Below are 144,179 nucleotides of genomic sequence, written 5' to 3' on the forward strand. Positions count from 1 at the left end.
CGCTCGGTCACTCCGGCCGGCAATTGCATCAGGGTCGATGCGGAAACACTGGTTGTTGAACAGCACGCTTTTCCGAAACCGCAATATACTGTTCCAGAAATTCAAGGTCGTGGTAACTAAGGGAGAATTTTGCAACAAGTGTGTGGCAGTAGCAAAAGAGACGTATACGACTGAAAGCCAGAAACTACGATGATAACTGCGACGATACTTTTTAAAGTGAATTTATATTGAATAAAAGGATTAAATTGTCACTAGTCCTTCAAGAAACTACTTATTTCCACAGGCGAAACTCAAGGGTACCTGTTACAAGGCCCAGTTTTAATCAGCCAGGAAGTTTCATATCAGCGCACACTCTGTGTGAGAGTAAAACATGCTGTACTTAATGTAGTTTTTCGAAATGACTTTCAACGTGAAAACAGGTAGAGCTCCCCGCATATAACACTTACTTTCACGAAATAGTTGAATTACTCAGAACAGAAAAATGGAACTTTTAAACAAGTAAAACTAATCTCGTGTATCTAAGCAAATGGATAAAAGAAAGGTATACTGCAGTATAATGCACTATGAAATGAAATCAGTGAGAAAGGCGAGGATGCGAAAGTGAAATGGCTGCAGCAGAAGGGTTGAAACGGTATCGTGACATTATAGAACAAGATGTGGATGTCAGTATGTAAGATAGTATTACATAGTTTTGGAAGTATTGCGATCAAAAGCCAGAATTAGCACAAAATATTCGTATGGAATTTCTGAACTCAGGTAGGGTGGGGGAGGGGGGAGGAGGAGGGAAGGTGATGGATTTGACCATCGAAACGTTATCCAAGTTCTTATGCAAAATGGAAAGGACTGGAGACATATTATCGACTTTCGGGAGAGTATCATCAACATAATATATATGTCATAAAAAGTTAAATATAAGAATTTCACGTAATCATTTAAGTTGCTAACAGAAATAATATAATGAAAAACAGAACTCAGGATTTGATAGATGACGATCTGTCTGACTTCAGCAAATGCGGTTTTTCTTCCATATGATTGAGTAATGGAAGCAAGAGCTTGGGAAAATCAAAACACTAAGATCATTCGAAGTACAAAAATAGTTCAATAACGTAAAAAGATGGAAAATGTTTGAAATTCTGAAGAAAGTACGTTTAAGCTTTGGGGATAGAGGGTAGTATGCAATATGTACCACACGAAATAAAATAATAGTAATTGAAGACCGAGATACAAGTGCTTGGATAAAAAAGAGCGTTTTCCTCACTTACTGTACAACGTACAGACCGAAGGACCTCTGAAAGAATTAACAGAAATGTTTGGAAGAAGAACAAAAATTCTGGGTGAAAGGACGTTATGAGATTCTCTAGTAATAATGCTACCATTTATGACGGAGAGAAATTATCAGTAGACCTGCTGAATGAAATAAACGAACTTCTATTCACAGAGTATAGATGGGGGTAAATCACGAGTAGTAAAACTGGAATAAGTGATAAATATGATTTTAAAATTTGGTACACAAGGCGAAGGTAACTGGCTGCCTTGGAACAGGAATCATGGGACCACATCAGTCAGAGAATTCCTTGCCGGAGGAAGTCTTCTGCCAACTAATGTGAGCTCAGACTTCATATAGTCGTTCCAAAGAATGTACTTCTGGATAACACCATTGAATGGAATTGAAAACCGGACAATTGGAAAAACGATTAGTATCTGTGTTTCTACAGTATGATACAGACGATTAAGTAGCCCGAAAAGGTAACAAATAAGAAGGCTCTCCAACAGAAATAAGCAAACTACTGAGCAATAACAGTTTCAGAATGATAGGATACGTGTTAAGATATCAGAGAATAACTTTTGTGGCACTGGAGGTAAACATGCAGGGCAAAAACTGTAGCGCCTGGCACAGATTTTAATACATCTGACAAATAACTGAAAGCGTTGTATTTACGTGCTACTCGCGATGAAGAGATCGCCACACCTGACGAAGTCCTACATCAAATCGTCAAAAAACAGATAAATTGTTCCCCAAAAAAGTGTCACACGTCACCCATTTTTATAGCCTTTATGACGTGAAAGTCGGCGTACGATTTCCTTAAGCTCACATCTCATCATATGGACACTACAAATCTGTCCCAGCTTGGCATGTGTAACACAAACCAGGGGACCGCGCCTTCTCGTTATCACAGTTTTCATCCACCAGTATGATATATGGTGGGTTTGGCCAGAATTGAAAGCCACGGAACTGGAAGCTGCAGATGGTCAAACTTTTATAGAAAAAATTGCTTTTTTGGTGCGGAAAGAACGACGCATGAGGATCTTACGTTGATATAGTTTGTAGGAAGCAGTTGTCGCAGTGGCAATATTTCAGAATTACAATCGTGAGGACGAGCCTTTGTGCGAAAACGTTCTCTGTTTTCAAATTTTGCGTGACTTACACCGCAATTAACCGAAATAGTGCTCAAAATAGCCTGTTTAACAACGTTTTCATAAAAGGCGTTAAGAAGAAAAGCTATAGAAAATGTGGGACTGGGAATACATAAAAGAATTATCAAAGAACCGATTTTAGTTACAGTGTCAAGGAAGACTCTGTAAATTACTTTCAAGGAATGGTCGGTAATTAAAACGACAGGACACTGTATTCTGTAACTTTCAGTCTGACGTTACAGCTACGTTAAGAGTGATTTGTTACCAAACTATACTATAAGAGGAAACCTCTGACAAAATTAAACCCAGCTTTTTGGTCCTGGAATGAAATTTTTACTCTCCAGCGGAGTGTAGGCTACTATGAAGCTTTCTGGCAGATGAAAACTGTATTCAGTACCGAGTCTCGAACTCGGGACCTTTGCCTTTCGGCGGGAGGTGGGAGAAGGGGCCGCGGGGGGGGGGGGGGGGGGGGGGGTTTGCCCCAGGTTGTGCATAAGCCGCGTCTCCGCATTATCCTTTCGTCCAGGAAAATACTAGTACCCCAAGTTTCATGTCAGATATTCTTTTCATTCTGGATGGAAGGAGACGACGTACTGGCAAAGATAAAGTTGTGAATACTGGTCGTGAATTGTGCTTGGGTATCTCTGAGGGTTGAGCACAAACATAGAATTTGTAAAGCGTGACAAACTACGAATAAAACCTCATGATGTGTAAACAATCAACTGAATAATAACCAAAGGACCTAATTCTATACACGAAGCCTTCTTGTAGGTATTACAATGCTTTCCTAGAAATTTATTTTTTACATCTTTGTATATGCTGAAAACAATCCTTTTCTGGAAATTTATTTGGAACTTCTGATTTTCCTCTACCTTTCTATTTTCATGCCTTTTCTAAAACTTAATAAACCCAAAACATTTGTTCGGTTTATTTTCAGTGTATGAGGCGTGGGACACACTCAAGGTGAAAGTATCTTACCAAAATTGTATCCTTTTTTCTGTGAAAGTATCAGTGATAAGATTGGTCTAAATTAATTATTCAGCAAACCTGCATTTGACTGCATCTGTGAACTTGTTTCTTACACTCCTCCATTTTGCCAGTATCTGACTCAGCAATCAAGTTTAAGAGAATAACACCGTTTGTGCTATGACATTAGGATGGTATTGGAAAATTAACTTTTGGCCCTGGCGTTTACTTGGTTCTTTCATTGGTGGGTAACTTTGGTTTACTACTCATATTCATATACAATACAAGCAAAGGATGTTGAGTCAGGCTGTTAGATTTAAACACAATGTTGATCTCAATATATGTTGTTAAAATTTTAAGTGATACACAAAACCTACCATTTCAAACATTTTCGTAGCACGAATCACTCTAACAAAAAATTGTGCAAAATGCTTACTGCATCAAACCTTGGACATACAAATCCTAACTCTGAACATTATCTAACAAAAACCAATTTAAAACTGATTATATATCTTCTCTCATTTACGTGCTTAAGTTTGGTCATTGGTAGCGATCTACCTTAACGCTGTCACCACATGTCTGCTTCCTCTGGGCACCTACCAGCGACTCTCCGATTTTTTTTTTCTACTGCACGTGTCCAGCTCCTCAAAGATTCTCCTACTCAAACATATTATACTCGTTCCACCTTGCGGTTGGCAACTAGCGACTATTTTCTGGAGCTACCCTGATCAGACCTTAGTACACACCTTTCAAAGGAGATTTCAACTCAATAGAGGCAAGGCGATAATTACCTATAAAACACAAACTCTGGCTTGTAATTTACAATAGACTTTTACAATTTTATGACAACAGCAAACTGCTCTTACCCCATGATAATATACATAATTATACTAGCATTTGAAACATTGCTAAACGGACAAAGTGTATACGAACGTCGAAGCATCACAAACAATAAACTATTTTAAAACTCTCGTTACGTAGCAGATTCTCCTTGTTATACAAACTGGGCTAGAATACTGTTGCAGAAACAACGAAACTAACATGTCTGATCTAAAAAGACTTAAAATCCCCAATATTGGCGATCTTTTACGGAAGCTTGAACTGTAGCATGGTCTTTAATGCGAGATGCCTATAACAATTTCTACAACGAAGGCCTCGAAACCTGCCAGAAAATCCAATGAGATTCTGGTCGTATGTGAAGTATGTTAGCGGCAAGAAACAATCAATGCCTTCTCTGCGCGGTAGCAATGGAGATACTATCGAAGACAGTTCTGCCCAGCAGGTTTAGTAAACACAGCCTTCCGAAATGCCTTAAAAAAAAAAGACAAAATAAATATTCCTCAATTCGAATCGAGAACAGCTGCCAACGTGAGCAGCGAAGAACTAAATATCCTCGAAGTAGTGAAACAAATCGCTTACTAAAAGAAGTCTTCTGGTCCAGACTGTTTGCCTATTAGGTTGCTCTCGGAGTATGTCGATGCATTAGCTCCATACTTAACAATCACATACAACCGTTCGCTCGACGAAAGATCCTTACCCAAAGACTGGAAAGTTGCACAGATGACACCAGTATTCCAGAAAGATAGCAGGAGTAATCCACTAAATTACAGGCCCATGTCGTTAACGTCCATAAGCAGCAGGATACAAGGGAAAACCGATAGAGGTACTCAAGGTACCCTCCGCCACACTCCGTCAGGTAGCTTGCGGAGTATTAATGTAGATGTAGATCTAGATGCAGACTTTAGAACATATATATGAACTACCTCGAAGAAAACGGTCTATTGACACACAGTCAACACGGGTTTAGAAAACGTCGTTTCTGTGAAACACAACTAGCTCTTTACTCACATGAAGTGTTGAGTGCTGTTGACAAGAGATTTCAGATCGATTCCGTATTTGTGGATTTCCGGAAGGCTTTTGACACTGTATCACACAAGCGGTTTATAGAGAAATAGTGTGCTTATGGAATATCGTCCCAGTTATGTGACTGGATTTATGATTTCCTGTCATAGAGGTCACAGTTTGTAGTAATTGACGGAAAGTCATCGAGTAAAACAGAAATTATGACGATTTTTTTCATATAGTTTAGTATACACCTACTGTAAATTTCTCAGGCACAGTCTAAAAACGGTTCTCATAATGCGAAAGTTTTTTTTTTTGTTGTTGTTAAGATTACACCTGAACTACCCATCCAAAAATATGTTATGACAAATTATTTTATTCATCGTCTAAGTGCACTTGCTCTGATATCTCCAGTTTGAAGACAGCACCCGAAGCTAAATGTTTGAATGGGATCTGTTGACTGGTCTTACTAGCTGTTCATCACAGTTGAGGTGAAATCCAGGTATTGTATATAAAAAGGGCCGAGTTACCTGGAAGCGTATGAAGAGGTGAAGGGCTGGACAATAAGTATGCAAGATAAGCCAGGAATGTTCAATATCACGACTCGAGGGGTAGCACGAAGTACATGGAGCGTAAGGAAATATACTAGATATAAAATGTGGCACAAAGTGCCACCTTCCAGCAACCTGTCATCTCCTATTGAGTCAGAGAGCCATCTAACATGGGGAGGTGGAGTAGATGGGACTAAGGGATAACAATTTATTATCGGTGAGGTCATCTAGCAGGTCTTAGTATACGTGTAACTAAGTTGGAGCAGAAATGCATCCAATACAAATTCGTTTTCTAAAGCTAACTGATCACAAGCTCTCTATTATCTACAGATACTGTGACACCATCAGACGAGGATCAAAGTAAGTCACTTAAGAGTTTAATTAGAAATTTCTACTCTAAGTTGTCTCAAGCAAAATTAAGATTTCGAGCAGACAAATAATCTGTCAGTACAGGTACTAGTAGTAGTGTAGTAGGCATTAGCATAGGGCCAGATTAGAAAGGTAGGTGAAAAAAATGAAATTCTTCAGTGAAAGTTGTAGCAGTAATCGTCGGCACAGTTTCTAGAATCACAGTGGCACTTGTTTTCTTGCAAAGAACGTCGGCGTATGATCGCTATATTTAAAAATATTTAACACAAAAATACGTGATGATAGTACGAGAAGGTCTGTATGCAATTAAGGGGTAATAAACGTAAAACTGTAGCATGTTAGAAATATTTGTACCTTATTTCCAGAGTTTAATTCATGCTACAAATCATGTAGAAGCCACTTTGTTTCAAATAATGCTGTAATGCGTGGTGCCATACTCCTATTCTTCATGACTGTGTACTTTATTGCGTCGTTTTGTTATTTCCTGCCGTCAGAGAAGATTCTAGGTCGGTTTATGGTGTTTACGTGCTGTTAGGTGTCTTTGATAGCTTTTATGGCCTGTTGTGCACAAAATATATAAACATCTACTGGGCTTCAGTTACTGTAAAAAGCTCGAGTATGTGAAAACTTTTTCTATTAAAATACTGTTTATATGCCGAGATATATGGTTAAGATTTTTAGGAAATTAACAGAAGTTTGTTATTTACATTTAAACAAATGGTTTCAGTAAATGAATGAACATAATTTAGCGGAAGATAACTGTAAACGTATCAAGACGAGAAGGTCACACAAGATCCTTTTAAGTGGTGTAGAGCCTATGTATATTGAAAATCTACTAAATAATGATTTAGGATAATTTATTACAAAATTTTATGTCCTGTTATTAAAAATTCTTGTGCATGTAGTAACAGTAGCAAAAAATCTTTAAGATTATTTGACATCAAATAGCAGGAACAGTACTATACTTAACATGCACCCGTTTTATAACAAGTTGCAAACTGACACACGGTTCAAAACATGGACTGGTAAAAGCTGGGTGTATGAAGCGAATTTAAGATTCTGCTATGGAATGAGATGGTATTGAAGGGACGACAGCAATTTGTTTCATGCAATAATGAATAAGCAATCGCTGTCTGCAGCAAAAATTATGGTGGTTCTGGTGGTGGCGTGGAGCTGGCAGGAATGACATTAATATTTCAAGGAAGCGAAATGAGACATAGAGCTACATATGTGAAATATGTCGGTGATGGTTTTTAGTCAATAGTGGAAACTAAATCATACGGTATTAGGTGTAATATTGAAAAGCTAGAATGTTTTGGGATCATTCAAAGAGGATGGCCGAGAGACGTATTACACAAAAACATTGAAACAAAAGTCTTAGAATTGAAACAGAGGTCTTACATGGAAAGCCACTGCATGGCCAACGTCGTGTAAGTAACAAAGAGATCGACAATTTGCTAATGTTGTATGACAAAGCAATGAGAGAAAGCACAAGAGATATGAAGGGAACGCAGATGGAATTGTGTGCTACATTTCTTCACTAGCTGACAACTTATGTGAAGCGTATACGTGGGCTTTGTAATAAATCTTGGTGCAAAGAAGCAAGGAAACACTGAAAATAAAACATATTTAAATAAACACAGAATTCTGGAAGAATTTTAAATGATATTAAGTGAGAATTTCAATTTTTAGATCATCACATCTATTAAAGAAAGGCACACATGCTAGATGAGATGCTCAAAAACAACGTTTTCCTCATTTGCTATATTTAGAATTTCCGAGGCATGTTTGTAATATTAAGGGCCCCTATGAGACTACGATTTGATGGATGTTGCTTAACCGAAAACCTATTGAAGAAAACTATTAATGATTATATTGACATTTCATAAATGTCAGGGAAGGGTATTTCCAAATGGATCAGAGTAGATGAAAAGACATATAACAAGGCCAAGGAAAAAATGTATGGTTAACCCAGCACTAAATTGCTTCCTTATGACATCAATGATAATAGAGTCAACTTCTAACATTCACTGCTTCATTTATTTTTCATGGTTACCTGACATTGCCATTCAAAAAAGGAGCCTGGACGCGTCTTTAATTTGTAATCAAGATGTCAGTCCTAGGTTCTAAAACTGAATTCGCTTAAATTTTCATTAATAATCAGCATTGGCGGCCTTTTCAAAAGAGAGCGGAGGAGCGCACAGAGATTGTGGGGAATCACTTGCCCTTTGGTTGGGAAGTTAGCCCCTAAGCGTGGAAGAATCGGCAATGATCAACGGGATGAGAATACAGAGGCCAAGGGAAGCAGCTTACTTAAAGACACAAAACATTATCCACAGCACATGTGACATATAATTGAAAAAGTGTCATGGTGGTCTCTCCATTGACAAGAGATACCGGAATAGTCACCCATTCGGATCTCTGGGAGGGGACTACCAAGGGGGTGGTTACCATGAGAAAAAGACGGGACAATCAACGGAACGATAGCGTTCTACAAGTCAGGACGTGGAATTTCAGAAGCTTGAACGTGGTGGGGAAACCAGAAAATCGGGAAAGGGAAATGAAAAGGCTCAATCTAGATATAGTAGGCGTCAGTGAAGTGAAGTGGAACGAAGACAAGGATTTCTGGTCAGATGAGTATAGGGTAATATCAATAGCATCGGAAAATGGTATAACGGGAGTAGGATTCTTTAAGAATAGGAAGGTAGGGAAGAGAGTGTGTTACTGTGAACAGTTCAGCAATACTGTTGTTCTTTTCAGAATCGACAGCAAACCAACACCGACAATTATAGTTCAGGTATATATGGCGACGTCGCAAGGTGAAGATGAAGAGATAGAGAAAGTGTATAAGAATATTGAAAGGGTGATACAGTATGTAAAGGATATTAAAATCTAATAATAATGGGAGGCTAGAATGTAGTTGGAAGGAGCAGATGGTTAATGGAGAATGTGGGTTTGATACAAGTAATGAAAGAGGAAAAAGACTAATTGAGTTCTATAACAAATGCGAGCTAGTAATAGTGCATACTCTGTCCAAGAATCACAATAGGAGAAGGTATACTTAGTAAAGGCGGGGTGATACGGGACGATTTCAGTTATATTATATCATGGTCAGACAGAGATTCCGAAATCAGATACTGGAATGTATGGCGTACACACTAGCAGATATAGACTTAGATTATAATGTACTAGTGATGAAGAGTAGGCTCAAGTTTAAGAGATTACTCAGGAACGCTCAATACACAAAGAAGCGGAATAGCGAAGTACTAAGAAATGACGAGATACGCTTGAAGTTCTTTAAGGCTGCAGATACAGCAATAAAGAATAGCCCCATAAGCAGTACAACTGAAAAAGAATGGACATCTCTTAAAAGGGTAACTACAGAAGTTGGAAGGAAAAGCACAAGTACAAAGAAGATAATTGCGAAGAAGTCATAGGTAACAGAAGAAATACTTCAGTTGACCGATGAAAGAAGGAAGTATAAAAATGTTCAGAGATACTCAGGAATACAGAAATACTAGTCACTGAGGAATGAAATAAATACTAAGTTCAGGGAAGCTAAGACGAAATGGCTGCAGGAAAAATGTGAAGAAATAGAAAAAGAAATGATTGTCGAAATAACTGCCTCAGCTCATAGGACAGACAAGACAACATTCAGTGAAATCGGAAGCAAGGGTTGTAACATTAAGAATTCCACTGTTAAATGCGGAAGAAAGAGCGGTTGGGTGAAACAGCACATTGAAGACATCTATGAGGTGGAAGATTTGTATGATGTGAACACGAGTGAAACATTAGTTGATTTAGAAGTGATAGGAAAACCATTATTAGAATCAGAATTTGACTGAGCTTTGGAGGACCTATGATCAAATAGGGTACATAGGATGGAAATATTTCACGAGAATTTCTAAAATCTTATGGGGAAGTGGCAACAAAACGACTGTACATGTTCTTGTGTAGAATGTATCAGTCTGGCGACATACCCCTGACTTTCGGCAAAATATCATCCACACAATGCCGAAGACTGCAAGAGTCGCCAAGTGCGAGAATTATCGTAAAATCAGCTTAACAGCTCATGCATACAAGTTCCTAACAAGAATAATACACAGACAAATGGAAAAATTTGAGGATGTGTTGAATCAGTCTGGCTTTAGGAAGGGTAAAGACAGGAAAGAATCAGTTCTGCCGTTGCAGTTGATAATGGAAGCAAGACTAAAGAAAAATATAGACTCGTTCAAAGGCTTTGTCGACCTGGAAAAAACGTTCAACAGTTTAAAATACTTCAAGATGTTATAAATTCTGATAAAAATATGAGTAAGCTGTAGGGAAAGATCGGTAATATAAAATGTGTACAAGAGCTACTGGGGATTAATAAGAGTGGACAATCAAGAACGAAGTGCTCGGATTAAAAAGGGTGCAAGAAAGGGTGTAGTCTTTCGCCCCTACTGTTCAATATGTAGAGCGAAGAAGGAATGATGGAAATAAGAGAAAGGTTCAGGAGTGGGATTAAAATTCAAGGTGAAAGGATATCAACGATAAGATCCACTGGTGACGTTGCTGAGTGAAAGTGAAGAAGAATTACATGATCTACTGAATGGAATAAGCAGTCTAATGAGTGCAGAATATGTACTGAGAGTAAATCGAAGAAAGACGAAAGTAAGGGTGAGTACCTGGGATTAGAACAGTCAGAAACGTAACATCATCAGGGATGATGGTCACGAAGTAGATGAAGTTAAGGAACTGTACTACCTATGTATCAAAATAGCCAATGACCAACGAAGCAAAGAACGCATCAAAAGCACCCTAACACTATCAAAAAGAGCATTCCTGGCCAAGAGAAGTGTACTGGTATCAAACATTGGCCTTAATTTGATGAAGAAGTTTACCACAATGTAAGTCTGGAGCACAGCATCCTATGTTAGTGAAACTTAGGCTGTGGGATAACCGGACCAGAAGAGTATCGAAGCATTTGAGACGTGGTGCAACAGACGAATATTGAAAATTAGATGGACTGAGAGGGTGAGGAAAGAGGAGGTTCTGCGCAGAATCGGAGAGGAAAGGATTATGTGGAACACACTGACAAGGACAAGGGACAGGGTGATGGGACATCTGTCAAGACACCAGGGGAATAAATGTATGGTACTAGAGAGAGTTGCAGAAGGCAAAAACTGTGGAGGAAGACAGAGATTATAATACATTCAGCAAATAATTGAGGGCGTAGTTTGCAAGTGGTACTCTCAAATGAAGAGTTTGGCACAGGAGAGGAATTCGTGGCGAGCTGCGTCAAACCAGCCAGACGCAAAAAAAGGGAGCCTGCATGGCTTTTAGACATACCTGCTTACCTATTTTGTACATTCTGTAAACTCGAATTTTAGGCTTCTATAATACCTGTCGCTTGCTTTATTTGCTGCTAATTATATTTTCTTTTTCAGTGTGTTAAATGAATATCTGTTGCACTATCCGATGACCTATAACCAGCCTTGTCTCTTTGAATAAGTGATCCTTTGCTGCCACTATGATCACAGGTTCGAATCCTGCCTCCGGCATGGATGTGTGTGATGTCGTTAGGTTAGTTAGGTTTAATTAGTTCTAAGTTCTAGGCGACTGATGACCTCAGAAGTTAAGTCGCATAGTGCTCAGAGCCATTTGAAGCATTTTTTGGTCCTTTGCTGCCGTCGCTGTTTCATACCTCAGAGCTACCTGTTAGCCTTTTGTTGTATGTTTTTCCCACGTTTCAGTCGAACATTACCTTATGCCAAATGTGCAACTCCACACAACCTCTGATGTTTTCGTAGCATGTCGAGATCCGTTCTCTTTATCTTCCTCCGTTTCTGCAATATCTTCAGTCTCAATCAGCAGTTCATAGCCAATATCGTAAACTTAGAGTCAACTAATGCCTCTGGGACGATTTTGCAGTTTAAAATTTGGTTCGAAATATCTGTCTTACCCTTACATTATTTATCAGAAACGTTAGGATTGCTTCAGGTCTCTATCATATACACATCGTATTATCATGATTCTTAAAACAATTGTTCAAATTGTGCTCTGAAAAAAAAATCTACCTGGAGGTAGATTCCCACTGTCTAACACCAGTCTCCATTAAAATTAAATTTTCAGCTCAGTTAACTATAAGAATACTTTCCTTCACATCGTCGTACAGTGTCTCCATTTCCTTATCATCATGGAGCTAACAGGGATTAAACATTTTACTACAGTGCTGTGTGTGTCGGCGTCGTGACTATCTCAGCCATGATAACGCTTTCGAAATACTAGTCAGTGAAAAAATTCCTATTTTCTTATTGGTTATAGGACTTCCTTCTGCATTTCCGCTTTCTCATTCCGTGTTGATAAAAGTGTGCTGACCTGATCAGAAGTCCTTCTTTCTCCTTCCACAGTACTAGACTAATTTCCAGCACATCTTTCTTCATACCACTGCACTAGACTAATTTCTGGTACAGCGTTCTTCAACCCATCCATTTTCCTTTGAACATTTTTCGACTTATCTACCTGATTTGTGGAGCTAATACTCTCCCACCGACAGAAAGTCATTATTGATTTATCCACACAACGACATTCTCCTTAGTGGTCTCCGCCCGGCGATACAAATGGAGGACTGTTTTACTTCCGATATATTTTATCCAAGAGGGTGCCATTATCATCAAGTCATAGAGCAGAATTGTGTCCCCTGGAAAGAAATAATAGTTGCCGCCTGCCCATGCTCTTAGCCATTCGCGGTACCAACATAAAGTCATCTTCACTAAATGTTACAAGGTCAGATCAGTCAATTACCTAGATTGAAGTCCGTGAACCTAGTGATAAGATTGCTGTCTCACTTCAAGAACCACAAGGATGCCTGGCCTACACTATCGACATTAAGCCAGACATTCTACGTCCAGAGGATGCGAATGAGCCAAGTGACTGGCCGGCCAATCGCCAGCCGTTTCATAGACACACTCTCTAACGTACGAGCGAGTAGCGCCACCACCGAGCCGGGTTCAGAAGACGCAACACCGATGCCACGAAGACTTATCGTGTTCTTTTGTGTCCTTCGCAGCGTTACTAGTTCGCCGCTTTATTGTTGTGATGTTTGTGAGGAATGTACTTGTTTAACGAACTAGTTTACGGGACTATTTTAATTTGATGTACAAAGTTAAGTAAACGACGTTACATGTATATTATTTGTGTGCTTCTAATTATTTTGCTCCGTCTTACCATTCACTTATTCCTCAGCACCCATCCCTGGACAGACCCAACACTTTCCGTAGAGGTATCTCCTATGGAACAGCTATATGTAAGCTATATGCATGGCTGACGAACAATAGACTGAGGTGACAAAAGATAAGGGATAGCGACAGGAACACATACACTACTGGCAATTAAAGTTGCTACACCACGAAGATGACGTGCTACAGACGCGAAATTTAACAGGAGGAAGATGCTGTGTTATGCAAATGATAAGCTTTTCAGAGCATTCACACAAGGATGGCCTGGCGCCGGTGGTGACACTACACTCCTGGAAATGGAAAAAAGAACACATTGACACCGGTGTGTCAGACCCACCATACTTGCTCCGGACACTGCGAGAGGGCTGTACAAGCAATGACCACACGCACGGCACAGCGGACACACCAGGAACCGCGGTGTTGGCCGTCGAATGGCGCTAGCTGCGCAGCATTTGTGCACCGCCGCCGTCAGTGTCAGCCAGTTTGCCGTGGCATACGGAGCTCCATCGCAGTCTTTAACACTGGTAGCATGCCGCGACAGCATGGACGTGAACCGTATGTGCAATTGACGGACTTTGAGCGAGGGCGTATAGTGGGCATGCAGGAGGCCGGGTGGACGTACCGCCGAATTGCTCAACACGTGGGGCGTGAGGTCTCCACAGTACATCGATGTTGTCGCCAGTGGTCGGCGGAAGGTGCACATGACCGTCGACCTGGGACCGGACCGCAGCGACATGGCACAGATGCACGCCAAGACCGTAGGATCCTACGCACTGCCGTAGGGGCCCGCACCGCCACTTCCCAGCAAATTAGGGACACTGTTGCTCCTGGGGTATCGGCGAGGACCATTCGCAACCGTCTCCATGAAGCTGGGCTACGGTCCCGCACACCGTTAGGCCGTCTTCCGCTCACGCCCCAACATCGTGCAGCCCGCCTCCAGTGGTGTCGCGACAGGCGTGAATGGAGGGACGAATGGAGACGTGTCGTCTTCAGCGATGAGAGTCGCTTCTGCCTTGGTGTCAATGATGGTCGTATGCGTGTTTGGCGCCGTGCAGTTGAGCGCCACAATCAGGACTGCATACGACCGAGGCACACAGGGCCAACACCCGGCATCATGGTGTGGGGAGCGATCTCCTACACTGGCCGTACACCTCTGGTGATCGTCGAGGGGACACTGAATAGTGCACGGTACATCCAAACCGTCATCGAACCCATCGTCCTACCAGTCCTAGACCGGCAAGGGAACTTGCTGTTCCAACAGGACAATGCACGTCCGCATGTATCCCGTGCCACCCAACCTGCTCTAGAAGGTGTAAGTCAACTACCCTGGCCAACAAGATCTCCGGATCTGTCCCCCATTGAGCATGTTTGGGACTGGATGAAGCGTCGTCTCACGCGGTCTGCACGTCCAGCACGAACGCTGGTCCAACTGAAGGGCCAGGTGGAAATGGCATGGCAAGCCGTTCCACAGGACTACATCCAGCATCTCTACGATGGTCTCCATGGGAGAATAGCAGCCTGCATTGCTGCGAAAGGTGGATATACACTGTACTAGTGCCGACATTGTGCATGCTCTGTTGCCTGTATCTATGTGCCTGTGGTTCTGTCAGTGTGATCATGTGATGTATCTGACCCCAGGAATGTATCAATAAAGTTTCCCCTTCCTGGGACAATGAATTCACGGTGTTCTTATTTCAATTTCCAGGAGTGTATAACGTACTCACATGAGGGAAGTTTCCAACCGATTCCTCATACGCAAACACCAGTTGACCGGCGTCGTCGAGATGCAAAGTCTGTTAGCAGAATAGGCAATCGGTGAGTGCAAGAGGCTAATACGGAACGCCATGCTGGTTCCTAATGCCCTCGCATCAATAGCACTCAAGATGACACGCATCTTACCCGCATGGCTGTAACGGATCGTGTAGACACGTCGCGATCCCTGAGTCAACAGGTGGGGACGTTTGCAAGGCAACAACCATCTGCACGAACAGTTCGACGACGTTTGCAGCAGCATGGACTATCAGCTCAGAGACCATGGCTGCGATTACCCTTGACGACGCATCACAGACAGAAGCGCCTGAGATGGTGTACTCAACGACGAATCTGGGTGCACGAATGGCAAAACGTCATTCTTTCGGATGAATCCAGGTTGTGTTTACAGCATCATGATGGTCGCATCCGTGTTTGGCGACATCGCGGTGAACGCACAATGGAATCGTGTATTCGTCATCGCCAAACTGGCGTATCACCTGGCGTGATAGTATGGGGCCCCATTGGCTACACGTCTCGGTCACCTCTTGTTCGCATTGCCGGCACAATGAACAGTCGACGTTACATTTCAGATGTGTTAGGACCCTTCATTAGATCCCTGCGAAACCCTACATTTCAGCAGTATAATGCACGACCGCATGTTGCAGGTCCTGTACGAGCCTTTCTGGATACAGAAAATGTTCGACTGCTGCCCTGGCCAGCACATTCTCCAGACCTCTCAACAATTGAAAACGTCTAGTCGATGGTGGCCGAGCAACTGGCTCGTCACAATACGCCAGTCACTTCTCCTGATGATCTGTGGTATCGTGTTGAAGCATCAATGGCATGTGTAGCTGTACACGCCATTCAAGCTCTGTTTGACTCAGTGCCCAGGCGTATCAAGTCCGTTATTTCGGTCAGAGGTGGTGTTTCTGGGTACTGATTTCTCAGAATATGAACCCAGATTGCATGAAAATGTAATCACATGTCATTTCTAGTATAATATATTTGTCCCATGAATACCCGTTTATCATCAGCATTTATTCTTGGTGTAGCAATTTTAATGGCCAGTAGTGTACATATACATAGGTGACTTGTTCACAAGGCATGAAAGGGCAGTGCATTGGCGGAAAACAGTTTCTAATCAAGCGATTCATGTGCAAATATTTACGATGTGATTATTGTTGTACAACAGAATTTAAGGGACTTTGAACGAGAAACAGTGCAATGAGATAGACCCTTGGAATATTCCATTTCAGGAATCGTTAGAGAATTCAATACTCCGAGATTTACAGTGTCAAGACCGTGCCGAGAATATCTAATTTCAGGCATTACCCCTCATAACAGACAATGCAGTGAGTGGCTGACGGCCTTCACTTAATGACCATCAACAAAATGCTCCATAGCCTTAACACAACGACCAAAAGCAGCGGCGTCTGCGTAGCGATGTCAGTGCCAACAGCCCAAACCCACAGTGCGAAATAACCTCAGGAATCACTGTGGGACGAAGGACTAATGTATCCGATACGACTGTGCGGCGTTATTGGGCGTTAATGGCTTATAGCAGCAGACGACCGATGCTGATGACTTTGCACGACATCACCTACAGTGCCTCTCCTGAACGCGTGACCATATATCTTGGATCCCCAGACGACTGGAAATCCGAGGCCTGGTCAGAAGAGACCCGATTTCAGTTGGGAAGAGCGGATGATAGGGTTCGAATGTAGCCCAAACCCCATGCAGCTATGGACCCAGATTGTCAACGATGCGCTTTACAAAGTGATGGTGGCACCATAATAGTGTGGACTGTGTGTACATCGACTAGACTGGGTTGTCTGGCCCAACAGAACCTCTTGGAGACCATTTACAGCCATTCAAGAACTTCAGTTCCCAAACAACGATGGAACTTTTATGGATGACAATGCATCAAGTCACCAAGCCACAATTGTTGGCGATTGCCTTGAAGGACATTCTGGATACCTCGACCAAATGATTTGGCCACCCATATTGCCCGACACTATTCCCATAGAACTTTTATGGGACATAATCGAAACGTCACTTCACGCACAGAACCCTGCACTCGCAATAATTTCATAATTATGGACTGCTTTTGAGACAGTATTTTTTCAGTAGACTACCAAGAATCCGCGCTTGAGTCCGCACAAAGATTTAGTGCACTACGTCGGGAAAAAGGAGATACGACACTATATTAGGAGGTATCTCGTGACTTTGGTCACTTCAGTGTACAGAGACCATAGTTTAAGGTATGGAATGTAGAACATGGTTTATGTTATGGAGCGTACGACAACAAATAACGAGAGCCCAATTATCTGTCAATGAAAAACCCATCGTCGTGTTACAGAACGGAGAAATGAAACATTTATGCATTAGAGTCCAAGCTCAGAAAATCGAAGTAACTTCGGTATTCCAGAAGCGGAATAAAGATTTCACTGATAAGCTATGATATAGTCACCTACCCTCATATTGTGGTATTTATTTCCTGTAGAGGGCTAATGGTTACCTTCATGTGACTTACTTCCGTGAATTACGATGACGTATCAGCCGACGATGGAAGTGTGTGATGCACAATGAATATCTTCGCCACTCTTCCTTGTTTCCATATCTCTTGACTGACTGGATATTAGAGCAAATTCGCTTTATCTTCATAAAACAATATATCTAAGGTCAACAACCTCGGTTGCATAATTATTTCAATTTCACATGTTCGCAACAGAAACCCAGACATTTCTTGCACCAAATGGCTAGCTGCTTGAGTGAAGAAGTCTTCACTGTCGCTACTAAGTAAGTGATAAACTTCCTCCATCACCAGTTTATCGCTTTCGGAGATGCGTTACGTGCAGTTCTCTCTTCGACCCAGGAATGAGGAATACCTTTCTGGATAACAGACAGAGTTAATACAGAGAACGGTACAAGATATTACCAAGGACTGTCTATACTGCTAAAGAATAGCTAGCCTACTGCGACACAGCAAACAGAAATATGCTGTGGCTACTTTCTAAAATGTCTTTTCTTCTCAGGCTTGTAGTACGTCTTCAGGAAACCATTGTAATATTTCCAGGAATTTATCTAGCTCTTTCATGTTTGATCATTCAAAAGGGACTCTTAAAATTGTTCTAGATCTAGTTATTTATTTATTTCTACTATCTGGCAGTCAGAATGTGTACTCTGTTTAGCCATTGAGACTGCATGTTATATAAAATACACAACTGCACAAAAAAATTACATAAATGCATATTTAGAGAATTGAAAGCTCTAACCATCGATATTTTGAACAACAAATGTTTAACAAATAAAATGATAAGTAAACTAGATATGTTTATAATGTCAATTTAGATTACTTCCTAAATTTAAGAATAAATATTGCAGGTAAATGAAAATAAGAGTCATGCAGATTTTTGCCTATACTCATAAGAAAATTGGCAGTCACTTTATACAGGTGAATGAATTCGGAAACCAAATGATTGCTGGTTGAGGGAGGAGGTAACCCATATTCATGAAAGAGTTCAGAAATTCCTAACATGTATTGGGCATTGGAACACGGCAACAAAATGTGGTTTACAACAACTTCTGACTCAAAATCACACCAACATGCAGTGGAATCTGAAATGTTTATTCCGCATAGACGTACAGAAAACGATATACACGTTTAATAACAATGAAAACGTTGTTTACCACATAATGTGGTCTGTTATTATTAGTGCTATATCCAGTACTCACAGGATAGGCTCAACACGCTTGGCGGTGGCGTGTGTTGCTGTCACAAGTAGTTTAACTTGTCGCGAAATTGAAGTAGATGCTTCCTGTGAGTTAGTATGGGCAGATATCATTGTTGGCAACCGGAATAAAATAATAATTGGATTCTTTTACCGACCTCCAGTTTCAGATGATACTATTGCTGAAAGGTTCAAATAAAACTTGAGTTTCATTTCAAACACGTATCCTCGATATGTTGGCGGAAATACATGTTTAATTCCGGAGGTACGCATAAAATATCATCAGAAATAGTGCTAAACACATTCTCTGAAAATTATTTCGAGGAGTTAGTTCATGAGCCCACGCGAATAGTGAACGGTCGTGTAAACACACTTCACCTCTTAGCTACAAATAATCCTGAGTTACTAACGAGCATCAACACCGATCCAGAGATTAGGGAACACAGGGTTGTAGTAGTGATACTGAATATTATAATCCCCAAATCCCCGAAAAATAAGCGATAAATATACCTATTCAGAAAAAAAGATAAAAATACACTTGACGCCTTCCTGAGGGGCAATCTCCAATCGTTCGAAATTAATAAAGTAAGTGTGGGCTGGATGTGGCTTAGATTCAAAGAAATAGTATGAGCTGCAATTGAGAGATTTATACCAAACAAATTAACAAACGACGGAGCTTCCTCCTTGGTACACACCACGGGTTAGAACACTGTTCAGAAACAACGAAACAAACACGCCAAATTTAAGCAAACGCAAAATCCGTAATACTAGCCATCTTTTACGGAAGTCTGAAATATAACATGATCTTTAATGCGAGATGCATATAAATGTTCCACAACGAAACGTTGTCTCGAAACCTGGCTGCGAATGCAAAGAGATTCTGGTCGTATGTGAAGTATGTTAGTGGCAAGAAATAATCAATGCCTTCTCTGCGCGATAGCAATGGAGATACTATCGAGGACAGTGCTGCCAAAGCAGAGTTACTACACACAGTCTTCCTAAATGCCTTCACAAAAGAAGACGAAGTAAATGTTCCAGAATTCGAATCAAGAACAGCTGCCAACATGAGTAACATAGAAGTAAATATCCTCGGGATAGTGAAGAAACTTAAATCATTTGATAAAAGCAAGTCTTCTGGTCCAGACTGTATACCAATTAGGTTCCTTTCGGAGTATGCTGATGCATTAGCACCATATTTGACAATCATATACAACCGTTCGCTCGACGAAAGATCCGTACCCAAAGACTGGAAAGCTACACAGGCCACACCAATATTCAAAAAAGGTAGTATGGGTAATCAAGTAAATTAAAGTCCCATATCGTTAACGTCGAAATGAATCAGAATTTTAGAACATATATTGTGTTGTACCTCGAAGAAAACTGTCTAGTGACACACAGACAACATGGGTTGAGAAAACATCGTTCCTGTGAAACACAACTAGCTCCTTATTCACATGAAGTGTTGAGTGCTATTGACAAGGGATTTCAGATCGATTCCGTATTTCTGGATTTCCGGAAGGCTTTTGACACTGTACCACACAAGCGGCTCGTAATGAAATTGCGTGCTTATGGAATATGGTCTAAGTTATCTGACAGGATTCGTGATTTCGTGTCAGAGAGGTCACAGTTCGTAGAAGAAAGTCATCAAGTGAAAGAGAAGCGATTTCTGGCGTTACCCAAGGTAGTGTTATGGGCCCTTTGCTGTTTCTTATCTATATAAACGGTTAGGGAGACAATCTGAGCGGCCGTCTTCGGTTGTTTCCAGATGACGCTATCGTTTATAGACTAATAAAGTCATCAGAAGATCAACACAAACTGCAAAACTATTTAGAAAAAATATGTGAATGCTGCGGAGACTGGCAGTTGACCCTAAATAACGAAAAGTGTGAGGTCATTCACATGAGTGCTAAAAGGAACTCGTTAAACTTCGGTTGCATGATAAATCAGTCTTATCTAAAAGCCATAAATTCAACTAAATATATAGCTATTACAATTACGAACAACTTAAATTGGAAGGAACACTTAGAAAACGTTGTGAGGAAGGCTAACCAAAGACTGCGTTTTATTGGCAGGACACATAGAAAATGTAACAGACCTACTAAGGACACTGCCTACACTACAATTGTCCGTCCTCTTTTAGTATACTGCTGTTCGGTGTGGGAACTTTACCAGATAGGACTGACGCAGTACATCGAAAAAGTTCGAAGAAAGGCAGCAAGTTTTGTATTATCGCTAAATATTGGAGAGAGTGTCACAGAAATTATACAGGATTTGGGCTCGAGATCGTTAAAAGAAAGGCGTTTTTCGTTGCGTCGGAATCTTCTCACGAAATTCGAATCACCGAATGCGATAATATTTTGTTGACACCGGCCTACATAAGGAGGAACGATCACCACGATAAAAATAAGGGAAAACACAGCTCGTACGGAAAGATATTTACGTTCATTCTTTCCGCGTGCTATACGAGATTGGAATAATAGGGAATTTTGAAGGGGGTTCGATGAACCCTCTGCAAGGCACTTAAATGTGATTTGCAGAGCGTCCATGTATCTGTAGATGTAAACGTAGATGTAGATGTAAACATCCCAGAGGACTAGCCTCGCGAGGTCTCTTTGGGGTTTGGGTGTTCCTACTGCTCGATATACCAATCGAGCGACTGGAAGTGTTGGATGTAGCTTCACCAGCAGCTAGTCATGAAGGCTAAGCAAAATGATCCCTGATTGTCAGGGTATTTTCGTGTAGGTGAGATTTGGCAAATTCTTTAGAGATTGTAGAATAACAGTTATACCACCGCTAAAGCATGTACGTCATTGGAGTGCAGCAAAATTTGAAAAGGAGATGTTTTTATTGTTCTTTTATAGAGACTCCTGCATTCCTGGCGATGAGGGAGGAAGCCAAGATCCTGACTCCCCTTTCCACGCAATGTTCTGATATCACGCCATACCGTGGTTATCATGGCTTGCAGTTTCAGAGGACTGTGGTACTCACTAGTCCTCAGCTGAGGAATGTACCTTTAGTGCTGCTCGAGACGAGTAGGCCATGTGCTGCCAACACTTTTCAATGTCTCCACTCCATTCTCTCACAGTCCCACAATGCAAATAAGGCACCACACTACACACACATGCACACACACACAAACACACACACACACACACACACACACACACACACACATATTACCGTCATCAACTTGCATTGGATTCACTTAACACACAACTCTCACAATTTGCGAAGGATATCTGCCAGAAAAATTCCAGTTATGTGACTGAACCTGCCCTATATTTTCTCCCAGCCAACTATGCCATACGACTTAACTTTCACCTCAGGAAAGACTGCTGCACCTCACCATTCACATTTACAATAAATCCTGTATGACCAACCATATGAATGTCAAGAGGTGTGTGAGATACATCATATTAGTCTGTCATCTTCCTAAACATATATCCCCTCATACTGCATAGATAGTTCCACTCATAGGGTTAATACAGCACTTTGCTCAGCTCCCCAACTGTTGAGAATTTTTCAATAATAAAATGACTGCAATTACCATTTGCTTTCCAGAATGAAGCATCAACAAGAGCAGCAGACATCAGCCAAGAAGAATAATGCTATTGGTATGCATTATGTGAATCCATTGATAACACATCTTACGTTGAATTCCTAAAAAATTCCAGTTAACTCGATATCTCACGTGGAACAGATATGTGAACATATATGAATTCTATTTATAGGCAAAGCAAATAAAGAAACAGACAATTCATGAATATAAACCACAAACACTCACACTAGTAACTGCATTCAAGTAATGTCACAGACCCGAGCTATGAGACGGACTTGTGAGGGATGGGTAATTTACGATGGCATGCACATCCTGCATTAGGCTGAAACTTTCACGGTGGGACAAATACTGGACACAATTACTTGCCAGAGCCACTGGCAAAGGCAACCCTACCCCTTGCTTTTAACGATGGCCCTTCACAAAGCCTTTCTATAGGAACACGGTGGGACGTGTCAGATACATGTCTGGAGAAACCTCACTCATCAAACTGGTGACTCACTATAGCCATCTGTGATAAGACTTGCATTAAAAGAAAAGCTGTTTATCGAAGTATAACAAAGCAGAAGTTAAACTCTGCTCTACATAGAAACAGTGCATGATGTAGGTAGGTCATCACAGAGCAGAGTCACTGCAGTCCTTGTAGAGATAATGGTATTGGTGGATCATCAAAGATGCAGACCCACTATAGTCCTTGTAGAGACGACCAGCAGTCATCTGTTGCGACTGTGCAGGAGCACAATCACCATCGAAGAGTCTCGCAGAGAATATAGCAAGTGCATAAACCACCACTTGTCCACTCAGAAAGAACCAGCAATGATGTTATCCAGTCCCTTACTGAATTATTAATACTCATGCAAACACTATCAGTCCCTACTTCTCACATATTGTCCATATACTATGACCAACAGACACGTGTGCAGTGAAATGTAATTTACAAGTTACTTAATTTGATGAACTGGTGTCAATTACATTTTTATAACATAAGAATACAATAACAAAGGTACAAAATACATCTTTAAAGAACATAACAATACAAATAACATTTGCAGTAGTACAGGCTTTAGAAAAGAATCGAAATAGCAAATACATCACTGTTACAAAAATTACGACATAAGTACATACATAAAAGATCAGAATAACTTTTGAAACATCAACTTCACACATGAGCATTAAAACAAAACACAATAAATAATGTCTAAACATATTTACAAAGAAAATAATGTAGTATTTGAAAAATTCTACAACATAAATGTTATTAGCTAAACACATAAAGACAGCCAAAAAAAGACAAATACACAAGGGTACATAAACACATAGAGGGATAATACGAAAGGAAAGGACAGGGTTTGTTTTACTGCAGTATTTTGCATAGAGATCTCCCTTAGTTCATCATTATTCCCAAAAAGTCCTATCTAAACCTGCTTTCTGTATTTTTCTCATATAACCTCTCAGTGCATTTCTTCAAATCCATCGCAACTCATTCTCTAATATAGGCTACCCTCTCTTAAGCTGTCTTAAGTCTACTGAGCTCAAATGCTAAACTAAGGGACGAGGCAGTGCAGCAGCACAAAACAAATTAACACAAACAGTAATGACAAAAAAATGCAAGTAAGCATAGCGAGCAGCAATAAATGTAATAATTTATATCTAAACATGACAAACCCACAAGCAAAAAAAATAGTATACTAAAGACAACAATGCAGATAAGGGAAAGTTATAATCACATCTTAATGTCTATGTAATTAAAGTGGTGCACCACAAAAACTAATGCTACAACAAATTACCAAGTACTTGAAAACCAAATTATATATACAGTTACTCTTATTAGTCGCTTCTTATTGCTCTTTCCATTCCAAGAGCTCCTTTTTCGAAGAATGTGGTTCATAAAATAATTATTTAATAGATCTGTTGACAGAAAGTGTTCATATTAGCAAATGCATTTAATTTTATTTTATAAAACCAATGCTGCAACACAGCTGGAAACCAGATATCAAATGAAATAAGCAACTATGAAAGGCAAAGTATAAAAATATCATTCAATAGTCATGTGACATTTCATAAGTTAGTACAAATTCTCTCAACTCTCGTAGAAAGACGCTTGTCATAATCAGGTGTGCAGATGTAAGAAAGTATCTTTCCAAGTAATGAGCGTGTCGTTTGTGCGATGTTTTCTACAAAGGAATGTCAATGGCGAGGATAATGACCTCTTTTTTTTCTCCACCTGTGTCTCCGACAGGCACACACTGACTTTCTTTTGTCAGATGGTTGTCGCACAGCTGGGTGCCCACGGCGCATTACGTGTAGGTGGTCACTTAACTGTCTTATCGAAATATTTACGACACCAGTTTCCGCTACAGTGGCAGTCTCATATAAAAATATTTTCACAGGTTGAGAATTTGCGTTGCAAATCTGTAGAAATAAAATCATTTAAATATAATAGTGTCCAAAAAATTTTCGCCAGCATAGTGATACATTCACGCATATACACACATTTCATAACTCTTAAAGTACGATTCTTGGTTTCCAACCAACAAACCAGAGTCCCTAACAACTACTCATTATTCCTTACCTTATTCATCGACACTTCTTCAATATTTCATCATAACAGATATGTAGCATAATCAAAAAACTAAAAAAAAATCTCAAATAGCATCAGCTTATTGACCATAAACATACAACAACAGCATAACACACATAGTCATCGTAACAATAACATCATAACACCTCAGTCAACTCTCAAAATCGTCGTAGCTTCCTCCAATAATTTCAAAACCTAAAAAAAATTCTCTGCTCATTTCAAGTGTCATCTGCCTCAAACGTACTTTAAAAATCATGATCCCATTCCAAATACAGCATTCAAAGCTCTCATAGTATCACAATGGTTTTGAAAAAAATATGAACAGTTCACAAAGTACAGACAAAATAGAATTTTGTAAGTCTGAAGTTATCCAACTGTGTAATTACGTAAACGTCTGTCACTGATGTAGTAAAAAAAAATGTTTGTTCTTGTGTTAAATGACCAGATAGCTGTGTAATTTATGTTTTAGAGAAATATGGTACCGATGTGTAAAGTTGTATAAGTAAATGCCATATTAGCTAGGGCTCCTTGTGCTTGCCAAACACATGGTACACAAAGTAAGCGTGTACCCCCCTGAGGATTAATGTAATTATACCCTCAGGTGTTACAGATTACAGCAATGGAATGAAATGTATCACAAAAAAGTTTCTTTTTAATTCGACAATATTAATACATAAATGGTTTAAGTACGAAATTAATCACTCAAATGCGTGCCCTGTGTTGCTAAATGTGCGTTTTGCTGTAAGATAATTCTGTGGAACTGTCGTAGTTATCGTCCTCTGTAAGCAAAGTTCTGTTGAAGTCAATGTACTTACCTCATCATAAACGAAGGTGAAATGCTTTCCGTATAGATATTGTAGTTATTACGTACATTAACGTGATCAAGAAAGTACTATAATGTAACGTATTGTTGTGCTACGATAAAGGCTGTCTCATTGTAGCTATACCACAAAAGTTACTACTAAAACATGTTTTACTTTCCAGAATAATACAGAAAAACTGTGCAGATATAAAACAGATACACCGCAAAAGCAACAATGTAAATCGTGTCACATATTAGTAGCGTCGTGATATAATCGTGTAGCTATTAGAGAAACCAAATGCTAAGTCATCTTTAATCTCACCGAATGAGATTCAAATAAAGAATGTGTTTTCAAGTAAACCAAAATGTTGCATTAAAATCTCATTAGCTGTACTGGTAAATGTTCTAAGTATGTAAGCCTTATAGTCGTTACGTAATCGTGCAACTAACAAGCAAGAATGTACACACACAATAACACTGTGACGCCTGTTCACTATAACAATGCACTCGTAAATACTGTCTAAATAAGTTCTCTAAGTTCTAGACTGGATAGTTAACTTCAAAACATTGTTGCATGTTAACAGATTCTTAGTGTGACAAAGTATACTAGTGACGTGATGTGAACAGCTTTATGGCAAACACAAAGTTAAAAAGCAGATTCTTTCAATAAATGGTTTTACATGTGAAATGTGGTGTAAACCATTACTCTTCCTAGCACGAAGAGTTTCAACTTGAACGCATTTATCATGCGGTAAACGTCGGTAAAGAATACTGGAGTTTTTCTCAAGGTTAGCTTATGTTATTTTTCTCTGAGCCAGCCAGCGCACGTGGCTGCCTGCGGTGCGAGTCATTGTCTGTCTCTTTGTTGGCGCGCGCCGTTATTGGGATTAGGAGACCTAACTTCTACAAATTCACCTTGCCGAGAGGGTACTGCTGTGTTTGAATCCCACCAGTTCTGATGCAATTCAGGTCTGTCGTTACGATCATATCGTCTGTCGTCATGTCGGTAATTTCTGTAATTAATTTCTTGTCGGTCACGTGGTGGAGAATTTCTCCCTGAATCGTAACTGCGTGCTGGACCGTTGCGTCTGAAGTTATTCCGTCTCCCTTGATAATAATTATTTTGGTTCCCGTATTGTCTGTTTCTCTGATTGTCTCTGTGATATTCATTACTACGGAAATGCGATCTTTCTCTGTAACTATTACTCTGCCAGTGGTTGTCATATGGGTGGTGTCTGTTTTGGTCACGATTTGTGTTACGAGAATGGCCTTGTCGTGTCCAGTTATTGTTTCTTTCATCGCGGAATTGCGATGGATGTGACCTGTAGTGATTGTTTTCCTGTTTTCGCATCCCGCGACTGTCTGCGCCAATTTCTAATCCTTTAAGAGTCCCTGAAAAGCTTCAATGTCGTCTTTGCATCGTCCTGCTAAAATAATCTGTCGTAAATGTTCAGGTAATTTGATTAAGCAAATGCGGATGAGTTCTGAGGGGCTGTATGGGTTTGAAAGATACTGATTCTTATGTAACATATCTTCAAAATATTTGACAAGACTGGAAAATTCAGATTGTTCAAAATGTTTCATCATTATGATGCTATGTTTTGCTCGGTCTTGTGTAGCTTGAGACCAATATGCTGTGAGGAAGGCATGATAAAATTCTCCTTCACTATGACAATCGTGAATGACCGATCGCATTCTTACAGCTGGTTCATTCTCCAAGAAGCCACACATAAATTCTAATCTGTGCTCTAATGACCAGTTGGGAGGAAAACAATGAGAGAATTGATGGAGCCACGCTTGTGGATGAATGTCGTTGCCAGAATTCTTAAATGTTTTGAATTTACGTGTAGTAATGAACAGCTTATAGTCAAAATCATCGTGTCGGCGGGTAGCATATCGTTCATTGTTACGTCGTGTCGGCAGTTCCATCTCAAAATCGGTGCACCTTGCCAATTTCTTTCACAATTTCAGAAATGTCCTGTGTTATTATTTTGTGGCTTTTCCGTATTTCTAAGTCCCTCTTCCCGTGTTGGAGCGCGACTGTCCTCTGAAATACGTAATTCTTGTATTACCTGAGTCAGCTGATCTTGCACTTCCCGGATTTCTCTTTGGTGTTGTGTATTAATTTGATTCTGATTTTGTTTGAATTTCCTAATTTGTTCGCTCTCTTCTGTATCATTCAGATCATCATCTACCTTTGTAGATAAGTTAGTGAACTGATCCGAAAGTTCGGCTACTTTCTCCGATAGTGAACACATTTCCTCAGTGTGTTTTTCTGAACCAAGTTTCAGAGTGTCCATTTGTGTTGAAATCGAATCTACTGTGACCTTTAAGTTTTCCTGAGTTCTTGCAAGTTGCGTAACCGAATCGGTGGATGCAACTGAGTCCATTTCAGCTTGCAAGGTGTCGTGATTTTCACGAACAACAGTTTGCAATTCTTTTATTGCTGCTTCGTGATTCTGTAATGCGTTTTCATGCCACGAAAAAATAGGTTGAAAATGCTCACAAATTTGTGTTTTTACGTCATTACAGATATTTTTACATTTCGATTCAATGTTATGTAACTCAGTAGTTAAATCTTCACGTGTTTGTTCAAGTGTGGTGTCTAACTTCCGAAGATTTTGTTCCATTGTGTCTAACTTTTGAAGCTTTTGCTGTGTTTGTCTCTGATTTTGTTCCATTGTGTCTAACTTTTGAAGATTATGTTCCATTGTGTTTAACTTTTGAAGCTTTTTCTGTGTTTGTCTCTGATTTTGTTCCATTGTGTCTAACTTTTGAAGATTTTGTCCCATTTGTTTCTGATTTTGTTCAAGCGTTGTGTCTAACTTTTGTAGCCTTCGTCCCATTTGTTGCATTAACTGTAATAACAGTGCACTGGTGTCTGAAACATGTTCCTCAGTGCTTTTCGGCAGTGCATTTGAACCGGCAATATTCGCATTTTGAAAAGCAGAAAATGTGTCTTGATTTATTTGAGAAAACGGTGAGGACGCAAAATCTGAATCTACAGTATTTGCAAGATTGTGTCCTGTCATTTCGGAATCCTGAGGCGAGCTGTTGCCAACCGATCGATCGATAATGCTTCCCTGTTCACTAATTGTTTCACTGCCTACACCATTATTTGCCGCCCGCTCCATTTCCCTATGCACAATTACCAAGTTACTGCTTCGAATGTCTGTTAATTCACTACACTGTGGTGCTGATAAGCGACGCTCGTCGTCACTATTATTTCTCAGTTTACTTTGGAGCCTAGTGTTACGTTTTTCACACGCCATTATCGTCACAATATTTCACATGATAACACATAAAAGCACAATTTGAAGAGCAAAAATAAGAGAACACATTAACATAGCTCTGAAAATAATATCTAGTTAATTGTAAGCGAAGCTGCGAAATACTTGGTGCAAATCTACATGAATGCCACAACTGTTTTACTGTACAACAATGAAAGACTGCAACTACAAAGGAAATTCTCTCTATGATTACGCGCTAGCAATAAACAAAAGCTACACTAATTACACAAACTACAAGAAAAATTCAGAAGATTCCAGTGAGGTATCCGTGGCTAAGGGTCGACATATGAAACGTCCCCTTAGAAAAATTATACAAGACTGGTCTATGTGAAACGACCTCTTAGAACAATTATACACGAATGTGCTTAAACTGACACACAATAGTTTTTTAAGCGCAACGCAATCTGACTTCCAAAAATCCCTACAAAGGAATGGCCCTGTCTAACATTAACCTATACGTTTCACAAATCACTTACCTCACAAAAATCGTCGTTACTCAAGCTACTGCAATACAGCGAGCGCCACTACTGCCAGCTAAATAAAAGATTCAAACTACTGAAGGCACTAACTACTGATAGGCATAGTTAGAAAATGAAAGATTTTAATAGAGAACAAACAATGTATTTACCTCACTAGTCATAATATATATAGCAGTTCACGACACCAATTCTTACAAATTTCAAAACTCTGCCATCTCTCTCCCCACGTCCTCCACTGCTGGCGGCTCACCTCCAACTGCGCAACGCTACCCGCTGTTAGCATCCAGCTGCCGCTGCCCAACACTACAATGGCAGACAACAATGCAAACCAGCCACAGACTGCACACGGCACAGCCAGTGATTTTTCATACAGAGCACTACGTGGTGTTGGCGTTACCAATAAAAATACTTAAACAGCCTACTTACAGGTGGAGTTACAACACGTACAAATGCTCTGAGTGGCCAGTAAGAAAACGTGTGACCACCAGCATTGATATAGCCACATTACAAACAGAGAAATCAGTTTCTTCTATTCATCGTGTATTTGAGTAAGGCGACTGGCGCTGCACTGAGGCGATTGCGAGAGTAATTATGTGAACACTTGTTCACAGGCTCATCTTAACACGTAAGGAGTTAAGCTGAAAAGTCTCCTGGTATGAATAATCGCTTACCAGCGATTTGACGGCAATGGCGCATGTGCTAATCCAGTCAAGTAGCTTTTACAATGCCAGTTAACTTAGCTTGGGAATAACTAGGAGTCTCAGCTTCACCAAAGACGTAGAAAATGTATCCAACTAATGTTTAACAGTCGAGAGGGTATGGGAAATGTAAGATTTAGTGAGGTGTTGTTGTGATATTGGCAGGGAAAGATGATACTGAAACATAGGGTGAAAATCACATATATATAATGTTAGCCGGCCTCTGTGACCGAGCGGATCTAGGCTCTTCAGTCCGGAACTGAATTGCTGTTTCGTTCGCAGGTTCGAATCCTGCCTTGCGTATGGATGTGTGTGATGTCCTTAGTTAGGTTTAAGTAGTTTTAAGTCTAGGGGTCTGATGACCTCAGATGTTAACTCCCATAGTGCTTAGAGCCATTTATTATATAACGTTAAAGAACTTTTTACACGAGATAGGACATTTTAGCTGAAAACTGAATTTAAACATGATGTTAATGAATAGGTGCAGCCTGTAACAGACTGTTGAAATGAAAGCGGTGTGTGAGACTGCTAAGTTGAAGTGGAAGGCGTATGTGAGTCTTCGTTAGTGGATACTGGTAGTTTTATTGGTGGGTTAGCAGAGGATTTTTATACCATTAATGGAGATAAATCAATTTCATTTTCATTTACAAGCATAAGAATTAAACATGCTACTGGATATTGTGGTAAGATAATAAGAAATTAAGTAGTTTTAGAGGTTGTTCTTCGTTGAGGTATTATCTAATCATGGATTTATTGTCAATAAAAGCTTTAGCATGAGATCTGTAATGGGCACAGTAAGTAAACATGAGGCTTTTTTAGACTATCACTTGCATTTAAGAAATGCAGAGGGAAAGAAGACAGTGAAATTCATAAGTACACTTAATGATGTTGAATTTGTGGCAAGATTACATGTGGTTTCGTGTCAGATGAAATGAAGTCTGAGGAAGAACTAAGGTGTAGTAAATAGTACCAATGTTTGTTGTAGTGGTCTTCAGTCCTGAGACTGGTTTGATGCAGCTCTCCATGTTACTCTATCCTGTGCAAGCTTCTTCATCTCCTAGTACCTACTGCAACCTACATCCTTCTGATTCTGCTTCGTTTATTCATCTATTTGCCCCTCTCTACAACTTGTACCGTCCACGCTGCCCTCCAATACTAAATGGTGATCCCTTGATGCCTCAGAACATGTCCTACCAACCGATCCCTTCTTCTAGTCAAATTGTGCCACAAACTGTTCTCCCCAATACTATTCAATATATCCTCATTAGTTGTGTGATCAATCCACCTAATCTTCAGCAAGTAGAAGCAAAAGTGTTTCATCAGAACAATCATTAAGTTGGAGATTTTGAATATTCACACAGAGTGAAGCTATATGACCATATTAAGGTAAGGCCATATCTCATTGTCTTAATAGATATAGAGGCAGTTAAGGCAGAACTACAATCATGCTCCATTGGGCAGTAATTGAGAAACGTGGAAATGACTATTGCAACTCGATTTTTGTTGTTAAGAAAAATAACAAATCAAAACGTTTAGTTCTAGAGAGTAGGAAATCAAATTAGATAATTAAAAGGGAAATATACCATCCTGAAAATATGGATTAGTAAAATAAAGTTTTTAAAAGTGTAATGACCAGCATTAATCTGACTGAAAAATTTTAACAGGTTGCATTGCCAATACATAGCGGAAATACACTACTCTCCTATTTGAAGACAGATGATACCAATAAGAAGTAGTCGCTTATAGTCTGTGTATATATGTTGCTGTATTTTTAGGACATGGAACTGCGTGTTAATGAAGAATTTGATGAGGAAGCTCACCATACCCGTGGATAATATTCTGATTGCTACGACAACCTGAAGGGAGCACTATTGTCTGTTTCATGATTTCTCGGCCTTATGAAGTGGTGGAGTGCCTCTCAAGTTAAAAAGGGCAGATTTGTTACGACAGAAATTAACTTTTTAGGGCATGTTTATCATCAGAGAGCCTTACATCCCTGAACTGCTACTGCACCCTAGGTTATGACTGATATTTGTTGTAACTTTTTCGAAAATGGTTTCTGTATGTAACGTCGAGTAGGCATGAATCATTGTAGTCAGATTACATTATTAACATTATAATTGATTACATTTTTGATGTGGAGAACAAGATTCTTTGTCTTCTTCTGCCCTAAAATGGTGTTGCTGTGGTTAAATGTTATGGAAAAACTTGACAATTACGAGATAGCGACAGTTCATTCTACAAGCCACCAATAACATGGTGTCAGATTGAAATGCCGACACATGTTCCCGTATTTTCGACGTGGAAGTACATTTGTAACACTTGACAAGCATCATTAACAATTTAGAAGTGACAGTACTTAATTTGATTGTCCGTTGTGCCTTGTACCATGTGCAGGCTTAAAAGTGGATATACTACGTTCTTATAGTAGCTAGCAACGGTGAGGACTGACAATTAACTTGTGTGGTTGCCTGCTTAGGATGGTATTTTAATAACATACGTTCTCCGTAGCCGTAACCTTTTTAGTGTTATTTAGTTTTAGTAGAACTTCCAGTAATTTGGAAGAATCTGCTGCGAGGTGTTGCAGTAAGAACCGCTCGTCGATAAGCATAATGTGGCGACGTGTGGGTGAGAATAATATTATCAGAATGACTTCAAGTTGAGCTAGCTGCACTCAACAGCAAATTAGACAGCACATCGGTAATAGTTGTAGGAGGTAGGACAATGTCACCACACTAGTACAAAACTTTACTTGTGGACTATGTGGCTGCGTGTAGGGCTTTAGTGCAACAAATTCACCTCAGAGACATATAATCTGTCGTCTTTGAGGCAGATTCATTCAGAGCCCTCAGCAACGCAACAATGGCAGGTCCATGCCAGATGAGAGACAATTGGGCGCTGTGAGATGCTGGCTGGGTCAGGCCAGCTGCTGCCTGAAATGAGTCTCCTTCTGGGACTTGGTGCCACTGCACTGCTGGTCTGCCATCTGTGCTGCCGCCATCTAACGCCCTCTTGGTGGCATCAGTCTTCTCTGGGCCAAACAGTGGATGCAAGCCAGTCCTGCTCTGCCTGAGTTGCTGCATAACACAGCTACAACATAACACACGCTCCACCAATCACATCAGGCCATCGCCCGTCGTTGATCTGGACTGCAATCTGCCTGACATCTGCATCGGATGGTGCATATGCAAGCATTTCCTCACCATGTTGGAAGCAACCCCCTGTGAGCCTTCGCTGGTCTTGATCGCCGGAGGGGGCATGTCTGCCTCAAAATGCTAACAACATGATGTGTAACTGAAGTAAATAACATGCCACTTCGTCATTAACCCACCACCAGCTCCGGCCGCTGTGGCCGAGCGGTTCGAGGCGCTACAGTCTGGAACCGCGCGACTTCTACGGTCACAGGTTCGAATCCTGCTTCGGGCATGGATCTTTGTGATGTCCTTAGGTTAGTTAGGTTTAAGTAGTTCTAAGTTCTACTGGACTGATGACCTCATATGTTAAGTCCCATAGTGCTCAGACCCATTTGAACCATTTTTTGAACCCATCACCAGCGCTTTTCGCTGTTCTGTGCGCCACCGACAACCTCCAGAGTGGTTGTAGAGTGGTTGTCTGTGGTGGACTCTCTACAATTTGTTCAGGTACGTTTTGCTACATCGCCTCATCCTCATTTATGCCTAAATTGAAATGCCAACCAACTCTCTGCTCAGATTGTTGTTTGCCTAAATATTTAGCGATGAACATATCGCTGGGGCACTTAGTCCGAAAGTTAACAGTTATGTTTTAGTCAGTAGCTTGATGCTGTGCATGCAAGTGGAAAGTAACATTCTGAGACTCGGCATAAATATTGAATATTTTATTGCTGACATATTTGTGTGCGTTTGTTTATGTGTGTATGTATGTACGTATGTATGGGTGGGTGTGTGTGTGGCGGGGGGGTGGGGGGGTTGTGGTTGGGTGTGAGTGTATTTGTGTGTGTGTGTGTGTGTGTGTGGGTGGGTGGGTCGGTGGCTGGGTATGTGGGTGGATGGCAGTGTACCTGTGCATCATGAGTGGCGAATTTTGTGTAACACCCACACATTTCTCTGGTTGCCACGTCAAAATTGGGACAGAATTCTGAAACAGTGGTTAATTAAGTTTATTAAGTAAGGAACTGAGGAGCAGCGAAGTCAGTAGCCCATAACAAAGCACATCCTAGTTACAAAAATGAACGTGAAATGTCTTCACCTGTGTATATCAAAAACCCATAACGTTTCTTGTTTCACCAGCTATCTGTTGCTGTTGTGATGTTCAGTCCAGAGACTGGACTGATGCAGCTCTACAAGCTACTGTATCCTGTGCAAGCTTCTACATCTCCAAGTAACTACTGCATCCTACATCCTTCTGAATCTGCTTAGTGTATTCATCTCTTAGTCTCCCTCTACGATTTTCACCCTCCACAATACCCTCCGATACTAAATTTGTGATCCTTTTATGCCTCATAACATGTCCTATCAACCGATCCCTTCTTCTAGTCGAGATAGCCCTTAAAAATTACATTACCCCTTCAAAAAGTCTGTAATTAGTGGAATAACACAGTAAAAAATGATGTTTTGCATTATAGCCATATGGCAAAATACGATCTACTTTGCATGGTATCATAAGCCAAAATCTCATTTCAAAATCTCAAATAGTTTACGTAATATGAGGAATGTTGCGGATATTTCACCTTGGGTTTATCGCTGCTGCTCGCGTTCGTAAATGAGTGTTCTATGCCAGATCAATTTTCTCCAGACTGCTGACAGATTGACACCTCCAGGTAGCGTACAGAAAAAATTTCATACTCAGTAACATATTATGGAATATGGATCAAACGAACATCATAGTGACCCCTATATTTCACTGCAGACTTTTACGTATTTCGTCCAACATCTTAATTCAACGCAAATTGCGCAATAACTGCGACTATTAATAAAATGATGGGCACTTAAGCAAATATCTGACATATAAAGCAACAAGTAAACAAAAATAAAATTTTTTTCACCGGATCGTTCCTGTACAATCTGTACGATCCTGTAACCGCCGACAGACTGAAAGGGGGCAAACACTTGTAGGCCTCCACTGCCGAACAAACGAATGAGCTCGCTCAGTGCTTTGGAAGAAAATTGGTCACTGCGCATCGGCCACCATATTCTAGGAGAACTCTAACCAGCACTAGCACTTACGATTTTTTTTACAGTGGTACAACAAAGCATTAAAGTGCAAAGTGCACTGGAACATACATACCTGTACTACTTGGACGCCATTCGGTGGACAGAGGTCATAATGTTTTGATTTATCAGTGTACATGAATTTATGGTGGTTATTTAGGACAATGAAGAAATTGGCAAAAGGTCGAAAGCCATAAGGATCAGTAAGAAAATAGTTGAGAAAAATTTGCAACGAAGATATTGCGAGAAATGTTCTAAAATAAAGAACACCACCATGCAGTAGATACAAGGTGACAGAAAACGTAAGCTTCAAAAATCCCTGTGAGGTATACAATAAGGTAGAAGGAACTGCCAGGCACGAAAATAATGAAGTTTGCCTCATGAAGATTTTCGTGCCGCGCATGAGGCCCGAATATTGCCGGTAGATTGCACAAGTGTATATGAGAACACAGTATACGCAGCAGTCTCTTACAGAGATATGCGAAGTGACCGTGATAACATATCTCGAGTTACAAGGAACGTGGAAAGTAGCGTGTCTGAAATTCTACACAGATTCGTATTTTCTCCCTCACGAGAATCTACTGTGGATATTCAGAATCACAAAGACTATGTTCCTACAAACATAAACCGCTTCACAGGGCCAGCATAAATGTTTAACGATCGGTCGTACGTTCAGTTCTACGGATCGGAAACGATTGTTTGCAGACAAATGCACACCATACGCTTCAGAAGCTGCCGACCTAATCCTGTCCTTGGCATTTAGTCATTCAGACTACTCATATATTAAGGAAATGTGGTCGCAGATTGTCAATACAATTATAATTCCAGCCCGAGACTCGAATCGACATTACCTGCTTAACTCGAGGGGTTGCCTTAAAGACTCCGGACCAACGCAAAATTTCGTACGTCGCACTGTCTACGTCACGAGCTCGCACGAGTTTCTGTGAATCTCACACACGGAGAGACATTGTTAACATCCTAGTTTTGTCTTGTCAGTAACGTTGCCAACCTGGATTTTATCCCACAGGAAGGCAAAATGACGAGAATAACAATGTCTTCCCCTACGCGGAAGTCACAGAAATATGGAACATAGCCCCTGGTGACAAAAGGTCCGCGAGGAGCGCCTGTGTGGCCAGAGTTGTTAAATGACCGCTCACATTATGCGGGGAGTCCGGCTTCGAGTCACGGTCTACCGCAAATTTTCATTTGTCATCAATCAGTCATGCAGCTGGTGTAAAATAATATTCGCAAATTGGGGACGCAATACGTTAATACGAAATTGCTGTTGATCGTCGGCAACTTATGTATTTGTCATGCCATTCATCTCTGAAGAGCATTGCATTGATAATATACAAACTGAACAAAATAGACATATCAAAAAGGTACTGTTCATATGCTTCATTAGAATGTGTTCCGCAGAGATCGAATGAAGGGTAGAACCACGGGTCGCAACACATATGAAATGTAACGTCTACTGTTCAAAGTGCCGTCAATGCGAACAAGAGGTAACCAAGACGTGTAACCAATGGCACCCCATACCATCACGCCGGGTGATACGCCAGTATGGCGATGACGAACACACGCTTCCAATGTGCGTTCACCGCGATGTCGCCCAACACGTATGCGACTATCATGATGCTGTAAACACAAACTGGATTCATCCGAAAAAATGACGTTTTGCCATTCGTGCACCCAGGTTCGTCGTTGAGTAAACCATCGCAGGCCCTCCTGTCTGTGATGCAGCGTCAAGGGTAATCGCAGCCATGGTCTCCGAGCTGATAGTCCACGCTGCTGCAGACGTCGTCGAACTGTTCGTGCAGATGGTTGTTGTCTTGCAAACGTCCCCATCTGTTGACTCAGGGATCGCGACGTGTCTGCACGATCCGTTACAGCCATGTGGATAGGATGTCTTTCATCTCGACTGCTAGTGATACGAGGCCGTTGGGATCCAGCACAGCGTTCCGTATTACCCTCCTGAGCCCACCGATTCCATGTTCTGCTAACAGTCATTGGATCTCGACCAACGCAAGCAGCAATGTCGCGATACGATAAACCGCAATCGCGATAGGCTACAATCCGACCTTTATCAAAGTGGGAAACGTGATGGTACGCATTTCTCCCCCTTACACGAGGCGTCACAACAACGCTTCACCAGGCAACGGCGGTCAACAGCTATTGGTGTATGAAATCGGTTGGAAACTTTCCAGATGTCAGCACGTTGTAGGTGTCACCACCGGCGCCAACATTGTGGGAATGCTCTGAAAAACTAATCATTTGCGTATCACCGCATCTTCTTCCTGTCGGCTAAATTTCGCGTCTGTAGGACGTCATTTTCGTGGTATAGCAATTTTAATGGCCAGTAGTGTAATATCCTTGCCGTAATGTCATTAAAAATTATGCAGAGGATGTATGACGTAATATAATATTTCTAACGTTGCTTCTATAAATGATACGGGTGAATGACGGTTGAAATTAAATTCTAGAGAGATCTTCCCAAAATGTTTTTGGGTCTAACGTCAGTCATAACTACTGCAACAGATACCAATGTATTTTTAATTCCTTACCCAGTACTTCCAGGTTTCCTAACAAAAGTTATTTCGTAGTGAAAACACCTCGAATTGTCCTATCCGTTATTGATGATAACAATGATTATCTCGGGAGGGATGGGGAAAGCTAATACACGGACCTGACGAGAGGAACGAATTCTGTAGACGGCTGCTATAAGCACTGTAACGATATAACAGACCAGACTCTAGCAGCTTTTGGGTGACCATACGAAGGTTCTGATTTCGGTTCCCGCTGCCCCCTTGAATTTTCCAGGATGCTAGAGCTTTGGGACGAAATGTAGCAGCATCGTAAGGATAAATGAAAAATCTCTTACGTCAACAGTGACCGAAACCGCTGCACATGTTATTTCGGTTGCTTCAAATGGAAAAGCTTTCACCAGGCTTTGACGTACACCACGCTACAGTCGTGCTCCTTGGACTTGTGATGAAGCAAAAGATGTGTTGCAGCTGTACCCAAACAGTCGTTATGTCTTACCTGGATTCTCAATTGGACTGACACAGCTGTAACATATCCGGAAACGCATTACCGCTCGATAATCCACTCTCTCAATGGGCTGTGTCGTTTTGTTTTGACTTTTGCAGCGGTGTGCTACGTTATGCGGCGGAGTTATTGCAGTAATGCGTAAAACTTTTGCCTACGTCACGGGTAGCTTCATACCCGAGACACTAAGTATGCGACACCGCAGTATCGTGACATAAAGTCTGATTTAAGTAACAGCAAATCGTTAAAAAGAGTAAGTAGAAGAAACCGGAAGCAGGAAGTGATAGCTTCCTGCTTAGTTTCTGAACCTCTATTATACAATAATCTCGGCAAGGTAGCAATTCCCGATGTAGATCTTGTCGTTCTCATTGACTTATTTGTCCCCACTGACCAGTGGACAAATAGAGAGCGGTACTGGTTTTAAAATTTTGTTCGAGCGTTAATTACGGGGAAGACACTCAGATATTTACTTATGCAAAGGAGAAGAGGCGTGGTTTTTTTGGAGGTCACGAGAAAAACGTGCTGCAGCGTAATTAGAAAATGAAGGCAGGGCGAGCACGATTTGTGATGTTACTTTTATTAAATAATGTTAAAATGACGCGAAGAGAGCAAATATTATCACGCACCACAGCCTTTAAGTAGCTTCACTCGAGGGGAGAGCGGCCGTTGTCCCAGTTGCAACTGCAGCGAAGTCCGCGGCCACCTCTGTGATCTCAACAACAGAGCAGGTACAAGTTCGTAACACGTCTTATACTGACGTCGTTGACGTTCAGTGAGTGTCATCAGTGTTACCATGAAGTACGTCAGGGGATTTTATCTTTAGTAATGTGTACCTGTATCCAAACTTTGAGCCTGTTAAGTGCAAGGGTGGCTAGCACTTCCCACTTGTATGTTCTGGAAAACAAGTTAGAGTGAAAGGAGGAAGTGATTACGTACTAACCAGGGAATATTTTCTCGAAAATATTAACCCAAAAGAAAATTGTGTGTATGTATCATACCTTTTTACAGTCGACAGGAGTACTCAGTGAACACGTTAGTACTTACTAACTCTTGTCCACTGACTATGTATTCATTTTATCCAAATATATACTCAAGTAGGCCCGGTATAAAAAAATGTTTCTCTGTCTCACATAGCTCGAACTTATGCCGAGTGGATACCCCTGCATTATTCACAATTTTATTAATGTTGCAGTGGACATTTGATGATACGTTTGTAGGAGCCAGTAATATGTTCTAACTCGTACTGCGAGTGTAAAGCTCAGTGAAGTCCAAGACGTGGATATTTTTGGGTGTTTTGCGGTGTTCTGACTTTTAATGACAATTCCGTGGCGACTTGCGTAACTTTTCTATGACGAGCTCCTTTCTGGCAAGATATTGTATACCCTTGGTGAAGGGCACCACACAGGCCCTGTTTTTCTAGATTTTAGGTAAGCATATGGCATAGTGCCTCAATACGGACTGTTAATGAAGCTCAGAGAATACGTTACACGTTTTCAGATATGTGAGTGCTTTGATATCTTTTTAACTAATGTAACCCACAATGTTGTCCTGGACGGCCAGTGTTAAGAGTGCCTCAGGGAAGCGTGTGATAGCACCGCTCTTGCTCTTTATACACGTAAATGTCCTGGCTGTCAGGGCGAGCAGCATTCTGGCGACTGTTTGCTTGTGGCGCATCAGTATCCCGGGAAGAGTCGTCTTTGAGTGACTGTAGAATGATACAGTGTTGTGTACAATCTCTAGTTGCTGCGATGAAAGGCAGCTACAGACAGGAAAAAATGGTGCTTAATTCTAATGAAAAGGAAAGAGAATTCTGTAGTCAAGGTATACAGTACGATTGCCATCCTGCATGACACTGTGGAGTCTATTAGGTACCTCGGTGAAACGTTGAAATGAGACGTGAAATGGAACGAGCAAGAGAGGCGGTAGAAGGAAAAATTCTAGAAACTTGTAGTTCATCTACAATGAAGACAGCGTGTAGAACAGATCTACGGCCTGAGTGCTTAGCATCCCCACCAGGTAATATCAAAAGAACACATCGAAGCAGTTCATAGACGTCCTGATAGATTTGTTAGTAGTAGGTTGGATTGCCACTCGAATGTTACGGAATTGCTACGTGAATTCAAACGGAAATCCTTGGATGGAAGAAAATGACATTTTTAGTGAGACACTATTCATAAAAGAGAAACACCATTGGCGACAGACTTCGAAAAGCCCCAATCCACCAATGTATATCGCGCCTCAGGACTGCGAAAATAAGAGAAATCAAGGCTCCTACTGAGGCATATAGACGGTTTCCCTCGTTCCATTAGTGAAACAGGAAATCGAATAACTGCGATACAAGAGAATGTTCACCATGTACAATGTGGTAGCTTGCGGACATGTATATAGTTGTAGGTATCATCCAATACTGTAAACTGGCCAGTCCCGAACGGGTGGAAATTATCCGTGTAACATGCTACTACGCATAGTTTTATTTGGGTAAGACATTGCGCAAGACACTGCGCATCACTCTTTATGGCCACTTTAATTGCCTCATACTGTTACGTAAGTTCGAAATTTGACTCGAAAGTGCCTGCGAACTTCCTCTGTAATGCTGCAAAACCCAGGCACCCTCCGACTTCTCCCTCCGGCTCAGCGATGTTTCAGACAACAGGTGCTAAAAGAGGGCCACATCTCCGATATCCATGTGGGCTGTAAGGCCACTTACTTACGTCATATTGGCGCCAAAATTCACCACAATTCTGCTTAACGCCACCGTCGACGTTTCAGACGATGGGAGAGTCGGCACACTTACGTTTGGCAACATTTAACACCTTCTTTTGACTCCTCTGTAATTGAGGTCAGAATCTCTACACCCAGCGTTGAAATGGCGCAGATATCTTATGGTTGGTCAAGGAAATCATTTCAGATACACCGCCTCTCATGATGGACCCGAAAGGGCCTCAGAAGGTGGCATAAGGGTTACCAATGAAGCCCCACCCCCGCTCTTTTTCTGCGGCCATTGATTCCAACAAATTTCGCGAACAAAAACGAGGGTTCGTCGTGCGATGAGTAAGAGGGTGACAGTCTTGACACGTCTGGCAACTGCTAGCACCCGCTGCACGATTCAACTGTACCCTGTGGTCATTGTGATGCTGCAGCCCTACTGAACGCCATTTCGCATCTTTGGAGTGTAGCGTGATAGCAATTTTTTATTCTATTGCTTTTCTTGCTGGACATAGTGAAAGACAGTCTTTCTACGGTGCTTAAAATATGACTGCCAGATATGCCCAGTCATAGACACTTAGAAGCACAACAGATTCAGCGCATTCGAGCAAACTGAATTTTCTCTTGTCGATATACTGCCGGCGACAAGGATGGGGATGTACACAAATTTCTTTGGAGTCCTGTAAAAGTCATGTTTGTATGAGAACTTGTAGAAAATACCAGTCTGTATGCTGCTTTTAGTGAACAATATTGTTGTAGAAAGCCGGGGTTCCTCACGGCAGTCGATAGTGATCCTCCTCGAACAGAGCTGAAATGTAATCTGTTCCTCCATTTCTGTTGGAACTTGTTTTCGTTTCGCGTTGTGCCTTTTTCATCTTACACAAGGGAGGTGACATCTCACAGTGCAAACTGACGCCCAGTGACAATTATGTGTGCCACGTAAAAGATACAAGAAACGTTGAATGTGCTGAATAATGACGCAATTAACATTAAGGCAATTTACAAAACTTCAGTAACTAAAACAAACGATCAAATCGAACTGTATGGCACTTAATAACTGAAAGAAGGCTGAACTGAATTCGATATAGAAGCAGCAGGACACAAACACACGCAGAAGACGAACCGGTCACAATTATCACGGTCACAGCGGACAGCAAGATCATTCTTTACGAATGTCGTATGGTCTCAGCACCGAAACAACGAACTAAAAGTGACTCCCCAAGCACACGAGGCCGCTGTGCGCGGCCAAACAGTGGAAAAAGCTTTGGGCAGCCAGAAGATGTGTGGATGAGGACGGCCAAAGGAATGATGTGCCCACTCCCGTTTCCCGAACAGGTCCCTAGCGTCCGTAAGATGCTCAGCAGGAATTGCACGTTGCCTCTCCGGATTCGGGCCTCCAAAGCATTCGCGGCAAACGTGCAACACCCCCGTCACACCACAGGTTGTATTCCAGGAGACATAGCGTGAGCTATAAATGGTGCTACGGTTCAACTGTACACAGCTCAAAGATTTTTTTTAGTTTTCTTTCACACTCCTTTTTTCAGAGGACCTATTAAACTTCTGTGAAAAACATTGTTAATTGCTTCTTATGTTACTTCGTCAGTAAAAGTATTAATAATGCTTAATGTGTGATCTACAAAGGCAATAGCTCTGTCTCGTATGCATAAAATCATTAACCAAAATAAAGAAGAGCAATGAATCTTAAAGTGAAGCCTGTTAGCCACCGTTTGTGATATATCCACAGTCACAATGATTTTCCTTCCATCCAGCACTGATGGAATCCTTCAGCTTCAATTCTGTCGTCCTTGTTGTGATGAATGACTCGAACAGTTGCCTGTAAACTCATTAAATCCGTATAATTTCCCCTTTTTTAGGGAATGCCTTGGATAATCTCTAAAAATACCAGTTGGCGACAATTTGTTATTGAAGGCACATAATATGTGCTGAATAAAGTAGTAGTGGCCTTGACGGTGGAACAACTCTTCTCGATTAGAACGGTGGTGAGCTATGTAAACTGTTTTCTACACGAGACTGTATCAGAGCCCATAGTTTTATTTCCTCATGGCCAGCAGCGTGGGCTGGCAATGATGACACTTATCATATAGGTTTGGTTTCCGTAGAAATTAAAATTATTTGAAAACAGTGGTATCTGCTATGCACGGGGGAACTATTACAATCATAGTAGGATAAAAATTATGGATTCAAAAGAATCCTCAAAATTGCTTTATAACAGTCTGGAACGTCGCAGACTCTTTCTTACGCGAGATATGGTGAGTGAAATACGTTCTCCCAAAAATGTTTAACAGCTCTGAATTCTATATGCAATGAAGAATAAGCTATAATTTTTAACTTCAAGATATTCCTAATTTTAGTTCTTGTGACGACAATATCTTGTTTGCCTAGTAGCTGGCCATTCAGAGGGGTGCAAATGAGCAAGAGCACCCACCAAGATCAAACGGATTGGTTTCCCACAGGTGACACTACACTCATCTAAATTATTTTCCAAAATTTGTAGGATATCTACAGTGTAACTGAAATAAAACTACTAGTTTCAATCCTGTCCATATCAAGAGCTTTAACAATGACGTACTTCTATCTGTGTGAAAAACTCAATTAGCTATTTGTTCGTTAAACATAGCATTAAGAACGTCGGTTATTTACAACAACTTTTCGAATCACTGTTAGGAATTGCGTCAGTATCAGGCATCATGTTACATGTATGGATTTTTTTGATTTCATTAATTTCTGAGAAGTATTTTAGTGCTTTCAATGTTCCTTAATGCTGCATGAACTGAAATAATTTATATTATCTAAAATGCTACATTTACAACAGAACATAGTCATTCATTTTAAATGTGAAAGTACCAGATAGTACCTTAAGCACTAACTGTTTGTCCAGGCTCTCTTTTCGCAATATTTCATCGAGTTTCAGTTCACTAGCGCGCATTATTGATTTATGACCTAAGAGAAATTCAGATGTCTGCAGCGGTTGGGAATTCAAATAAATCCAGTGGCAACAAGTGAAAATTTGTACTGTACCGGCACTCGAAACCGTGTTTCCCACCTCATATGCTTCATATGCTTGAGTGCGTCTCCCGTCTAGTCCAAATTCTAAACTTGTTGCGCACTGTAAACTGAGGCGACGACGGTAATGGGGCAGTGATACTAAGACATACTACTGGCTATAGTACCGCATAAACAAGACGTGAGAGGCTGTGTATACTTACAGCTATCATTTGTACTCACGAGCTTCACTTTAAAATGTTTCCGTCTTAATTATGACTGCACGGTTCGACTTAACAGACTTTGAACGTGGAATGGTAATTGTATATAGTCAAGTGAAACATTGTATTTCGAAGTTGGTTAGGGAATTCAATATTACGAGTCATATACAGAGCCGAGAGTGTGCGATGAATACCAACATTCAGGCAATACCTCTCACCACGGACAAACAGTGGCCGGCGCCCATCACTTAACGACCGAGAGCAGCAGTGTTTGCGCAGTGTTCTCAGTGTAAACATACAAGCAACACTGTGTAAAATAACTACAGACACCAATGTGGGACGTATGATAAAAGTATCAATTAGAACAGTGTAGGGAAATATGGCATTAATGGATTACAGCTCCAGACGACCGACGCGAGTGCCTTTTCTAACAGTACTACATCGTCCGCAGCAACTCTTCTGGTCCCGTGAACATAGCTCCCTACTACTTTTGTCATGTCAGTGTACATGTACACTCCTGGAAATTGAAATAAGAATACCGTGAATTCATTGTCCCAGGAAGGGGAAACTTTATTGACACATTCCTGGGGTCAGATACATCACATGATCACACTGACAGAACCACAGGCACATAGACACAGGCAACAGAGCATGCACAATGTCGGCACTAGTACAGTGTATATCCACCTTTCGCAGCAATGCAGGCTGCTATTCACCATGGAGACGATCGTAGAGATGCTGGATGTAGTCCTGTGGAACGGCTTGCCATGCTATTTCCACCTGGCGCCTAAGTTGGACCAGCGTTCGTGCTGGACGTGCAGACCGCGTGAGACGACGCTTCATCCAGTCCCAAACATGCTCAATGGGGGACAGATCCGGAGATCTTGCTGGCCAGGGTAGTTGACTTACGCCTTCTAGAGCACGTTGGGTGGCACGGGATACATGCGGACGTGCATTGTCCTGTTGGAACAGCAAGTTCCCTTGCCGGTCTAGGAATGGTAGAACGATGGGTTCGATGACGGTTTGGATGTACCGTGCACTATTCAGTGTCCCCTCGACGATCACCAGAGGTGTACGGCCAGTGTAGAAGATCGCTCACTACTCCATGATGCCGGGTGTTGGCCCTGTGTGCCTCTTTCGTATGCAGTCCTGATTGTGGCGCTCACCTGCACGGCGCCAAACACGCATACGACCATCATTGGCACCAAGGCATAAGCGACTCTCATCGCTGAAGACGACACGTCTCCATTCGTCCCTCCATTCACGCCTGTCGCGACACCACCGGAGGCGGGCTGCACGATGTTGGAGCGTGAGCGGAAGACGGCCTAACGGTGTGCGGGACCGTAGCCCAGCTTCATGGGGACGGTTGCGAATGGTCCTCGCCGATACCCCAGGGGCCACAGTGTTCCTAATTTGCTGGGAAGTGGCGTTGCGGTCCCCTACGGCACTGCGTAGGATCCTACGGTCTTGGCGTGCATCCGTGCGTCGCTGCGGTCCGGTCCCAGGTCGACGGGCACGTGCACCTTCCGCCGACCACTGGCGACAACATCGATGTACTGTGGAGACCTCACGCCCCACGTGTTGAGCAATTCGGTGGTACGTCCACCCGGCCTCCCGCATGCCCACTATACGCCCTCGCTCAAAGTCCGTCAACTGCACATACGGTTCACGTCCACGCTGTCGCGGCATGCTACCAGTGTTAAAGACTGCGATGGAGCTCCGTATGCCACGGCAAACTGGCTGACACTGACGGCGGCGGTGCACAAATGCTGCGCAGCTAGCGCCATTCGACGGCCAACACCGCGGTTCCTGGTGTGTCCGCTGTGCTGTGCGTGTGGTCATTGCTTGTACAGGCCTCTCGCAGTGTCCGGGCAAGTATGGTGGGTCTGACACACCGGTGTCAATGTGTTCTTTTTTTCCATTTCCAGGAGTGTAATTTTCTTTTTTTATTTACATATTTCTGGACGTTTTAATAACTATCCCACAAACAACACTATGTTTTTGGTAGAATACAAGGAACAAAGAATCTTTATTTTAACTGACATTTTTATAAATTTCTCTTTTATTTATACATACCTTTTTTATCACCTTATTATTTAGTAATACACTTTTTTTTGAAATCTAGTTTCATAAAGTGAGAATTTTTTAAATTTTACATTAATCTTAAGTGATTGTACTCTAGAACACACTATCCGAAACACTACTTACTATGATCATATGTTCTAGCTATGTATTACCGTTACATCATGGTTATATAATACATTAATACTAAGTAAAAAAATTTTGATACCGAGCTGAGCGTAAGGTGACTAAATACAGGAAACAGTCCGTTTGTTTACATTACAGATGGTTCAGCGAACTGCTGTTAGAAACTTCACAGCCTAGGTGTAGCTACAGATGGAGAACCGAGCGAACGCGGAGGAATTAGCAGCAGTTTGTGTTTGTGCACTGGATTTAATTTAGCTTCACTGCAGAAATGTCTATGGACGTTCTCAGTACAAGTCTCGCTTATAAGTGGCAACAATGCCCACATAATATTAGGGACAAAAAACTGGCTGGTGTAGGTGTAGTGGTCACTAACAGGCCACAACTTTGTGACTCTATTAGCGTAGACCAGGGAATCAGTTGTCATAACGCTGTCACTGCATTAATGAATATGGCTATAAATAAGAATATAATTATAGGAAGAGCGACACGAAACAGAATTCAGAATGCCTGAGTGGTCAACATCAAAATTCACCTCCAGGACCATGTTGGTCACCAGTGGACAAAGTTCAAGCGTGGAAGCACTTTTTAGAATGGTATGTGCCGAGCAAAGTTGTCAGGAAAGAGAGAGAACCGCCGTAGTTCGACAAACATGTTAGACAGCTGCTACGGAAGCAAGGGAGTGTTCAGAAAAGAGAACAGAATCTTTCAAAACGTGGTGCTACTGAAAAGGGCTTTAGATTATGCGGGAAGATGGGATAAGTAATGAAGAGGGTTTTCAATCCAATTGGAGAGAAATGAAATTTATGGCACAGCTGAATCGAAAGAAGGGATCAGCAGACATGACACCTCTTAAGACACCAAACATTAGTCACATTAGTAATGTAGGGAAGTGCAGGAGAGTATGGCGGGATTTGGAGATCAAGTATGCAGATTCGAGTGGATGTCGACTGCGAACACTATGGAGAAGTAGGATATCCACACGATAGATTAGCGTGGAGAATTGCATCAAGCCAGTCTTCTAAGTGAAGAACAAAACGACAACAAAACCATATAAAGTTTGTATTAGCCTTCATAAGCCACATGGAAAACCTTAACCCCATTACTTTGAGATGTCCTACAGCATTACTTCTGCCTTTCGGTGAACGCCCACAACTTGTCTGACGTGTGCAGGTGGTACCACGCTGTGGTCGGCATGGCACCAGCTTCTTCGGCTGCGGCGGCAGCTGTGGCGGCCAGCAGCCTGGAGCACTTGCTGCGCCCTCTACACTGGGGGGCGGTCCTGCGACATCCGAGAGTCGCCGAGGCATCGCCCATCCTCTTTCGCCTGCGCACCCTCATCATAGCCTCCATCACCACATCTTTCGTTTTCTCCGAACTCCTCGTACTGTACCACCAGGGCACTGAAGACTTGGACCTCTTCATTCTGATACTCGGCATCGCAGACACCATCGCTATGTGGGTCTTCCGTATGGCGCACATCACTCTTCACGAAAGTGACTTCCATAAGCTCGCCCTCCAGGTTGGTATCGGAACTACTCTACGCTGCAATTCTTGTAAAGTTATGTCATCGAACTGTCTGGCTACATTGCTTGGAAATCCTTCTCCTCTATATTGAAATATGGGATAGTTATCTAGGTTTCCACGATTCTATTTTATCATTGACTATGGGATAAATAAGTAACGCGCTCACATTAATACAAACGTTTCGTTTATTCTCAGGAATTTCACTAGCCGAGATCGCATTCAACGCGATTAATTCCTGATGGCCGGATTCAACAGTTAAGACTGCCATCTTATGATCTTTAAAAACTTGTTGTTATACAGTCTATTCCATTATGACTGAATCCCACATGTCATGTTAGCTTTATAATGGATAGTATATAGTAAATTCCACACAAGTTTAATAAAAGCAAATGAATCAGGGCTGTTTCCCAAAATAAATGGTGGAGAACGGCAAGAGTAATAATTATAAAAAGGGAGAAGATATACATTCCGTACTCTCAAAATCATACCGGCCTATTTACCTAATAAATGTACTGATTGAAGTTTTGGAAAAGGTGTAAACCAATAGGTTAGAAAGCCACAGGATTCTAACAGGATGAAATAATGCTCAGAATGGGTTCAGGAAGCCAGATTGCATTTAGCTTGAAATTAACCCAGTCAGAAACTTAATATGTGATGCGCACACGACTTATGTGCTTCGAATAATAATATGCATGTTTAGAGAGTTTGACAGCTTATGGTATCCCTAAGAGAACAGGGCTGCCCAAAAATTCAACCCTACTGTCTACTGGATTACTGCATTGACTGATACGTGATGCTTTCAAATTCGACATGAACAGTTACCAAACATAATTCGAAATGATGACCTGTGGGCTCCGTTTGTGTTCCCTTATTCTGGGACCACTTTTGAATAACAAAACACGCAGGAATCGTCAAGAATCGGAGCATCTGCTGAGATGTTATTGCTTTTGGTGCATGCTGTCAGCTGAAAATCGCTGGAAATCAGTTGTGGAAAAATTCCTCGGGAATCAAGCATGAGTGGTGGTCGCAGCTGAGAATCAAGATATCACCACAAAAATCGACAAATATATTACCTGAAGAAAGACTTATTAGTCTTCCATCGATTAAAATAAGTCAGGAGATAATCCGAAGACATACCGTCAAGAAGTATTTATGTGTGCACCTGGACGAATACTGTACGTTAACTGCAAACATAGCATTTTAGCAAGGAATAAAAGTTGTATAGTGAAAAAAGTGTTAATATAGCCGGCCGGAGTGGCCGAGCGGTTCTAGGCGCTTCAGTCGGTCGCAGGTTCGAATCCTATCCCGGGCATGGATATGTGTGATGTCCTTAGGTTAGTTAGGTTTGAGTAGTTGTAAGTTCTATGGGACTGATGACCTCAGAAGTTAAGTCCCATAGCGCTCAGAGCCATTTGAACCATTTTTTGTTAATATGGAGAAAATGAGGCTTCGTCTGCCTCTCATTGTATTCAGAACGTATGAAGAGTCTGTATTAACTCCATCTGTCGACTGCTCTGCCAGTGTTTGGCCGCACTGGTTCCTACCGTCCTGACCTGCCACTGCAGTGAGAAAAGAACAGCAGAGAATTCTGCTGCCATACTGTGGAGGCTACATCACAACATCTACAGACATTCTAACTGTGTTACTGGACATACGTCTCGTTGACCTACAAATAATGCAGAAGACTAGAGTCTATTGGTTGAAGAAGAAGAAAAACAAGAAATACACGAAATTCTTGTGGAAGAGGCAACAGATCCGTAAATTAATGTTTAATGTAATGTTTGGGAAATGGATGCAGAGATGGAATTCCTCAGACACACTTCCTGATATAAACGAACGTTTTCAGACAACCCATTTTGTGGCAGATAATAAGATAGGACCAGTTGGGAATATTGAAAAACCTCAAGGAGAGGGCACTAAAGATATCATGAACTACATTTACGTTTACCGTAATAAAAAATAATCAAGTCACATGCAAACTTTAAGACACTTTAATTAAACTCTTTAAAATAAGTCAGGAGATAATTCGAAGACATACCGTCAACAAGTATTTTTGATGAATTCTATGTGCCTATTGTTCCTGGCAAATTTGTTAATTACATCTTCAATAGGACAATCAACATCTGGGTGAGTGGTAAACAGAACTAAGACATTAAGCCGATCCTCTTTCATAACGTATCGGGATCACTAGAATGGCAGTGACTGTTCTAGTACGTATGTGTTAGCTATCTATCTTCCAGACAGAAATATGTAAAATACGTTGGCGCTGAAGCGCGTGCTACATAGGAAAGTACGACCACTCTATAACTCAATTAAGTCGAGTCGACTGACGAAAGAAACGAACCAATACCGTTCGGGCTGACTGGCGAGGGCAGTGCGGGTGGAACTGCGAGGGGGGGCGGGGGGAGGACAGGGTGGGGGGCGCCACCCATATGCATCTTCAACTGGGTAGGATAATGGTCCACTACCTTTCCAAAGTGGGCCTTGTTGTACACGCCTTAACTGAAATGGTTCGAGGACAACGGCCAGTTGCTAGTGTGGCTTATAAACACACCATGCATTGTCCTATAGAAATGTCCCATACATGAAGATATAACAAGGACTGCCTCCGATAAGTTAAGTTGTCTATGACGTAATTAGAGTAAAAGCGGACTCTTGTACCTTAGATACTGTATCTGATGCTGTGTCAGGGAAAGCGAGGTGTCACTATAGCCCAGCAGGTTCCACTGCCTGTAAGTGCTGATAGGGAACGAGAACGAAGCCCAATAGCACAATACTGGAATAGTGAAGGAAAATGGCCTCAAGTGTACCTAAGGAGACCAGGAGAACCAGAGAAATATAGTCAAAGGTGAAGCACCACCAAAGAATTATACGGGGTAGGAATTTGGTAAAGTGATTTACATGTACAGATAAATAAATGATGGGAATTGCAGAAAAGTTGGATCATTTACTCAAGAGAAAGACCTTCACAAATTGAGCAAGTAAATAACACGTCAGTCTATCTGTGCCCCTTGTGGAAACAATTATTCAGCTTGGCATTTATATTATAGGTTGGCTGAATGTCATCTGGAGTGATACTGTACCAAATTCTGTCCAAGTGACTTGTTACCCCGTCAAAATCAGAAGTCTGTTGGCTGGATTTGCCCATAACTCTCCATACGTTCTAAGCTGAGGACCATTTGTACAAAACTCGTCTTATGCAAAAAAAATTAAATCTTACACGAAACACATTTATTTAATTAACAAATAAATTTAGAGGGGAAAATTTCTTACAACTAATACATTTCCTACAATTCTGAATATGATTTAAGAAAGTATTTGTATATACATAAAACATTTGATAGTCTACCAAATGGAGGGTGTAGATGAACTGTTTTAGTTTTCAAAACTCAATTTGTGCCTGAACTAGAACAGTGACAGCTGAAGATTAAATGCTTGTTTTTCACATTAAAGTTTTAAAATAATATTTCTTTTCTCTCTTCTACACAACTTCATGAGACTCTTCAGCCTCTTTCATCTTTCGTGAGATCTCATGATCTTCATATTCCTCACCACTTGCATGCCACTGTATAAACGTTCTGCATCCTTGGGTATAGTAGAGAAACAAAGTAATTTCATTATATCCTTTTCCTTTTCTGCAGTCATATGGTTTATCTTGGGAATAATCGGAGCACGCTTCCTGGCTTTTAATGAATGTGTAGCCTTCTAGAAAACATCACAACATACTTCTAATCCAGAGAAATACCTCATTTTAATAACACCATGAATCGTACCACTGGTTCATCTGTAGGGTATTGCTCGTGCATTTATCATTTAGGAAGCCAACATTATGAAACGGTTAGATAGCTACTCATCATGTAACAAATTTGGTGACTAGCAATTTAACCTTTTTTGTCATTATTCCGTACTGGATTTTCTATTGTTTGATTTAGAAAGACAAAGTAGACTCCTATATTTCTTTAGCTTTCCTTTTGAAGTAGTAGGAAAACCAGGCTTCTCCCGACACCAATACCTTTGCAGACCTCTCTGGAATATTATGGTATTAACAAGGTTATAGATTTCTTCTTTCCTCTGATATTTCTCTCCAACTCTACTGAATACACCATGTTGTGTCATAAAATTGATTCCACGACTAGGAAAATGGAGTTGTTGTTCTGGCTGTTCCTCTAGTGTGAAAATAGCTCAAATTATTATGTTTGAACTCGAGATCCTACAATTCTTTTATATGATAACTGCTTTCAACCGACACAGCCATCATCGGATATAAGTAACTTTAAATGAAACTCTAAGAAAATCCACTACAAAAGAAGAAAAGGCATTTCTAACACAATGGTTCATATTTTTAATATTATACGTTGCAAGAAAGTGAAGAACATAAAGAACTGCATTATTGCAATAAATCGCAGTAGCTTAAAGTAATGAAACTTGTATTGTCAATGGTAGAAGAAAAGATTTAAGTAAGCAATACTGCCTACCTGTACGACGAAGCTAGCGATAAAACCTAAATGCAACTACGGAGTTCAGGCGTATAATGGAATAACAGCCAAAAATCGATAGGTGTTTCAAAACGTTAAAAGAAGAAATAGCTTTCCAAACGAACAGTACCTTGAGATTACGTCTTCGTTACAGGTAGGTCACATATGTGATAAGTTGCTTAACTTATTCAATGTAAAGTTAACTTCAAATATTGAGATAATTATTATGAAGGTTAGATAGAGAGTCAGTTTGGAACGCAGTTTAAATAAAGCGATCTTCGATACCCATACTGTTGAAAATAAAGATTTTACGACAAACATGAATAAAAATACTGAAGTGTTACATATTGCATCTATGAGGTAATTACTCGATGTGCGACCGGAAATTGAAATTTTGGTAATAAAAACTGTTATCTAAATCAGATTTAAAACTAATAGCTCGAGATTGTCAATGTTGGTACTTCAATGTTTACAAAGCGCTGACTTTTACGTTGTCCGTTATTGATTGACGCGTGGTGAGTTACGATAGAGGGTTAAGAACAACTAGTCCACCTAATGTCTTGCATGAAGGGAAAAAACAACGACACTGTTTCCTGCTGGCCCGTTAGCACTCAAGCACGCCACAGCAGCAATTGAGTGAAACATTCTCTCACGGAACAGCGTCCTGAGCAAAAAGATCCGTAATGGCTGCATGCTGCAATGTTTACATTCTGTTTCCCACTGTTCTTTGAATTTTGTTTTTTAATATTTTTATCCTTTTAAAGTCTTGCGCTTTCTGCTGTATGTTGATTTACGTATCGAACAAGTATTTTGGCTTGCTAATTTAAATTACCCTGTTTCTTACAATTTTTTTTTATTTATTCAGATTTAATTCTCTTCATCGTCTTTCTTTAGCTTTCTACCATTCTGTTCTTCTGTCACACATATAATTTTACAGGATTACCTCATTCATGTAACTGTGATAGCCTTTCAACGTCTTTCATTCAAAAATGCTGTAGATGGTTCAGGTGACTCTAAATACTATGCGACTTAACATCTGAGGTCAGAAGTCCCTTACACGTAGAACCACTTAAACCTAACTAACTTAAGGACATCAGACACATCCATGCTCGAGGCAGGATTCGAACCTTCGCCCGTAGTAGCAGCGCTGTTCCGGACAGAAGCTCCTAGAACCGCTTAGTCACAGCGGCAGCAGTTGTGGTGGAATGAGATGTATATACACTGTTCATGATATCTTACTTTTTGTAAATAAGTATTTTATGATATTTTTACTTTCAATCATGCTATATTATGTGTATTTCATGTATTTAAGACAAATTGGGAGTAGATAGTTTTTTGTTATGCTCTGTTTAGATCAGAATAAATACTCTGAATTGCAATGTGTGATCTAGACCGACAAAACTTGCATTACTTTCAAGTGAATGTGGTGTTTTACAAAATAATACTGTAAGAGGACAGAAATACTATATAAATTTAATAAAAAGCAATCAGTGTTAAATACCTATAATCGTAACCTGGTAAATAGTTACATGACACTGTTTTATCACAATTAAACCCAGCACTCATTAACTCTCAATTATTTGCTAATGAACTGGAGGTCAGAGAGGGAAGTGTGTAGAAGAAGACCAGAAGATAGAGGGAGTGATATGTTGGCAATGGCTTTACGGTAAGATTCCCTGTAAGCACACTCTATTTTATAACTCCTTTATAACATAAGATGCATCATTGTCAGTGAATTGTGTTAAACATTCTGAAACGAAAAGGTGTCTGTATTAATCATAGCATTAAGAATTGTCCGACGTTCGCAGTACTGGGAGGGGAAGAGGTGGAACGACGTAGAAACGACGGTACGCATTGGAATGATGGCATAAAGAAAAGGTGTCCGATACGTAGCTGTTAGCACAGATATATCTCGTGACAAATTCTTTGGTTACGAAGTTACAGTGGGCTGAAGTTTGGAAGGGAGAATAGGTGATTAGTGGTGAAGGTATGGATGCTACAAAAAAGATTCTCGGTCAAAGTACATGAATGACAAATGCTAGGGAGTTTGGGAAGTGCATCTCAATCTATCATTCCGAGGTATCTAACAATTTAGGAGCGGCGGAGATGTAAGTTACGACAGATGAGGAATTTATATGTGAGGACAATGGTGAAAGGATATAAGCCCCTAGTGGAACTGGTAGCTTTACTCACTTATAAGATTCGCGTTTTATGGTGTGGTGGTGTGCAACCACGTTAGCCTACATATTATATTGTGTATGTACTTGCAAATGTGGGAGTCGTGGTGACATAATAATTTATTTACTAGTACAAGGAAAGTGGAGATTCCATTTACTTCATCATCCAACAGTGGGATTCAAGTAAGAGTTGCCCATCGTAATACGTACCTAGGTAACTTATGTCTTCGAAATTTTGGGAAATGGCTATAACTGGATTTTAGCAATGTTTGCAATGTCCAGGAAATGTTGGACAAGGAGTGAATGGATCATTTAGATATGCAAAAAGTAGGGAGAAAGTTGTAAGAAGAAATGTGATTTACTACCAAATATGTTGGAAAACGAATTAGATGGGTGTAACTAACGGAGAGCGTGTAGCTGTAAGCCCAGTGCGCCTACATGACATGCAAGGAAATATACCATAAATCATAGGCGTCACTCGTCATTATTCTTTATTCATTAATATCCTCAGAGGAGTCTACATCAGAAACATTCGTTTCCTCTTACCCCGTCACACTCTCGTTCCAGAGCACGTCACCTTCACAAACGTCGATGGAATCTGAAATACAGTAGCTCTTAAATGATTTTACTATCATTGATGCTTCGATGCTTTTCCAGACAGCTGAAATCAAGTGTGCAATATTTTTTTCCTGTGCGAGTCAGTTCATGGTTTGGCTCGGAAAACCAGTTTTTGTGCTGTTGCTGAACGAAACCGACGAAACGTTTACTCGTATTTACACTGACGCCTAGGGTTTGTAACACAGAAGTTATTCCTGTAGGAACAATTATATGGTGATTTTCCTTTATTCATCCTTGGTGAGATGACGATCAAATGTCTCAAAACAAAGCATTGTTTGTTAACTTGGAATGCGCATCAGGACACAGTTCCCTTTACGTTACGGAGCCAATCAAGCATTAAAAGTTTCATTCATCCATCCCATCTCTTTATTTTGAACAAAGACCTCATCGGGCGACATCTTTTCATTTTTAGGGGCCTAGTTTCCGCTAGCAGATTACAAAAGGGTGTAACAGTGCACCTGTTTGCCGTGCTTGCTAGCTTTAAAGCTATCTGCTGGTTTTCACACACCGATGTTTTGACGATAACTTTTTTTGTCTTTTTTCAAAAATCGTCTAATTATGTGTCAATGCTAATGAGTCTCCAGTTTGGTTTCAACCAAACTGGCGACTCACTAGGTTTGCCTACGTGGCCATCGAAAAAATCTTCTGCTTCCAAAACCTGATGATATACCGCTGAAAGTTTTGAAGTTTTTTCAGGAAATTTTGTGAAAGCCATTATGTCACACGGCGTCGTAGAGACAGCCGACCCGCTTCAAATGCGGTCAATCCATCCACGGCTAGCCTTAAACTCTTTCCCCGGTACATAAAAACTGCGGCTACCTCTTTTGCTTTGCTTCTAATGGTGACACTAGTCACCTGCTGCCCATTCTTCCCCCTTTCACGGACGAATCCCAAAAACTTTACTTCAACGTCAGGATGATTTCCGGTAACCATCGTTGCAAAAAACACCGATTTCTCTCTCCTCCAAGAGCGAACGTTACTCCCAGCTACATTGAACTCTCGTCCTGCTCTCCTGTTACCAGATTTTTCTGCATAGAGAATTACTTAATGCTTGAAAGTAGCATTATACAAAGTTATCCTCTGCTTGCCTTCTATTCCGTGACTACCTAATACGAACACACAGTGGAATAATAGACCAACAGTAATGTGACGAAGTTGAGAATTGCAGCGATGCATTGCGACGTAAGGGTCCATATCTAATTTTCAATGAGGTGGCTGGTGAACCACGGATTCAAGTTTGTACTCGAATGTGATGCGCCGTCGAACCTTATATGCACCTCCATATTGAACACTGGTAAAAAAAAGTGCGCATTAGATTCGCATAAATACGGCACATTATCTGGTGAAAGGTATCCACATACCGCTTAATAATGTTGAGTACCGTACGGAACTAAAAAAAATTGAAAGTTTGGTACAACTTTCAAGAAGTTCCTCTTAAGCCACACAATTCCGTAGCCAAAGCTAAGTTGCGCTTGAGAGTGTGTAAACAGCAGCGCCATTGGACGGTGGATGACTGAAAACGAGTGATGATAAATCGTCTATAGCCTGTGACATTCCGATGGAACATAGGTGTTAGGCCAGTTCTTGGAGTACGTTACCTGCCATCATGTTCAGTGCCAAAGTGAAGCACACAGAGGGTGTTTCTCGTTATTTAGGTGTCCCTCCGTAGTGCACTTTTGAAACCACTAAATAATGAAGGAAATGAGTAGTACAGATACAGAGACTTTGATTCATAGTGCAAGCTACAGCCGCTAGTCGGTTCTGCACTCACGGTGGAGCAATAGCTAAATGTGACTGGAAATTCAGAAATCCAAGATTTCAGGCAAGTCACTGCTCAGAGCAAGCTACTTTTATTTTTGAAATAAGCAATTTATTTCATTGTACATTTCCAAGTTACCTGATTGTGAAAAAAACTACAAAAGTTACAGCAGCTTCAAGAATACAAAAATAACATCATAAATATACATAACAGCTTCTTACATACCTTTGTCACAGTTAAAACTGTAATAACGTATTTTTATTTTCCACACATTAAGGCTGAGGAAGATACATCTAATAGTACCCCTAACAGGGGCTACTTATTCAAAAAACCGAGCTGGCAATTTGGAAACCATTCTTGTACTAGGTATGGAGACCCGATAATATTTCAGATACCATAGTAAGACAGAGATTCCCAATTCAGGAATTGGATTGTAACGCGAACACAGGATCAGATACAGGTTTCAGATTTGTTGATGGAAAGTGGGTTGTAGAGATTCGTCAAGAAGAGGCTGTAGATAATTTGACAAGACCTACAAGAATAGGCCATTTGAGAACAAGTGGAAATCTCTAAAAAGGGTAATCCTTCATGGCGGGACAAGACCTGACGATGGTCTGAGGAAAGGCACGAAACTGGTTGGTATGAATAAAAACCTGAAAAAAAAGCACTCCGCCGTCAGGCCAAGAGTGGACTACCTGGGCCATCCAACCTCCGTGTCATCCTCAGAAGAGGATGCGGATAGGAGAGGCATGGGGTCAGCACACCGCACCAAATAACAAAATGCTTTCTAAAATTATAATAGACATCAGCAGCCACAGGTGTGTGTTCCAAGTGAACGAGGTACATCCCCGTTAAGCGTAAGGCATCAGGATTGAAGGACTGTGACACAAGCCTACGTCAAACAATCCATATTTAAAGCATTCTTGGTTTCCTTAAATCATTTCTCATATTATGGCTCCTTCATCCAGACTGTAGCAAATTCCACCACAACTCGCTCCAGGCATTCCTATAACGATGCCGATGCATATAAACGAGCGCAAACACACACACACACACACACACACACACACACACACACACACACACACACAAAAGATACATTCTTTCGTCTCTAACGGGGTCAAAGTCACTATTACAAACGATAACTGTAGACATCCCTTCCTTCAATGCGTAATTTTTCTCAGAGCCAAAGTCATACTGTATATATTTATTTATTTATCAGGTTCCCCAGTAACATACGAGCCAAACCTACCTGATCAAAGAGCGAATCAGTAAATAGTTTATAGAATGCTGATTATAAAATTTATAACACAACACGAAATAAAAGTCACAGATTGTACGAATAAGCAACACATTACTACGAGGAATTCATGTGCAGAATGGAAAAGTCTGCCGCTAGGAAATATTTCGACTTGTAAAGTACAAACTTGGGTTATACAATCCTTTCAGCGCTACTAGAACCCTAACGAAAATGAAACCTATTGAATAGTGCACACCTTTCTGTATGATGCTTCATAAAGTGTTGTTCAATTGAACATAATTTTTCCCTGCAGCGTTTACGGAATCAATGTTGTTGTTTCTTCTGGTTGTAAGGGGCAAATTCAGTTATAAAATACATCTAGGATGGCGGAGTTCGAATTCGGAGATACCGGTATAACGGAGTACACGAAATTCTTGAACTGACGCCTCAGATCTTTCCCACAGCCCGTAATTTTATTCAGTGCACAGATGTCCCCAAAAACAAAACCATCACACTATATTATACAGTGACAGTAAGGAAAGTGACAAAACCTTTGTGTTTCTGTGCCACTATGGAGATCATTCTTATAATGAAAATGGCAACATACATTTTCTGTACAAGACCTTGAACGTGATTTATCCAAGCACGTTTTTCATCTATCCTCAGACCTAGGAGATTGAAATTGTCGACTTCACTGACCGTTTGACCACCTGGGACAATACTGTTCTGTTCTTAGAATGAGTTCAATTTCGAAAACCGTATGTATTGCGTTTTGTAGCCAATATTCATGTTTTCGTCCTCAGTGACAAGTAATAATGTTGCTGTCTTTATGTTACGTTCTACGTCTTTCACAATAACAGAGCAAAAAAACAGAGCAGAGTCTTATCGTGAAGAAGCTGAACGTATGCCAGTTCAACACAGAAGGCTACACGAGGACCAATGGAGAAATCCTCGAAAAGATCTTAACGAGAGAACGAGTAAGTGTCGTACACCTACAAGAGACCCACCTCACAGATGAAACCATCAATCGACTCAAAATACCAGGATTTACAGCTGTGAGCTACACTGGACACGAGAAACATGGCATAGCCACCCTAGTGAAGAACGAACTCCGAAGGAAGTTGGACACCAAAGTGGTACCAGCAGAGCATGCGATACGCATAAAACTGGGAGAGATGACACTGTATAATCTCTACAAACCTCCATCACAGAAATGGCCCACAGGTATCCTACCCGAGGCTAACCACCCAGCAGTTTACGCTGGCGATTTTAACTCTCAGCACACCAGATGGGGATACCCGCGATCCACAGCTGAAGGGATTGGACTAAGTGACTGGGCAGACAACCGGGACCTACACCTCCTTTTCGACCCCAAGGACACAGTGACCTTCAACTCAAAGGCGTGGGGCACAACGTCAACACCTGACCTGACCTTCGTCACACGTGGAGCAACAGATACACCTGTGCGAGCTATAAGAAGGGTCCTCGAGGCGTTCCCCCGGAGCCAGCACAATCCAGTAATAGTGGAGATCGGACTATCAATCCCAGTCATAAAAAGCCCCCCCAATCCCCCGGTGGAACCTGAGGAAAGCTGACTGGAATAAATACCGATCCTACGTTGAGAAAACGATAAAACGGATACCACCAAAACCTGAGAACTACAAAATATTCGTAAACTTAGTACAAAAAGCGGCCCTAAATGCAATTCCACGAGGATCGAGAAATGAATACACCCCTTGCTGGACGAAAGAGTGTGAAACACTACTGGAGGAATATGAGAAGACTGGGGACGAGGAGACTGCAGACCAACTGATCAATGCCATGAATGAGGAACGCAGGAGAAGGTGGAAGGAGGCGATGGAAAATCTAGATTTTACCCACTCCAGCAGGAAGAGCTGAGGCCTGCCGAGGAAATTAGGCGGTGCCACAGCGCCTAACAGGCCGACTCTTGGAACCAGCGTATCTGAGATTGCAGCTGTCCTGAAACAGACATCCAAAATCCAGCTAAAAACAGCCGAAAGGAGAGAAATTTCCCAAGAGCTAAGCAGTTTCTTGCTTAATAACCGAACCAACATGGGCATTGTAAAAGAAGTGGAGACAGAAGAGATATCCCAGGCCTTGAAGCTAATGAAGACAGGAAAAGCAGCCGGACCTGACAACATCCTACCAGAATTCTTAAAGGAATTGGGAACTTTAGGAAGAAGGTGGCTGGCCACACTTTGTACGGAATGCATAAGCACGGAGGTTGTGCCTAAGGAATGGAAAGAAGCAAAAGTCATCGCAGTGCTGAAACCCGGAAAGACTGGAGATAACCCTAGGAATTACAGACCATTATCCGTGCTATGTACCTCGTATAAATTATTCGAGAGAATATTGCTGACTAGATTAACTCCATACATCGAAGCCAACCTCCCAACATACCAAGCGGGTTTCCGAGCAGGTAGAAACTGCTGCGATCAAGTGCTGTCCCTCACAACCTATATTGAGAAAGGCTTCCAGAACAAGATGAAAACTGGCCTGGTCCTCATAGACCTCACATCAGCCTATGACACAGTATGGATTGAAGGGTTACTGCTTAAGCTAACTAGAACCATAAATTGCAAGCAGACTTACAAACTAATCAAGAACATACTAACGAACAGGAAAATCAAGGTCTCACTCTATGGTACGAACAGTAAGAGCATGGTTCTGAATAATGGTCTGCCACAGGGTTCGGCACTAGCACCCGCTCTCTTCAATCTATATATATAGCTGACTTGCCAGAAAGTAAATCACGCAGATTTGGATATGCAGATGACCTGGCCATCGCATATCAGAGTAAAAACTACAACGATCTCGACGAAACACTGAATGCAGACCTTGAAGTCCTGAACACCTATTACTCCAAGTGGCACCTACTTCCCAACCCCACCAAAACAACCAGCACCATAATGCACCTCAACAACAGAGAGACACACAGAAAATTAGAGATCTTTTCGAATGGCCAAAACATAAGACATGAGGATAAGTCTAAATATTTGGGAGTGAAACTAGATCGGACCCTAACGTACAGCTCACACCTCGAAGACACAAAGCAAAAACTAAAATCCCGCAATGCTATTCCTTTCGAAACTGGCTGGAACAACATGGGGATGTGGAGCGAGCACTTTGAGAACTTCAGCACTAGCCCTTGTCTACAGTGTAGCTGAATACTGTTCACCAGTCTGGAGGAGAAGTGCACACGTATCTAAAGTGGATGTCCAGCTGAGGGAGACTATGCGAATAATCTCGGGAACACTCAGGGCCACCCCCTGTGCATGGCTCCCTGTACTAGCGAACATAGAGCCTCCAGAAATCAGGCGATCACAGCTAGCCCTAAAAACCTACAGGAAAATTATAGACAACCCGGACCTCCCTATCCACCAAGATCTGACACCGAGAAACAGGCTTAAATCCAGATCACCTTTTCGGAAAATTGGTGAGGAACTACAAGCCTTTTAGCCGAGACTGGCCTGGAACGAACTATGGTCGGCAAGTGAATTTCAGAACAAAAATTTAGTACACGATCCGAACAAGACGATTGATGGCTTCAACCTACCAAGAAGAGTGTGGACAGCTCTAAACCGGGTCATAACGAGTGTTGGGAGATGTAAATACCTGATGAACAAGTGGGGCCTGGCAGACAGCGCTGTATGTGAGTGCGGTGAAATACTGACAATGGACCATCTACTCGTGTGCAAAGTGTATGGCTATGGTGGTGAACTCATGGACATACATAGACTCAGTAACTCAGCCATAGACTGGCTCAAAAACATATCTAATATAGTGTTGAATTATATTGTTTCTTTTTTAGTATATAGTGATAAGAATATTGTAAATTATGCCTCTGTGATGCCGAACGAGTAAATAAATAAAACAATAACAGAGAACGTATTTTTGAGCGGTCTGTCTTATTTAGTGGCAAAGCAAGGGAACCAGAAAGCAGAACTGAGGTTTTCACCTACATCATCACTTTACGTGACTCTGGTCACAATGAAATCCCTTCACTGTTTCTTGACATGTGATGAGAACTTTGTGTTTTCTACTTTTCATATATGAAGTGGATGATTATTGAACGTTTCCTCTCCCTTCAGCAATTGTATTGTGTGGTACACACAATCAAGTAAAATACCTACTCTCTTCAACCTATCGTTTAATGTCTCATATATAGAACGATATATATTCCATTTTCTCTGGAAACACATATTCTGGGACCAAACTGCGTGTCTGACACCAAAATACGTGTTCTGATTGGTTCAAATTGTTCAAATGGCTCTGAGCACTATGTTACTTAACATCTGAGGTCATCAGTCCCCTAGAACTTAGAAATACTTAAACCTAACCTAAGGACATCACACACATCCATACCCGATGCAGGATTCGAACCTGCGAGCATAGCGGCTGCGTGGTTCCAGACTGAAGCGCCTAGAAACACTCGGCCACAACGGCCGGCGTATGTTCTGAGATGAGCCACTACGCACCTGAAAAACATTTAAAAAATCTGGCAGCATAGAAATTGTTCATAACTACTTATATAATTTCCTTCGCACATATTCCAAGCGGTTTCATTATCAAGGATTTAAATCTGTCACACTGATCAGGTCACTGAGTACAGAAATAATATTTGGCGCACTGATTTTTATAATCCTTTGTTCTTGAAATTACATCACACTTATAAGGGATTTATCTTTTTAGTAATTTAATAATTGATTCAGTTTCATCTTTGCTTCCTTCTGTGTGTAATACAGTTGCCTTCGAGTACCATCATTCAAGAGATCAGTATATTTATTTAGCTGTACCAACAAGAATTCGATTGAACTTATGGACCATTGACAACGATTGATCATAAAAGATTTTGTATATTTGTTGTCTATCACTAACACATTAACCCTGACAAAAGGGAGGTGCAAAACGTTGAGCAGCAACATTATGCCATGATACTGCTTTCAGAAATTAGAATATAGTTTCAATTTTATTCTGAGCGGTTGTTAGCTCCCTACTAGGAAATTTTATTACTTTGTCGAAATCGGACTGTGTAATTAGTAACAGCTGTAATACACGTTTATCTTATTAGTTTTTTATTGTACTTATGGCCATTTGCCCTACGCAGTACGACCACGATTAAAGTCATTATTATTGCGTGTACCATGACCGACTGTGAATATTACTTGGCCACTACGATTTTTTGCTTTTCCACTACACTGTTGAAATTATAATTCTTTCATTATTCGTAAGTCAGTTATCAGCGATTGTTCTCCCACCTCGTTATATCTACTTCAATATTTTTGTGCTACAAAACGCCTCACGTCCATACTACAAGTCCCAACTTAACAGACTCCACTCTCTCCTTTAGACAATGGCTACGACCTGCAGTCGCCAAACCACGTTGTAAGGGAAATTATTAGCCCATGGGAAAGATGAGCTGTACACCATCCTGGTATAATTCATTGTTTTAGCCTGTCTGAAGACAATCTTGAGTCTTTTACACAATGCCTATCACCCACATGAGTCTTGATGTTATCTGAAGAGAATCAACGTTGGAGGGCAAAGCTAAATAGCCGCTAGTTATATTAAGCTCTACACTACCAGACTGTATTCATCGTTTTAGCCTGTCTGATGAAACACTTGAGCGCTTTTCATTGTTGTCTGCAGTGAAATTCCTTTAATCTCACCTATCATAGCTCAGAAGCGTTATAATGTACCACAACAGCGTCAGCTGTTGACGCTTTTGCTTGGTACAGAACGCGGTACATCTGTCTGCCTGCAGGTGAGCCAGGACTTCGCCGACTTCGTGACATGGGAGGACGTTCCTGTGATGCGGAGGCGGTGCCGCACGGTGCGTCGAATATCGCTGACCTACATGTGCTTCGGCCTGTCCAACTGCGCGTATTTTCTCAGCTTACCCTCTAGTCCCGACGGCCTGCCCTACGTTCTGGCTCTGCCCTTCGACGCGACGAAGCCTGCCAGTCACACCGTCGCTTGGCTCTACTGCATGATTGTGACTGTTCACACCGTGATCATGACCATAGCGATCAACTCTTTCAACATCAGCGTCATCACGCAGCTATGTATACAACTCACACAGCTTAACAAGAAAATTGTCAGTCTCAACAAAGACATGCCTGAGGAGCCTGGACAATCTGGGAAAAAACCTGCCCGACGTGACCTTTACTGCCGACTGAAACAGTGCATCCTTCACCATCAAGCTATTATCAAGTAAGACTATTAGCTTCTAGCCACAATGTCAGTGCTTGTGTAAGACATGAGATGCACTCTAGTTAGTCTTATATATATAAGTGAAGGGGTGACATATCTATCAGATATCTATCAGGTAATTCAACTTTGAACATGGCTGACGTTTGCAGTAACCGTATACACAAATACAGGCAGGAAGAGCTTTCAAAGTAACATACCAAGAACATCTTGTAGGCAAAATAGCCACTAATGTGCACAATTCAACATTTGCAGAACATCTTTTCATAACAAGGCGTAACCCCAAAGAATTAAACGAAATGACAATTTTGCATAGAGAAAAGAAAGGGAGAAAACTTAATATCTTGGAAGAACTTGAAATTTTCAGGCACACACCAAATAAAGATGACATGGTGAATGAACAAGTGCAGTTGAAAAATAGAAATTTCTTTAATGCTTTTAAACCAGTGATACTTATAATCCAGGTTCTCTCCTCCTTTTCAGAAACATTATTTTACCTCTATTAAGGTACGCTCATTACTAACACACCAGATGACCTCTGTGCCTTAGTTATGCAAGCTTTCTTTTCAAATTTTGTGTCATATAATGAACTGATGTTCTTCATTACGTATGTATTTCTAATGGTATTTAACTCTGGTTCTACATGTGCTACGTAAAACGTAGCTAACTTTGTACTATTTTATTCCGTTTGAAGCTCACTTATAAATGTTACTCAATAATATGTAAAGTTAATTTTTGTGTAACGCTAAATTGGCTATACTTATGATTTACCTCAGAAAATGTGTAATATACAAAACTGTTTAGCCCACGTTACTAGTGGGCCGCTTGTGGCGCGCCCTACACTACGTTTACTTGGCAGCGTGGCTAGTTGCCACACAGTCAGTCTCCTCACACTACATCGGTGCTACTTATGTTTTAATGCTTGACTTTTTGAAGAACACTGTCTTATATTTTAATGTGTGTCTTGAGCAACTCAGCTTTTAAATCACTGTACATCTTTGACGATATGTTATTCATGTAAGTGCTATTTGTTTTACAGTCGCTTACATCATCATCATCTTCATCTACATTATTTAAGACTGATTATGCCTTTCAGCGTTCAGTCTGGAGCATAGCACCCTTATAAAATTCCTCCATGATCCCCTATTCGGTGCTAATATTGGTGCCTCTTCTGATGTGAAACCTATTACTTCAAAATCATTCTTAACCGAATCCAGGTACCTTCTCCTTGGTCTGCCCCGACACCTCCTACCCTCTACTGCTGTACCCATGAGTCTCTTGGGTAACCTTGCTTCCCCCATGCGTGTAACACGACCACACCATCTAAGCCTGTTCGCCCTGACTGCTACATCTATAGAGTTCATTCCCAGTTTGTCTTTGATTTCCTCATTGTGGACACCCTCCCGCCATTGTTACCATCTACTAGTACCTGCAATCATCCTAGCTACTTTCATATCCGTAACCTCAACTTTATTGATAAGGTAACCCGAATCCACCCAGCTTTCGCTCCCATACGACAAAGTTGGTCGAAAGATTGAACGGTGCAGAGATAACTTAGTGTTGGTATTGACTTCCTTCTTGCAGAAGAGAGTAGATCGTAGCTGAGCGCTCACTGGATAAGCTTTGCTACACCTCGCTTCCAGTTCCTTCACTATGTTGCCATCTTAATCTCACTCAGACAGTCTATTGCTTTCAACATATGATCCATAAATAATATGAACAACAGTGGAGACAGGTTGCAGCCCTGTCTTACCCCTGAAACTACTCTGAACCATGAACTCAATTTACCGTCAACTCTAACTGCTGCCTGACTAACCATGTAAAGCCCTTTAATTGCTTTGCTAAAGTTTGCCTCCTATTCCATAATCTCGTAGAACAGACAATAACGTCCTCCTAGGAACCCGGTCATATGCCTTTTCTAGATCTATAAAGCATAGATACAATTCCCTGTTCCACTCATAACACTTCTCCATTATTTGCCGTAAGATAAAGATCTGGTCCTGACAACCTCTAAGAGGCCTAAACCCACACTGAATTTCATCCAATTGGTCCTCAACTAATACTCGCACTTTCCTTTTAACAATACCTGAGAAGATTTTACCCACAACGCTGATTAGAGAGATACCTCTGTAGTTGTTACAATCTTTTCTGTTTCCATGTTTAACGATTGGTGTGATTACTGCTTTTGTCCAATCTGATGGAACCTGTCCTGACTCCCAGGCCATTTCAATTACCCTGTGCAGCCATTTAAGACCTGACATTACACTGTATTTGATGAGTTCCGACTTAATTTCATCCAGCCCAGCTTCTTTAATGCACTGCAATCTATTGACCATTCTCTCCACTTCCTCAAATGTGATGCTACTTCCATCATCATTCCTATCCCATTCTAGCTCGAAATCTGAAACATTACTGACCGTATTTTCACCTACATTAAGCAACTCTTCAAAATATTCCCTCCATCTGCCCAAGGCATCCACAGGATTCACCATCAGTTTTCCTGACCTGTCCAAAATACTTGACATTTCCTTCTTACCTCCCTTTCGAAGGCTGCTAATTACAGCCCAGAATGGTTTTCCAGCAGCTTGACCCATAGGCTCCAACCTGTTTCCAAAGTCTTCCCAAGATTTCTTCTTGGATGCTGCAATTATCTGTTTGGCTTTGTTTCTTTCTTCAACATAACTTTCTCTGCCTACCTGAGTTCTAGTATGTAGCCATTTTTGATACACCTTCTTTTTCTTTTTACAGGCTGCCTTGACTGTGTCATTCCACCAAGCTCTTTGCTTCATCCTATTTTTACACACTACTGTTCCAAGATATTCCTTAGCCTCATATAGTACTGTGTCCCTGTACCTTGTCCATTCCTTTTCCAATGACTGCAATTGACTACATTCAACTAACTGGTACCTTTTTGAGATCGCTGTTATGTACTTGTGTCTGATTTCCTTACCCTGAAGTTTCTCCACGCTTATCCCCCTACATATGGACCTGACCTCCTGCACTTTCATCCTCAGAAACCCGATTTCACTGCAGATTAAATAATGATCAGTATCATCAAGGAATCCCCTGAATACACTTATGTCCTTCACAGCCTTCCTGATATCCTTATCTATTATTATATAGTCAACGACAGATCTGTTTCCCCTGCCTTCCCAACTATACTGGTGAATGTTCTTATGTTTAAAAAAGGAGTTTGTGATTAGTAAGCCCATACTGGCACAGAATTCCAAGAGTTGTTTTCCGTTCCTGTTGGCCTCCATATCCTCTCCCAATTTACCCTTAACCTTTTCATATCCTTCTGTTCGATTTCCAATCCTGGCGTTAAAATCACCCATGAGCAGAACACTGTCCTTGTCCTTTACTCTAACAACTACATCACTGAGAGCCTCATAAAAACTATCCATCTCATCTTGATCTGTCCCTTCACAATGCGAATATACTGACACAATCCCAACTTTCTTCCTAGACTCTGTCAGATCTATCCACATCAGTCGTTCGTTTACATACCTTGTTACAACTACGCTGGGCTCCATTTCTTTCCTGATGTAAGGCCCTACACCCCATTGTGCTATTCCTGCTTTGCCCCTGACAGGTAGACCATGTATTCTCTCAGTTCCTCTTTTTTCTCACCCCTTACCCGAATGTCACTCACAACTAAAATGTCCAGCCCCATCTTACTTGCAGCGTCTGCCAGCTCTACCTTCTTCCCAGAGTAGCCCCTACTGATATTAATAGCTCCCCATCTCATTACCATTTGTTTGCCAAGTCGTATCTTAGGAGTCCCTGATTTGTCAGCTGCAGGTGGGACTCCGTCACCTCCAGAGGTCCAAGGCATTGTGCTCTGATTGTTGCCAGCATTATATTTGAAGTACCAGGAAAGCAGGTTGCTAGCCTTATTTACCCCGAGTCCCATTGGGTTTTACCCCTAACGGTTGAGGTTCTAACCGGTGGATTTGGTAGTCTTTGCCGTATGAGCACAAAGGTGACCACGAGTCAGAATATGTCCGAGATGCAAAGCCTTATTCCAAAGTAACTGGTATCCTGACTGTCAGGACCACTTACTTGGCCACTCATACGTTGCCCGTGGTTCATGAACTAGGACATGACCACAGAAACCCACACCATGAACCACAAGTCGTTTACATTAATGTAAATATCTTATCTAATAAAATTTTACATTAGTCGTTTACATTAATGTAAAATTTTATTAGATAAGATATTTAATCTAACATATTCATTTTAGTAATTACTTTACCTTCCGATGAAGTCACCCTTAGAGGTGGTCAAGGTATATAAAAAACTTATGCAACCGGTTAGCAGATTTTTACATAATTTTCAAATATCAGGTAATAGCCTATTTCATGGATCCACTGAAGTGGAAATGTAATTTCGACTCTGGCTGAAATAATGATTGAGGCCTTTCCTCAGACTGTTGTAGATGGAGGCCAGGGCCCCTTCCTAAGGCATGCCCCTTTCTTGGAGGCAGACAAATCAGATTCCTTTTATGACAACACATGCTGATTTAGATATCTGGATCACATTCCGGTATTTTAGCAGCCTATCACAATATTTCAATTGCTTCTGAAGACACGCACCTTGGCAAAGTAGAGAGCTTTTAAGCCAAAACACACACACACATATATTAAAAGACAGTATTTTACCATTCGTTAAGAACGAAACATCCAATTAACATGTACCGGTATTTTGGAACCACTGCCTTTGTTATAGCGCAGCCACTCTCATTTCTTAACTGCTTATTAAGTCACACAGTGTCTGGTTCTCTGTACCCCAAAATAGACTAATAAGTGAGCTAGTTAGCCAACATACACATATTTAGCTTTTCAATTCACAGTACTTTACATAAGCCATGCACCTCTTCCATCTCTTCTTTTCTTACGCCAACAGGACCAAACAGAAGACTTCCACGTCAAGTCTCACACATATTTGAACCCGTCAATCACAGCCCAGTATTTTATTTGCCATTAATAGGAAACAGCTAGTCAGGGTACTTCCAACGTCGAGGACTATTTCATTCTCATTTGTAACTGCATAATATCTGCATCACTGAGAACTGAGTGTGGCAGGTAGAGGCAACATCAGTAAGATCCTTTGTCAGCAGAACACACACGTGTTGTTCAGGTACGAATTTCTCTGACTTATGAGAAACACGGCACACACACACACACACAACATTTATCCCAATTCTCTCGTTATTATTTCCATGACTAAACTATCTGTCGCAATACATGTGATACTACTGGCCTAACTTAGTTACACACTTAACTCTGTGTACCACACTTGTTGCAAATCACAATAGTGGTCCCAATTACATATTTCCTGATCTAAATTGCTTGTATTTTTATTCTGCAACTGAACAAAACCCATGATATCTAAAACAACGTGTAAGCTACTCTACGAGTGCAATTATTGTGTAATTTAAAGGTTAACGTATACTTCACGCCTAAAACATAAATGAGGATTCTCAAATGAACTATTAAAATGCCTTTGGTCCAAAATGAAACTGTCTGCAGGCTCTGCAGACATACGTAGATTTCTTTTACAACATCAAAAAACGCACATGGCGGATTTGTTCTAACTGAAAATTAAAAAACGAAACGGCTTGCAAGTCGACACTACTGATCTACCTTTCAGTTACAGCTTCGCTGAGCAACGAACAAAAATATGTCATTGTACCACATTTTAAACAAAACAAAAATTCTGTATATTATTTTTCACAGTGTGTAAACATTTGTCGGATAACATTCCAAAGCGCCGATGGAACCAATGATCTAACAGAAACGTTAAAATTTCAATCCTGCTACTACATTTTACAGAAACCAAACATTTCAAGTATTATTTACCCAAATAATTTATTCTGTAACCATACAAACCCTTACTCCACTACTGCTCTACCTACAGATTAAGATGTAGTTAGCGAGGAGTGACTGATACTGCCACAAATGGTAACTACATGATACAGTATGAGAAACAGTAGTTTCAACATTTGAATGCTACAAACATTCATACAGGAAATAAACTAGCATATCTTTCAACAACAATCTTTCAATGAAATTTGAAGTCAACAAAACGTTCAAGGATCTCCATGCCAGGAAAAAATTTTTATCGTGTGCATACCAAACTTTGTTATCATCTACTAATTTAGCTAACATACGCAGTCTTGTACCACACTTAAAAAAGAAGTCTGGAAATCTTTACCAAATTTTGTAAATATTTGTTCCATAACTTTACAAAACATACTGGGCTTTACTGATCCAATTCACAGCTAAAACTGCACTTGTCGATGAGGATAGTTGAATATCTTTACCAGACTTTAAAGAAAGCAAATATTGTCTACGTTTTCGTTTTTCTAATACAGCAAGATCTGTTCTATAGCGTCACAAACACATGTGCCAGAAAGCTTACATGTAAAGGTCCCCTAGGTAGGCATGCCTTACGTTCTCGCACAATGGAGACTACATGACACTTACAGAACACATCTTGCATTACTTACATAAATATTACATACATCTTCTGGTTTGTTTTAACTGTAGTGCAAAGACTGAATTGTCCTTATCGATAATTGCAAAGTAGCCTATAAGTTAGATCAGTTGAACCATGTCTGTTTCTATATTTTGCAGAAAAAAACCATCACACACTAGGATACAAATTAAAAACTATTTTTGATTTCCTTAAAATGTGGCAAAAGGATAGAAACTGTATCATTGTCAAGTGTACCAAAACCAGTAAGTTAGATAAATAGTGTCATGGTAAAGACACGGAAAGGTTTCCACAACGCAACACCAGACAGAGACGGCAATGGGTTTCGACTGGTATTTGGCTGAAAAACAGAGCTGTATCGTACCGGTGGTAAATGATAGATCTCGGAAGATGAATAAGCTATTTCCAAAGTGTAAAGACAAGTATTTTGCTCATTTTCCATCAAGCAGGAGGACCAGCTACATCCAGATCTCCCACACGATTTACGAAATGATCTTCGTCGCGGCTACAGCTATAATGCAATGCACGCAGCTCAACATGGCGTTCGGGTTCCTTCTTCACGACACTGACAGCCAGTTGTAGCCTGTAAAATCCGATTTCTGGAATAAGGCTTTGACAAGTGGAATGCGGGCGGATCGTGAATTGTAAAAACATCTCGTTAGCACAGATGTCGCACGGCCATAAGATGCAATAGTCACCACAGTTCACAGTTCCAGACATGCAAACACTTGAAACGCTCCCGCACAAAATACTGCTCCCAACTATCTTGTGGTTATATGGCGACAATACGCCACGCCCTTGACCGAACTATCTATGTTCCTCTTTGCTTTACATTGTAATGAAAATTAAATATTTCCTAACTGTTTCTCGATTGTTACGAAATAATTACAATTAAACCATGCGTTTAGTACGTGAGTCACAGTGTTTATTACAGAATTCTACTCCAACTAATTTTAAAATATCTCTGTTTGTTATCTTTTGAAAATTCCACCAAACCTAAAGGCAACATCGCTTTTTCATAAAAAGCCGCATGGAGGGTTTAGGCCACGCCACTGATTCTTTACACCATGGTGACAAAAGTCATAGACTGCCTCCGAGTATCGATCGCGATGGACCTCTTTTTGACTGGCGTAGTGCATCATCTCGGTTTGGCGTAGACGCAAGGAGTCATTAGAAGTCCTCAGCAGAAATACTGACCCATGCTGCGTTTATAGCAGTCCATAATTGAGAAAGTGTAGCCAATGCTTGATTTTCTGCATAAACTGTAGCCTCGATTGTGTTCTATAAATTTTCGATGTGATTCGTGTCGGGTGACCTCGCTGGACGAATTATTTGCTCGAATTGTCCAGAGTGTTCTTCAAACCTATCGTGAAAAATTTTGACCGGCGGGTCCATGACATCAAGTCCATGAATAGCTGTAAATGGTACCTAAACATAGGCAGTTCAAGATCTGTGCCATTGTACCAGAGGACCCAATCCATCCCATCTGAACACAGGCCACACCGCTATGGGCCACTAAAAGCTTGCATAGTGCCTGCTTGACTACCTAGGACCATGGCTTGGTGGGGTCTGCACCACACTGGAAAGCTACCATCAGCTGCTACCAATTCAGATCGGGACTCACTTCACCAGACCATGGTTTTCCAGTCGTGTGTGGTCCAACTGACAGTCATGAGCCCGGGAAAGGCGCAACACAGGCAGTTGGGACGGTCGACTGCTGCTTTAGCCCATTAACGCCTAATTTCGCCTCACTTTCGTACCGGATACGTTCGTCGTACGTCCCACATTGATTTCTGCATTTATTTTAAATAATGTTGCTTGTCTGTTAGCACTAATTAATCGATCGTTAAGCTAAGGTCGTCGGCCACTGCATTATCCATTGTGAGCATTAATGCCTACTGTGTTGTATTCTTGGCACACTCTTTGCTTTGTGAATCTCGGAGTGATGAATTCCCTAATTATGTCAGAAATGGAACTTACCTTACGTCTAGCTCCAAGCACCACCCCGCGTTCAAAGTCTATCAATTCCCGTCGTGCGGCTAAAATCACGTCGGAAACAATGTGCAACAGACCTGAGTACAAATGTCAGCTTCGCCAATGCGATGCCCTTTCATGCGTCGTGTGCACGATACTACCGTCATCTGTATATCTGCATACTGCTAACCCACGATTTTCGTCACCTCGTTGTATAAGGTAACGAACATTGGAATTATCCATAAGGTCTGCTAAAAATATAACTAACTGTGTCGTCCCTCGGATTTTACATAGCGGTGAAAATATTACATGAGTATAGCACATTAGATCATCATATCGTGATGCGTTCCCTACGTAGCGGATTATGTGTGTGATGTCTTGTGTCATCCAGAATTAGTTAAAAACAGTGTGCAACAGACTGGTCGGAAGAAGATTTTAGTTTGGTCGACGATAATGCAAAGGAGAAGTCCTGTTGCTAGGTAGCACAAGTGGGGAGTCTGTAGGCCCACAGTTTCAGAATACCGACTCCTCATCTGCTTCAGTCCGTATATCGTTGTTGGTGTTCTGGTCTTCAATCCAAAGACTGGTTTGATGCACCTCTCCATGCTACTCTATCTTGTAAAACCCTCTTTATCTCCAGATAACTATTGTAAGCTACACCCTTCGGAATCCTCTCACTGTATTCGTCTATTGGTCTCCCTCTACTGATTTTATCTCCAACTCTTCCCTAAAATACTACACTGGTGATCCCTTAATGCCTTAGAATGTGTCTTATGAACTGACTCCTTGTTCTAGTCAGGTTGTGTCACAAATTTCTTTCCTCATCACTTTTAGTCGCTACCTCCGCATTAGTTACATAATTTTCCCACCTAATCCTCAGCATTCTTCTGTAGAAACACATTAGCACTTTTATTCTTTTCTTGTCTGAAATATTTGTCGTCAATGTTCCACTCCCATACATGGCTACATCCTGACAAACATGATATGAAAAAATTGGCTACTACTTAAATTTATGTTCGATGTTAATAAATATCTCTCCCTCAGAAATGCTTTTAGTGCCATTTTAAGTCTTCATTTCATATCATCTCTATTTCGGCCATCATCAGTTATTTTGCTGCCCAAATAGAAAACTCAGCTACTGCTCTAAGTGTCACAATTCCTAAACAATTTCCCTCAGCATCGCCTGATTATATTCGACTCCATTCCAATATCCTTTTTTGCTTATGTTCATCTTGTATCCTCCTTTCAAGACACTGTACACTCAGGTTAACTGTTCCTCCAAGTATTTTCTGTCTCTGCAGCACAAACTTCGATGAGTGTCAACACTTCTGAGGCATTTATCCACGAAAGCCGTATTAAGCCTTATTTAGACAGAAGACACACTACGCGAGCGAGTGTAGCTACCGTCTTCAACCCCGCCACGCTCTCCCATCCTACTTAAGATGATGAATCAGAACTACGCTATCTTTCCGGACTGACCTCATTGATAAAAATCGGTAGAGTACGTGTGGCACTATATCAGCTTATTCTGTTTCTCGTTGAGCAGTACGTAATTTTACATCTCTCCTCTAATGGATTCTAGCATCAAATTCTTGTGATTTTAATAGGAATGTGGACTTGCTGCAAAGCTGCCTGGGCGTACTGTTGTTGGGGCAAAGTTTATCCGTCGGTACCGCGGCCTGCTTCGAGATGTTCCAAATTGCCACGGTCAGTGAACTAGTCTTATTTCTGTAATACCACTAATCTGATTGTGCATATAGTTTTTTGAGTAAGCATACTTAAAAACAGTATTTTTATTCTTCTATATATAACAATTAAAACAAATTTCACCATGAAACTGACGGTTACCAACATATTTGTTGCGATTATTATAATGGCTTATTTAAACTACCTGTCCAACAGGAATTCTTTTAAGAAACGACAATGAGCACATTGGTCTAGTATCACGGTTAAATCTGACGAGAAAAATAAACAAGCTTGTGACTGTTACTCGTAATTGAAAACTCAAATATATGTTAAGTGTTGTCCTAAAAACACAATAGCAGTTTATTTGTCTGCTTAATACTACTACCGGCCAAGCATTCTGTGTCAGTGCTTAAGTCATACGAGTTTTATGTTATGTACAGATGAAATAATGAGCAAATACTGTGACAGAGAGAAAGGTAACAAGAATTGTGGTGCAATAGGGCCTACAGAGGAAAATCGATTGTAGAAAAGTTTGTGATGTGAAAAAGGTCTTATTGGTAGGTAGTAGTCCTGGAAGGAGTATATGAAAATTAGAACAGAGGCCTTTCGAAGAAGATTATCATATTATTAGGTAAATGACGTAATTGTGAGTCGTGGCCTTTGGAAAAAGCATCGACATGAGCTGCATATAATGACAGTTGGAAGTGGTGGGGCACGTCGCTGAGAATACTTCCGAGTCCTTTGGAATCGGCATCTTGATACACAGTGTGTAAGGACAGTTAGAAGTGCTGTGAAATTTCACTGAGAATACTCCTCCCACTTATCTGAAATTCTTGTCTGTTTTTTATCAGTATGATAAACGCTGTGGGAAGTTTTCTGCGGTATGAGACGAGGCTGAGTTTGAGGACATGCGGAAAAGGAGATTAGCCCAGAAATACCTCACCCACTGGTCAAATCCATTATGATGTCCTTAACTTTTTATCCACTAGAACCTCAAAATAATTTTACATGCAGTGTTTCAGTTAGCGTATGGTAGTTAATGTTTTCTCTGGAGCCAGCAGATCATGTTTCTTTGTTTGGAATCATGTAATATTGACTTTACAAGATTAAGACTTAATCTGTTCATCAGCAACAAATTGTAGGATGTTTAGCCACCATCCAAGCAGTGGCTATTGATGATAGCTTTCCTTCAATTAGTATACTTGTGCCATCAGCGTATATTTGCAGTTTAGGACCAATCGACTAGCATCGTTGTAAGCTAATACAATGTATGTAGATTAATAACAGAAACAGACCCAATATTTATTCTTGGGTTACTCTATAAGTGACGTTTCCATATTCTTAGGATAGTTTCGTTCCAATGCGATAGTTTGCTAATGTGACACTCTGCTTGCTGGTAAGAAGGTAAAACTCCCATCCACATTTTAGTCAGCCTAGTGGAAATTTTTTACCGAAAAAGAGTCCTTGGCTGGAGAGTGCATACCACAAATATATTTTTGCTTTTCTTCTCTCACAGAACATAATTTGTAAGATCTTGTACAGCTTTCAGTGTGGAGAATCCTTTATAAAATTTGAAGTTACGAAGTTCTATTAAGAGAAATGAGTCCACATTTTATCATTGATAGCATCCTCACTGAATTTTTTAAAAGCTGGAAGGTATATCTCTAGGTTTTAGACGGGTTTGGTATGCGGTATGTTAATGTGTTAGGAACTATGGCCAGCCTCTATGTGATCCTTAAAAACATAGTTTGAGAGTAATGCTATCAAGTCAGCAATATATTTGAATACTTTGCTAAAAACACCGCCATAGTTACTACTTTTCAGAGGACCTGATAAATTTTAAAATCTCCTTAGGGATTGTATTTTTGACACCAGCGTCTGCTTGTGTTGCATGTTGTTTCCACCAAAATAAAGGTAAAGGATTTGTATTTGGTTGTTTCTTATTTCCTGTCGCAGTTAATAACTAGCCGCTGAACTTTGTGGCCAATTATTCCAGAGTGTGACCATTTGTCACACAACTACATCTTGGGAACATTGTGGAAAATGAATAGCTTTTTTTAATTGTTTAAAATAAGGTTGGAAAATTTTTTCGTTTTATTCTTCGATTTTGCTATTTTTCAGCATAGTGCATCTATTTTGTAACGGTGATACGAAACTGGGCAATTAGGCAATCTTGCTGGAATTAGAGTTTTGGTTGTTGGCTAAAGCTCATCTTCTAAATTAGGCAGAGCTCTGTTGGCCAAGACAACATAAATTAATCATTTAATGTCGGGAGTTGTTTATCTCCTGTCATTATAATTTTTTCAATGCTAAACATGAATCTTTTAGGCGAACTGGTTAACTAAACCAACATCATTAAAATGGAGTGAAATTATCCAAAAGCATTTTTTTGTCTTATAAATTTCTTCCGAGAGCTATTCTCATAGTCTCTATCCAAACACAATTATTACGTTACTGTTATAAAATTCCGTGATTAAATAGTGCTATTCTACCACGTAAAATTCAGTTGCCAGGATATATTACTTTTTAACATCATAATAAAAAATACTGTTTGTTGCTCTTATAAATCACTAAGGGAGGTGGGATCTACGAGCAAACTGTTCATGTTCGTTGCATAGTTTCCTTCGGTCATCGTAGAGAGTTATACCGTGGCAAATAATCCAATGTTAGACATCAGAAATCCTAGCCGCTATCTGACAGAAAACTGACACTAATGTCTCCACAAGCAATGGTTCTCCATACAAATCAGTCATTCGCAGCCCCTATTTGTGTATTTGGGGGGTTTTGTTGCATGTGATTTCGGCTTGTCCAGATAATTTCTCTGTACCTAACGTTTATATTGGAGGTATCAAATGCTATACTCAGTTAGTAGTTTCAACTTAAACATGCTAGCCACAACGGCAGTATACATATACACTTGCACATATGGTCAAGTGTTTATAGCATCAACTAACAGAATCAGTAATATCCAGCTTAAAGAATGTAAGAACGACTGTCGTCTGGGTAACAAGGGTAGATCAGCGATAGAACATCAGGTACTGGGGCAGGAAAGTATCAGATTTGGTTCTCCGTCAATATAGTTTTATTAAGGACCAATCGTTAGCGAGTTACGGTGTGTAGATAGGGCACAGAAATTCCTAAGTACGAAGACAGCTTTTACAAAAAGAAGAAGGACTCAAATTAAACAAATTGTGAGAGTCAGTGCTAAATGAAAATAGCTTCAATTATTTCGTATTATAACATCCAAAATACTCGTCATTGAGAGTGTGGGGAGTTTATGAAGTCTGATGACATTACATCCAGAATGCTGCATGAAAACGTATAAGCAGTTTGGCTTGCTGTCCTGACTTACATTTGAAACTATGGTGCCTTTATCACTTCTGGTGACGTCTCCTGCACTGAAGAGTAAATTCTGAGCACCAAACATGTCTTAGATAACAGCTGCATCACCAAGAATGATTCTACAGTTACGTCTCTGTCGGCTTATTGAAACAATCATTAACTGCTTTGTGAAAGTTAAAACATGTTCTGTTGGTGTCTGGCAAACTGTCAGTAATATGAGCTTGTGAGGTACGTAATATACTATCTTGGAATGGTACACATATTCAGGTAACTCTTCAAGACATGTAGGCCATCATTAATCTGCAGTACCTAAAACTTATCTCCATTCATATAAAAATTCATATATTAAAAATATAATATATATATATATATATATATTTATTTATTTATTGATATATTAATATCTATATATTAATTTTCAGTAATGAGAATTCTCACGTTTGCGTGGTAGGTACTAACTGATGTAGGATATTATGCACATACAGATCTGTTGGTACTTCTTTCCAACCCAACTGAATTTAGTCGGCATCACTCTCTGATAGATGACGTTTACCTGAAGCAAGACTTCCAGAATACACTAGAAATCAGTGGTTTATTATGCTAGGTACGCAGTTTTAATAGGTTCAATCTCACTTTTGGAGCCATTAATTTTATGTAATTTTTGTGAGGGTTTCAGTAACAGCCCCTTGCTCTCCCTCAAGGTCACTGCTTTTTCCATTCCCCCACCTCCCTCCTCATGGCATTCTCTAATGTTTCATATTCCCAGCCACCTTGTCTTTCTTCTGCATGTGTGTGTCTACATGTTTTATTTAAACTATTTAGAAACATTGTTGCTGCTACACTATATACAATTAGGGTCTGTGGAGCCCCATTATTTCGTACTTAAACAATTAGGCTGGAGCTCAAAGCACCCTCAGTTCTGACACTACCAGCTCATACCACATCTGCACAGCAAACGTTCATGGACTGAGAACCCGGATTGACAGAGGGCTTGCATCCCACTTCCCTGCTAGCGGCAACTACGAGCTAGGGACACTGAAGGAGTGGGGACGGCAGTAGACCGCTATTCACCCCCCCCCCTCCTTCTACCGCCAATCATTGGACATTCCCCTGCCGTATCTGAGGCAGGTTTCAGTGACCTATGAATGTGTTACATCTGCCTAAGCTGAAAAGAAGAACCACCCCTACATTTCTTTGCAAACAGCCACCTCAGCTGAGAAGAAGGGTCACATTTGGAGTAAGCCTGCCTTTGCATCCCTAATAAAAGGTCAGCGTGTGTGTGGTGTGGTCAATTGATCGTGACTGTGCTAAATATGTGACGAAATAAGCGTCAAATGAAAAAAACTACAAAGAACGGAACTTGTCTAGCTTGAAGTGGGAAACCAATTGACGCTATGGTTGGCCCGTTAGATGGCGGTCCCATAGGTCAAACGGATATCAGCTGCGCTTTCATAAATAGGAACCCCCCTTTTTATTACATATTCGTGTAGTACTTAAAGAAATATGAATGGTTTAGTTAAACCACATTTTTCGCTTTGTGATAGATGACGCTGTAATAGTCAGAAACATATAGCTCACAATTTTAGACGAACAGTTGGTAACAGGTTGTTGTTGTTGTTGTGGTCTTCAGTCCTGAAACTGGTTTGATGCAGCTCTCCATGCTACTATATCCTGTGCAAGCTTCTACATCTCCCAGTACCTACTGCAACCTACATCCTTCTGAATCTGTTTAGTGTAGTCGTCTCTTGGTCTCCCTCTACGATTTTTACTCTCACGCTGCCCTCCAATACTAAATTGGTGATCCCTTGTTGTCTCAGAACATGTCCTACCAACCGATACCTTCTTCTGGTCAAGTTGTGCCACAATCTTCTCTTCTCCCCAATCCGATTCAATACTTCCTCATTAGTTATATGATCTACCCATCCAATCTTTAGCATTCTTCTGTAGCACCACATTTCGAAAGCTTCTGTTCTCTTCTTTTCCGAACTATTTATCGTCCATGATTCAGTTCCATACATGGCTACACTCCATACAAATACTTTCAGAAATGACTTCCTGACACTTAAATCTGTACTCGATGTTAACAAACTTCTCTTCTTCAGAAACGCTTTCCTTGCCATTACCAGTCTACATTTTATATCCTCTCTACTTCGACCATCACAGTTATTTTGCTCCCCAAATAGCAAAACTCCTTTACTACTTTCAGTGTCTCACTTCCTAATCTAATTCCCTCAGCATCACCCGACTTAATTCGACTACATTCCATTATCCTCGTTTTGCTTTTGTTGATGGTCATCTTATATCCTCCTTTCAAGACACTATCCATTCCGTTCAACTGCTCTTCCAAGTCCTTTGCTGTCTCTGACAGAATTACCGTCTCATCGGCGAACCTCAAAGTTTTTATTTCTTCTCCATGGACTTTAATACCTACTCCGAATTTTTCTTTTGTTTCCTTCACTGCTTGCTCAATATACAGATTGAATAACATTGGGGATAGGCTACAGCCCTGTCTCACTCCCTTCCCAACCACTGCTTCCCTTTCATGTCCCTCGACTCTTATAACTGCCATTTGGTTTCTGTACAAATTTTAAATAGCCTTTCGCTCCCTGTATTTTATCCCTGCCACCTTCAGAATTTGAAAGAGAGTATTCCAGTCAACATTGTCAAAAGGTTTCTCTAAGTCTACAAATGCTAGAAACGTAGGTTTGCCCTTCCTTAATCTAGCTTCTAAGATCAGTCGTAGGGTCAGTATTGCCTCACGTGTTCCAACATTTCTACGGAATCCAAACTGATCTTCCCTGAGGTCGGCTTCTACAGGTAGGTTTTTTAAATTAAAATACAGAACGTTGGTACGTTTGAACGTTTTATTTCGAATGTTTGAATGTGATAAATGCACCTCTGTGAATTTTTCATTTCTGAGAACGCATGCTGTTGCAACGTAATTATCTATAAATGCTCAAAATGATGTCCGTCAACTGTAATAGATATATATATATATATATATATATATATATATATATATATATATATATATATATATATATATATGTGTGTGTGTGTGTGTGTGTGTGTGTGTGTGTGTGTGTGTGTGTGTGTGTGTCGTATTTCATTTTAAACCCTATAATGTATATATCAATGCAATCAGAAAAGACTATAGAGTTTAATAAAGTCGTAAAAATTTCGGTTTTTACACAATTAATAAGTAAACTGTTAATTAAGTATAAGGGGTGTGGTATGTCTAAACGTGCTAACAGAGATGAAGGAGAATAACAACTAGACTGACAGTATGAAATTTGCATACAGTCTCAGTATCTCTTCAGGGCACAAGAACATGGCGACCACAACGACGAGGCAGACATTCGTTAGTGAATATAAGACGTTTTGACAGGTATTATGATGGGTAAGAGGAAGGCAGTTGGAGGGAGACCAGTCACTCAGAAAAACATTTCAGTCTCCTACCGAAGCTGTTGAACGAACTACATTAGCAATGCAAATGACCAATACAAATGGTGGAAAAGTTACAAATGTTAAATGTCTCAGCAACACTGATATAGAGAGGGCATACAGTGTCAATACTGGATGCCCGACTAATTTGGTTGCATAACATACCAACGTAGCGAAGCACTCACATGATTTGGAAGTAAATAATTTGGAATAACACATGGATCACTAAATTAAAAACTTCGAAACGTGGTGAGTACTGAGTGCCGCAACATTTTATGACTAATGTATGAATTACAGACGTATCACAACAGAACGAATGTTGACCACATAAACAGGAAATACAAAAAATATTAAGCCAAAGTTAGAGGCAAATGTATTTGGTAATGCTGTTAATGACATTCAGCATGTGAATATTGACAACCAAACACTGCAGCATACTTATTAAAATCATACTAAAAAAATTTTAGAGTCATGAAGACTTCTCATAGCATCAGCAAAGTAAATACTGCTGATATGTACGAAATAACACCCACAATTTCAGAGCTCAGAGGAATATGTATTATCGAACTGTTATTGAGAATGTAATTCGAAAGATATTAGGCTTTATTCATGGGAGAATAAGGATTCCAAATAAAATTAAGAGATATATAAAATTTAGTTGGGCTTTACCTGAAAAAATACCAAAATCTGAGTTGCGGCTGCAAATGTGATGAACTAATTGCTGGAAGCAATGATGAACTGTTGCCCATAGAACCTGCGAAATAATGATGGCAGTCAGTTTTATGATTAGATAGTTCATGGCAGTTTTGTCTACACAAACATTAAAAATTCTCTCAAGTGAAAGCGTCACGGAATGTATGAGCACAGCACATTTGCGAAAGTATTTTAATCCTCACAAGTAAAAAGATGGACAGATATTCTTTCATAAATAGTTCAGAAGAGTAGCCAAACCATTATATCTAGCAACAAATGCTAAATAAACTGACGTTCATGACAATGAGCTTGTAATTACTGTATACAATCATATTAAAATAGCAGAATAACACGAAGAGAATTATAATGTAGATGGTTTGGTACGTGTTTAAAAATACAGAATTGATATCGAGATATCATACCTACGAGTCTGATCAATAGGATTAGTTACAATGTCCACGGTGCAGCAGATTAATCCGAGAACATACATTCTTAAGAATAGCAGAAGTAACGAAGTAGCTCTAATTTTCTACACTGATGAATTCAAAATAAACATCTAATGAGACATGTTTCTCAAAGAACATGTCGTGGCACTTTAAGAGAGCAATGTGTTCGTACAGTGGTTTGGTTTCTCTTCGTCACACGACTGTGGAATTAATGTCAAAGACGTGGTATACAATCAGGCTCATAATCCGGAAAGTAGCATGACTTGTCTGGCGGGAAGCGCATAATACATGATTGTGGAAGTATTCTTAACAAGCTACCTGTAGAACTACACATTATAACTGATATGGACAAGGAACAGCAATGGAAAAACGATTAGCACATCGTGATAAATGAATTAATCTGTTGGATAAATCTTTCAGAGACCGCTATAGTTCATACCCTGCAAGTGAAACTCCTGATAAAAAATACAGTTGATTAAGCTTAGTGAATACGTGCAAGAAAAGATGCTGGAATTATAAAGGTATAGCTGCAGTTTCTGTTGACAAAGCAGTGGGTTCTAAACTTAAATTGCCTCCAGCGATCACTTTTCAGCAGGTCATGAACGGCTCTCATCATGCATTAAAAGACACCCAAGACGGTTTAAACATATGCATATAATCTTTCCGATGCTAAACATGCCGTTGAACCAAAAGGACTAAGGAGAATACACGTTTAAATCCTTTGGCTTCTACCAATACCTCAGATATCGTGTACACTTCTTCCATTCGTAATGCTATCACTAGGAAGGGCGCTGACACTGGGGCGCAATGGGGTCGGGGGTTAGGGGGAGGAGCCCTAAGCACCCCATATTTTTCTCAGGGATAGGAAAAAGTATTGTGTATCAGGTCCTTTTCTTTCTAAAACACAAGATGTTAAAGTAGAGGTTATGTAGGCTTTAACAGGGTCAGAACTGGAATATTTTTGTGACTACTTGGAAGTCGGCATTCTTCGTTCAAAATGTTAAAAATACTCTATATTTCCTGTTCTAGTCTCCCGCTCCCTACAAGCTACCTCACCGCGGCAATAGGGAGCAAAACGTTGAGCTATTTCGTCATTAGCCGGAGGAGCAGCAGTTATTACATAAACAACAGAAAATGTGAAAATTTGGCAAGAATAGCTAGATGAGACGAAGAGGTACAATAGGATGTTGCAATTTGTAGCCGTTGGAAAATGAACCACACTGCTGACATGGACTGGGCTGTTGATTAGAAATTATAATAATAAATAGGCACATACAACTCATAATTAACCGATCAGTTTAAAGTCATCAAAAAGTTCCACATTCAAGATTTTATGGAGTGTTTGTACACACTAGGCAGCCGATACATCTACATTCACCAGTCTATTTTTAGCTGATGTGTCATACACTCAGACTTTAGAATAAGTATCTTCAGTTCTACTTATAAATTACTTTCCATCATCTGGTTTAAGTAAAGGAGATAGACGTATTGCATTGACTGGTTTGGGAACCACAAATGGATTCTGAATATCACATCATAAAACTGTAAACTATGTCTAGGAGATGCTAAATTTGTGTGAATACCTTAGGACCATATAATATTGATGTTTTAAAACAGTTTATTAGAAGGGTACATGATATATGTAAACGTCAATGTGCTTAAAAGACAGTGAAAGGAACAAGAGACTTTTGACAGAAAGCTTCTGCACAATATCTGTTGGGTTTCTCAAAGGGCCATGCAGTTTAATCTGAATCTACTCTATTTGTGTCAAAATGTAATATTTAGAAGCATTCATGTTTTCAGTCGTAAACTATTCTCACGATCTATGGATTCTTCGTTGTAGTTGGCCTAGGATATAAAAAGACTGAGGTATCAGCTAAAACCAGCTAAAACCATACCTTCCAATAACTGTCAGGGTATTACCCAATATCAGGTTAAATATTGTAGATAAGATGGACATTTATTTTCAAGAAATTATAACACATTCAACCAACAGTGTACCAAATAGCAGCAGAAACACAAGGTGCTAATACAGAGGAACTAAATCTTCCATAAGTTTCTAGGCTTGAAACCACTCAATCATATCATGTAGTTTAACTGGTCTAATAGACCATGTCGAACGGATTATATGCCAATAATTATTCTCACACAAGAATTTGCATCAGCAACATTTAATAACAAAGATGAGGTTAGAACTGTAATTTTCCATCAAGGTGATTTAACTATTCGAAGCAACATCATCTCACACTTGGAAGGAAAAGTTGTGAAAACAGATGGGCGCTCACTACATTCTGTCTCACACATAATGGCTTTGCATTCCTGTTTCAGGAAAATGTAGAGACGCTAAATGGTGTAGAAATTGATAGCATGTGGAATGTAGGGATGACATCAACCCTCTTTTATATCGATAGTGGACCTGAATGGCTTGTGAAACGCTGGTTGAATCGCCGAAAAGAAGATGCAATATTAAAAGCCTAACATAAACTCATTACTGAATGTGTAACACTCAAACGTATTGTTGGTTGTTCAGAAACTTGAAAAAGTATTCTAATCACTCTAAAACAAGAACTCTTACATAGCACACGCTCATTGGGCATTTTTATCACAATAGCCATACACCAACACGATATCGATCTTTTCCGCAATTGGTAAACAGTCCATTTTAACACGGGTAATGTATCACGAAGCAAATACTGTCCGCACTGGCGGAATGTTATGTGATACCACGTAATTATACGTTTGTGACTATTACAGCGCCATCTATCACAAAGCGAAGAAAGAGGTCCAACTAAAACATTCATATTTCTGGGGTTTCTATTTAAAACAAACGCAGTTGGTATCCGTTTGACCTATGGCAGTACCATCTAGCGGGCGAGCCATAGTGCCATCTGGTTTCCCCCTTAAAGCTAGACGAATTCTTTCTTTGTAGTTTCTTCGTTCGACGAGTGAAATATTTGGCCCGGTCACGATCAATGGACCACCCTGTATACCGCCTGCTAGTGAGCCTGTGCACAAGCCGTGGGGAGTGAATGCTCGTATTCCCTGCCGGCCGTAGCGTTGTTGGTTCCAAATAATCCTGTGGGCCTTAACGCTGTTCTCTGAAGTTAAGTGCAATTTTGGAATCATTCTGAGTCATCATGTCCGTTAGTTAAGTGAGGCTGCTTTGTTAATATTAGCGTTTCTGTAAGTTATTTTACTGGTTGAGTTATTACTAGCCATTCATATTTACCACCTATGTTAATCATTTTTGTATCTTTAATGAATGTTCAACTTGTTACTTTTCCTTTGTGCCAGTTTTGCGTCCTTGGTTTGCCCACTTTGTGTTTTTAGTATAAGCGTGTTTCTTCGTGGCCCTTTATGTGGGCAGTTCAGTTTTATTAAGCTTTAAGATCGTTGTTTTTAATGAAGTTGTTGTTTTATGTGGTTGTGTAGCTTTGGGTTGGAAGTATATAGTGTTACTAGTCTTTTGAGATATGTTTAATCAAGAATGAATGCTTATGTTTGATTATTTCGTAGTGCCTACTATCTATGATTTTGCGTTGCGGACATAAAATATGATTCTTATTCGTGTTTGTATAATTCAATGAAAGTGAAGATTTGTGTATTGCATCAGGAAGTGGGCAAATGTCCGAATTGAAGTTTATAATAACATCTGTTTTGAGTCAAATTAAAACTGTAAAACAATCACAAGCTTGTCAATCGCTAGTGATCCCAGGCTTCCTATTTCCTTTAAATGACTGTGGCGGGATTGAAATTTTTGATTTTCTAAGGAATTTAGTAGTACCACGACTCAGTAAGTTTCACTAAGCTACGTAATTGGCTGTGACACATCATCCGAAATTTACTTTTGTCCTTCAGTTCTGCACACCAGTGTATATTGTTATTTAGCACACACACACACACACACACACACACACACACACACACACACACACACACACACTGCATTTTTTTTCCTTGCTGGTGATGTCAACAATACGAGATTAGGTTTCAGACATATCTCAATCCACATGTGATAGTATATGTTTCCAGAGAATTTGTTAGTTAACACAAACTGGATAGCTTTGTCTTTCCACAATGTTTGTAATTGTATTGCATGAGTACATTCTAATACATGCTGTGCATAAAGCAAATTCAGCATCAGTTTTGAAATGAATAATGCCTAAGGAAATAATTTTATTACCCTGGCTCCTTGTTCTTATTTACACAGAAAAACCGGTACTTTAAATCCCAAAGTATAACACATTAGCGTAAAGAATGAGTTACTTAAAGGAACTGGAAGAATTATATGGTCAAAAAATAATTCAGGTGAAATACAACTTTGTCAGTGAAGTGATGTTAATAGAGGACTATGTATTATCACTTGAAAGCCATTTGTCAGTTGCACAATACATTTACACATATTCCTGTAGGAGCATATGATGTGGAGCGGATAGATGCTAGACGCCTGATACAGTCACATACTATCCCAAATTATCGTAAGAAAACTACGTTCCTCCCCCAGGTGCTGCTGCTGTAAGTATTCCCAAGGCACACGCAGCCAGTAGTTGCCATAAGCAGTGCAACCCCTAAGTCAATCAGAAGGTTTTGGCCTGCGCTTCCACTGTGCGGCTCTGGCGTCTGATGCCTGTTTCAGCACTCATGCTTCTGTCTTCTTCAATGTAATGTTTAAATCAGTATTAAATTTAGGGCATGCAGCTCCTACCTGTTTACAACCGACCAGTAGCTGTGCTCCTAAAGTGTTAAAATAAAACAGATGGGCACACACAGATGGAACAGAGAGAGTCAGGGGAATGGTGGGTGTTAGGAGATGGAGAAATTTTGAGAGGGTGGCCTGAGAGGGTGTCTTTGGCAGGTTGACTAAGTGGTCATAGTGAGGAGAAAGGAGTTGAAGAGTGTATTTTGAAACCATTATTACATTGACGTAGATGAATTCAGTGGTTAGCTCCAATAGGCAGAGTATAAGTGCTGTTGTTTTCATATAATCTGTTTTAATAATCCTGGATACTTCTGGTTGTTAGTCGTTCAAGAAGTCTCTTACCAGAAGCATTTAAGTGCAAACCACGTCGTATAACCTGCAACCAAATAAGGATTAAATAAACATCCACACAGATGTTGAACAACTTAATATCTTGAAAAACGCTCAAATTCCTGTTATATCATGTTATGCACAACAGTTATTCCAAGACTAAATGTATTGCTCAAAGAGTGACACAAACGCCACATGTAGCACTCTCTGTGATGTGCGTCATGTCTTTTTAAGTTCTGTAATTGAGTTTCTGGTCCAAACATTTGCTTGAACACTCTAACATTTTTACGAACGTGTGACCCTTACCGAGATCTTTCCCAAAAATTCCTAAATCACCAATGACCTCTCTGAGCTAAGCATATAACAAACACATAACAAATAGTTATATGATAGGCATCTTCCAGATATTAATAGAACAGTCTTGGCATTCCCCTTCCATGTTAACTACCCTGAAAAAAGGCTTTGGTCCTCTTGACACTCTCTCTTCTTACCTGAGCTTGCACATTGTGCTCTAAACTAGTTTCTGTTGAATGGTCAGTGAAAAACTTGGAGATGAAGGTATTAGGCCTTATGAAGCATCTCTGATGTTTCCGCTGATTTGGAATAATTTCTGTAAGTCATTCTTCTGGTCTAGCCTTAATTTTGCTACTGGTTGCTTTGAAATGCCATACAACTAGAACTCTTCCACAGAGCATACTGACACTTCAGCTGCGTTACTGAGCAACATATGAAGTGTAGAAGAGGTCAATACTACTGTATAAATAGTACCAATGTTACATGAAGAGAAACAGAGACCTCAACCACATTTCTACTTGAAACAAGTTATTCACAAATTTTTATGTGATACAAACTGACATTGTGGTCCTGTATAAAATAAAACCACTTCTAGCTACACTTCGCCACCCATTCAATAAATTAAATTTTGTTCGTCCTTTGTAGCACCTCTTCATCTCTTTCTCGTCGTTCGCTCCCCATTACGATTTGTATTTCCAGTACAATCTTCTTTTGTCCCATCGTCATGCTAATTTTACTTAACGTGCTCAATTTTAGGCTTCTTTATTCTTCTTTCGCGGTTCTCCATGGAGCTATCTGTCCTACTTCACTAATATTTATTATACTTCTGTTATCAGTGTTACCAGCTCCTTTTAATGTTTCACAATTTGAAAGCTATGTTTATAGCGAATTGTAATATTCGGTATTTTCGGATAGCCATTATTGTAGATATTATTATTTATTTCATTATTCTTATTGGTACTGTCACCTTAATGTAACTTTCCTGTACAGCAATGTTACATACACAGTGCTTTAAGTTAGCATAGTCGGTTTGAAATTGTTTTAGATATGTTTTCGATGGACACTTCTTAGATGTGTCAGAGAGGCAAATAGAATAATACGAAATGCAAAACTGATGAGAAGTTTCAATCTTGTTCACAGAAGCTGCTCACTGTTGTACTTTTGTACTGAAGTGCTAACTGATTAAATGTCTGTTTTATGTAATGCATTATTTAATTTTCTTATAATTAATAACAGAGTGCTGATGGTCTGCAACAAATTGGGAAGTTTGGTACTCACTTGTTCACCATCCTTGCGGAGCTCTTCATTTACTGCTGGTTTGGGGATGAGCTCATTACTGAAGTGAGTTGATTTTAAAAATATAAAAGCGCACCGACTTAACACTTAATTCATCACGTACCACTGTTGCAGAGCACATTTCCGTTTATAGTGACATACACACCACAGGGTGCATGAAACTGCACTAACTATAATTTTATCGAGTCTTTTGGACTTGTAGTATGAGAACTTTATTGATTTTCACAAATATAAACATGTTTCAAAGAAATTCACTTCAGATAACCGACCATATTCTGTAATGAAACCTTCAATTGGGTTATCACAAATGTAAATCACTTTGTTATGGTCACATCGGAAAAGTATGCAACAACAATCATTGATCCTTCTAACATCACGAACTAGCAGAGACCATTTTTAATGCGTATTATATTGTATGTAACTAATGAGGCCATAACACAATGTCTGAAAAAATTGAAATAACATGATTTACTAGTTAATGTAACATTCATCTAAACTTTGGCGGAGACCACAGTGGCCAATAGACTCAAGTCAGTTAGTTTCGTAGATCATATTCACAGTAAACATTATGTTGTTGCATGTATCATCAGTGCACACAGTTTCTTAGTCGGTCTTTATTTCTTATAAATACTTTTCCCAATATGTTACAAGCTATATGTATTTTGTTCATATTTGCTATATTATAGGCTGACATCGCACCCATGACCCAGACTAGTCCACGTTCGAATCTCTGGAAGGGGAATACCAAAGTTCAGATGGCTATAAGAAATATACTGAACAAGCATCGAGAGGAGAGTGTTGTTGGACGGGGAATGTTAGAGGTTTGAGAGTGGAGCAGACGCTACGACATCTTTAAAGGGAAATGTTAAGAGAGACACTACAAAATATGAAAAGGGAAATACTAAGACTCACTCATAGTGTGGGCCAGTGAAGTGAAAAGCAGAGAAGAGAAGGATTTCGTGTCAGTTGCTTATAGGGCAACGTTAGCAGAAGCAGAAAATGGTATAACGGGAGTAGGATTAGTTATGAATGAGAAGGTGGGGCACAGAGTGAATATCTGTGAACAGTGCAGTGATAGGGTTGTGCATGTGAGAATCGACAATAAACCAACACCGATAATGACAGTTCAATTATACATGCCAACATTGCAACATAGAAAAAGTGTATGAGGACACAGAATGGGATATTCAGTACAAACGGAGATGAAAATCTATCAGTCATTGGCGCCTGGAATGCGGTTGTACGTGAGGGAGACCCGAAGAAAGAGTTACGAGAGGATACGGACTTGGTAGTACGGATGAGAGAGAAGAATGACTAGCTTAGTCCACCTTAAATTTCAGCTAGGAATAGCGATTACTTTCTTAAAGAATCACAAGGGGCGGACGTATGGAAGGAAAAGACGTGAGGATACAGAAACATTTCTGTTAGATAACATCATAATCAGTCAGAGATTCCGAAATTAGGTAATGGATTGTAAGGCGTATCAAGAAACAGATGTAGACTGAGATCACAATTCAGCAGCGATGAAGAGTACCTTGACGTTTATGTGATTAGTCAAGAAAAATTGGTGCATAGAGGACTGGGATACAGTACTAAGGAATGAAAAGCAACGCGGGATGTTCTCTAAGACTATAAGTACTGCGATAACGACTAACTCAGTAGGCTGTTAAGTCGAAGAGAAATGGACAAATCGAAAAAGGGCAATCACAGAAATTGGAAATACCTACATAAGTACAAAGATGAAAACAGCAAAAAAAAAAAAAACATGGGTAACAGAAGAAATATTTAAGTTGGTCGATGAAAGAAGAAAGTACAAAATGATCAGGGAATGTCTGGAATACAGGCGATATAAGTCACTTAAGAATCAAATAAAAACGAAGCAGGAAAGCTATGAAGAAACGGCTGTATGAAAATCATCTTAATTATCTTCGTCATCATCATTTAAGACTGATTATGCCTTTCAGCGTTCAGTCTGGAGCATAGCCCACTTATAAAATTCCTCCATGATCCTCTATTCACTGTTAACATTGGTGCCTCTTCTGATGTTAAACCTATTACTTCAAAATCATTCTTAACCGAATCCAGGTACCTTCTCCTTGGTCTGCCCAGAGTCCTTCTACCCTCTACTGCTGAACCCATGAGTCTCTTGGGTAACCTTGCTTCTCCCATGCATGTAACATGACCCCACCATCTAAGCCTGTTCGCCCTGACTGCTACATCTATTGGGTTCATTCCCAGTTTTTCTTTGATTTCCTCATTCTGCACACTCTTCTGCCATTTTTCCCATCTACTAGTACCTGCAATCATCCCGGCTACTTTAATATCCATAACCTCAACCTTGTTGATAAGGTAACCTGAATCTACCCAGCTTTCGCTCCCATACAACAAAGTTGGTGGAAAGATTCAACGGTGCACAGATAACTTAATCTTGGTACTGACTTCCCTCTTGCAGAAGAGAGTACATCGTAGCTGAGCGCTCACTGCATAAGCTTTGCTACACCTCGCTTCCAGTTCTTTCACTATGTTGCCATCTTAATCTCACTCAGCCAGTCTATTGTTTTCAACATATGATCCATAAATAATATGAACAACAGTGGAGACAGGTTGCAACCTTGTCATACCCCTGAAACTACTCTGAACTTTAAACTCAATTTACTGTCAACTCTAACTGCTGCCTGACAATCCATGTAAAGACCTTTAATTGCTTGCAAAAGTTTGCCTCCTATTCCATAAACTCGTAGAACAGACAATAACTTCCTCCTAGGAACCTGGCCATATGCCTTTTCTAGATCTATAAATCTCTGTTCCACTCATAACACTTCTCCATTATTTGCTGTAAGCTAAAGATCTGGTCCTGACAATCTCTAAGAGGCCTAAACCCACACTGATTTCCATCCAATTGTTCCTCAACCAATACTCACACTTTCCTTTCAACAATACCTGAGAACATTTTACCCACAACGCTGATCAAAGTGATACCTTCTCTAGTTGTTACAATCTTTTCTGTTTCCATGTTTAAAGATTGGTGTAATTACTGGTTTTTTCCAGTCTGATGGAACTTGTCCCGACTACCAGACCATTTCAATTATCCTGTGTAGCCATTTAAGACCTGACATTCCACTGTATTTGATGAGTTCCGACTTAATTTCTATCACCCCAGCTGCTTTATTGCACTGCAGTCTATTGACCATTTTCTCCACTTCTTCAAACGTGATCCTATTTCCATCATCATTCCTATCCCATTTTACCTCGAAATCTGAAACATTGCTGATCGTATTTTCACCTACATTGAGCAAGACTTCAAAATATTCCCTCCATCTGGCCAAGGAATCCACAGGATTCACCATCTGTTTTCCTGACCTGTCCAAAATACTTGTCATTTCCTTCTTACCTCCATTTCGAAGACTGCTAATTACACTCTAGAACGGTTTTCCAGCAGCTTGACCCAAAGTCTCCAACCTGTTTCCAAAGTCTTCCCAAGATTTCTTCTTGGATTCTGCAATTATCTGTTTGTATTTGTTTCTTTCTTCAACATAACTTTCTCTGTCCGCCTGAGTTCTAGTATGTAGGCATTTTTGATACGCCTTCTTTTTCCTTTTACAGGCTGCCTTGACTGTGTCATCCCACCAAGCCGTTTGCTTCATCCTACTTTTACACGGTACTGTTCCAAGACATTCTTTAGCCACTTCTTGTACTGTGTCCCTGGACGTTGTCCATTCATTTTCCAATGACTGTAATTGACTACATTCAACTAACTGGTACCTTTCTGAGATCTCTGCTATGTACTTTTGCCTGATTTCCTCATCCTGAAGTTTCTCCACTCTTACCCTCCTACATATGGATGTGACCTCCTGCACTTTCAGCCTCACAATCCCAATTTCACTGCAGATTAAATAATGATCAGTGTCATCAAAGAATCCCCTGAATACACATGTGGCCCTCACAGCCTTCCTGAAGTCTTGATCTGGTTCCCCTGCCTTCCCTACGGTACCGGTGAATGTTCTTATATTCAAAAAAGGAGTTTGTGATTACTAAGCCCATACTGGCACAGAAATCCAAGAGTTGTTTTCCGTTCCTGTTGGCCTCCATATCCTCTCCAAATTTACCCATAACCTTTTCATATCCTTCTGTTCAATTTCCAATCCTGGCATTAAACACTGTGCTTGTCCTTTACTCTAACAATTACATCACTGAGTGCCTCATAAAAACTATCCATCTTATCTTGATCTGTCCCTTCACAATGCGAATATACTGACACAATCTCAAGTTTCTTGCTAGACACTGTCAGATCTATCCACATCAGTCGTTCGTTTACATACCTTACTGCAGCTACGCTGGGTTCCATTTCTTTCCTGATGTAAGGCCCTACACCCCATTGTGCTGTTCCTGCTTTTACTCCTGACAGGCATACCTTGTATTCTCCCACTTCCACTTCTTTCTCACCTCTTACCTGAATGTCACTAACAGTTAAAACGTCCAGCCCCATCTTACTTGCAGCCTCTGCCAGCTCTACCTTCTTCCCAGAGTAGCCCCCATTGATATTAATAGCTCCCCATCTAATTACCATTTGTTTGTCAAGTCGTATCTTAGGAGTCCCTGGTTTGTCAGTTAGAGGTGGGTCTCCGTCACCTCCAAAGGTCCGAGGCATTTTGCTCTGATTGTTGCCAGCATCATATTTAAAGTATCGGGGAAGCAGGTTGCTAGCCTTACTTTCCCCAAGTCCCATTGAGTTTTAGCCCTAACGATTGAGGGACTAAACGTTGGAATTGGTAGTCTTTCTCGTATGAGCACAAAGGTGACCACGACTCAGAATATGTCCGAGATGCCCAGCCTTATTCCAAAGTAACTGGTATCCCGACTGTCGGGTCCACTTAGTTGGCCACATATGTGGCCCATGGTTCATGAACTAGGACATGACTACAGGAACCCACACCATGAACCACAGGGCTGTATGAAAAGTCTCAAGAAATAAAAAATGAAATTTGTATGATGGACTGACTCAGGACACAGAAAAGGCAAAATAACATACGGTGAAATTAAAAATAAGGGTGGTAAAATTAAGAGTCCGTGGGAATTTCCACTGTTGAATGCAAAGGAGAGAGTTTAGGAGGAAAAAGTATATTGAAAGCCTCTATGGTTGTGGGGGATACGAATTATCGGATAATTCGGCAACGTTTACAAATTTTCACTACCTGGAAAGCGAGTTCAACAGTGTCCAATGGTGCAACGTGTTTCAAATTCAGAGATAAGTAGGATTTAAAGTGACTATATGGGCAATAAACAATATGTACAAGAGTCAAGGGGGAACAATAAGAATGACAGACATAGAACAAAGTACTCGGTATAGAGAGGGCGTACGACGGAGATGTAGACTTTCGCATCTTCAAAGACATCGAAGAAGCAGTGACGCAAATAATTTGAAAGTTAAAGAATGGAATTATATTTCAAGGTGACAGTGTATGGAATCACTGATGATATTTGTATGCTCAGTGTATGTGAAGGAGAATCGCAGGAACTGCTGAAAGAAATGAACACTCTAATGAGTACGGAATATGGGCTGAGAGCAAAACGAAGAAAATCGAAATTAATGAGAAGTAGGAGAAATGAGAACAGGGAGAAGCTTAGCCTCAGGACTTGCGATCACGATTTTAGTTGAAGTTACGAAATTCTGCTAACTATTCGGCGAAAAAGCTATGAAAGATGGACCAAGGGGATGTAAAAAACAGACAAGCACTGACAAAAATAGCATTTCTGGCCAAGAGAAGTTACTAGTAAGAAACATAGGCCGTTAATATGATGAAGAAATTTCTTGGACTGTCGTATGGTAGTGAAGATGAACCGTGGAAAAACCGGAAAAGAAGAAATTCGAAGCTTGTGAGATGTGTCTCTACAGAAAAATCTTCAGAATAACGTAGACTGATAAGCTGAGTAATGAGGAGGTAATCCGGAGAATCTGTGGGCAAACGAATATACGGAAAACACTAACAAGGAGAAGGGGCAGGATGGTAGGATATCATTCCGTTAAGACAACGCTGAATAACTTCCACAATCTTAGAGGCAACTTTAGGGAGTAAAAACTGTGAAAGGAAACACTGATAAGAATAGACCCAGCAGATAATTGACTAAATAGGTTCAAAGTGTTATTCTGAGATGAAGAGGCTGGCACAGGAGAGGAAACCGTGGCAAGCGGCATCAGATCTATCATTATTTTCCACTATAAAGTCAATTCTTAGTATATTTATTCAGTATTCTAATGATTATTAGCAGCCCATAAAAATTTCGTGTCTATTGGCTATATTAAAGCATGATAGGACACAACAGAGAGATTGATCATAAAGTCCTCTAGTAGAAGTCTCAGCATGATCTTCTATTTTGCTTTCATACAACATTGCTCAAGACATTGTTATTTGCTATTCATAAAATAATATTAGTCTGTCAAATCCAATAACGCCACTACCTTATGTAAGTGAGCATTGACTGAAGTAAGCTTTTTAGTGTCTACATAGGTTTGTAGAACTTCCAGAGCACAACACTGAAATCTCTGGAAAGATCTATTAAAATAAAATGTATTTTGCTTACACATAAGGCAATAAGGTATTATCTGCCAAAAAGCTGTTTTCACTGGGTACATATGAATTATTTTATACCCTCAACTATTATGTTTACTCTTTGTTTAATCTAAGTTGAGTTTAGTATTGGATAGTAAAAATAATATTTCCTTTCATGTGTTGCGTTTGTGAATTTTACTACTTATTTACATGCAAAAAATTATAACTAACATCTATTTTACTCAATTAGCAATTTATTGCTACTGTTATTGTCACTGATGGAAATGCTTTAATGATGCGGTATGCATACAAAGTTTATGTGTACCTAATGCGCATACACTTTTAATTACTATGAATAATTCACTGAGTAACTTTTGACCACACGAATCAATATTCTATTTCGTTGTCAAACTATGCCAGTCAACGAATGTACAAATTATTTGACATGTGGAATAATCGGGTCTACTGCCGGATTTTTGTGTCGCTCTGGCAGAATATTTCGGCCACGTAACTCGTTGCCTTCTTCAGGTGCTACCTGAGACTGCCGTATTGAAGATCTCACCGGGAAAGCCCGAACAGTTACTACAAATTATTTCATTGCAGTGTCTACAGTTATGTTTTGTTGATGCTTCTTCCTTGGCATCTTGCAGTTTTATGTCGTAACTGAACTACAGAGCCGTAGTTTCTGAAGTTCACATGCTATAGTTCTACTGCTTGGATACTTGAACATACCTCAGTGCATAATTAAGATGTTAGACTGCCACCATCTCTTCTCTTCATTTCCAAATTAGTCGATTGATGTGTTGACACATATTCAGGCGACTAAGCTGAACGATAGAAGCCTGGCATACACACAAAGATGTAGTCCAAGCCTTAATATAGCAAAAAACTCTAGATTAATCAAGTCATTACATGTCAAATGAGAGTGAATATTTCTTTTGGAAGCACTAGTGCGAACTGAAAGACATCTTGCAAAATCCATGCATCAAATAGGACTGGAGACATAGCCCATTAGACCAACAAGCCTGAGAAGCATAACTTGTACAGAATTGTTTCCATTGTATCCATGGACAGATGGCTCAGTTGTGTGATTTTAAATAGTACCCTTGTACTACTGAGTATAGTGGTTAGTGAAATATTATACACTGCCGGAAAGCAGTTAGTATATTCTTTTAGAAGTTTCCAGTTCACTCAAGATTTATTGTTCGAACAGTGCATATGGAGTACATGAAATGATTACTTTTACAGATCAAGAACGTTCTGAGGAATGTGTTATCGACCCATACTGAAACATCCGTATTAGTATGTTGTGTAGGCTCCACAGGTGTCAAAGAAGGCATCCAGTCGATCGTACAGATGGCGAATACTGTCATGCCAGCTCGATCTCTTCCCGTAGTTCGGTAAGAGTTAGTTGATGAGCCGCACGAGTCACGTCTCGCCCATCTATCCCATATGTGCTCGGCTGGATGCTAGTCCGGAGATTGTGCTGGCTAGGGAAATTGCAGCGTATGTTGCAGATCACTTTGAATTTCAGCATCCTGGAAACACCGAGGGCTGGTTAGCGTCAAATCCAGAAACGTCAAAAGGTGAACGAGATAGCTTATCGCACCTAAGACCATAAGCCACAGGACTGGGCCTGCGACTTGGACGATTACGCTCTACGAGACTGCGCAGACCAGGAGTACTCGTATGCGAAAACGCCCACGGAGCTCCATTGCATCTTCCAAGGAAGTCTCTAACGTTAATGTCGATGATGTGGTGTGAGTGGAAAATGGGCTAGAAAGGTGCGTGCCCGTAGTACCACTGTTGATAACCAGTTTGCAATAGTTCGTGTTGACATGTCTGGGCTCACGAGTCCTCATACAGTTCTGTGATTTCTATACGATCAGCCACTGCTGCCCTTACAATACCACGATCCTGGTGGACGTTTGTGCTCCCAGGACGTCCAGAAACTCGTCTATGGATGTGACAAAGTTCACGTGACCACTGAAACCAGTGTAGTTGCACTACTTATGCAGCACGTCCAATGTGTGTGGCATTGCTCCGAAAGAACCATGTCACCAATCCGAAAGCAACCATTTCACCCCTTCAAAACTCGGTACATAGCAGTAGGAAGCACTAACGCGTCTGTGTGGCAAGGGTTGCTTGCTTGCTTCACACGTTTGCATCGCACTGAGTCTTCTGACACAGAGCATTTCCTGTTAAATAGTACACGATGAATTGCTATAATAATAATTATAAAAGGTGGCAATTCTATTTACGCACTGTCTTTTAAATAGATATGATGGTATCTCATACTCAAGTACTAATGCAAAGAATGCTTTAAATTCTTGCTATGATTTAATATTTAAAATTTAATAATTCTCTTCCTGTCGTTCAGATTTCGTAACGCTGACGGTGCTAAAACTTAAATTTGTTCAGTCCCTGTTTTGTTTTCATTCAATTGTTGCGAGTCATTGAAGTTGCAGTGCTGTTCGCTCTCAAGTCTACACATTTATAAACATCAGGTCCAGGAAACACTTTTGTGATCACGGTTGCGAATTAGACGGTATTCGCGAAATTGTACTGATTAAGAGTTATCGTTTCCGAAAATGGAGGTTCGATTAAAGATGTGTGCACTCTTACGCGTACAATGAAAATATTCCTAACACATCGCGTAACAAAAAGTTAGATGCGACCCACAACCGTGGTCAAACGAAGAAAATATATGATGACATAAATGTTCTTCGCTGTTATTCAGGACAGGTTTAGATTAAACACCGCTATTTTCGGTCTTTAAAAATCACAAGACGATACACTTTAGAGATATTTGTTTTGAATAACTTGTATTTACCTTTTCTTACACAATATGGTGATTGACTGCAAGGATTATCTCTCTCTCTCCTTTCTATAGCCTTTATACATTCACATTACATACATAGATTAAGAAATTTTTCTTTCTGTACCTACCAGCACGAGAACCAAATCCGCCCAGACAAAATGTCTTACATAGAATCAGTTCTCACTTAACAATCATACATAGTTTCGTACTACAAACAATACTAGTTTATTCCGTGATGTAAAAAGTCTTTGATTCACTGAGCACAAAAATTAAAATAATAAAATTATAATTACATTTTTAATATCGTCAATTCTTCTTTATAACATGAAAATAAGGTTTGACGTCGTCGTAATATTGTTTTTCATCGCTGTAGCACTATAATGCAGATGGCGCTCTGATAGATATGCCACTAAGCTATCTGTTGGCGGTCGACGACGAAACCGTTATCAGCACGTTGACAATAATCTAGGTGCCATGTGCCGGATTCGCATTAAATTCGATGTCGTCTTTCAAGGTGATCTAACTTTTCTTCGAAATTGTATTTATAAAAGTGATTCTAACAGTATGAAACAGATCGTTTCATATTATCTGATCCTTTTATCCATAGATGGACACATTAAACTTACCACATAATTTCTTCCCAAGGCACTGTCGTTTATATTACTATGTGTGAAACTGTTTCGAATGAAATCGTGATCCGTAGGGAGAAAGACAATTCTGAGAGTTCGGATGGCTTTTTCAGAGCGAAAACGTGGCTCTAGCGGCCTACGACGCAGCGACGTCACTGCAGGATAGCCCCGTGTCCATCAAACGGTCGCTCGTGCTGCTCATGCAACGTGCACAGAGACCCTTGTGCATCACCGCTGGTGGATTCTTTCCCCTCTCCAGGGAGTCTTTTGTCGCGGTGAGTTTATAAATTTTTTGCATATTCGATGGACCATAATTCCACAGTCTCACTACGAGGTGGCACGAATCAGCTGTATGCTGCAACAATGTCTTGCAAGTCTGCCTCCCTTCTAGCAAAGTGCAGTAGCCACAGCATGGTACAGAATGCGTAAGAGAGAATTTATACAAACAATAACCATTCCTACACATTTCTCAACGTCCATATCCTTATCACTGTCTGATCCTATGATATTTGGCGGACTTAAAACTATAACTTATTTCTTTCTTCACAAACAAAACGTGTTTAATTGATACCACTGAAAGCCACACTACAAACTATGAGATTATAGAAGTTGTCTGGGAGCCACTCCAAACATGTTTCTAAAATAGAAACAATAACATCAACGTTAAAACCTACCTCTTGATGCACTATGCAACGCAAAGAATGGTGGCGTCGCAATACCCAAGACCTCACCTACACCTGTCCTCCTCTCATCACCCTGTCCCATCCCCTCCACTCACCTTACAACCTAGTTTAAAAACGCATCAAGTCAGAATGTAGCTGTGAAATTGTGCAAGGTTGAGGAACTAAATTCTGAGTTATGCGTTGTCTGCGTACCCATCAGTTCAACAGTCTTAAATTAGCGCCGTGTTAAAAGATATTTATCGCCAAAATGCACCCACACCCACCCACCCACCAACCCACCCCCCCCCCCCCCACACACACACACATACACACACACACAAACACAAACACAAAGTATTTTTACAAACAGTTAAGTAAGCTGTGTACTTATGAGTATTGCAAAGTTTTTTGAAGGGTATTCAAAAGTATCTGAATATTGGTTTTTTTTCGTGTAATTTATCCAAATATTGTGTAAAGGGTGGAACTTGCAGCCTCCAAAGTGGTAAACTAAACTTGAGTCAAGGCTCAAATAGCCGTCAGTTGATTAATTTATTGTATGACTAATTTCTCTGGCATGAAGCATCATCGTCACTTAACAGGAGATTGTTTTGTTTCCCATCCCTCTGTAGGTACTTAATTGTAAATTGCAGAGTAATCAAGCACATATACATTTAGATCACCAGACCTTTTTAGCCCAATGCTCTGCTGATTATTTTTTGTTGAATACTTCCACTCTTCTTGGGGTTGGATTGTGTGACAACGAATGTTAAGCGTGTCTCCGTGTACAAATCTACATGACACTGAAACGCAGAAAAACCGGTCGTGTGAATAAATCATCAAATAACAGCTGTTTGAAATTTTGTTCAAGTACATTTTATTATGATATTCAATGTGAGTACGTAAAGCACTTCACAGAATTTTCAGATGTACCGAAATTCTCTGAAGTCTTGTGCCATATCCAAAAGCATTCATCTAAAAATTACGTAAAGCAGACCTTGCATACATATAAAATTTTATTTGTGTACCATACAGGGCGTAAGGTGGCGCGAAGCCTTCAATTAATTATTTTCCATACGTAAACTTTTCTATGATACATGTCAAGTGTCACAAGGCAGTCAGGCAGCCATTCGCAAGACTGAACTCGTTGTCTGGGCATTTTGCTTGTTCCGACTAGTCTTGCCTCAGCAACCCCCTATGAATTTGACACTCGGCTTGCTGCCGTATTTCGTAGCAGACATAGGTGCTATTGCTGATCTAACATATACCTTCAATTGTACTTGTTGACGAGTTATTCTCACGTTAAACTCTCGTCTATACAATATATACCAAAGCCAGCTAGGCAATATATTGATCCCATGCTAGGGTGTTCACTGCATCTCGTAGACTAAAATTTTTTGTCGTATGCTGTAACATAATGCAAACAAACTCACACTTCGATGGAATAGCATATCAATAGCAGTAATACACATTCGTATATGTAAGAAACAAGCATAAGACAAATATTATTTTATGATATTAACTGTTACTTGTAATACAAGAAGTTGGCAATATTCCACTGATAATGCCAAAAATTCCACTATAGTAGTAACACACTTTCGTATGGGTAAGAAACGAGGATGCTATGCTGTTAGTTTCTCACTTTCAGTGTTAGCCAAACATTGTAGTGACAACAGTATCTTGCAGTACAATTTCTATCGAATTTCAGGAAGAGAATAAAACATAGTCTACGAATGGTTAAAAACCAACATTCACTCATGAAATGTAGTTAATCAATTACAAATATATAATTGTTGGTGATGAGTTTTACTTAAACACCATTCCGTAAAACTAATAAAAGCAAAATAAAATCAACTTTAACTCTTGTTAAATGTTGTCATCAACAGATAGCAGCCCTTGCAAACCATCAATCTTCGAAGTCTGGTTTAAGCCATACACACCCTCAGATTAATTGTTATTCACAACCATAGCGATCTATGATGCTTGTGGAATAATACAATGTTGTTTACACGTAAAAAATTTCTGCACAAATACGTCGGTAACACAAAAATACAGTGATTACGTCAACTTTTACAGTTCTACTTTCCACAGCTTATATAACACTTTGCAGGTACAATGCACCCTCACATCAAGTGTTTTAACATCTACATTTTCCTTATCACTTATTAAATTACACACAGCTCATTCACTGACTTTACTGAAATAGATCAGCTGACAAGAATTATTTGATCTTCATAGTACACAATAAATTCAGTGAAATACACAAAACTGGTGGCAAAAGAAACGAAGACTGCTGCTCATCTAACTTACAGCTGAAAGTGCACTAGTTCATGAGAATTAACGATGTATACAGTTTTATGCATTGAAGTCTTATGCTCGTAAATAGTAGTTTCAGCTAGCTCACCATTCATCCAATCTTCTTTCCTCGCTTGGAACATATTTGGCATAGCAATATGGTTTGAAAGCCTATAGTTAGTAAATGCCTTTTGTTGATATTTCATATGTCAATGAAAACCTTTGCGAACGTGGAGTTTCTGAAATATTAATATATCATATATGTTATTCGACACTTTCTTTGAGTTATCAAGGCTATACTCCTGGTTGGTTAGCAAGGAGTTGAAGTTTGTGACGTCTGAAGATGGGTGTAATCCCGAGACGCATAACAAATTCTAATAAAAGAGTCTATTGAACATCTCATGACTTTATTGCGATTGTACAGCAGTGGTTGCTAATTATCAACAGAAAAATGATTGCACGCCTCAGACTGGATTTTATGTCCTGAATATCATCTTTCTAAATATGTTTGACTCCATGTATTATCATATTAGTCAATCGTGGTTCAATTGCCAACTCAACAAAGATCCAGCTCAATGGGGTAAGTTGATTATTATTAATCGAAGTGCTCAATTACTCTAAGTAAGACCTAACCTTCTAATCTGCAAATTAACTTCCATATTTTCAGCAGCAACTTCAAGCAATAGTCGATGTTTCCTGAAATTCCTATTAAATAGTTACATTTTTATCATCAAGTGAATTATTGCTTACTGCTTTTGCAGCTACCACGTAATCTACACAATCTATCAATCTATTTAGGTTATTTCAGTGCAGATAATCTCCTAGAAAATCGATGGAGATCAAGTTTCAGTCATGACAATCATCTTCTTCTTCATAACCATAATCATCATCATCATCATCGTGTTCCTCAACGTAACCATGCTCTTATCCTTGTCTTCCTCCAGTATCTTCCTCTTGTGCCTTTACAAATACATTGCCCTCTTTCTCCTTCTGTGCATTTTTCTTCTTGTCATTAGTCCTCTCTCGCACTACATGTGACACACGCTACTTCCTTAGACTTCCTTCAGTGTTTCTGCTTATTGGTGTAGTGATTGCATCAGGAATTGTTCTTGCAATGTCTCGATCGCATAACAAAAATAATCCTATACAGTTCTTGCTATTTTTTCCACCTTTGGATGGAGTATTAATTTTCAGAACAGCAACTAGTTTGTCAACATCTTTTGTCAGCTGACTTCTGTGAGCAGTAAATCAAATCACTTAACTCTCCAAGATCTGCTTAAATAATCAAACTTCACGTTCTTCACTCACCACGCAGAAGCAATCAATCTTTCTTTGAAGTGGACGTTTTCCAAACTTTCGTACGTGTGAATTGATATGATAACTTTATACAGTTCACCAGCACTTACTATAGGCATCCAATTTGTTTGCAGCAATCAAAGCTTGAAGCAACTCCGTACTTGAAAACCTTATCCGTTTTATTTCGTTGTGTGGAATTATAGTTTGCAAACTGAAGGAGAATAACATGTTAAGCAAACTAGGCTGTGATAATTTACAGTTCCACACAAATATGCATCAGCATCTGACAGTAGGAGTCAGCTACTGGATTTTATTGGGTGTCAGTTACCGGATCTTATACTGTTTTCACTCTATCTAGCTACTGGAGTGAGCATCATTACGCAAGCAATAACATGAGTAAGTCGAATCACGATGTCGACTAAGCGAGTTGAAACAACAATTAAGAGCGTTTAGTCAGCAAATTGAGACTTGTCGATAGTATTCTTAGCGAAAGTACTACCATAAGCCGACATTGTGCAGCTTCTGTGGGCGTCAGCTACGGTGACAGCCAATAGAGATGTCACCAGCTACGATTGTTCGCTGCTGGAAGAGTCAGTTATTTGGGACGTCCACTACTGCGGGGATTCAGTCCTGGATATTAAAATTGTGTTTCATCAGCAGCGACTGGCATCCCCAGTTATACAGTACAGTTTTCTGATGAAGCAGCTGACATCTCTTTGATATTGTTGAATCTGAAGCTAATTCAAGGGAGTTTTTCATAATTTTCTCCAGAACTACTGCATACGCCATTTTTACACAGTTCGAATATTTGACTGCTTAAATTTAGTAGTATAGCCAAAACATAGAAGTGTTTGTTTGCTTGTTTGTGTGTGTGTGTGTGTGTGTGTGTGTGTGTGTGTGTGTGTGTAAACCGGTGTTTGTGTATGTGATTCTAATTCAGAAGTCAATACCATAGAATTTGATGCTATTTTACGCGGATATTTTTGACTTTGATGCCTATTCAGTTTTTTAATTTAGTGCCAGAAACTTGCGTATTTACAAAGCAACGTTCTGATTGGTTGCCTCAGTTTAATACTACGCTGAAGAGAGGGTAGATAGGTAGAATAGAGACGAGAGAGTTTGGGGGACGTATTGGGCTTCGTGACATCATCATTTCTTGCATTACAAAGTAGATCAAAGGGTTGGTATCCATACTACCAGTAACAGGAAAACTTAACACTGTCTCTCAGTAGGCCACTGATAGGCGTCGAAATGCTGCAACAATACATACGGCACTAATTCACTGTGGGCAGTGATGGATGGCGTACTGAGGAAAGGGAAGTAGTGTCTTGGCGCTCCTGTCCTAGTCTCCCTTATCACATTCTCTCGGTCCCTTTGTATGATATAAGATGGCAGCAGCGTGATGGTCGCCCAATATCTTTCGAATAGAGTCTTCGAATAGAGGGACACTAAATTTTCCCAACAGGATTCACCGAGAACTCTGTTGCCCTCAATCATCTTTATCACACTTGCGGATGGGATACACCCAACTGCTACGATACTAGTTGTGCGGCTCTGGATTCGTTCGTGCTCTCCCGTCGGCAGTGTTTGGCAAGAACTCCAGAGAATGACATAATATTACAGAATTGGTCACAATAAAGTTTTGTTTTCAGTATGCTATGGATTCATGTACTTTATTAGACTATGTGAATTATATTCATTAGTTCTTCTTGAAAGTCTGACTGCCGTCTTGAACAAGAAACCTGTTTTATCCCCATAACGAATTACAGCCATTTTCTTAGCAGATTATGTAGCTGTTTGTAACGTGAACTACATTTCATGGTTTGAAGGCATAAATGTTCTATTAGATTTTACGCAAATTAATAGCAGTGTAGCGCCGTTATAAAGTATTTTACAAAAGTTTCCCTCAATATGTAGGAAGTCAAATTTCGTATATTACTTTATGTGCTATTAATTGAGAATGGGTTTGTGATCACGCAACAAGTAAATAAAAAATTAAGTCTAACTGTGGAACAGGTGCTTCCAGACTGTTTTCTATGTCATCGTTCCTCAGTGCTCATGCTACGTGATAGTCTAGTTTCATATCGCTTCTTAGTGGTACTACCCTTACATACGTACACTATGTGACGCCCTCAGTATGTTCAATGGTAATCTTAAATTCGGATATTTTCGGTTTATTTCATTTTACTGTAGGTATTAACTTGTTATTATCTAAATGTATAGAGAGGTGCTATTCATTACAGCAGACTACGAAAGGTATGTTTATAGACTCATTAAACTAAAAAATTCTAAAAGTAGTCGGACTGAGAAGCAGCTTCTTGAAATGGCCTAACAGACGACAATATACGGTCGCAGGTTCGAATCCTGCCTCGGGCATGGATGTGTGTGATGTCCTTATGTTAGTTAGTTTTAAGTAGTTCTAAGTTCCAGGCGACTGATGACCTCAGAAGTTTTGTTCCATAGTGCATAAGGCCATTTTGAAGCAAGATTACAGGCAGCACATCTCTTTGGTCCTGTAGTGAACAGCTACCAGGGGAGAGGCTTTCGCATGTTTCGATTGTTGTTCTGGGGCCTGTAAGTTTACAAGCATCATCTACTTCCTTTTACCTTCTCACGGACGCGAAATCCGTTCTAAAAGGCTCTGTAAGCTCAACGAACAGAGTAGAAAAATTTTCTGATCCCAAAATTTTGCCACCTTTTTAGATTCTCAAATCATTTGACTGTGGGAAAGGCGTAGGAATATTATTACAGAACACCAAGGATCGAATCCCTTTCCAGAAATCCTTATCCACGTTTTCGATGCATTAACAATCTCAACAAAATTCTTCCTTCTAAAAGCTACAAATTTGATCACACCTTTGAGTTCGGAAAACAGAGATTAATGTCCGTTTCCAATTATGTCGCAAAGATTACGAGTCTAGGAAGCGTTTTGACATCTGACTCAGTTATATCCTTGGTAGAATTCCGTAACTTCACCTAGTTTGTGACCATCAGACCTGATGTTAAGTTTATCGTTGTTCTCATTCCGGCTGATTCTCATAACTTTCACCTTTCTTCGATTTACTCTCAATACATCTGATGTTCAATTCATTCAACAGATCGTGTAATTCTTCATCTCTGTCACTGAGGATACCAATGTAAAGAGCTAACCTTATCATTGATATCCTTTCACCTGCATAGCATTCCGTTTTTCATAATTAAAACGAATGCTCATATCTTGTGACTTGGTCTTCAAGACGTAGCCAGCCGGGGGCATTGGAGGGCAGCTGCTCCCTCCCACTCCCCTAGAAAAAAATAGTACACTGAACTGGCAGCCTGCCCCGTTAAATGGAAATACCAGTTCGGTATCAATTTGACGGAAACCAGAACACGTATCAAAAGTTGCAAGCGGACCCGAAATCACTTATCGTGAAACCTCACACTTTTACCATCTACCGTGAAAACAAACTCAGTTACCTTTCTACTCGTATAGCTCTCTTACTGGGTACGCTTTTCGTCTGATCAGAAATCCGTAGGTGTTTAGCCGTAGCTATCGGTAGCTCCAACCGTTATCAGCTAATAAACCGTCTGTTTTGTTCCTTTCGATACGATACAGTGGGGACTGCACATCACTCAGAATGCTGCCAAGCGGGGATCAGAACGCCCAGGACGCAGGCTGGTTTCGGTCTGAGAACAATGCTCAGCTCAGCACGCGGATTCAAGTAACAGCCAGCGCACAGTGTCACCGTCGTGAGAGGGCGGCAGCAGCGATGACTTCTACAGTGGTCAACAGACTGGCGGCTTAGCGCCGCTTCGGCTCCCCAGCCACGCCGCACGCTGCTACGACAGACACCACAGAAGATAGTCACAATGTGTAGCCACGCAACTCAGAGCGGAAAGCACTTAATCACATAGGGATAGGACCAGAGCGTAGGTGGCAGCTCCAGTAACCTGCTGGTTAAGCCCGTGATAGCAGAGTATGCCCGCACAGACAGCCTGATCACTACTCAGACACAGGTCTAAACCATGAACCTGTGGGCACACTGCACTTGGCTGAACTCGGCCAGTTGATAGTCCCCCTGCTGGAAGGCACCATTCAGTCTTCCACTGGTACCAGATCGAGGCGCAGCTAGTAGTTCATCAGCTAGGGAAACGGGAAGGTAGTGGATTCAATTCGATGATCCATTTTAAATCGTCACCTGGCATGAAGTGCCTCTCATAGCTGACGGCAGGTAATAATAGACACTGTATGCCTGAAGAGGCAGTATTTATGGTACCTTAGTCCAGCCAGTTATGAGTCCACCTTTCGTCGTCTTGAGAAGCCAGAGACGGCATGCCTGTTTGTTTCCACCTTCTACCATTTCCAAAGGCGTCTTCCGGCAGCCTGGGGAGGGGGAGGGACATATTTTCTGTCCACCCTCTCACAGGTCTTTGACAATTAAGTGATAGAAGCTAAGGTACAACAATGGAAAGAAGTTCGTCACTATGACAGATGCCTGTTATTCTTGAACCTTCCATAAAACTTTGATCACCAAAAGTACTACATCAGTATATTTCATGACTTAAATATCCATGTATTTTTACCAAGCTTTCACGTATATTCCATTTCCACTTTAGTCCGATATGTTATTAATTAGGTACACGTGAATAATCTTTGAGAATTATGTCTAAAAACTTAAGTTTCGCTGATCTTTCAAACACGTCTGAAAGATTCTCGCAGTCTAGTGACTAAGCCAAAATTCGGGCAGCGAGGGGTAACAGCGGGGTCTCGGGCGTCTTGTCAGCGAGCTCAGAAGTTTGGTCCCATAAGACCCTACGACAAATTTCCATAACTAAAGTTTGCCCACAGAATTGCTCCTCCGCTTTTTAATAGCCCATTTATACACTATTCGTTATTTGCATGCCTAATTTCCTGTTAAGTGACTACTGTCTCGCTTGATACGTGTACATAGCTTACGATACAGTTGTGACCTCACGCGTCAGTAAGGAGTTGAAATTTACCTAGACGCACACTCATAGTGACTTACCATAAAATTAGGCATCGAAATAAATAACAGTATGTAAACAGATTCCTTAGAACAGCTGGATTTCATTTATTTGTGAGTATACTTTGGTTCCTTGACAGCATAACGAGAATCTTGAATACGAGACTGAACAAAAAGCTTGTCTGTCATCTTCTCCAAGACCGCTTATGTTTATGCACGAAAATACTGAACACTCAATACTTAGTCAACAGAGTAGTCGGTGAAACCTTGGTAAAAGTCACAGATATTTAAATCACGAAATTGCAACAGCTGTTACGTACGAGAATTCTGTAATGACATTGAAACTCACTAACAAGAACTATGTAACTGGCATGTAAGTAATATTAACATCAGCTCTGGAGATTACGCAGAGCAGTATAGAGTAAAACTGTGTACCATATATTTCGCGAAATCTGTCCGACTACTCATAGTTATGTTTATGGCTACGCGTCGTTACATTAACGATATGTTAGCACGAATATCTTGTAAACAAACAGTTTTACCTTACTTTGCTTAATAACGTTTTGTTTAAGCATTTATATTAGAAAATAGTACTCGGAAAATTTTAAATGGCAATATTACTAATTTTAATTGGTAATATTAATTAATAATTACACCGCTGAAAGAAAAGATGCTGTCCAGTAACAAACTTTACATAAGACAGAAATAAAGATATGTTACAAGCATGCTGAATAGGGTAGGATTTCTTGAATCATTGAGGTAAGCAGTATTTCGGAAACGTAAAGTCATAATGATGATTTCTTTTACAGGTCCTTAACGTGTCTTACTCTTTCGTCGCCATTCTGCGGAATTTCAAGAATGAAGATTAGTAGCATGCAACTCCTTCTTTTATCACACTTTGTTGTCTTATAGTTAAATATGTAATTCATCATGATCCATACGTTTTACTTTCCATTGTCAAGAATAACATATTTTCTTTCTGATTTATTACTAGAGAGTACTGAAAATTAGTAAGTAATGTGAACAGACATCAGGAATGAATGTTAAAATAAAACGGGTCACGATGTACTCTTGCTGGTGGGTGTCTCCAGGATCACTGCTGGGACAACCACTGTTTATATATGATGTACCTTCTAATATGACATGTGTTTTGTTCAAATACTTCTGTTAGCTGATGACATGTATAATGCTGAGTGTAACGTACGCAACATATCTCATAGTGCAATTCAAGTATAAGAGGTTTGCTTGTAGAAAATAAATTGATGATAAATCACAGTAACTATCCATTTTTACAATTCATAGCACCCAATAAACTAAAACTGACATCTGTGTTAGTATGTTGTAAGTCCGATACATGAGGTTCATCAAAATATGCTCTACAAGGTGCACGCCATCTGCTCTTACTCTCCAGTCCATTAAATCATAGGATGGATTTCTGACTGAAAGCTAGCCCATTCTCCACAAAGACTATTGCCCACCTGTAACAAAGTATAAGTTGCTAGCATACCATATGACAAATTTTTACTGCACATTAACAGTCAGATTCAGTGCTTGTGAAGTCCGTTGTGTGACTCCTCACGTTATTAGGTAGTTTAAATTATTGTGTTTAACGTCCACTAATATATTTGGTGGACGTGGTGCAGACCCCAAGTTTCAGTTAACATTAAACATCGTCACCTACTACTTGTTACGAACTCTGTAACTGAGAGGTAAATATCTGCAGATGGTCCATCAATTTAAAACGTTCATAGAGATAAAGCTACATCAACAAAATATGCATGCATAACACTGCTTTCAAGAAGAAACACTCGCCAAGGGGGAAGTAACGAAGGGAAATCTAATGGGTTGAGAGAGTTTGTGATGTTATTGGAGTGATTATAAAATCGAGTTACATTTACAAAGAACTTGGAAGTATGATCCAACTTATCATTACAACATAGCACTTCCTCTGACCTGACTGGAAGCACTTACTGAATGACATGTGTGTCCTAAAGGCAGTGCATCCTCTTGTAAGGCAAATGTGACCTGCAAGTGTCGTAACTGGTCCTTGCTATTCTGGGCAGTGGCATTGCAATTGTGGTGACATAAATGGCTCTCATATGTATTTTACTGGGGACCGATTTCAGGATGTTGTTGACCACGGAAGTACCTCAGCATCACGCCGGCAACTCATAGAGGAATATGTGTACGAGCTGTGTGTAACGAGCAGTGTCGTGCGAAGAATACCACTAAAAACTTGTCGCATGAGAAGTTAAGCAAGAGCATACAGGATGTTTGTGACGTACGTTGAGCTATTAAATTTGCCTATTTTATCTCTGACGTCAGCATGGGGCAGCAATGTTGCGCTTCTCCAAAGAATTGGAGGAATGAGCTTTCACCCTGTTCGCCACGGTGCTTCGAGTAATGCAGACCTGCAGACCTAAGAATCATCATTTAAATCTAAATCACACGTACAACACAACACAACCGATTCTTTACGACTGGGAGAGACAGATTATCTCTCACTCGTGATAAAGAAATTCTGTGGATATAACGTTGGAACATTCCGTGTTCAATGGACTGACTACTTCTAACTTAGAATTGTGGAGAACAGGATCGCAGAGAAACTGTAAATTACGGCATTGTTGTAAGCCATCATCTTCAATACCGAATGAAAGTTGAACTGAGATCATATTTCATCTCATACAAGAGGATGATGAATACTAGAATGTAGCTAGGAAAATCGTTAATGGTAAATTATAATTTCATAAATGGGAAAGGCAGGTTCAATTCTTCGTTTATTTTAACTTCTGTCTTGCTTGTGGCTCGCCAAAATTATTTGGTGTGTCGTAACTCGTAGGGAAACTTATATCCTTGGAAATCAATGGAGCCGACACTATGGTCGTTTATGCTCTGTTTAATAGATTAAATTCTCGACTTTATCATAATTAATTCAGAACTTGGACACTGATTCCCATGCTGCAGAGTGAATACGCCGTAGGACCCAAGACGCCCTCTCCACGGCTTACGATTGTGCCTCTGATTATTTTAAGAATTTTCAGAGTCGACGATCGCCGAAATTCTGCAGAACCACAGAGATGTTATTCGAGGTGGAGTAAAAAATTTTGTACCTGAAAGAGTGGGGAATAATATTGTAAAAATTCTGATGAAACCACTTCTCACGCCCAAAATATTCCCTTCAAATAACTAGATATTATTCAGTCACAATGATTTAACCCCAGATTTCAGAGGGGAAGGGAAGTTAAAGCTCACCACTGTCCGATGCCATTCATAAGCAGTCCATGCTCCCCGTTATGCACCACTCCAAACTAAACAGTTTGCGTTGAGGTATTAACGACCGCCTACGCAAGGGATGGTAATTTCCTAGTTTCACTACAGCTAGTGTCTGATCAGTGGTAGGAGACAACACAACAGAAGTTGCAGTGAATCAATAACTCGTTCTCGGATATCATGTGAAGATATAAACTGGTTAGGATTTGCTTGGTGAACAATATGGTGTTCCTCTGTTTTGATTGTGAGATGTGCTCGATAGGTTAAAATGGTTGAAATGGCTCTTGGGTCTTAACGTCTGAGGTCATCAGTCCCCTAGATCTCAGAACTACTTAAACCTAACTAACCTAAGGAGATCACACATACGCATGATCAAGGCAGGATTGGAACCTCCGACCATAGCGGTCATGCGTTTCCAGAGTGTAGCGCCTAGAACCGCTCGGCCACCCCGACCGGCAGGTCGATAGGAAATTTCACGAGCATGCCCACTTTGCATTCCAATACAGTTCAACATCGGCCCACTGTCACAAACGTAAACACAACATTATCCAGCCAACTGGAGATACGAAATGAGACATATTTCAATCTCTGTCCGGTGTTGATAATGCTGTCTCTTTCGCGTACGTGTTCTCTGCGTGTCCTTTACAGTGATCACTAAACGTCTGTCGCTGTTAATGCCCCACCAGGCCTGATAGCAAAACTCAAAATGAGTAACATTATTGCCCACTGTTAGCGGTCCACATAGCCACAGAGCAGCAACAGCAAGAGTTAGGTGTGTCTTCATACATCCTCTGCCAAAGTGCATGCTGTCCGACAAACGACTATCTATATTTTAACGTTCTCTCTCCGTCGATTGTATGCATATGCTACATTTGTTGAGGGTATTACAAAGATTTACTTGAATAACGTGCGTGCTTTCCCGTATCGTTCCACGTTTGGAGGATGCATAGATCAATATCTCACTCTTCTGATCCCACACCTTTTGAAGTTCATTGTTCGATGTATTACTGCATTCCCTTCCAAAGATTTTTGCCCCTCGGCGTAAGAAAATGTTCTGTAGACTGGTATGGAAAATAGAACCAATTCAACATGTGCCATAATAGTAAGTAAGACAAGGACCATTGAATTAATTACATGTTTCTTCCTCCCTTTTGATCAATTGTGTGGTTCTTATCGATATGGCCGTTTGGACAAGATGATCTTTGATCAGTGAATGGCAAGTTAGTTTTGTGGCGATCCTTGCCAGAGTGAAGACCCATAACATATCAAGTGATAGACAGGGACCATGAGCACAGGATGTGGAGTGAGAGAAGAAGCTGCTGTGGATTGTGGAGAGATGGCTGTGTGTGTGTGACAGAAGACTCAATGACGGAGAATGAGTTTAGGGATGTTTTTCTGCGACTGCAGAGAGAGAGAGAGAGAGAGAGAGAGAGAGAGAGAGAGAGAGAGAGAGGGGGGGGGGGGTGCTGCTAGTGTTGGTTGCACATGTTTGACATGGGTATCATACCTTCGGAAATGCCATTTTTTACTATGTTACGACGCTTTGAAAATGGGCTTCGGCCCAAAACGAGTGAACGAGTGCATAAAAAACCAAAATTAGCAACTTTCGACTGATTTTTCGTTGTAACGAAAGAGAGAGAGGTTGTTTGCGACTTAGTGCGGAGCATTAGCTTCGTTGACCGTTTGAAAGCAATTATTTCCGGAACCCTCAAGAAGGCAGGACGGCACTGTGACAGTTCGCTTTGGGCATAAGATGACTAATTGACTTTCTGTGTAGCGCCTTGGGGGGGGGGGGGGGGGCAGGGGGAGTCGCTGCTGTTCCTTGGATAGGATACCCACTATTATTTCGCTGGAAGTTTTGAGATAAGCCGTAAATTTGGTGGACATAGTTAAGGTTTATTGAATTTTGTGAGCACAAACTTTTGGTGTTTAGGTGCGAAGTAATGAGCTTAGTCTACAAATGTAAGACTGTTCTTACTGCTATCATTACTTCAGTGATATTATGTATTTGATAATTGTGCAAATTATGTTGGCTCTGTGTTTTGTATGGCTTAATCTAAATCTCACACTCACGTCAGTTACGGAAGTCTATGAAGATGAAAGTTTGTTTTCCTTAAGAATGTAAGGCCAGCACTGATTGTTATCACTGGACGAGGAACCGTGAAGTTAAGTGGTATGAAGTAAACTTTCTGACAGTCGTATTGCCGGAGCTACACTCATTGGCAGATTGTACCTTATTGTGCAAAGATGAGGTCAAATGAAGATTACTCAGTTCCAGAGTTTTCCTGATATTAACCGTTTGTGTTGCCAGAATTATGATCTAGGTAAAATTGAATGATTTAAACTATTTTATGGTTAATGGGGCCTTAAGTGTTAATAACTCGACTCAGAGCTCTTCATCTTGTTCATCAACTGTAGAATTTGCTACTTGTTTTGGGAATAAGATTGTAAACCAGTTAGGAGTTATTCTAATTGATCTATTTATTTTATTACTTGGTGAATGAAGACAGTCATGTTTTGCGGAAAACCTTAACGCATTTTGTGATTTTTGCTAATGAGTTGATAGTATGTGGAGGCTGTGGTCATGTCGGGGTGTAGCAGTTGGCGATTGTGTTGAACCAAAATGTAAGTAGGGTTTCGTGTGTTAAAGCAGCGCCTGATAGGGTGTGATGCACTGACTTATACCTTTGAGTCATTTATAGTGCTGGTGATTCGAAGACATTAGTATATAATTTAACTATTATATTTATATTCTGTAACTTTATAAGGAAATTACAAGAATTACATTCAATTTAGAGTTAGATCAGTTTAATTTTCCGTAAAGGTGAAAGTTTACAGCTTTTTATTTAAAAAGGGAAATGTAAAAGGTTGAGAAGTTTGTACTGAATTATCGTTTGGAGGAGTTTCTCAGTATGTTTAAAACGGTACTCTAAAACGTTGTTATGTAATATGTAATAAATACTTAACTGATGATAATCACTTGTTAAGGAATCCCAGCATCTTTCCTACTCCACATGTCTAGCTCAGCCTCCCATGGTCAATAAATTTAACAACTCTCCTTAAAGCAAGGTTACATCATTTACTTGTTATCCGAGTGTTGTTTTGTATACCGAAGCGGTTCTGCCTTTGTTTCAGTGTAATAAAGGCCACATTTTATTTTTATTTTTCAGACAGTATAATAGAATCAGTTCTCGATCGTTGAGATATTCTAGGGATTTCTTACCTCATTCACTGGCAACTGCAGTACGACATTTCAGTACATGAGATGCCACTAGGAAGGTAACCTGACTGATTTGAACTGTAGCTGGTATGGTGAGTTAGACCACCGACTGTTCTGACACGCTGCAATGATTGGTAAGGTAAGTGAGACCTGGACTGATTGTCGCCGTCACTGGTCTATTGTGTAGTCTAACACTGACTTACTGCAAGGCAGCACTCTTAACCGAATGTGTCTTTAGAATTCAATCTAGGTTATTACGTGTAGGCAGTCATGTTGAAGATCTGGGTGAGGTTTATAGTGTTCTGAAGCAGGTCTCCCATATCGATCCAATAAGGGGAAGACTGATTCAGTTGCCGCTCCAACCTACTATCCTAAACTGGAAGGGTAATTTTCGAGCAGAGAGGGGTGCACTTCTTGTACAATCCAGTCAGGGAAAAAGGATTGAGTAATCAAGGAAGGATCAGAGAGGCAGGTGGAAGTTTTTCTTTAAGCTATCAAATCTGCCATGGCCTATGGTCCAGCAAACTGAAAACTTATCCGTAGACGTCTAATAGCTGATTATTGATGTTCTGTGGTTATCAGTGCACATACAGGAGCAGTCAGTAACTTTGCAGATGGAAGATTATGTAGTTTGTCAAGTTGTTTACCCATTAGCACAAGGTTGACTGTGTAACATTATTAACGAAGCACTTTATAAAGGGGATTCTGTGAATGTGTTTCACAGGAACTATTACGTCACCTTTCTAGCAGGATGTTCAATGAATTGGCAAATCGGCGCTGTTATCGTGTACAAGGTTCTGCGGAGCAGTTGGTACACTGTGTTGAAAGTATCAGAGTACTATACCAGTTTTGGACCTATACCAAACAGGAAATCACCAGTTCTTTGATGGGAGGCATGTAACTGCTCCAAATAAGTAAATTGGAGGTGGATATGAAAAGAAAAAGGAAAGGGAGGGGACTGTATGCAGAACCAGTGACTGTGAGTGAAACTGTGCACTGGACGCTGAAGAAGGTGGATCCATAGCCCAGATAGGAGTATCAATTATTTATGTGAGTGGTGTCTGGTCTTTTGGGTACGTGTACCGGTCCGGAATTCTAACCTGGGATCTCCCACTTACTCGGCCGATACTAGGCAGATTCGCACACCAGGAGAATCGATTGCCCAGCTAGGGGCACAACTTATATATATGCATTCACATAATTGATACCCCTAGCTCGGCAATGGATCCACCTTCTTCAGTGTGGCTGCAGAAATACGTCGGACATCATGAGGGAATCTCAGAGTACAGAACTTGGAGGAAACAGCGGGGAATGGGGATTGGTGGCTCTCGATGGGAATATGGATTGACTGTGAGGTCTGCCGAGATAGTCTTCGCAGTAGCGATAACTCTGTGCCCTGGATGGCGCGGTCGTTAAGTCACCTGCCTAGTAAGCAGGGGATCCCGGGTTCGAATTCCAGTTCGGTACACATTTTCATTCTTAGCTGCCGATTCCATGTAATGTCCCCATGCAGTCGACAGCAGTGATCCCCCTCCATTTCCTCTCCTTTCTTCCCATCCCCACCTTCAATTTATGTAAAGTATGTCACAGCTGCGGATCCTGCGTGGTGTTTTTTTCGATACCATGCATTCATATAGTCATTGCATGTATGAGACCCCTGTAGTACAGGGTACTCCGCAGCTAGATGTGGTTAGATGAAGGGTATCCAGGAAAAGGGTGCCGATATACCAGTTTATTGAGCACCCTGTTAGAAAGGTTCTGTAACTTTACCGATCACTTCGCTAACGCTAATACATATGCTAGTGGCTAAATAACTAGAAACACTACGGAATCTTCCTCTTATTCACAACTCAGAAGATTTATTGAGTAAGCAATGTTAGAGACTACCTCACCAGTGTCACAGCTGTGGGAATGTGTACAGTAAGGAATCAAAGAAAATTATAAGGAAGAGATTATATAGTTTTGCTTTTGAATGACTTCCCAGAAAGTTTAAAAGCGTTGAAACAGTGCGAAAAACAAGCAAGGAAAATACCATCAAACGAGACATTTTAGTAAGTATACCCTATAAGGATGATTTGCGTGTTCTAGTTATTTTAGTAGGAGCCAGTAACGGGAAGCGATGTCGAGCTGAATATCATTACAGACGATATTATCTTCCCTTAGATCACAAAAATGTATTGTGCTTGTATGCCTTACGTGTGTATCGGAACATCTAAGAAGAGGAATGACGAGCTTGTTTTCAGAATTCCAAGAAGGCTAACACTGTAGAAGAGAAGAAAATCGGTGGCTAGCCAGGAGATTATATCTGTGTACGCTGTCAGCGAAGTAATTACTCATAAGGTGCGCCAATGGCCATTAAATCTGGAGTGCTCAGCTACGCCAAAAGGATTGCGATAAGCATCTCTGGACACCTCAAGAAGCAATGACATGTGCTTGCACAGTTTATTAACCAAATGTTTATTAGCTCTTAACGATGTATTAATAGATAATTTATCGTAATGTTCCAGTGTTAGTTTATATAAATACGTTCGTAGCACTATGTTTATCAGCCTAGATCCTATTTGTGTGTTAATTATTAATCCAAATGTTCATTTCCAAAATGCCAAAGAGCCTGACAAACAAATTTGTTGACTTTTAGGAGGCCATTTGAGCCAAACTATGTTTCTAATACGTTGACATTATGTCACTTACAAGCAGTAGTTTTTAAAAAGTCAATGAGCCAAGTATTCAACTGTTCATTTTCGAGAAGTCCAGGAGCTGTAATGTATATGTGATATCATTGTTTATTGCTAATTAGTTATTTTGGTAGGTGGGTACTTTGAGTCTCATAGTGATTATGTGAATGTTATTCTAGTACACACAATGTATCTATATACTAAAACTTCCTGGCAGATTAAAACTGTGAGCCGGACCGAGACTCGAACTCGGGACCTTTGCCTTTCGCGGGCAAGTGCTCTACCATCTTAGCTACCGAACCACGACTCACGCCCGGTACTCACAGCTTTACTTCTGCCAGTACCTCGTCTCCTACCTTCCAAACTTTACAGAAGCTCTCCTGCGAACCTTGCAGAACTAGCACTCCTGAAAGAAAGGATATTGCGGAGACATGGCTTAGCCACAGCCTGAGGGATGTTTCCAGAATGAAATTTTCACTCTCCAGCGGAGAGCTTCGGTAGCTCAGATGGTAGAGCACTTGCCCGCGAAAGGCAAAGGTCCCGAGTTCGAGTCTCGGTCGGGCACACAGTTTTAATCTGCCAGGAAGTTTCATATCAGCGCACACTCCGCTGCAGAGTGAAAATCTCGTTCTATCTATATACTGCTGTTTTAGGTCAAAACGATCGAACAGCCAATGTTGCGTGCATGAGAGACGAGATTGGTGACCGGAGAGGCGGTTACTAAAGGAAGCGAGACGACCTAGATACACTTTGGCATGACGAAGACGAGGGTCCATATACCTCTATGGTGACGATTGAATCAACTTCAGTTATATCGCTCTAACCTCAACGTGTTTCAGAGAGATGGACTGTTTCATTTTTTCTCCGATGACATCACTTTGATAGTGATGAAGCAGTGTAAGCAGAGGTGAGATTGTGTCTGCGCCATGAATTCAAATTATCTTCAGTGATGACTTGCCCCTCAATGATATTGAATTTATTCGTTGCCTGGTTCTTAATGTTTGTAAAAATATATGTAGAAATTAAGAATAGAGATGCCGAATCCCAATAAGGTTAGTTTGTTTTGAAAGCTTTGAGAGTTTTCACGTAAAAAATTTGGAGGCATTATTTTTCAGAAATCCTTTACCTTGTTGTGTTATCCACACAAGGACATACCACATCAACAAACAACACTTTCATTTAACTATTTCTGCCTACACACTTCACCCCTGAGACATGTGTCGCAGGTGCACTGAGATTAAACTAGCACACGACCCAGAATTCCTTCATTATTGGTGTGTGAGTATGTATGTCAATATGCCACTGACCTCAGTTTCTATGTGCTTGACTCATAAAAAAACTAACTTATACTGTTGCTCACTAAAACTATGAGAAGCCTGGTAAGACGATAAAACACGGACGTGAGAACTTTACAATAATGAACAACATGATATTCATTCTTTGGATTTCTTTAACCTACAAATCGTGATGCACTTCTGCGACGAAAACTACGATGACTCGATTAACATTAACCCTTCAGATTATGTGTCACTCCAAAGATCCAATTACTGGCCAGAGAAATTATTTTTATGAAGGGCGTGTTTTCCCGATAACAATGAATTGCATTAATTTTGTTCTGTTGTTTTATCTGCAGGGACTTTGCAATTGCTTTTACATGTTGCCAGTGACTTGCCTGTAGGACCATTTCGAAGGATTATTAGTGAAACAATTTTGATGTGCCCTTTCAGCGATGTTGCAACTTCTATATGGTTGTAGCATTATAGTAATTTTTCAGACATAATTAATAATTTATGGTACGATCTTGAGGCATACCATCAGTGATGTTGCATCTTATACACATATGTAACTCTATAATATTTAATTACGTGTAAAGAAATGAATAATCTCGTACCGTATGAGAGTGTCAATGTTTAACGTCACAACTTCGACACTAGCTTACAAATACGCAGTTGAATCTTTTACACAGTGACGCATGTGTTATTTCACACAGTATGAGTATTCGTCTGATGTTTTTGATGCTCATTATCTTAGCTTTTTACACATTTTCGAGTGTGGCCATGATTATGCTTTTAATGATTTACAGGAATGTAAATAACTCTGATCATATCTCGACAAAACATGTACAGATCTATCTTCTTGTGTTAAAGGATGTCAATTAAAATTGTATAAACCTACGACAGGGTGCTTTTATGTGCCATTTTGTTCCATGTATTTGTCATTAGCCATAAACTAGGATACCTTTCCAAACGAAAGAATGGTTCGCTATTGTGATACAGCAAGTGTGAAAGAATAACAAGTAACTCTCAAATTAGTTTTTAATATACTTGAACACGAGTTATCTGAGTGTGTTCAGTGATGTCAAAGCTTTACATTCATTTATAAATATTGTGAAATAAATGAGTACAGATGTGGGATTTTTTCTAAGCTTGTGTTTACCTTCACTTGTAAGTAATCAAAATAAATTTACCCTTACATTAGTGCACAGTGAATGTATAAGGAGGCATTTTGAGCACTTTTGTACGGGTATTTCCATGATTGACACCTTGGAATCATGTAAACCCTTTCCACCCATACTATGTGTCATGATGATCATCAATTGATGATCGTGCAACACAAAAATAAAATAAAAATAGCACCAGTTGCTCACCAAAAATGTTTGTGGTGTACTTGTGGTGCAGCATAATCAGAGCACATCTACATTGGTATCCATTTTAAAATGATAAGAAGGTGATATTACAAGGCAGTTCATTCCCAAACTGTCTGATAACATCTTTTATTATTCAATAAGTACGTCCCAGTAGTAAGTTAAGTAACATCACTAACACTTCATGAAAACTGCAAGCAATGTTCACTAATATCAATGACTGCACCTACAATTATTTCTGAATCTTACTTTCTTTTAATATGGTCAGGGGAGTCTTGTTATTGAGGCAGGTTTGTGGCTTGCAGATGGCTCATGATATGGAAGTTAACTAAGTCGAAGAGACTAATGAGAAAGTTGTTTGCTGCTGAGATCCATTTTTTGCGCAGGTAACAAACAAAGACAGACTATCGACCATGTCCAAACAGGAGGTGTGTCCAGGGGTGTGCAGTGTGCCATAAAATTAAAATGTGCAATAAATGAAAAAGGATTTCATTTAACTAAGACAAGAATGTGAAGTGCTGGCGAAAACACACGCCCAATGGGTGTGAGAGCAACTGTTACTTCAGCCAAGGGCTGCTGGCATATTTGTTCAGATTCCAGTAAGGGGATCGCTGATTGGCTCTTAGTAATTAATACGCTTCTGGCGGCGAGTTTCTGCATGTGCCTAAGTGCAAGGCTTTTGACAATTATTAGTGATGATCTGTCATCAAGTGACAGAAATTTTCTGCATTATTCTGCATGCCACGGGTGAAATACAGTTTTTTTTGTAACCATAACAAAATCCTCAACTATAGGGATTTTTTAAACTTGAAAATATAATTATCATTGGTTAGAAGGTTCCAGGAATTAACCTGGGAGGAGTCCTTGTGACTCTGGGCCAATGAGAGTGAAACACATCGTTGCTTCTCACTTGCCACCGTAATACGTGGCAGGATCATGGTCGGTGCGAAATATCGTCGACCCCTAAAAACAGTTTTTCAACTGACAAAAGCATGTAGGAAAGCGCAGCAGATCTACTACTCCAGGTGGTACCCAACCCTTTGTCCTTTTGGACGGCGCATGCAGGCCTTCCGAGTCGAGGGAGCCTGCACCAACATGCTTGGAGGTATCAGAGACTCCTGCAAAGATTAAGCATAAACACCCAAATTACTTGGCAACGTTTAATGCCAACTCACTTCTTAAGGCTGGTAGACTAAAATAACTTACAGATATCCTGTAGCAACATGAGATACTAATTGCAGAGATTCAACAAACAAGATTCAGATATGAACATGTCCTTGAGTCAGAGGGCTACAGAATATTTAAAGAAAGATGGATTCAAGAAAATTCTTGAATCCATCATACATTTAAGCCCACCAAATAGCCGAGTATGTACTACTTTTCCCAAAGGACAAACAAAGTTTACAGCATTGTGAATATTCATGCCCCTATCAACCAGGCAGACAAGAGAGATGCGAAAGGAACAGATGAATTTTGGGAAGAACTAGAAGACCTCCTATCTAAGATCCCACACAAACATATCATCATCGTGATTGGAGATTTCAATGCGCAACTCAGCAATTAGAGAAAATCCCAAGACAGTGTTGGAAATTACACAGCACATAAAAGAACCAATTGCAATAGTGAAAGACTAGTGGAATTGTGTAAAGCTTTCAACCTAGTCATGAAATCAACAGCATTCAAACACTTGCCAAGAAAACGGAAAACTTGGTCATGCCCTAATCCGAATATTGGAGAATATAAATCACATTGCCATCGCCCGTAAAGAACAGCGAGATATGCAGAACGTTAAAGTTCTGAGGAATGACAATTTGGATTCAGATCACTATCTTTCAAATATTAAAATTAAACTAATTCCAAGAAATTGCAGAAAAACGCAGGTGAAGAATAGACAGATTTGACATGAAAAGATGAAGTCCAATCGATAATTCACTCGTGAACTTGAATATTTAGATTCAGAGTGCTGGGAAGAACAAGCTCTGGTTAGAGCAGCAAAGGAAACTGTTCCGCTTCTGAAACCGAAGGAGCGTGCTTCATGGAACGGTGATTGTGAGGCAGCAGTGAAGTAAAGACAGCATGCGTGTCAGAGATGGAATGCCAAGAAAAATGAAGCTTACAAAACTAACTTGCTGGATGCTAGAAAATACGCTGCAAAGATCATACGGGGAGTGAAGCGCACATTTAGGAAAATTTAGTTGTCAGAAATTGAAGAAGACTTCCAGAAGACAAATAGACGAAACTTCTACAGAACCATTAAGGCCGATCCCATGAATAGCCCTCTCTGTTTATCGATTGGATAGCCACTGAATTGCTATTTATTTATTTAATGGGATAATAACAATTATTAAAAGGTGACAATTTTATTTAAGCACTGTTTTTACTCTTTCGATTGTTGCGAGTCAGAGATAGTGCAATGCTGTTCGCTTTGGAGAATACACATTTTATAAGAATTATTTGGTCCAGGAAACACTTTTGCGATCACGGTTGCGATTTGGACGGTATTCGCGTAATTGTACTGATTAAAAGTAATCGTTTCCGAAAGACGAACGTTCGATTAAAGCTGTGTGCACTTTTGCGCGTATAATGAAAATGTTCATAACACGTCGCGTAACAAAAAGAAACATGCGAATCACAACCGTGATCAAACGAAGAAAACATATGATAACCTAAATGTTCTTCGCTGTTATTCAGGACAGGCTCAGATTAGACCTTGCAATTTTTAGTTATAGGAAATCACAAGACGTTACACTTTAGAGATATTTGTTTTGAATAACTTGTATTTACCTTCTCTGTCTCATCTTTTTAAAGCCTTTATACCTTCATATCGATTAAGGAACATTTCCTTCTCTACCGACCAGTACGAGAACAAAATTCAGACTCAATGAAATGTCTTACATCGAATTATTACATGCTTAGTCCTTAACTATCATAAATAGTTTCGTAGTACAAATAATGCTAATTTATTCCGTGCACTAGAAAGTCTTTGATACACTGCGCACAAAAATGAAAATAATAAAGTTATAATTACATTTTTAATATCATGAATACTTCTTTAAATCATGAAAATAAGGTTTGACATCGTTGTAATATTAATATTCATCGTTGTAGCACTCCATTGCCCCCTGTTGATGTACAGTCACACTTGACTGGACATCCAAGCAGGGTTATTTTCCTTGTCTGTTCTATTTAAAGTTCACTGTTTTCGTTCACTTGGAAGCATGGGGTTTATTTACTTTTAAGTCTCAGGGATTTTGAGTTACGCTCCCCAATTCGGGCAAAGGCCAATGGAAAAAGAAAACGGAAAAAAACTACGGCGGAGCGAGCACATCTTCCATACCCTCTTTTTTAATTTTCAGCATTTGAATATTCACTTCGTATGACATTTAATAATGGTACAATTTCGTGATAGTGCTGCTGGTGACGAGGGCTGGCGACTTGGTGTACTGCAACACCGATGTCTCGCCCCATCGGGTAATTCTACGATGGACTGCGATGACGTGGCAGTGTGCGGCAAGGGATGACGGATGAAGTCGCTGCAGTATGCTGCCCTCACCGACACGTGTGCTCAGCATCCCAGCTTACAGTGACATGAAATTCAAACAGCAGTATCAGTTCCTTAAATTAACATCTAAATTACATCATGGTTCACGCTCTCTTTCCCTCAACAAGATGAATGTGGTTTTTTTTGTGAGGTGTTCGACTGTTTGTAAGTTTCTTTATCATGATGCAAGTCCATTCGTCCTTCCGACGTAGCTGACTATCTGAAATTAAAGGTTCATGTAATTTCGTTCCACATTATTACAGTTCTGCAACGGGTTTAAGGATACAGTCAGTAGCAGTTCCCAACACTGTTACGACTCACCACTGATGCTGACTGATCGGTAAAAACTCTTGCTCTTAACTTTTAGTTTGCCTGGAATGTTACGTCCACGCATGTGGTCCCAATAACGCTCTGAAAACTTGGCATTACTAAACACTCACAATACAAATTTTGAAAACGAAATCATGGTAACACAACACACTCACTGAGCGTCCACTTTTGTGTTAAATTCCACTCTTTCGCCAGTGAAATAAAGTTGGTACGCGCAGAGGATAATGTTCACAGGAAGTCTTTGTTCATAGGTCATCTGTGACATGTTCACTCCGCCACGTAGTCACTTTATCACAGTTATCAAGTCTGACAAGGTAAAGTACTTGTGCTACCCATAAGAGTGTCTCTACACAGTCTAGTTACATAACGATAAAGAACTGAATGATTGTACATATCAAATGAAGTACATAATTGTAGTCATTTGCAATATAAAAGCAAATCCTAAGTCACATATTTTCTCGAAAATTACAAAGAATTGTGCAGTGATAAACACAAGACTGCATATGTTTGTCTGTGTAATGATCTGTTCAGTCAAGGACAACACCTTTTTCGACCTGGTTTATAGCTCATGCAAGTCCGAACACTAACTTACGTTGGAAAATTTGTTGAACCTATACGTAACTCGCGTAAACTTTACATCTTGTAAGTGTATCCAGTACACAGTCCGAAAGAAAGGAAAAGAACATAGCGTGATCACCCTAGTGAGTTCAAAATAGTTAACAACCAACAAAATGAAACGTTTATTTTGTAAAGTCACTATATCCTACCGTTGTGTGAAATACGCAGTTCTGTTCACTGTTCGTAGTTTCACACGCATAAGTTCCTGAATGTTTACTAGATCTCAACAAGCCTGTATTATGTTTGATTAAGCGTCTTAGGGTAGAATCATCTTGAAGAAATTCTGCTTCTCCTTGCTGCAGCTCGGCGTCCTTTTCTCCGTGGAACTGGAGCTGAAATTTTCATACAACTAATTGGTATTCTGAGAGTCTCTTCCTCCAAGCAGTACTGGTGCTTCCAATGTTGTATGTTCCAATTCTCCCACACGCCACATCGCAGTGTGTCCAGGAAATACTTATACACTAGTCCAATAATTAATAATTATCACTTAGCCTACTCACACAGTACTTGACTCTTTGATGTTTACCGAGCGAGGTGACGCAGTGGTTAGCACACCGGACTCGCATTCGGGAGGATGACGGTTCAATCCCGTCTCCGGCCATCCTGATTTAGGTTTTCCGTGATTTCCCTAAATCGCTTCAGGCAAATACCGGGATGGTTAATTTGAAAGGGCACGGCTGATTTCCTTCCCAATCCTTCCCTAACCCGTCTCTATTGACCTCGTTGTCGACAGGACGTTAAACACTAACCACCACCACCACCATCTTTGATGTTTGACTTCACCTCTTTACGACACACGTAAAAGGTCATCTACTGTAATAAGATGCATATCTTTTCAAGTCTTTGTGACTGTATAGTCCTTTCTGTCTATTTGAGTTGGGAGAGACCAAGAAATAACTACACTCCTGGAAATGGAAAAAAGAACACATTGACACCTGTGTGTCAGACCCACCATACTTGCTCCGGACACTGCGAGAGAGCTGTACAAGCAATGATCACACGCACGGCACACCGGACACACCAGGAACCTGCCGCCGTTGGATAAGCAGCCGCTGCAGCAAGTCGTATAACCCTAGCTTACTTATTTGTTAGATAGTTTAATTAATTTCTTTGCGTGTTTTTGGGTACTTGCATTGTTTAATTCATATATTTCGGGCGTATTATAGTATTTGACAGTTGTAGCATCGCGCTTTAGTGTTTACTTCGTAGATTCTTATTTAAATTGCGTGTGAGTTTCGTATAGGAGGTGCAATTTTGAGTTTTAGTTACTGTAATCGTAAATTCAGCAGATTGTAGCGCAGTCGTTAGGCATTTGTACAGGTTAGTTGATACATTCTTTGTGTGTTCCGCTTGCGTTATCTAGGCACGGACTCGTGTTTCAGTAACTGTTGTTAAACATCAATTAGAATGGACAGGGACTGCGATTGCTGTGTTCGGATGAGGGCTGACTTGGCATCCCTTCGCTCACAGCTGCAATCGGCGCTGACTTCGGTCGCGCAGCTTGAGGCTGTTGCCAATGGGCACCACTGTGGGGAGCCGGACTCGGGTATCACGGGGATGTCAACCTCGTCCCGTCTGTCCCCAGATCGGTCTGCCGCTGTGGTTGCCCCGGTTGCTGCCCGCAGTGGGGCTGAGCCCTCGCCTGTGGTTGATTGGGAGGTCGCTCCAAGGCGTGGCAGGCAGCGAAAGGCGTCCCCGGAGGCTGATCAGAAAGCCTGCCCGGTGCGTCTGACAAACCGGTTTCAGGCACTGTCTCTGGCTGAGCCAGATGCAGCCGCCTGCCCTGTTTCAGAGGATCATTCTCAGCCTTCAAGGTCCGGGCAATCGCAGAGGGTGGGCTTACTGGTAGTTGGGAGCTCCAATGTTAGGCGCGTAATGGGGCCCCTTAGGGATATGGCGGCTAAGGAGGGGAAGAAATCCAGTGTGCACTCCGTGTGCATTCCGGGAGGAGTCATTCCTGATGTGGAAAGGGTCCTTCCGGATGCCATGAAGAGCACAGGGTGCAGCCAGCTGCAGGTGGTGGCACATGTCGGCACTAATGACGTGTGTCGCTTTGGATCTGAGGAAATTCTCTCTGGATTCCAGCGGCTATCTGATTTGGTGAAGGCTGCCGGTCTTGCTTATGAGATGAAGGCAGAGCTCACCATCTGCAGCATCGTTGACAGAACCGACTGCGGACCTTTGGTGCAGAGCCGGGTGGAGGGTCTGAATCAGAGGCTCAGACGGTTTTGCGACCGTATTGGCTGCAGATTCCTTGACTTGCGCCATAGGGTGGTGGGGTTTCGGGTTCCGCTGAATAGGTCAGGAGTTCACTACACTCAGCTGGCGGCTACACGGGTAGCGGAGGCTGTGTGGCATGGACTGGGCGGTTTTTTAGGTTAGAAGGCCTCGGGAAAGTGCGGGATGGGCTGCAATGTCAAAGAGTGCTTGGCAATTACAGGACGTGCTTGGATCAAGGAACAGTCGGAATTATAGTTGTAAACTGTTGTAGTTGCGCTGGAAAAGTCCCTGAGCTTCAAGCGCTAATAGAAAGCACAGAAGCTGATATCGTTATAGGTACAGAAAGCTGGCTAAAGCCTTAAATAAGTTCTGCAGAAATTTTTACGAAGTCTCAGACGGTGTTCAGGAAAGATAGATTAGGCAGAATTGGTGGTGGAGTGTTGGTGTCTGTCAGTAGTGGTTTATCTTGTAGTGAAGTCGAAGTAGATACTCCGTGCGAATTGGTGTGGGTGGAGGTTATACTTAACAGCCGTATTAAGTTAATAATTGGCTCCTTCTACCGACCCCCAGACTCCGATGATACAGTTGCGGAACAGTTCAGAGAAAGTTTGAGTCTCGTAACAAATAAATACCCCACTCATACGGTTATAGTTGGTGGGGACTTCAACCTACCCTCGGTATGTTGGCAAAAATACTTGTTCAAAACCGGTGGTAGGCAGAAAACGTCTTCCGAGATTGTCCTAAATGCATTCTTCGAAAATTATTTCGAGCAGTTAGTCCACGAACCCACGCGAATTGTAAATGGTTGCGAAAACACACTTGACCTCTTGGCCACAAACAATCCAGAGCTGATAGAGAGAGTCATGACTGATACAGGGATTAGTGATCACAAGGTCATTGTAGCTAGGCTCAATACCGTTTCTTCCAAATCCATCAGAAACAAACGCAAAATAATTTTATTTAAAAAAGCGGATAAAGTGCCACTAGAAGCCTTCCTAAAAGACAATTTCCATTCCTTCCGAACTGACTATGCGAATGTAGACGAGATGTGGCTCAAATTCAAAGATATAGTAGCAACAGCAATTGAGATATTCATACCTCATAAATTGGTAAGAGATGGAACGGATCCCCCGTGGTACACAAAAAAGGTCCGAACGCTGTTGCAGAGGCAACGGAAAAAGCATGCGAAGTTCAGAAGAACGCGAAATCCTGAAGATGGGCTAAAATTTACAGACGCGCGAAATTTGGCACGTACTTCGATGCGAGATGCCTTTAATAGGTTCCACAACGAAATATTGTCTCGAAATTTGGTAGAAAATCCGAAGAAATTCTGGTCGTATGTAAAGTACACAAGCGGCAAGACGCAGTCAATACCTTCGCTGCGCAGTGCCGATGGTACTGTTATCGACGACTGTGCCGCTAAAGCGGAGTTATTGAACGCAGTTTTCCGAAATTCCTTCACCAGGGAAGACGAATGGAATATTCCAGAATTTGAAACACGAACATCTGCTAGCATGAGTTTCTTAGATACCTTAGGGGTTGCGAAGCAACTCAAATCGCTTGATACGGGCAAGTCTTCAGGTCCAGATTGTATACCGATTAGGTTCCTTTCAGATTACGCTGATACTATAGCTCCCTACTTAGCACTCATATACAACCGCTCGCTCACCGATAGATCTGTACCTACAGATTGGAAAATTGCGCAGGTCGCACCAGTGTTCAAGAAGGGTAGTAGGAGTAATCCATTTAACTACAGACCTATATCACTGACGTCGGTTTGCAGTAGGGTTTTGGAGCATATACTGTATTCAAACATTATGAATCACCTCGAAGAGAACGATCTATTGACACGTAATCAGCATGGCTTCAGAAAACATCGCTCTTGTGCAACGCAGCTAGCTCTTTATTCGCACGAAGTAATGGCCGCTATCGACAGGGGATCTCAAGTTGATTCCGTATTTCTAGATTTCCGGAAAGCTTTTGACAACGTTCCTCACAAGCGACTTCTAATCAAGCTGCGGAGCTATGGGGTATCGTCTCAGTTGTGCGACTGGATTCGTGATTTCCTGTCAGGAAGGTCACAGTTCGTAGTAATAGACGGCAAATCATCGAGTAAAACTGAAGTGATATCAGGTGTTCCCCAGGGAAGCGTCCTGGGACCTCTACTGTTCCTGATCTATATAAATGACCTGGGTGACAATCTGAGCAGTTCTCTTAGACTGTTCGCAGATGATGCTGTAATTTACCGTCTAGTAAGGTCATCCGAAGACCAGTATCAGCTGCAAAGCGATTTAGAAAAGATTGCTGTATGGTGTGTCAGGTGGCAGTTGACGCTAAATAACGAAAGTGTGAGATGATCCACATGAGTTCCAAAAGAACTCCGTTGGAATTCGATTACTCGATAAATAGTACAATTCTCAAGGCTGTCAATTCAACTAAGTACCTGGGTGTTAAAATTACGAACAACTTCAGTTGGAAGGACCACATAGATAATATTGTCGGGAAGGCGAGCCAAAGGTTGCGTTTCATTGGCAGGACACTTAGAAGATGCAACAAGTCCACTAAAGAGACAGCTTACACTACACTCGTTCGTCCTCTGTTAGAATATTGCTGCGTGGTGTGGGATCCTTACCAGGTGGGATTGACGGAGGACATCGAGAGGGTGCAAAGAAGGGCAGCTCGTTTTGTATTATCGCGTTATAGAGGAGAGAGTGTGGCAGATATGATACACGAGTTGGGATGGAAGTCATTACAGCATAGACGTTTTTCGTCGCGGCGAGAGCTTTTTACGAAATTTCAGTCACCAACTTTCTCTTCCGAATGCGAAAATATTTTGTTGAGCCCAACCTACATAGGTAGGAATGATCATCAAAATAAAATAAGAGAAATCAGAGCTCGAACAGAAAGGTTTAGGTGTTCGTTTTTCCCGCTCGCTGTTCGGGAGTGGAATAGTAGAGAGATAGTATGATTGTGGTTCGATGAACCCTCTGCCAAGCACTTAAATGTGAATTGCAGAGTAGTCATGTAGATGTAGATGTAGGGCTGTACAAGCAATGATCACACGCACGGCACAGCTGACACACCAGGAACCGCGGTGTTGGCCGTCGAATGGCGCTAGCTGCGCAGCATTTGTGCACCGCCGCCGTCAGTGTCAGCCAGTTTGCCGTGGCATACGGAGCTCCATCGCAGTCTTTAACACTGGTAGCATCCCGCGACAGCGTGGACGTGAACCGTATGTGCAGTTGACGGACTTTGAGCGAGGGCATATAGTGGGCTTACGGGAGGGCGGGTGGACGTACCGCCGAATTGCTCAACACGTGGGGCGTGAGGTCTCCACAGTACACCGATGTTGTCGCCAGTGGTCGGCGGAAGGTGCACGTGCCCGTCGACCTGGGACCGGACCGCAGCGACGCACGGATGCACGCCAAGACCGTAGGATCCTATGCAGTGCCGTAGGGGACCGCACCGCCACTTCCCAGCAAATTAGGGACACTATTGCTCCTGGGGTATCGGCGAGGACCATTCGCAACCGTCTCCATGAAGCTGGGCTACGGTCCCGCACACCGTTAGGCCGTCTTCCGCTCACGCCCCAACATCGTGCAGCCCGCCTCCAGTGGTGTCGCGACAGGCGTGAATGGAGGGACGAATGGAGACGTGTCGTCTTCAGCGATGAGAGTCGCTTCTGCCTTGGTGCCAATGATGGTCGTATGCGTGTTTGGCGCCGTGCAGGTGAGCGTCACAATCAGGACTGCATACGACGGAGGCACACAGGGTCAACACCCGGCATCATGGTGTGGGGAGCGATCTCCTACACTGGCCGTACACCTCTGGTGATCGCCGAGGGGTCACTGAATAGTGCACGGTACATCCAAACCGTCATCGAACCCATCGTTCTACCATTCCTAGACCGGCAAGGGAACTTGCTGTTCCAACAGGACAATGCACGTCCACATGTATCCCGTGCCACCCAACGTGCTCTAGAATGTGTAAGTCAACTACCCTGGCCAGCAAGATCTCCGGATCTGTCCGCCATTGAGCATGATTGAAACTGGATGAAGCGTCATCTCACGCGGTCTGCACGTCCAGCACGAACGCTGGTCCAACTGAGGCGCCAGGTGGAAATGGCATGGCAAGCCGTTCCACAGGACTACATCCAGCATCTCTACGATCGTCTCCATGGGAGAATAGCAGCCTGCATTACTGCGAAATGTGGATATACACTGTACTAGTGCCGACATTGTGCATGCTCTGTTGCCTGTGTTTATGTGCCTGTGGTTCTGTCAATGTGAACATGTGATGTATCTGACCCTAGGAATGTGTCAATAAAGTTTTCCCTTCCTGGGACAATGAATTCACGGTGTTCTTATTTCAATTTCCAGAGTGTATTTTTATCTGGATGGTGCAAGATTTCAGCACTTAACAAGCAATGCTTGATCGTGTCGAAATCATGTGCACACTGGTCAGTCCACAACCACGGCGCACTCTTTTTCAGAAACCCCCATAGATGTTCGCATACGACCATGTTAACTTTCGGAAAAACGATAGACGACCCATATATGCCTTTAATTGTATTTTGTTGGCCGGATATGGATAATTTCTGATAGCCTTCAGTTTCGTACTATCCGGGAAGATTCCTTCTGATGATACTATATGTCCTAGAAACTTTTTCTCCGTCATTCCAAACTTGTACTTCATAAGGTTAACCGTAACACCTGCAAGTTCAAATTTGTGTAACACCAAGTTAAGTAGTTTGATATGCTCGTCCCACATTGGTGAAGCAATCAATAAATCGTCCACATAGACAGTAACTTGCTCTAACAAATCCGGGCCTAGGACAGTGTCAAGCGTATTAACAAAGACTCCGGCACTGACATTCAATCCGAATGGCAATACTCTGAATTGATAGCTTCTTCCTTTATAAATAAATGTTGTATATTTCCTAGATCTGGGCGTTAAGATCACCTGCCAGTATGAAGCGCGGAGGTCGAGGCTTGATAGATACTATATCCCATGGAACTTCTGTAATAGTTCTTCTAGATTCTCAGGCCACGTCCTGACAGGCATAATAAATTGATTAATCCGGCGAGCGTCGAGAACCAACCTTACGCTTCCATCGGATTTCATTACCGGCAAAAGTGGGTTACTGTATGGTGATAACGAGGTCTCAATAATTCCCCATTCCAGCATTCGTCTAATTTCTTTTGTTACTGCTTCCCGTTTCGCGCTGGGTGTTGAGTACGTTTGATGACAGTAAATTTCGTGGGGAAACACTTGCATGTCGTACACGGAACCTTTAATTAGTCCAGGTTTTTTCAAAAATACTTTATGATAATTAGTAAGTGTGTCTAATAATTGCTTTTGTTGCAGACTGTCAAGACCAGAGGATTGTTGTACTTTTTCCACTATTTCAGAGAGGTGGATATTCTCCTCGTCCTTCACATCTTCCATGACCGGTATTGTACTGCAATTGAAACTATCTTGAAGCCGCCATAAAAGTGCGCGAATCAGTTCTGTCTTTAAAATTTGACAATATTTGCCATGCAATTCTTTGGTCTTTACCAAGTCTAACCTGACTCGCGTGTCACCGAAACACATGCTGCATTCACCCTTTGCGAGATCGATTATAGTTTCCGACTCTCGCAAAATATCTGATCAGAGGAGACAGTTCACGGCTAAATTCTTTACAATAAGGAAGGTGCGCTCTTTGGCTCCCATTCCAAAATTAATACAAATCCGTGTCTATTCCCGAATTAGTTGGGCTTTCTGCCTAATGGCTCCTGTAACTCGACAATTAGTGACACGAAAAACCGGGATCTTTCTAATCTTCTTTAAGTGAAGAAAGAACGATTCATTAAGCACAGAAACAGATGCTCCAGTATCTAAAATCACCTTAATTTGAACACCATAAATATCACAAATTATTGCTGCTTGTACAACTTCCCGTTCAAAAAAATTACACTTCTTCCGAAAATCTTAACATAATTCCTCTCGTATATCGACTCCGTCATTATAGCTTAACGTCTGCATAGTTGAACTACGTTGCTGAGCAACATCAACAGAATTATTCCTACACACTGCATCTTTTGAGTCGTCGACCCCAGAGCTGCTGATTCTATGCGACACGCATTCTCATTGTTACTGCAGCTGGTTGTCTGCACGCTTGGTTGCTCGTTATTACTAACATCATTCTTGCAAGTGCCCCCTAGACACCCTGACACACGGGAGCAGAATGTCGTCGCATCTAGTTTGACTGACTGGTACTGATTGATGGTTGCGGTTCACTTACCTCAATGATCTTGATATTTTGATTCGGTGGTTGCCATGGCTGCGCATTCATATGCTGCTGCATGTTATTTGACATATTTGTATTGTACGGGGTTGTACGTGATTGTTGTTGTGATATTGCGGTGGTCTAGCCTGCTGCCATTGCTGTTGTGCATAATTCTGTGTTGACCAGTTATATGGTGGTTGCATGTTTTGCTGATTATTTGAAAAATTACCGTTATTGTAATTGGCGTTAGCTCTAAAATCTCGTTTCCGTTTCTTTGAAAAGTTTCCGTTATTGTTTTGTCCACTATTGTTCTGTGGATAATAATTGTGATTCGATGCATTACCGTACTGTCCATTTGTGTTCATATTGTGGTTCTGCCATCCTGAATAATTCGGACTATTCCAATGATTTTGATTCCCATTGTAGGTGTTTCTATTACTATTGTTCAAGTGGTTTCGCCCGTTGCCATTACCATTACCATTATTCTTCGATAACCAAATCTAAAGAGTCCAGCACAGTTAGAAAATGTTCCACGTTGTCTTCAGGAACGTGAAACAATTTCTCCTTTAGATCACGCGGTAACTTCTCCTGTAATATCTTTAAAACATCACACTCAGGAATTGGTGTGGATAAATATTTCACTTTGTCCAGATACTTCTCGAAATATTTCCGCAAAGTGCCGCCTTTTCTATTAAATGGCTCAGGACTATAAACTTCTTTTCTTAATCGTTCTTGCACCCCACGCGACCAATACTTGTTTAGAAAAGCTTGTTCAAATACATCGAAGGAGCTGCATTGTTCAGCTTTCTCTGTCGCGAACAACGCTGGCAAACCTTGAATATGGGTAATGGTTCAATTCTACGACACTAATATGAAACACGGAGAACAACATTTCATTTTGACAAATATTGAAACAGGGGATAGCTCAGAATTATATACGAAGCTTAATACCTGGATGAGTTTCAATGAATCATGGTGCCATGAATGTTTACGAAACATACTTTTAACCGAAGCTTTAATGCACAAAATATTTTCACTTGGTTATATTCACTCTCACGACATACTCGTGGGTTCTCTACTTTGTCATATATCACATATAAAAATTTGGTGAAGAAAATATATTAGTCTAATGTCATCTAGACTACACAATGTACAATTCAGTAGACGTTAAACATATGACACTTATATAATAAGTGGATACTCACTATTTTGTAATCACTACCTGACGTTGTTTGGGAATGATTTATTCCTCCCTGTTTCAAGACACTTCGGCCCACGTAGACCTTATAATGAATAAAGTGCAGATATTTCTATTGGTGATGAAGACGGTGTACTGATCAACATTACATCAGTATTTAAGCCAGTTTCGGATTCATAATTGCAGCCATTAAGAGTTGTATTTTGGTTAATAACTCCAAGTACAAGTGGAAGAGGCAGGCCATTAATAATAATGCATACTGGCTTCTGGGAAGCAGGTCAAGTGTTGATGTGTGTGGATACGTGGACGCAAAACAGTCAGTCTAAACTGACAGACGTAGTCCACTTAGTGGTGCAGTACGCGCATGCGGAAAACATCAGGCTGTTAAGTTTTTTATACCTTTTTGGAGAAGACTGTTGCACGCAGAGAAGAAACAACCATCGCACTTGCAAAAGTTTGCCTCCTATTCCACAATCTCGTAGAACAGTCAATAACGTCCTCCTAGGAACCCGGTCATATGCCTTTTCTAGATCTATAAAGCATAGATACAATTCCCTGTTCCACTCATAACACTTCTCCATTATTTCCCGTAAGCTAAAGATCTGGTCCTGACAACCTCTAAGAGGCCTACACCTACACTGAATTTCATCCAATTCGTCCTCAACTAATACTCGCACTTTCCTTTTAACAATACCTGAGAAGATTTTACCCACAACGCTGATTAAAGAGATGCCTCTGTAGTTGTTACAATCTTTTCTGTTTCCATGTTTAACGATTGGTGTGATTACTGCTTTTGTCCAGTCTGATGGAACCTGTCCTGACTCCCAGGCCATTTCAATTACCCTGTGCAGCCATTTAAGACCTGACATTCCACTGTATTTGATGAGTTCCGACTTAATTTCATCCAGCCCAGCTTCTTTAATGCACTGCAATCTATTGACCATTCTCTCCACTTCCTCAAATGTGATGCTATTTCCATCATCATTCCTATCCCATTCTAGCTCGAAACCTGAAACATTACTGATCGTATTTTCACCTACATTGAGCAACACTTCAAAATATTCCCTCCATCGGGCCAAGGAATCCACGGGGTTCACCATCAGTTTTCCTGACCTGTCCAAAATACTTGTCATTTCCTTCTTACCTCCCTTTCGAAGACTGCTAATTACACTCCAGAACGGTTTTCCAGCAGCTTGACACAAAGTCTCCAACCTGTTTCCACAGTCTTCCCATGATTTCTTCTTGGATGCTGCAATTATCTGTTTGGCTTTGTTTCTTTCTTCAACATAACTTTCTCTGTCTACCTGCGTTCTAGTATGTAACCATTTTTGATACGCCTTCTTTTTCCTTTTACAGGGTGCCTTGACTGTATCATTCCACCAAGCTGTTTACTTAATCCTACCTTTACACACTACTGTTCCAAGACATTCTTTAGCCGCTTCTAGCACTGTGTCCCTGTACGTTGTCGTTTCCTTTCCCAATGACTGTAATTGTCTACATTCAACCAACTGGTACCTTTCTGAGATCACTGTTATGTACTTGTGCCTGATTTCCTTATCCTGAAGTTTCTCCACTCTTATTCTCCTACATATTGACCTGACCCCATAAATAAAAATATCTGCACCTATACTCCTTAGCCTCGTACATTCAGGAACGAGTAAATATATCAAGCTGTGGTTTTCGTTAGGTTACGACGAATATTGTGACTTATTTTCTGACGTGTATATTGTACATGGCTGCAAAATACTGACGCCTATTACCGTTTTAAAGATGCGTTATTTTTTTCTTCTGTGGGATTGAAAAAATTCTTCATTGTAGACTTAAAAGACGTTGTTGTTGTTGTTGTTGTCTTCAGTCCTAAGACTGGTTTGATGCTGTTCTCCATGCTACTCTATCCTGTGCAAGCTGCTTCATCTCCCAGTACCTACTGCAACATACATCCTTCTGAATCTGCTTAGTGTACTCATCTCTCGGTCTCCCTCTACGATTTTTACCCTTCACGCTGCCCTCCAACGCTAAATTTGTGATCCCTTGATGCCTCAAAACATGTCCTACCAACCGATCCCTTCTTCTAGTCAAGTTGTGCCACAAACTTCTCTTCTCCCCAATCCTATTCAATACCTCCTCATTAGTTACGTGATCTATCCACCTTATCTTCAGTATTCTTCTGTAGCACCACATTTCGAAAGCTTCTATTCTCTTCTTGTCCAAACTAGTTATCGTTCATGTTTCACTTCCATACATGGCTACACTCCAAACAAATACTTTCAGAAACGACTTCCTGATACATAAATCTATATTCGATGTTAACAAATTTCTCTTCTTCAGAAACGCTTTCATTGCCATTGCCAGTCTACATTTTATATCCTCTCTACTTCGACCATCATCAGTTATTTTACTTCCTAAATAGCAAAACTCCTTTACTACTTGAAGTGTCTCATTTCCTAATCTAATTCCCTCAGCATCACCCGATTTAATTTGACTACGTTCCATTATCCTCGTTTTGCTTTTGTTGATGTTCATCTTATATCCTCCTTTCAAGACACTGTCCATTCCGTTCAACTGCTCTTCCAAGTCCTTTGCCGTCTCTGACAGAATTACAATGTCATCGGCGAATCTCAAAGTTTTTACTTCGTCTCCATGAATTTTAATACCTACTCCAAATTTTTCTTTTGTTTCCTTTACTGCTTGCTCAATATACAGATTGAATAACATCGGGGAGAGGCTACAATCCTGTCTCACTCCTTTCCCAACCACTGCTTCCCTTTCATGCCCCTCGACTTTTATGACTGCCATCTGGTTTCTGTACAAATTGTAAATAGCCTTTCGCTCCCTGTATTTTACCCCTGCCACCTTTAGAATTTGAAAGAGATTATTCCAGTCAACATTCTCAAAAGCTTTCTCTAAGTCTACAAATGCTAGAAACGTAGGTTTGCCTTTTCTTAATCTTTCTTCTAAGATAAGTCGTAAGGTCAGTATTGCCTCACGTGTTCCAACATTTCGACGGAATCCAAACTGATCCTCCCCGAGGTCCGCATCTACCAGTTTTTCCATTCGTCTGTAAAGAATTCGCTTTAGTATTTTGCAGCTGTGACTTATTAAACTGATAGTTCGGTAATTTTCACATCTGTCAGCACCTGCTTTCTTTGGGATTGGAATTATTATATTCTTCTTGAAGTCTGAGGGTATTTCGCCTGTCTCATACATCTTGCTCACTAGCTGGTAGAGTTTTGTCATGACTGGCTCTCCCAAGGCCGTCAGTAGTTCTAATGGAATGTTGTCTACTCCGGGGGCCTTGTTTCGACTCAGGTCTTTCAGTGCTCTGTCAAACTCTTCACGCAGTATCGTATCTCCCATTTTGTCTTCATCTACATCCTCTTCTATTTCCATAATATTGTCCTCAAGTACATCACCCTTGTATAAACCTTCTATATACTCCTTCCACCTTTCTGCCTTTCCTTCATTGCTTAGAACTGGGTTGCCATCTGAGCTCTTGATATTCATACACGTGGTTCTCTTCTTTCCAAAGGTCTCTTTAATTTTCCTGTAGGCAGTATCTATCTTACCCCTAGTGAGATAAGCTTCTACATCCTTACATTTGTCCTCTAGCCATCCCTGCTTAGCCATTTTGCACTTCCTGTCGATCTCATTTTTGAGACGTCTGTATTCCTTTTTGCCTGCTTCATTTACTGCATTTTTATATTTTCTCCTTTCATCAATTAAATTCAATATTTCTTCTGTTACCCAAGGATTTCTAGCAGCCCTCGTCTTTTTACCTACTTTATCCTCTGCTGCCTTCACTACTTCATCCCTCAGAGCTACCCATTCTTCTTCTACGGTATTTCTTTCCCCTATTCCTGTCAATTGTCCCCTTATGCTCTCCCTGAAACTCTGTACAACTTCTGGTTCTTTCAGTTTATCCTTAATTTCCCACATTTTTGCAGTTTCCAGTTTTAATCTACAGGTCATAACCAATAGATTGTGGTCCGAGTCCACATCTGCCCCTGGAAATGTCTTACAACTTAAAACCTGGTTCCTAAATCTCTGTCTTACCATTATATAATCTATTTGATACCTTTTAGTATCTCCAGGGTTCTTCCACGTATACAACCTTCTTTCATGATTGTTGAACCAAGTGTTAGCTATGATTAAGTTGTGCTCTGTGCAAAATTCTACTAGGCGGCTTCCTCTTTCATATCTTAGCCCCAATCCATATTCACCTACTATGTTTCCTTCTCTCCCTTTTCCTACTGCCGAATTCCAGTCACCCATTACTATTAAATTTTCGTCTCCCTTCACTATCTGAACAATTTCTTTTATTTCATCGTACATTTCTTCAATTTCTTCATCATCTGCAGAGCTAGTTGGCATATAAACTTGTACTACTGTAGTAGGTGTGGGCTTCGTATCTACCTTGGCCACAATAATGCGTTCACTATGCTGTTTGTAGTAGCTTACCCGCATTCCTATTTTCCTATTCATTATTAAACCTACTCCTGCATTACCCCTATTTGATTTTGTGTTTATAACCCTGTAGTCACCTGACCAGAAGTCTTGTTCCTCCTGCCACCGAACTTCACTAATTCCCACTATATCTAACTTTAACCTATCCATTTCCCTTTTGAAATTTTCTAACCTACCTGCCTGATTAAGGGATCTGACATTCCACGCTCCGATCCGTAGAACGCCAGTTTTCTTTCTCCTGATAACGACATCCTCCTGAGTAGTCCCCGCCCGGAGATCCGAATGGGGGACTATTTTACCTCCGGAATATTTTACCCAAGAGGATGCCATCATCATTTAATCATACAGTAAAGCTGCATGTCCTCGGGAAAAATTACGGCTGTAGTTTCCCCTTGCTTTCAGCCGTTCGCAGTACCAGCACAGCAAGGCCGTTTTGGTTAATGTTGCAAGGCCAGATCAGTCAATCATGCAGACTGTTGCCCCTGCAACTACTGAAAAGGCTGCTGCCCCTCTTCAGGAACCACACGTTTGTCTGGCCTCCCGACAGATACCCCTCCGTTGTGGTTGCACCTACGGTACGGCCATCTGTATCGCTGAGGCACGCAAGCCTCCCCACCAACGGCATGGTTCATGGGGGGGAGGTTAAAAGACGTAAGTTGATCAAATAGTAACAAGATGACAGCGACGTGGCCCACCTTGAGAACAAGAGAGGGATCACTAAGTGGAGGTTTTCCTGTATTTGAAGGAAAATAGTTAATGCTGGTCGAAATGTGAAGGATATTAGAGGTAAAATATAAAAGCAAATTCAAATGGCTCTAACCACTATGGGACTCAACACCTGAGGTCATCACTCCCCTAGATTTAGAAGAACTAAAACCTAACTGACCTAAGGACATCACACATTCCATACCCGGTGCTGGATTTGAACCAGCGACCGTAGCTGCAGCGCGGTTCCGGACCGAAGTGCGTCAAAGCGTTCTGTCCCATCGGCCAGCCTAGAACAGCAAAGAGGACATGTCTCAATGTAAGGAATCTACTTATAGCAATAAGGCGATATCAACCGAGAAAGAAACATTTCTAAATACACATCTGGAGGGCAATATGATATGGTTGTTAATCCTGGGTTCTGAAGGACCCAAAATAAATAAGGAAAGGGTCTACTTTTAGATAAGGTGTTACAAAAGAAAACTGGATGTTAAGCTGACATTCTATGCATAAAGATGAAGGAATATCTCAGAGATGTTCATTAGAGTAAATCACATGATGATCGGACATGCATTACGAAATCAGGGAGTAGCTCGCCTTAAACAAACCGGAAGTCTAATGATCACAATCAGAAACTGTCGGTGGAATGATGTCTAGTTGGCACGTAAAAATTTATTCTCCGTGTTCTGGTTGTATATAGACCACGTCATCTATTTTCTGCCATTATCATTCCATCCTGTACTAAGAGAAGAGGAAAACTGTTAAAGTGCCGGTTACCGTGTTTCTAGGGTGTCTTATTGTCAACCTTACATTTTTCTCTACTAGTCATTTCTGTGGAACTAATTTTCATTGTGTAGCACCGGGAAGTGACTTGTAAAATGGCAAGGACACTGGAATGAGTGCAAATACAGCAGGTCCTTATGTGTAATTGTAAACATTAAAACATGGACTGTGAAAGTTATTTCTAAAGGGGAGGTATTAGATGAATACATGAATTGTTGTATACATCCTCTCTACTTCCCACAAAAAGAAATACGGAAAATAAAAGAATTCCTGGTTCATACAGGACAATAACAAAATCTTTAATGCTATGAATTGCTTTCTCCCAAAATATGGGAAAAATTGAAGAGAGATTAGTAACTTTTCTCCTTACTTTCCGATCTTTTCTACTTGTATAAATCATTTGTAATTATGTTTTATTGTTACTGCCAAACTCTCTCTTCTGGAGTAAGTACAGCTGTATGCCACAGTAAATTATGTTAGTTTTATTGAAGAGTCGTCTCTATCAAGTATGATTACTTACATTCACACAACAGGAATTCAGCCACTTGACACAGTCGACAACCGCCGATATTTCTGTAGGAATACACCCTGTCAGTATCAAGGGCAAAAATGCAGCAAGTAAGCGCTGTGCAAAGGAATTTGACACCTCGTTTTGCAGAGAAATTACGGAAAAATAACACACACACACACATCGTAAACACTAGTTCCGTCACACAACCAAAGACGACCGACGACAGAAGTTACCCATAACGAAAATTATTAATCACTCGTTAAGATGAATTCGTTAAGTCGACACCAAACGTAAGCTGTAGATCGCTTGCAATAAATATTGTGCTGTTCCCTTTAGGTTATATGGACTTCATTAAGTTCCACAAGGAGGGGGTTTCCCTTAGAACAATTGTAACATTGGCGTTCCGATGTACCGTGTAGCAAACACCTTGCTACTCCATTGTGCTCTGTAGTGTGTTGGTGGGAGCATCGCATTAAGAACTCGGCGGATGTTTTTCGTTGAGTGGAAGGCAATGCGTTTGGACGACTCTAATATCCTAGCAAGATTTGATTTAAACTCACTCTCTTCAGTCGCTTTCCTCTCGCTGATTTGTTATGTGTCACTGGGTTTAAGTTGGTGTTGAATTAACTAATCTATTTTGACATATAATTGCTTCCACTAACTAATTAGTCCATGACCAGTACAATGAGCAGACAGATAGAATTGCAATGGGAAGCCCGTTGTCTCCTACTGTTTCTTATTTGTTTGTGGTAGACTTCGATGAACGTGTTTCGGAATTGGCGGCTTTGGAAACTGCGTGTTCTTTTTTTATTCAGAAATGTTGACGTTACTTTATTTGTTTGGCCTCATGGCAGTGAGACTTTGAACTACTTTTTAGAGCACTTGAATTCAATTCACCCAAATATTTGCTTCACATTGAAGGTGGAAAATGACGGTGTCTTCAATTCCTTGATACGTTGGTAGGGAGGAGGGTGATAATATATTAGGGCATAATGTTTATAACATGCCTGCTTACACTGACTTATTTCTACAGACTAATAGTTCTGACCATACGGCTCAGAGTGCAGGGATACTTCGTACCCTGGTTGAAAGGACCGCGTTATCTCCGACTGAGGGGTTCTCAGCTGTGTTAGCCAATCTTGAGGCTACCTTTCGTCAAAATGTTTATACTGAAAGACAGATCATACGCGTGTTACCCTAATGACCAACAGTGCATTGGGTGATTGATGATAATATCGAGGTGCCTCACTGAGGGAGCATTTCCAAAGGGATTGTGATAACAGATCGTGTGTTTTTCGACTACCAAACAAGGCCCCCGGAGTAGACAACATTCCATTAGAACTACTGACGGCCATGGGAGAGCCAGTCATGACAAAACTCTACCAGCTGGTGAGCAAGATGTATGAGACAGGCGAAATACCCACTGACTTCAAGAAGAATATAATAATTACAATCCCAAAGAAAGCAGGTGCTGACAGATGTGAAAATTACCGAACTATGAGTTTAATAAGTCACAGCTGCAAAATACTAACGCGAATTCTTTACAGACGAATGGAAAAAGTGATAGATGCGGACCTTTGGGAGGATCAGTTTGGATTCCGTAGAAATATTGAAACACGTGAGGCAATACTGACGTTACGATTTATCATAGAAGAAAGATTAAGAAAAGGAAAACCTATGTTTCTAGCATTTGTAGACTTGGAAAAAGCTTTTGACAATGTTGACTGGAATACTCTCTTTCAAATTCTGAAGGTGGCAGGGGTAAAATACAGGGAGCCAAAGGCTATTTACAATTTGTACAGAAACCAGGTGGCAGTTATAAGAGTCGAGGGATATGAAAGGGAAGCAGTGGTTGGGAAAGGAGTGAGACAGGGTTGTAGCCTCTCCCCGATGTTATTCAATCTGTGTATTGAGCAAGCAGTAAAGGAAACAAAAGAAAAATTTGGAGTAGGTATTAAAATTCATGGAGACGAAGTAAAAACTTTGAGATTCGCCGATGACATTGTAATTCTGTCAGAGACGGCAAAGGACTTGGAAGAGCAGTTGAACGGAATGGACAGTGTCTTGAAAGGAGGATATAAGATGAACATCAACAAAAGCAAAACGAGGATAATGGAATGTACGGAATGTAGTCGAATTAAGTCGGGTGATGCTGAGGGATTTAGATTAGGAAATGAGACACTTAAAGTAGTAAAGCAGTTTTGTTATTTGGGGAGCAAAATAACTGACGATGGTTGAAGTAGAGAGGATATAAAATGTAGACTGGCAATGGCAAGGAAAGCGTTTGTGAAGAAGAAAAATTTGTTAACATCGAGTATAGATTTAAATGTCAGGAAGTCGTTTCTGAAAGTATTTGTTTGGGGTGTAGCCATGAATGGAAGTGAAACATGGACGATAACTAGTTTTGACAAGAAGAGAATAGAAGCTTTCGAAATGTGGTGCTACAGAAGAATGCTGAAGATAAGGTGAGTAGATCACGTATCTAATGAGGAGGTATTGAATAGGATTGGGGAGGAGAGAAGTTTGTGGCACAACTTGACTAGAAGAAGGGATCGGTTGGTAGGATATATCCTGAGGCATCAAGGGATCACAAATTTAGCAGGGTAAAAATCGTAGAGGGAGACCAAGAGATGAATACACTAAGCAGATTCAGAAGCATGTAGGTTGCAGTAGGTACTGGGAAATGAAGAACCTTGCACAGGATAGAGATGCATGGAGAGCTGCATCAAACCAGTCTCAGGACTGAGGACAAAAACAACAACAATCTAAACGTATGGTCTTCTTAGATTCGTAAATGATGATTTTGGTCTGAGTAAGGCCGGTGTCTTCCCAATTCCTTGCAGTTGTGTCATGTTATATATTGGCCCTACTAACAGGACTGTGGAGGACCGATGCATTGAGCTCATGCCCCACTCAAGCTTTTAACAGCCTTGGAAATCCGCTACTGCAGAAAATTTTCTTGGTCCTCTTCATTCTATGGAATATAACAACACAAAGTTCTTGGCATTCACTTCCAGCTAATGGGGTAGGGTTATTAAAACAAAAGTTGAAATTACACTAGAAAGTAACTTTATAAATAGAGATGGAGGTTTATGTTTAAATTCTGTGTGGAATCCTCCACTCTCTCCCTTGTCAAAAGACAGAGACCCAGAGTTAATGCTACC

General features: G+C 40.6%; 1 protein-coding gene across 1 annotated transcript; it reads left to right on the forward strand.

Moving 5' to 3' along the window:
* Positions 1-47,819: 47,819 nt before the first annotated feature.
* Positions 47,820-109,434, forward strand: LOC126278832 (odorant receptor Or2-like). Its single transcript, XM_049979108.1, has 6 exons — positions 47,820-48,146; positions 64,206-64,654; positions 74,731-74,830; positions 89,294-89,398; positions 99,465-99,626; positions 109,375-109,434. The coding sequence occupies exons 1-6, from the start codon at positions 47,820-47,822 to the stop codon at positions 109,432-109,434; spliced, it is 1,203 nt and encodes a 400-aa protein (XP_049835065.1).
* Positions 109,435-144,179: the final 34,745 nt, after the last annotated feature.

This window comes from Schistocerca gregaria, chromosome 6, assembly GCF_023897955.1.
Source record: "Schistocerca gregaria isolate iqSchGreg1 chromosome 6, iqSchGreg1.2, whole genome shotgun sequence".
Taxonomy (NCBI): domain Eukaryota; kingdom Metazoa; phylum Arthropoda; class Insecta; order Orthoptera; family Acrididae; genus Schistocerca; species Schistocerca gregaria.

Coding starts and splice junctions, on each gene's coding strand:
- LOC126278832 (XM_049979108.1), top strand. CDS start 47,820: ATGGCACCAGCTTCTTCGGCTGCGGCGGCAGCTGTGGCGGCCAGCAGC. Junction 48,147..64,205: donor TCCATAAGCTCGCCCTCCAG/GTTGGTATCGGA, acceptor GTCTGCCTGCAG/GTGAGCCAGGACTTCGCCGA. Junction 64,655..74,730: donor CACCATCAAGCTATTATCAA/GTAAGACTATTA, acceptor TGATTTTAATAG/GAATGTGGACTTGCTGCAAA.